We start from the raw sequence: 121,896 nt of genomic DNA on the forward strand, positions 1-121,896 counted from the left end.
GATTTAAAAGCTACTCCATTTCTGGAGAAGCGAAGCTGCCTGGTGATTACAGTGTGCACCCAGAGTTAGGAAGCACTTTCTACAGTCTTCGCTGCCTGGCAAACATTGGCCTCCTCAGGAGACGCCCACACTTTCCTCTTGGCTTCTCTCTCCTTCTGCGTGTGCTCAGCCTCCTATGGCTTTAAAAATCTTTCCTCCAGCTCCAGACACACATGCCCACCTACCTCGTGGTCTGTCTGGTGAGTGACAAGGGGGTTGTTCCACCCCCGCCTTCGTCTTCTTCCACCCTGAGGCTTCACCTCTGCGACTGGGGCTGCCGCCTTCAACCACAGCCCGCGCCCCCAGCCTGCCAGCCCGCCAGGCCAGCCCCCTCCCTGGGCAGCAGGTGTCGCCTCCACCTCACCTTCTCCACCCCCTCTGCTACCCAGGTGCCGTTGGGCCACTGCTGTTCACCATGTCCTAACTGGTCTTCCATCCTCCACACCACCCCAGCGCAGACCTGGACATGCTGCTCCTCTGATAAAACTCCTTCCTGGTTCCCCAGAGTTTTCAGAGTACATTCCAGGGGCCCAGGAAGTCCTGCACAGCACATCACGGCCCGAATCTGCAGCATCTTCCTTTGGCATCCTCTCACCCTTGCCATAAACCCCAGCCCAGCTAAGCGTTCAGGAATCTGAGTGCTCACCTGTATCATTGTCTTTGTCCCACCCGTTGAAATGTGCCTCTGTCCCAGCTGCTATTACAAAATACCATAAACAGGATGGCTTATAAGCCACAGGAATGCTTTTCCTGGGGTTTTGGAAGCTGGCAAGTCCAAGATCACTATACTAGCAGATTCAACATCTGGTTCATGGACCGTGGTTTCTTCACTGTGTCCCCACATGGAAGAAGGAACAAGGAATCTCTCTGGGGTCTTTTTTTATAAGGGCATTAATACCATTTATGAGGACCCCCACCTTCATGACCTCAATACTTTCCAAAGGCCTCCAACTCCTAGTAATATCACACTGAAGCTCAGGATTTCAACATATATATTTTGGAAGGACACAAACATTCAATCTGTAGTATGCATAGTAGATATTCAATGAATTTTTTATGTTTTTCTCCATCCTTTCACCTTTAGTCTGTGGATGTCTTTTTCTATGAGATGAGTCTCTTGAAGGCAGCATATTGTTGGGTCTTTCTTTTTAATCCAATCTGCCAGTCTACATCTTTTGATTAATGCGTTTAGGCCATTAGCATTCAGGGTTATTGTTGTGATATGATTTGTATTTCTGGTCATTTTGGCTTATTTTTGGTTTTTAACTTGACTTGGTTTCTCCTTTGACTGACTTTTCCTTTAGGTTAGTTCCTCCCTTTGTTGACTTGTATTGTTGTTTTTCACTTCCTTCTCATGAAATATTTTGCTGAGAATGTTCTATAGTGCAGGATTTCTATTTGCAAATTCTTTCAACTTTTGCTTATTGTGGAAAGATTTTATTTCATCTTTAAATCTTAATTGTGTGTGATCATAAGTTTTCAAATTTATGGTAATGGTCATCTTCTGTAAAATAGCTTGATATCTTTGCAACTCTATTTCTTTTGCCATTTAAAGTTTTTGTAACTCAATTCGAGCAAATTGCAGGGAATATATATATATATATATATATATATATATGTATATATATAAAACTTTACCTCATTACAATTGTAAGACAAGAAAGATGAAGATAATTGCACAAACTGTGCTGTTTCTTCATTGCACAGGCTCTTTGATCCTGTTTCATAATGGCCACATCCATCATGTTTCAGCGCATGTTTTGTATGCTGCAAAGAGTAGTGAGAAGATTACATTTAGAATTCTGCGAACTTTAGACAATAAAAAAGTTGTGGTATTTAAATAAATAAATTTTTTAAGAATCTGGATTGAATTGGGGTACAGAGATCCTTAAGAGACTGCTCAATGTGGTTCTGCTCCTGAACAATGTTGGGCAAAACGTGGAACTCTAGACTGTCCCGATGGATAATTTACCATTCCTGTAACTTTGTTATGTACAAGCATAAGACAGAAAAACCAACTAGGACGGAAAAAGGTAAGGGACCTTTTACAAGTTTTGCGACATTTCTCAATTTCAGTTTACTCAGATATAAAATGGGAATAGCAACCATATCTCCAGCGTAAGTCTACAGTGGGGACTTTAATGAGGTCATTTACATGGTGTAGCACATCACATATAGACAACAATAGTAAAGGGTAGGGAAGACTCTTTTTGATTTGCTGCTGCTTCCAAGAAAATGATGTCAAAGCATCCATCCTGCCGAATGACAGTTGGGCACCAGGAATGGAGGACTAGGCAGAAGGCCCCTCCAGCAGAGGGACCTCTGTGGACTCACCCCTTCTATAATCCTACCCCTCTGTGGCCTCTCTGGAATCAGCAAAGGGCGGGAAATGCCTTGTACCTCAGAGAAGGCCACAGTGGCTGGTGTATTTGCAAGAATTACCATAATAATAAAGCACCACAGACTAGATGACTTAGACAACCAAAATTTATTATCTCACAGTTCCATAGGCTAGAGGACACGTTCAAGGTGTCGGCCTGGGTGGTTTCTTCTGAGGCCTCTCTCCTTTGCTTAAATATGGCTCCCTGGGTCTTTTCATAGGTTCCTCCCTCTATGTATATTTGTACCTAATCCCACTTATAAGGACACATGTCATACTGGATTTGAGCCCAACCCAGTGACCTCATTTTAACTTCTTTTTTTTAAAGACACATCTTAAAGTACAATCACCCTCTGAGGCACACAGGGTTAAGGGCTTCAGCATGTGAATTTTGGGATGATGCAAGCCAGCCTTTAACTGCTGGTAACCAAAATTCTTCCTAAAAGCCATGGGCTTTGAACTCTACCACTCCATTTACATTGACACCTTCAGTAGGGGGATATGGCTGGCAAGATGCTGTACCCAAGAACTTCTAGGAGCTCATGCTCAGAATGACCTCTTTTGTCTACACCCCAAGTCCACCCCTCATTGATTCTTCCTTTGTCCACTGCAAAGACCTGCCCCAGATTTCTCCCTAACTTTATTTGAAGATGGATCTTGTTAGATTATAGTTGTTCTATTCTAAATTATTATTTGCTTTATTTTTAAGAGAGTCTTCTCACTTTAATATTAATATGAGAAGAGGGCTTTATATCCAGGGTAACCAGAGTAACACATCCCCACGCCCTGATCCTGCCTCTCTCTTAACTCTCCTCTCTCACTTTTGACTTTAATTCCTTGGGCCTCTGCTGATACTCAAATGCACTAGCCAGTTCCCCTGCGTGGGCTAAGAACTTCTAATTCTCTGTATATGCAACGCTCTCCCTCCTCTGAATGAGAGTTCACTCCTCATTGCATTCAGCCCAAATATCACCTTTCCAGAAAGGTCTCCTGACCACCCTATTTGCTTAGTACTTCCTGAATGAACTTCTATTCTGGCCCAGGCTGAAGCCAAGAAAGGGCTGATCCACAGACCGTAAGGCATGACCCCAACCCTGTCCAGTGGATGTTACAGGCAAATGCAGACATAGTATTAGAATCCCACAATGATGTAGATGTACATTGGTAATTATTGATAATACAATAATTATTGTAATATTATAATAATTCCAGTAAATCCTAATAACAGCAGACATTTGTTGAACGCTTCATGTCAGGCTAGCTTAGCTGCACAGTTGTGAGGGCCAGTATACACGTTAGAGTAGAAAGAGAAAGACAGCAAAAATGTGCAAGTAATAACCAACTCCCAGACTCCCCGAAGGTACCATCTGACAATCATCCATCATGTCCTCCACTGCCAACATAGTAAAGGAAGGAACAACAAGATGATGACAAGCCTGACAGAACTTCTTCCAGGATCTCTCATGTCTGAAGTGTAGGTCAGGAGCAGAGATGTGCTAGGAGCAAGCATTTAGCACAGTTAATGGTCGTCATGACTCTAGGGTCCCAGGACCTCACAATTGCATCTTGTTGCATGGCCCTCTGACAAAACCTGGTAAAGCAAGTGTTAACATTGATTTTTTGTATCATCTTGACAGGGCCACAAGGTGATGAGAATTTGGTCAACGTATTCCAGGTGTGTCTACGAGGGTGTTTTTGGATAAGCTGGTAGACTGACCACACTATGTCTTCCCCAGTGTGGAGGCCTAAGCCTCAGCTGAGGACTGGAGTAGAATAAAAGGCTGAGCAAGAGGACAGTCCTTCTGTATGTTGAGCTGGGACACTGATCTCCTCCTGTCCTTGGACTGGAACTTACACGGTTGACTCTTCTGAGTCTCCAGCTTGCTGACTTGTGTTGCAGATCATGGGGTCTCCCAGTCTCCATGTCATGAGAGCCAATTCTTTAAAATAATAAGGAATAAATAAGTGATAAATCTGGTTGGTTCTGTTGTCTGGGGAACCAGTCATGGAATTTCGTCTGACTTCTGTGTCCTATTCCCCTGGAGGACTAGGAGTGATGGTCACAGTGACTGCATGAGGTGGTGCGGGGAGCCGTAAGGACTGCCAGTGGAGACCACAGCCTCCCAAGGGCAGTGAGAACACAGCCAGCCTCCTCTCGAGATGGCTCTATGACTTGCTAGGTGCCATACACTGTTCCAGTGTTGACAACCCTGAGACAAAAGCCTCCCACCCTGCTTTACTGTGGAGAAAATGTTGGGTACTCATTCAAGGTCTCACAGGTATACACCAGGACAAACTAACTGAATGTCACAAGTCAAAGTTCCTGGCAACTTTCCTTAGTCGATCAAGGACCCGCTCCACTGGGGAAAATCAACCTCACCAACATTTTTAGTAAAGTGATTCAAAAGGAAATGACGTGGCAATGTTTTAAAATTGTGAAATTTCACAGGCAATTTGTATTTCCAGCTTCTTGTGGAAAATAAGAAAATCTGGTGTCTCTACTGCTACGGTTCCATATGGCCACAGTCGGCAGGATGTGAGTAAGAGCTGCCATTTTGGGCACATTTTTGGGTTTCGGTTTGCTGCAGGTCCTGATGGCCCACTTCTCCAGGTTGTCTCCCACTGGCCCTGCAGGCTTCTGAATCGGCTTCTCTAGGGCTAGGCTACTGATTGTAGCTCAAATTCCTTAAGTCAGCATTGACTCTGTTGCTACCTCTCCCTCTTCATTTCAGTAATTCTGAAAAACTTGCAATTCCCCCATGATCTCTATGCTTCTAAGTTTCCTCTTCCTGTTCACTTTGCCTGGAGGATGAAGAATAAATTAACTCTTGCTGAGGTAGACTCAAATTACTTTTTCAAGGGTGGAAAGATTTGACTAGACAAAACCATTAGCATAAATGACACATCATCCTCCAGATAGTTTTAGCCTATTTAGGCAAAAGGGAAAAAAAGCTTAGTCTTATTGATAAGGGGCACAACTGTGCTGTGTACCTGTTGTTTCCTTCTAAATGAAGGGACCTACATCACAGAAGCACAGCTGGCCTCTCACCACCCTCGCTCATTCTTCCCAAGGGAACAGTACAATTGGGGAGTTTGGAAGCAGGAACTAGAAATTCACAGCCCAGCCTTTTATTCTCCCCTTTTCTACCGTCTGTCTGCCAGTTCACCTACAGAAAGCATGCTTGTCTCTACCTCTGTCTGTCATGTGCTGAAAGGAACCTGCCCTAGTAAAAATCTGTTGCAGGTTCCCAGCCCCAACTACAGCTAGGTGGGTATGCCTGTGTGGTAGATTATTTGCATAACATAGCCACAATTATTCCTCATCCTTATCCATTTCTGTAAGTAATCCATATAGCTGCTGGGGGCAGAGAGCTCAGAGCAATGGGGAGACTAGGTTTGAGGGGCAGTGTGGATGGATTATAAGATATCTGGACATAAACTTTCAGTGCCAATCTCCCGGATCACTCTCTTGCTCTGCATTCCAACTAGCTTATTCTGTAGAGGATAATCATCGATATTTGTCTATCTTGCATTTGACTTCTCTGGAGAGGAGGCAGAATCCACCCCCAGTTCTGGTTTCTGAAATGCCAGAGCTTTGCTTTTCTACCTTCCCCTGCAGCAAGCGGGCCCTCCCCACTCCAGAACCTGAAACAGAAGTTTTCCCTGACCACAAAGATTTTCCAGCAGGTCCATGGACTTTCCAAATGCCTTCTTTGTCCTCACAGTATTACGATCAACATTGCTTGTGCATAAGAACCTCATTTTATAGTAAAGGAAAGAACTAAGATATGCAAGGAATCTTTTCATATACCTGTTGCTCAGGTATATGTGACCTTCTGGAGCCTCTGGAGGATTTTTACAAAAGTTCAGTTATGATGCCAGTTGCTCTCTCTTGCAAGGCCAAGTTATAGATAGTCATATAAAATGTAGTAGATTCTCTGAACCAGATAATAACAAGGCATAGAATGTTTCATCTATACCCAGAGTACATTGCAGTCTATTTCCACAACTTTGGACTTCAATGGTTTAGAAAATTTAGTGTCCCAGGCAAGAACATTTCTCCTAGGATACATGGCACTATTTTTTTTTGAAGAGAAGCTAGGCCACTATCTGCCTATTCAGGCTCCTCTGTTAGAGGAATGAGGGGAAAGAGTTTTAAGGGATTGTTTGGGTGATTCATTCTGACACACCAAGAAGCCTGGATTGCTTACCCCACAGTAGGAACGGGGAGGCTGTTTCTAAAGCCCAGCAGATCTGCTGTGGTGCATCTTAGCTGTTGTCCCATCTGGCGGTAAAACGTTAGTGGAAGATGACAGCAACCCACGTAGGCAGAACAGGGAGGACTTCTCAGGGATGAAAAGTTGGCTCAGACCGATGTGATCCTGCAATATGTACAATCAGAAAAATGAGAGATTACACTCCATTTATATATGATCTACCAAAATGTATAAATGCATTCTATGGTCATGTACAACAAATCAGAACAAATAAAATTTTTTAAATTAAAAAAAAAAAGAAACGGGAAAAATAAAATGACCTATAATCTAATTGCTCGAAGCTGCTGAGGTCAAAGGCAACATAAAAGGAGTGGTACAGAACTCCTCAGTTCCCACTCTGGTCTTACAAGCAGTTACAGAAACTAGGACTCAGCACCTACTGGTACTCTTTCCTCATTTTCTTGTATGTACACAAACATATTGGCTAATTTTTATTTTTGTTCTCTGTCCTCCCCTGTGTTTCATAAGACATATTTTAATTATTTCCATAGAATACAAGATTATTGGGATGGGATTGTGACAACTACAATCAGTATGGAAAACCCTCATACACTTCAATCCTGGAGCTGATTCAGTAATGAAATAACTTTGTGTTGGCTTCTTCATGGATGGAGATGAGAATATTTTTTCAATTTTATAAGGAATGCATATATTAGAGGTTTATGTCCATTGGTTAATCTTGTGTGTAACAGTGAAAATGCAAGGAAAACAAAATTAACCTGTTGCTGTTGAGAGACCACATGGTGGGCATTTGTCATGATTTCTGGTTGTCCAAGATCTAAACCCTCCTAAGTGTAGAGAATTGCCATAGAGTGAAGGTGGAGTGTCTCCCAGAGATCCATATGTTTGAGACTCAGTCCCCAGAGAGCCCTGGGAGCTGGTGAAACCTGTAGGAGATGGGGCCTGGTGAGAGGTCTGTAGGTCACGGGCATGTCCTGGGCGGGGATTGTGGGACCCAGACCTGTCCCTCTCTTTGCTCTGATGAGGTGAGCGTTTTCTCTGCCACATGCTTCCCACCATTGCTGTCCAACATCCCCACCAGGTGCCCAAAGCATGTCCAACCAGTCTTGGACTGGAATCTCCAAAACTGAGCTAAATAAGCATTTTAACTTTCTAAACTAGTTATCTCAAACTTGTCCACCAGACAGACCCGTACCAAACTTTGAATTGGAAGCCTGTGGTGAAAAAGAAAAAGAACAGGGACCTCTCTGAATGCCTCCTTGGGATGGATGGTAGCGGACGTGGCAGAAGACAACCTGAGCTGCCAGAGCCATTGCAGCAGTGTCCAGAGCCAGTGAGCAGAGCACAGGACAAAACTGTTACCAGGGTGCAGGCAGCAGCCACGGCACCAGGCCAGTTTCATGTGACTTGGCAAAAGACATCGAGCTGAAACCTCAGACATTCCTGACTATTCTGTGAGTTACTCAGTTATCTTTTACTGAATTCCTTTTTGGCTAACACAAAAACCAACCCCTAACAAGGAAAAACCCTTCTCAGTCAGACTTGGTTTCTATTGATTGATATTTAGTACCCAAGTTGGTACATAGCATTCATTCAACAAACACTGACCACGTGTCAGGTGCTGAACTCAGTACTATTGGATGCCACGCGTACCATAGTTAGCAAATGCAGATATGGTTACTTACAGTCAGAAAAGGAGAGATCAATTAAATACTGATGAAAATACATTTGTTGTCTTTTCCACATTTAGGATTCTCTGAAGTCCAGGACATTATAAAACTTGAGTATTTATACTGGAAGGAAAAAGGAAAAAAAATCTTACTTATGATAGGAGTGAGGTGAATTAGACATAACTCTTTTCTTCTGTATACTTTCCTTCATTTTCCAGATTCTCTATAATTGGCACACGTGTCTTTTAAAAACATGATTTTTCCATTAGACAGATTGTACTTTATTTTCCAGCTGGAATCATTGGAACCTTCAAAGATTCTTAGTTAATGTAACCAAAAGCTGCTTTCCACAAGCCCACATCATTATAACAGCAGTTGGAAACTGTACATGATTTATGTGAGACTATACTAAATTTATTAACATAATATATCAATATGATTTAGAAAATATGCTTTATTTCTTGTTAGCGCAGTTATGAAACAAGTTAAACAGTTTACAGGTTTAAGAACAATTTTATTTAACATTAGAATAAATAACCATGGGGGAAAACATTCTTAAAAGACTTGCAATGAAACCATTTTAAAACTGACTTCTCAAATGTCTAAACTCTGGCCCTTGCCTAGTTATGTAAAATCCTATGGCTTAACCTCCATGGTGCATGAACAGTCATATCAACAGAAACCGATGACATTTTCTCTCTTCTCTTTTCCCACAGCTCATTTTTCCTGCTGGGTTTGTTTATCTGAGTCATCTAATGGCCCCTTATGTTCATGCCTCTGCATTCCACCAAACTTGCCTTTGATGGTGCCATTTAAAAGTGCACAAACTTCACTGAGGTTTTCCACAATTAGTTCAAGACTCGATTTAATAGCAAAATGAGGAATTTTCATTTGCCATTTTTCATGAATCTTTGGGTTTCCCAAACCAACTAATGGCTTCTTTAGGAGACTGGATTTCTTCTGGTTTGCTGCCTAACCTCTATATCTTCAGCCTTCTTTCCTCCTTATCTTGTTTTGCCTTCATTTATTTGTAAACTACTCAGTTAAAAATGCTCTTTCTATTGTTACTAGTGATCATTTAATCACCAAGCTCAAGAACCTATCTCTTTCCCAATTGGAGGCTTCTGTAAATTATTTAGATTTTCACAATTTTTCAAAAAAGACTGTTCATTTCTATTGCTATAGCTAACTTTTGACTTTCTCACTCTCTCCAGTTCAAATTCTGGATGGAGAATGGACCTGTCTAAGGAATGGGTCTAATCTCCCTCTCTGCATGGAGGTGCTAAATTGCTTACAGGTAGTCTTTTACTCAGCAGATGCCCATCTCAAAGAGACCCAGTGTTACCCAGTGTGTTTGTTTTTTTGAAATATGTAATTTTTAACACATCCCTCCTTTATATGACAAAAGTCTTTATGTAATGATTATAATCGAATATAATATCGATTCATTTTTACTTTTAAAGCAATCAAGTAATCTTTAACTAAAATATTATTCAAAATCAGTAAAATAGTTCCTTTATAAACAAAAATTTGTGCATCCCAGTTCACAAATGACTGCTTTAAATTTTAAACACAAATAAAAGCTCCAAGTTGACACAAGACATGGAAGTACTTCAAGTTCTGTTTCTTAGTCATCGTTTATTTCAATTCTACTTTTTAAATTCAGGCATATATTATACCATAGGGTTTGATGAGAGAAGTTGAATCAGAATCAAGCTTGAACAATTCAGAACCACTTCAAACCCACTGTCAGATGAACATGTGTCTGTGTCCAGGCCCAATGTTATAAATAGGAGTTCTCCAAAGTGACTTCCATATAGAATATTATGTATTAAAGGATAAGTAATAAAAATGTGCTAATTACATATCAATGTTTAGAACTCAACACCAACCACAGAAACTGATTAGGACTAAACCAATTAGACTATTTCAGAGAGTATTTTATTACTGATATTGCTTACAATAGCCAGCACATGGCGATAATAAAAAGCAGACAAATTTTTAATTGGTTTTATTATTGGTGTTAAGTTCTCTACAAAGCATGCATCCCTTAATAACCTGCATCTGTGATGGACCATGCATTTTCCCCCGCCCCCTGTCTTTGGTAAATCAATGGAGTGACCTCTCTGACCCTCTAATAAACAGATCCCTATACTTAAATTTCTCTTTATCACAGAATTCTATTACTTTATTTTAAAGAACTTAATACAATTTAGATTTTTTTTTTCATGTACTTATCTTCTATGTTACCACATTGCAATCACTGATTTAGCAATGGCTCTATCCCAGCACCTACAGGAGTGCCTGGTTTATAGAAAGCACTCAACACATTTTTTGAATGAATGAATGAATGAGAATCTTGTTCAGTTAGCAGTGGTCAAAGAGATGAGGTTGTGTGATACTAGCTGACAATTTTTGCAAAAACGAAGCTGTGAGTGTGCTATACCTTGGTATGCCCTGGCCACTTTACTCACCCTAATTAAATCGTAGGAAGCCATAGTATGTGAATCAGATGTTCATGTGCTGAGAACTACACCCACAGGGAAGGCCAGGGTTGGCACTGGTCATGGTAGTGTACTCTTTCTTGTATTAATATAGATGAGGAACCAAATCAACACTGATCAGTGAATCCAGAATGGGCAAATTGTCTAGCAGATGGAAGATTTATTTGGAAAGAGTCTCTGATGGGGGAGAAGAGGGAACAGGCCTTGTAGGACAGGTGCCATCTTGCTATATGCAAGAAAACCCCTCTTTGTCTGGTGGTTAGGCATACTAAGAGGACACATCACGACTCTCCTCCACTTGCTGTGCTCCTAGTCCTCTTTTTATGGACTGGAAGAGAACTTTAACTTTTGGGCCAGAGACCAAGGTTTTGGAAGGAAAGGGAAAGACAGCAAGACAGCCACAGCCATGACTGGAGAATGAAGAGGGAGAACGGGTGCCCGGTCCATTCTCTGAGTGGTCCCTTCTTTTCTGAAGCCTTACCATGAAGAGGGAAGATCCAACAACACACCGTCCATCAGTCAGTGAGAGAAATACAGGGACAAAGTGACAAGAGCACATGTGCACTTACAGCACCAAAATTTCCTGCCTTCCCCACAAAGTCCAAGAAGCGATCCATTCCCTGGGAGGGGAGGTAGTGTATTTCCTCAGCTTAACTGGAGTGCCCCAAAAGATGTGCACTGGAGGGAAGACAGGTCTCTGAAGCACAAAACCCTCAGCAACATTCATACTTTTCAAGAGTTCTGATTTTATCATCCGCAGCTTCACTCAACCATTCATTCTTTGTGCCGATTGGTATGGAATATTAGCTTGTTCTTAAAAAATGGTGTGACTTAATTCCTGGAAATGAGTTCCAGAGTCTTGTTAAGGAAAACAAGCTTAGGGGAATTTCTCAAAGGGATTACACACAACAGTATGATCAGGTTTCCAAACAAAAGGAAGAAATTTGCAGATGTATACAAGACTTTTCCAAGAAACCACCCACAGTATAAACTTCTAGATGAAGACTCTGTATCTGATACCTGGAGAAGCAGTAGTGGGAGGCGTTACTAATTGATTTTGATCCATTTGGTGAAGTGACAGATTCATGACTGACTTCTTGGGAAGAACTAATACCTGGAAAAAAATTAAAAGGTGATTGTAACACAGGAGGTGCTCTGGAGGAGAACTCTGCAGCCCTCTGTTGCACAGCAACATTGCAGTACATCTCAGCTCTGATCAGGGTTATCAGTTGCCCAAGGACTTTGCAGACCTCTCTGCTATCGGAAGATTCTCACAAACTAATACACTTTCTTAAACTGAAAACAATCAGTCAGAGGACGATTAATTAGAGGGCTAGAGTTCAAGAGTCAAGGAAGAGGGCTGGGGATATAGCTCAGTTGGTAGAGTGCTTGCCTTACAAGCACAAGGCCCTGGGTTCAATCCCCAGCACCACAAAAAAAAGAGTCAAGGAAGATACCATCACTGCTCCAGGAGGCTGTGCTCAGGCCACAGCTTCCTGTCTGTCCTTCACTGGATGGAGCGGAAGTGGGCAGTGTAGAAATCAGCAACTTTTTATACCCAGTAAATTCAGCTAAGAAGAAATGAATAACTCCACTACTTGTAAAAATAATAAATAGATCTTAAGCACTGGAGACTCTTAGCAGACTGTCTTATTAGGGTTTTAACACTATTTTGCATCTGCTTAAGTTCATAGCATTATGATTCTGTTTGTTTGCCTTGTCTTATTTTTTGCTTAATTAAATTTCCTATCACTGAAAGTAAAATCACTCCTCCTGACATCAGTTAGAAGTATTTCCAGACTGAACTCTAGATGATGAGTGACAGTTTTTGCTGCATGATTCAGTCATGCCAACTTCCCTGGCTTTGAAAATGATTTATTATAGTCATTATTATCTATTCTGATAGTCTGAGTAAATTTATGAGGAGATTCAGAAATTTAGAGGAGATTCACATTTTAGAATTGAGTAAATTTAGTGTTTTGACTTTAAGCTTCACTTTTGTGTTTTTCTCTTCTTGCATTAGATGCCTTCAGAATGAGACAGATTTGCTCTCTTTGATATGTCCAGAACCCTGATAACACTTTAGTGTATATTTCTGAATGTAGCAGGGCAGTTTGGTCATGCATTTGCCAAAAACATTTGGAATTCCTTTCTATTGGTTATGCCTAATTCTTGTGATTTTAAAACAAATATTGTGGTCGAAAAATCTAGGACACAAATACAGATCATTCAACGTGCTATCTATAATATTGAGCCTGATTCTCTAACAAAAACTGTGTCACACATCAACAGAATTCTTCATGTTGATCCCAACCATCTGTTTGTGAGGTTTATCTGTCCATATTTCTATAGAGGCTTACCATCCTCCCTGTCTCCCACTTTGATGGATATAAGTAGGATTTGGTTGCAACTGGGTTTCTGCTTTAAAGGCATAAAGTGCTCTGTCTTTATTTCGAAGACTCCCTGCCCCTCATTAAAGATTCAAGGTAAATATGATGAGTAATAACAATATCTAATCATCAGCCTATTACTTTATTCGTGGTTAACTTATTAGACAGCCTTCCCCCACCCTTTGCTAATTATATTAAAGACAGAGATGGCACAAGTTGACAAATTTGAAAATAATGATGAGATTTTGCTTATTTGGGAATAAGCTCTGGTCACGGGATACAACATTTTAAAATTTATTTTTCTGAGGGAGGTGAACATCAGTATCAGCAGAACTTATTTGAAAACAATAGTCAACAGTCACAATTTCCTATTTCTTTTTTCCAAGCGAAAGAAAAACAATTACATCGTGGTTATAATTCAGCTTCCAGCCTATACAAGAAGAATCAATACAAAATTCATTGACACTCTTCAGGAATTAGAAACAGAGGGAAAACATGCTTCCCTCTCTCGAGGATTTGACAATTCTTTCTGTAAGACAAGTTGGAAGAAAAACAATAATTGCCTCTTCATCTGCATAGTCTGAATGTGCATCTCCTGTTGGGCCTGTAATTTGCTCTTCCGTTGACTCTGCAGATTGTTGTTGAAGTGTTTGGATTTTGGGACAGGCAGACCTGAGTTCAAATTCCAAAGCCATTATTTACTTGTGTGGCTTCTGAAGACTTATTTCATCTTCCCAAGCTTCATTCAGTGTCCCTGTACTAACTCAACAAGGATCCCCATATGTTCACAGCACTTGTTAGGATTATGTCAGAAAATGGCCTTAAGATATTAAGCATGGTGCTTGGCACTTACCAATTATACCTTCCTTAATTATTTCTATACACTTATAATCAGCTGGTTATAGTTATAGTCATAACTAGTAATTTTGACTAGAGGGTACATAGCTGACCCTTCCAAACTCAGTGCTTAAAATAACCACCGTTTGTCTAGCTCAAGCCCCTTAGTGTTGGCAATTTGGTCTGGTCTCAGCTGGGGAGTTCCCAGGCTGGCCTTGCTGGCTCTCTTGAAACTCTGCTTGTGGATTGGTCAGTAGTACCTGGCTGGTTTATGGCCACCTCTTAGGGGATGGTTGAGATGACTCCGACTGGGAGAGCTTTACATTTCCTAAGTCTCAACTTACATAATGTTTGTCCTTGTTCCATTGACCAAAGTTCCAAAGTCAACCCGGATTCAGGGACAGAGAATGACCTCTTCTGGGACCTAAGTTTTTCCAAGCTTCAGCTTTTTTCCTCAGAAAAAAAATCAACCACATGCTAGGCACAGTGGCACACACCTATAATCCCAGCGACTTGGGAAGCGAGGCCAGCCTCAGTGTCAGCAATTTAGTGAAACCCTCAGCAATTTAGGAAGACCATGTCTCAAAAAAAAAGAGAGAAGGGAGTCTGCACACTACTTAAGAAAGAAAAATTGAAGCCATTTTTCTAAAAGACCACAAAGAATTTTTCTACTCACTTATTTTACCTATCTATGCTTCTAAGTACCTAATGGGTTCCATGACAGGGGCAATAAATAAGATTTGACTCCAGTTGCTATAAAAATCTTATTAAGCATCTCACTGCCTAGATTGCCATTATATTAAAAAGAGAGTTTTCTCTCCTCTTTTAGCAGCTCCAGTATACCCTGAGTCAAATGCTAAACCCAACAGTTAACATTGTAGTAAAAAACAATAAAAGATGGTGGTTTCCTCTAATTATTTAAAATGATAGTTTTCTAAGGAAGGGTTTCCAGCTGTTTTGTCTGGATTTAATTAAGACCTCTTAACCTGCCTGGCGCGGTGGTGCACGCCTGTAATCTCAGTGGCTCGGGAGGATGAGACAGGAGGATTTCAAGTTCAAAGCTAGCCTCAGCAATGATGAGGTGCTAAGCAACTCAGTGAGACCCTGTCTCTAAATAAAATACAAAATAGGGCTGGCACCACAAAAAAGAAAAAAAAAGGATTGGGGATGTGGCTCAGTGGTAAAGTGGTAATGTGCCCCTGAGTTCGATCCTGGTACCTAAAAAAAAAAAAAAGAAAAAGACCTCTTAACCTTTTTGCTCCCTAGCCATTTGCAATTCTACTTCTAAAGCGCAGATGACTGAGACCTTTTGCTAGGACAAGATCCTGAGTGTGAGCCTTGCACAGTGATCTAGTTGGCACAGAAAAGGTTGGGCAATGGTTAGACGCTCATCCTTTCTGTTTATTCTCATGAGTGTTTTCAGCTACTTTTGCTGGGACATGAGTGAGCACACTACTCTGGAATTCAGGGTGCTATGGTCTCCAAATGTAGGGGTGTAACCAGCAACAGAAGTGGCCTTTTGTAGTACAGGAGACTCTGAATTAGACCCTCACCATGATCAAATCTTTCTTAGGTCAACAGAGCACCAACTTGGCTGTACTATAGAGACAGAAATGTCTGGGAAGCTTTTCAACTAGGCCCAGGCCCCGGTCATGCTGCAGACCAACCACTGTATGAGAATCTTAGGAGTGGGATTCAGATATTTGTTGTTGTTGTTGTTTCATGGTACTGGGGTTGGAATCCAGGGCCCCTTGCATTCTAAGCAACCCCTGTACCACAGAACCATACCCCGTCCTGGCAACAGTAATTTTTAAAGTTCTGCTGGTGATTGCAAATTTCAGCTGTGGTGGTTGAGAATCACTTCCTTGAGGAAACTCACAGAACATCACAACACAAGGCAGAATTTTTTCATTTTGAACTTGAGAAAAATTAAGTTCAGGAAGATCAAAGCTTGGCAAAAGACCAGGAGGGGAAAAGGCACGATTCAACCCTAGGTTTTTTAAGCCTGTGCTTTCAGTGCCTCATAACCACTGGAAAGCCCTGAGTTACCATTAAGTAATGGGAGAAATAACACGGAATGAAAATTTTTAAAAGAGGCATATTATTGTTATAAATATTTGGTGAGAAGTAAATTCTATAATAACATCAAATTACATCATTATGACCTTTTGGGAATATGTTCTTGGGAGAAGTAAATAGCCTTATTCTTATAAACTGTATTTCCTATAAATATAAACTGTAAATTTGCTAGCAATTACCTTGGAAGCACTAAAATGCATGTCAATTAAAAAATCATCTCAGTGCAGGGTTTAGAATTTGGAGCAAATACTGGTCTAAACTGGGAGCAGGGCTATTTTGGGCAATTTGGGCTAAAAGCTAGTGCTCTAATAGGATATTGACAATGACCTTTCTAATATTATTTTGACCTTTTAATTATTTTCTGAGGAGGAATAAGATACCAGGGGACAAAGAACTTCTATTTTTAATGGTCTGTAGTCTGAAAATGTACCAGTAAACATAAAAACGAAAGTGTTCTACAATTTAAGTGCTAGTGAAGGTTTTTTCTTGATGTGAAGCTGACATTAGTTTTTGAAGAATATAAATACAATAAAAAGACATTGTTATTAATGATTAATGTATAGGTCATTATGTAACTAATGTTCCTGGCCTGACCAGCCTGGAGATGTAAATGAGGGCATGTTAATATCCAAATTCTGTTGCTTTGTCCGTGTGCACTTGCAGAGTGTCGGAACCCTCCTGAGAATCTGTCCCAGTCACGTCTGGGAGTCTCTGCCATGAACCACGACAGGCCTTTCAGCCACACTTACAAGGCCCTTCTTTTGTTAATTCTTTTCTGTTTTATTTCCATGTTCTCATTCTCCCTCCTCCCACCTTCTTTATCATTGTAAGAATTCATATTGGTTTGTGTATTTTTCACTTATCCAAGCAGTATTATGCCCCTTAATTATGTCACTCCACTCTGTATTTTTAGGATCAAGCTGTGTTGCTGATATGCATCCATAGTAGCCCGAATTCACCACATTTTACAAGCCATCAACAGCTGAGTTCCTCCAAGTTCCCCCTGCCATGCACAGTGTTGCAGGGAACCTCCTTACCCATAAGGCTAAGGGATACTTGTGAGAATCTTCCCAGGGTATACACCTAGGGGCAGTTAGTGTAGAAATAGGGGATGGCGCAAATAGAGGAAATGGAGGCCAAGAAAGTCATCTGTCTCTGGAAGTTGGAGACTGCCCCTGGAAGAAAAAATGTCAAGGATCTCCGGAGCCCATTGATTACCAAATTTACCTAAAGGACTGCAGGCAAGGAGTTGTTAATTAATGCCCCCTGGGCCCTTGACTAGCTGAATCACTTTGGCCCTCGCCCTGCCCATTCGCTTCTCACTTTATTCATCTCACCTGCAAAACCAGGCCTAGTCACATAGGCAGGAAGGAGCCATAAGAGGGGAGAGAACTGGAGAACAAAAGAGACCTTAACCTATAAAAGATGTAAGTGCTCACTTCTTGGGATTCAAGATCATCAGCCATGGCCCCCTTCTCCCCTCAGGAGAAGTCTGTATTATCACTACTTTTAAATAAAACCCGCTTAATATGCTTGCCTTGGCGTGCTTCTCTAGTGTTCAGACTTCAACATTAGAGGGAGCAGAACTCGTCACCGGTAAACAGTGGTATCAGGAGGATGATTGCTGGGTCTGAGGTCATTCTTCATTCAGGAAATACTCACCAGGACTTTGGAAGGATGAACAGCAGATTCCTCCAATAAGGGGTGTAAGAAAGGCCATTCCCGCTGGGAAAATGGCAAGGGTGCAAGGAGCAAAGAGTGCCCCAGCATGACGGGTCTTGTAGTGGAAGTCACCAGGGCCAGTGGAAAGGGGAGCATGGGTTTGGCAAGGGAGGACTGGAGAGGTCTCAAGGCCAGATCTAGAAAGGCTCTATGTGCCTATGCTCAGTGGGGGATTTGGTGAGAGGCATCTCTAGATCTGTATGTTAGAAACGGAGTTGCCTGCCCTGCACCCTGAAAAAGGTGACCTTGAACACGGAAGTGGCTCAAACACCAAGGCAGCACAGCCCCTCTTGAAGAGGGATCTAGCAGCCATCTCAGTGTTCGCAACACCCCCGTGCCCAATGCGAGGCAGTGAGGGACTGATGGAGATGCCCAGATCCCCATTTCTACTAGTTCAAACGAGGCTTCACAAGAGCAGCACTGGAACAGAGGGGGTGGGTGGGAGGTGTTTGCAAGAGGGGACAAAGGAAGTAGTCCAGGAGAGGCTGCTCTCTACTCTGAGATCAAGTACCAAAAGTGGTGGTGTCAGATTCTTTATTCTCAGCATGGGGGGGTTGGAGAGTGCCCAGGGGGCAGTGGGATCCAGAGGGTTTGATAGGGACAGGGGTTCTATATGGTAACAGTGCTACCCCAATCCTGTGCGTACTAACTAGGAAAGCGATGTGTATAATCCTAACATTATGACACTACTATTTCTGACTTTCAGCTGTCCTTCCTCAGAATCTTTGGTTGCTGATTTTATTTCTGGCAACAATACAAAACCAAAAGACCAAGGGGATAAGAAAAAAGAAAAAAACAATCAACATTATGGGTCAAACGACCTCAGGGTTTGGGGATGTGCATCTTTTTTGAGTGATTCAAGTAGAAATGTCTAACCTTGGGAACTGTACCCTCCTTTGGTTTCCAGGAAACGGTGCCCTCTGGATCTCCTCTTCCCGGTGCCTTTGCTGGCTCGACATCCTCTCTCAGAGAACTCTCACTGATACCCAGCTTCAGCTTCGGTCCCTGAACAAACATTCCCAAGTTTTCCACCCTGAGATCCTGCAGCTCATCTTCAGCCTGGTGTGCCCAGCTGCCTTCAGATCTATTCACTCAGATTACACCCTTGAAAGACACCTCAAGCTCAATATATCAGGGAAACTCACATCCTTTCCTCGCATCCTTCCCCAAACAGCATTCCTTCCCAACCTGTCTACTGCTTTCCCAGCACACGGCTTCCTTGTTCCAACCTTGGAGTTACATAACCAACAGATGCCTCTCTATTGCTTCCAAGCCAGCAGCCAACAAATCCCAGGGATTCTGTTTCTGCAATAAGATTCAGCTCTTTCCTTTCCCAGAGCCACCACCAAAAAAGCCTAATGCTCTCTTCTGCATCCATATGGAAACCTCCTAATAGTCTGCGTACGTTCACAGTCTCTTTATCATGCATCTAGAGCCCTATTTCTGATAGTTTAATGCTATTTTCCTCCTAAAGAACAGAATGGTTTGTTAAAGGATGAATTGCAAACTTGACAAATGTAAAGCTGTTTATTAACTTACTTCTATTTACCTGTTTTGCTTTCATATTCTTGAATAAACACAGTTATCCCTTGGTAGTTACAGAGGACTGGTCCCAAGAGCCCCCTTGGAAACCAAAATCCTGGGATGTTCAAGTTCCTAAAGTGATATCATAGTTGCATATAAACTACACCCTCTCTCATGCTTGAAACCACCTCTAGATAACTTACAGTACCTAATACAATGTAAATGCTCTGGAAATTAGTATTTATGTGTTGTTTAGGGAATAATGACAAGAAAGTCTGTACATTTTTAGTACAGACGAAAGTTTATTTTTTAAAATTATTTTCAGTCTGAGGTTGGTTGAGTCCAACTAAGGATATAAAACTGGCAGATACAGAAGGGTTGTCTATATGTATTTTATTTTCATGGTTATGAATTAAAACACTCTAGCCCCACACTGTCTGCCAAAAAAGTATATACATTTATTTCTATATGAATTCACATTTATAAATGAGAACAGGTTTTGCCATTTTCTAAAACACATATGCAATCCAGTGGAAGAATACAAGCACTTATGGTAGTTTAAAGTCATAAGTGAAAAGTCCTGGGGAGAGAGCTATGAGCAGGAACGATTTTATAGGTGATGAAAGTATGTAGCAGTTCACTGAAGCCTAAGAGCTTGTCCTCTACAGTTAGCAAGGGACAGTCTTTTTTTTTTTTTTTGTCTGTTGTACATACTCTCCTCTCATCAGCTTCTATGACTCACTCTCTAAAGTGCCCTCCATCTTATTTCCAGTCTCTGAAAGGGCTCCCCAGGTCTTTGCGAATTCAAATTCTGCTTTCTTCCAAGTTCACCTGAAGCCTAATATTCTCTCTCTCTCTCTCTCTCTCTCTCTCTCTCCTAGGACTCTACTTTTTAATAGGTTCCCCATGGCTTCCGGGTAAAGATCCTCAACCCCTCTGAGAAACACTGTCAGATCTCTGCGGTTTGCTTCTGTTTCCCCATACAGGCTGTTCACAGCCCAGGGTGCTGCGCAGAGTGCATGCGTTCTGCCAGACGCCGTGTCCACTGTGCTCAGCTCGGGGACTCTCACGGCTATCAACTATTAATGATGTCCAGCATCAAGAACAGGGACTCAGCCAGGTGTACAGAACCGCCCTCTCCGGAGGAGACGAACTCCTAAGGCACATGATCACTCTGAAAGTCACCAGAAGAGCAAGAGGAAGTGACATTTTCTGTCCTCTGAAAAAAATGCGTAGCCATCGCCCCAAATGACCTTAGGACGTCTCAAACACATCGTGCTTTCAGAGGCCGCAGAGCGCTCTGCACGCTGAAGAGCTTACAGGACAAAGCGCCTGCGGTACTGGGCGCCCCAGAGCCGGCATCAGCCTGCCACTCAGGATCCTAATGCCAGGTAACCACCAGCCTCTGGAGCTAAGAGGAGCCGGAGTGGCCGGGAGACGCGGGGCTGCCGCCCGCCCACCAGGTGCCGGCTGCCAGTCTGGGCTGACCCGCCCGGCGGGGGCGGGGCGGGGCCGGAACGCGGGACGCGCTGACGTCACGGGCGTGGGTACGCCCAGCGCGTCGTCCGGCGCGGAGCGGGGCTGCCGCCGGCCGCTGTCGGTGGCCGCGTCGCGTGAGCCACGGTGTCCGCGTCCGCTGCCTCCGCTCTTCGCTCTTCGCTGGTCCCGGCCGCGGCGGACGCCGGCCGTCATGGTGCCGTCGGCGGGCCCTGCACGGCCCCGCTGAGCCTCGGTGCGGCGGCGAGCGCGGCTCGGGGTCGCCATGCCTACCCGTGAGTGGCCGCCAGGCCGGGCGGGCGGGCGGGGGGCGTTGGGCGGCCCCGGGGACGCTCGCGGGGCGGGCCGGCCGTGCGGGACGGTGCAGGAAGTGCGGCGGGCGGGCGGCCGACTTGCTTTCCTTTCGACTCGGCTTCCCGGGCTGTCGTGTGCCCGTTGCACGGATGGAGAAACTGAGGCCCGAGCGTTAAGGGACCTGCCGGGACGCGCGGCCAGTGGGTGACGGAGCTGGTGGTCACCGAGACCTGTGTGGGAGCCCGGAGTTGGTGCTCTTTCCCCAGCCCGCCGCACAGCTTGGCGGGACTTGAGGGAAACTGACCCTAACTGCGGCCATGGTCATGGCCTGAGGCCAGGCGCCCGGGGCAGGGGCTTCCGCAGAGCCCTTCGCCGCGGCCCGCAGGTCCTCGCGGTCGGTTCCGCGTCGGGCGTGGTGGAAGGAGCGCCCTGCCCAGTCCTTAGCACTGGCGCCTCGAAGTGCGGCCCACGCCTCGGACTTACCTGGCAGCCGATTTAAAATGCTGGCCTTGGGCACCCCCAGCCACTTTCAGCTAGCTCTTAGCATGGACCGGAGTCTGCTGTGTAGAAGGCGTCCCACTGGGGGTTACTGAGGGGCTCCAAGGTTCAAAATCGCTGGCTAGTGGAGGCTTTTTGGACAGCTGCTGTACTACTTAATAGGATGACCCAGAAAACAGCAATGTGACTTTAAACCCAGTGGCCCACATGAGTATGTGTGAACTGGGGTAGCTACTGACCTGGGAGTGAGAGTAAGCACGATCTCGATTGATCTGAGATTCAAGTGGGGCTCGTTTGAGTGTTTCATATATATTGTCGAATCTTTAAACACTTGTGACTGTATTTCTTAGAATTCAGAACTAACTCCTTTTAATTGTCCCTAATTTTTATGGCTATATGGGACACTGAATTTCCAGGTTAGCCTCAAATACATAGTTTGTCTAGTGGTGGGTAAAGAGAAATTATTTCCTGATATTAGAGAAGTTTACCTGATAACTGGCAAAGTTTACCTAGTAACTTCAGCATCATTAATCTTGATGTGAAGATTACTTTTGACTTTCCAAGTATTGAGTGAATTTTGTTTTCTTTACAAAATGTGGGTCCTTAACTCATGTTTTGAACTTTGTATCCAGTAAATATGTCAGCAGTTTGTATTGGTGTTTTTTTTTTTTAATCTAGTATGGAGAGATGACATTTACCGTCATCTTCATTATCATTATTTCAGTTTATGTCCAAATGTATGTTTACATTATTCACTGAATATCTGAAATTAGCATAGTGCTGATTACTTGCTTTTGAAAGCAAGAGTAATAACTGTTTCAGAAGTTGAGACTTCAGATGGAATTCATGTGAAGTACCAGTCAACATCCTACAAAATTAACACATTTTTATTTGTGTTCTAGAGATATCTGACTTCATAAGTAGGATACAGAAAACTTGTTCCTTTAAAATGGTTAGGTCACTGCAGAACTAATGTAAGATGAACTGTAATGGTAGTTAGCATAGTTAAGATTTCAGATTTCACTCCCTGACTAGAAGGCAAGTGAAATATTTATCTGTCATTGTTAATATTTGTCCTAGCACATTTTCTGTGATTGAATAGAACTGTGCTCATATGAAGAGAGTAGGATTTGTCTTCCTTTGCTGATCAGAACCACCAAAATTGCTGGGTAGTGCAGTGGACAGTACTGTTCTTAGAAATTCTGTGCATAGAATAAACTTCCAACATATTAAGTATATAAGCAGAGAACTAAAAATTGCCACTTTCTTTAGGAAGAAAATTTGGTTCAAATAACCTAAGTATTTTTTAAAATGTTCATTAAATGAAGGGGTAATTTATTTATGAACTTAATTAATCTTTAGGCATTTTAGTTAAATAAATGTTTTCTGTGACACTGAAGGGTTGATGCTTCTCTCTTGGATGTTGCAGTTCTAAAAGCAACTCTTGCTCTAAATCGTAGAATTAGTCTATTGCTATTTTGTTGTTTATTTTTTGAATACTAATACTCAGTCCCTGAAACTCCTGTTGATGAGTAGACTCCACTTGAGCATGGTATAGCCATACTAGCTAAGCTGTTGCACAAGGTGTGGCTCCTTCACTGGAGTTATTTTGGAGAGCCGCAGGCTCTGTGAGAAAGCAGCTACCTGAAGATGTGTGACAGGAAGCTGCTGAGCACAGGAACAGTTCTGTGGTCATGCCATCTACTTTCAGTCTGTAGTTTGAATCAGTCATCAAGCACAAATTTCAAGACTGTCACTGAATGATCTTGTCAAACCTACAAGCCTATAATTTGACACATCTTTTCTCTAGAAGCTTTTATTTGATCTTCCATGAAAAGGAAATTAAAAAGATTTTGATTTCAGGTTTTTCAAACTTTGGATTAGTACTTGACTTGGAAGGAAAGTTAGTTTCTTAGTCTGATCTTTTTTTCACCCCCTCAAATCAGGAGACCGAGAATCAGTGTGTTTTGGTGATTTCCCCTGAGCTTACACAGAGTAGAATCTGGACTTGAACACAGATCTGATAATGAGCATGGGTACAATGAGCATGGACGCAACAAAATTAACTTTTCCCCTTTTTGAGTTACACTAAGACAAACATAGGTTTGGCCAAATTTTAAATCAAAATTTCTGTGAGTTTACAAAAAAGTTTAACATTTGCTTTGGCTTCTATCTTGTCACAGGAACCTATGGGAAGAAGGCTGTGGGTTCCACTGGTGTTTTAAGTAGATGCTTGATTTTATGGCATAGACTTAAATCTTAGTAAACTCCATATATAGAAGGGGCTCTTTCACATGTCTGAAAATAGGTCCAGTAAAATGTTCTTTTTTTAAATATGAAAAGTTGTTGTATATTGGCTTGAGGATTCTGAACACTCAAACATTGTTAACTATGCTTTCAGTAATTCTGTAGTTAATGCTTTCTTTTTTCATTTGGGTATTGGCATTGACATCTGTGCAGATTTGCTAAGACTATGGGAATGTGTTAACTCCATGTTTGTTTGTTTTTCCCTTGGATGAAACTGATTATTTTTAACTAATTTTTCAGTTCATTCATGAAAGAAATACAGAATAACTTGTGAAAGTGGGAGATGGGTGCTAGTTCAGGTGTTTCTTTTACAAACACATAGTATGTAAACTTGACCTACACATTCATTACTGGCTTTGGAGCCTTTTGGGTTCCTTCACATTCCTTCATAGTCTTGTTCTTTCTCAGTCCTTCCCCTCCTTCCCTCTTTCCCCTCTCTCCCCCTACACCTTCCGTCTTTTGCCATGCAGCACCTTTGATTATTGCCAGAGTTAGAGCTGAAGATATTTCTTTCCCACAGTGACCTTCAACTTGACACTGCTTTGGCTGCTGGGATCTTAACTTTTTATCGGTCCCACTCATGGGAACATAAGGTTGCATTAAAGATTATGTAGATAGTGAGATGAGGCTGAAGGAGACGGAAGCCAGTATCTGAAGGGCTTTGTATGTTATGCAAAAAAGTGATTAATTTCACTGAAAATGTGTTCAAACTGTCAGAATCAGTTACAGTCACTATTTTATAGGCATACTAGCAGTTTCTAATTTATTGGTTACTATGGTTTGCTATTAATATTAAGAATTATTGAATACTAACTGTAGCTAGGTTGTATACTTTGCACTTTACATGAATTATCTTATTTAACTCTTCACTTTGAGAAAGATCCTGTTCAACCTGTTGTACAGATGAATTGATTGAGGCTCAGGAACGATAAGTAACATGCCTAATGATAGTAAATGGTAGAGCTGGGATTGGAACTAGCTGTCTGGCTTCAAAATCACAGTTATTTTTTCACACTACACTGAGCCAAGGCAAGAGCTGAATCAGATCTTGTCAGTTTATTTTAACTGTCACTTTGGCTTAGTACTGGCCTGGTTATATAGTGGGTACTTGCTAAATGTTCAGTGAATAAATTCTTGAATCGTGAGTCAGAAAAGCTATTCTTTGGATAACCTGAAATCATTATTTTTTTGTCGAATAGTATTATAAAAGTTTTATAATTTATGATTAGGTTCTTATCAGAACTGCCTGTTACACGTTTGAGGTCTGAGATGAAAATACCAATGGAGGCCTGCAAATAAATGGGGGGTTTTCAGTCTTTTCACTAATGGTATCTTGGACCAGATAATTTTTTGTTGGAGTTGAGAGTTGGCAGTTGGCAGCAAGGGGTTGTCCTTTGCATTATATTTAGCAGCAGCCTGGGCTTCCACCCACTAGAAGTCAGTAGTAACCCTCCACAGTTGCCCCCAAAGGTGTGAGAACTGAAAACATTTACAGACATTGGCGTATGTCCCCTGGAGGACACAATTGTACCTGGTCAGGAACTCCTGATACAGGTTAAGCTGTGCCATAGCCTGGCCTGCTTTCCCATCCAGGTTCCTCAGCCTGTTCTCCAGAGATTGCCTTCTTAACTCAGGGCAAACTCCTATAGGGCTGACCTGCTCAGCAGTCATCTGTTGGAGCAGGCAGAGTCTTGACCCTATCAGGTTTCTTAGGGAGCTAACATGGACAGTTTGGCTCATTTTTCCATCTCATGATTTCTAGAATGTTCTGTGTACCTCCCCAAACTATACCCTGTGAGTAGTAGGATAGGTGGCAGAAGGAAGTTTTCTGGGAAACTCAGTCTACCTAGACTTTTAACTTTAATTTGGAATGGGCAACTTTAAACAAAAGCAGCTGCAGCCATCTTTTTTCTGGTTTTCTTGGACAATGATTTTAGTATCATTGCTCTGACCTGGTTCTACCTACACACCCCTATAAAAAGAAAGAAAATCCTTTGTATTTTGGGAGGTAGAGGCTTTTTTTGAGGGTCATGATACTAGTTCTTAGAGTAGAGCTATATTGTACCTTGTACATGGTCCAACTCTTGTGTGGAATGATCCAGTTGTCATTTACAGTGTTCCTGTAGTAGTGAGATAGCCTGTTTCACTTAGCATGATAGTCTCCAGATCCATCCACTTTTGGATTGGAATAGACAGATCCTGTGATTCTATGTAGGTCATTATATATATGTGTGTGTATATACATTTTTTTTTTTTTTTTTGCTATTTATTTACTGCTCTTTACCTTTAGATGTTAGATGTCATGATTCTGCTTTTTAGTAAACAAGGAATCATTACTCAGGTATTGTCATCATACCTCCGAATTCTGTCTAAATACCTTTTCCATTACAGACTCTATTTTTATATGGCAGGAACTCTCTTCTGGAGGAAACCTGTGTAGTAAGCAAGCATTCCTTTGTCTTCTAGTGGTAGAAAGGTTTTTATTGATATTGAAGAAAAGGGTCTTGGACATTCTCAGAAATAGAAGGGCACAGAAAATGCCCATATGGTCCGCAACTGCACCAGGGAGCAAAGAGTGGATCAGACGATAGGACAAGAGCTGTTTGTCTGGGATAAGGGTCGTAAGCACTTTTGCTAAATGACCCTGTTGAGAATCTGTTGAAAGCTATGATTATTATTTTCCAGAAAATAAAGCAGATTCTCTCACAAAGTTTGCATATAATTTGAAGCCATTTATAGACACATTGAGATGGATCCCCTAGAAAAACAAAGCAGATTACCAGAGTGTCAGTTAAGAATATCATTATTTACCAAATATATCATGCCATTTTAAATACTTTTACTTTTCTTGTATTTTTCTACATGCTTTTCCCCTTATTTTTTCTTAACCTTTTTTATTAGCCTATTGACATCTTTTTATTATGTAGATAAATATGTGGTAGACTTTTCTAAAATTGATACTGTGAAGAGAAGTAATTTTAAGAATTGCAGCATCAAGGTTTTCATTCACCAACTCAGTAATTTCATTTTTGGGAATCGATTCTTAAGAAACTTAAATACATAGTGCACCAAGATTTCTGCATCAAGATACCTGTCATAGTAATATTTATAAAATAGTGAAAACACAGAAACACATAAATTGTGGCGTACATTGATTGTAAAACATCCTTACAACAAAATATCATGAAGTTAATAAAAATGATATTTATGGGAGGTGCTGTGATTATAATTATTTTTAAATTTCTAATTCATTTTCTAGATTTTCTGTAGTTAGTGTTGTATAATCAGAAAAAAAAAACTTGTGATATTTTTGCACTATTTTAACACATTTTCAGAAACCTGAAGTGAAACATTAAAATATTGCATTGAACTCATTCTTCCTTTAGTATGTAGAAGAGAACTTTGAATACCTGTCACATGCTGTGTTTATACTGGCTTGGAAAACAGTGTGTTGCTGTTTAATTGTTGTCATATGCTTAGGAAATGGAAAATTTTGAGAATGATGTGAGCAGTGATTGGTGGATTGTGTCTCAATTTGGAAGCAGAATATGGGCTTTTTTCTTATCATTTGTATAAGTTTTTGAAAGGAAGAAGAAATAATTGCCTAATTAAGTGGTGGTTTCAATCATGAAAATCTTAAAGGTTGAGATGAATCATGTGGGGGTACAATTTATTAGGAGCCTGTAGGGTTTGTGTTCCTTTTTTGGAATGATTATGCATTTGATAGAGTGAATACAATTCTTGGGAAGTATGATCACAAAGTGACTGTTGGCAGTTCCTCCTATGATTAATATGTCAATCTTGTCAAAACTCTCTCACTGTGTGTGGCAGGTTCATTCAATTCTTGAAATAAGTCAGCTCTCAAGTGTGTTCCAAATCAAATAGGAGCTAATACTGTATTTCCTCTTCATGTAGGGCATCATATTCTTCCTTTTGCATAATAAATTATTGCTGTCTAACTTTAGGTATTGTTAGATAACAGTAATTCCAGTTTTTATTGAAAAAGGAATCACTACTCATCTTTTTTTCATTTTTGCCTTTCTAAAAGTAGGTATAAACCTTTTGCTCTTCAGTCTTCAAGAGAGGTTCTGTCTCGCCACCATTATTGTTGCTTTTATTCTTGGTTTATGAGTTATTCAGCTGTTCGTTTTTCTTTGTATTCTTGAACTCCAGGATTTATTTGCTGCAGTAGTTTTCTGGATCATGCTAAGTAGTCTTCACACCCTTGCTCTTTAATTGACTTTTTTGAACAACTGTCTTGGAAATTTGCTACCAAGTTCTTGGTATTGTGGTTATAGTTAAATTTAAATGGATCTCACGCATGCAGAGCAGAAAATTGAAATGTAAGATGTCCAGGGTTGTCATTTTCAATTCTCATAAACTTTGCAATGGGCACTGTGCCAGCTTAAAGAACTTGTCTGGAAGTTGAGAGGAGTGGCCCATTTATGACATCTGACTTAAGTGGATTTATTTTAGGAAGTTATTTAAAGTATTTTTTCTATTTGTTTGACTCACTAAATGGAAAAACACAGTGTCTTCTAGGAATATTTAGATGCAATAGAATTTATTTAATTATGCTTTAGAGGTAGAAATGCTATATGGACATGTTAGAATCATATATTGGCAGAGAAAAATAGTTGCTTCTGGTTTCATCTCATCATCTGCTTCAGCTGGTTCTAGAAAGGCATTTGAGAGGGGAGGATACTCTAAGCAAACACATAGCTAAGAATCTGGATCCAGATACCTATGGCTTCTCCTGTTCTCCTGGCTAGGCCAGACTATGTGAACTTCACAGGTTCAGTTTCTTCATTTCACTGCCAGGTTAGAAATAGACTTAAGTGACTAGTTCCCTCTATTCCTTGATTCCATCCTGGTCTTTGCATTGTTTTCCTTGCAGAAGTGTTGTTAGGAAGCTGTCCCAGGTTTGTCTTACTGCAGCTGACTTCATGAGATGAACTGGTTGAAGTCCAAGACAGTGATGACAGAAAGATGGGTTTCTGAACCAATTCATCAGTTCTGTTCATTGCATCTTTACAATAGCTTCTTTCTAGGTGCAGGATCCTCATTGCTGGTTCCTAAAGATTCCATGTTGTTCTTTACCCACATTGGAGGGTTGTTCCAGGAAAGCTTGAGCTGCTTTTAGAGTTGAGGTTTTCAAAATGTCTCGCATGGAAAGGTAATAAAGACGTGTAGAAAGGGGGCTGAAGAATCTGAGCAGATTGCCCTGGTCACCCAACCCAGCTTCAGCTGGAATAGCTCTGTTTTTATCTTGTTTATTTGTGGGATTTTGCATTTGATTTTAGCAGGGAAATCATGTTAACTACTGTTTTAAAGTAGACAGGAGCTATAAGATGTTTTGGAATCAAAAGTTCAGGAACCTAGAGACAAAAACCAGTCATTTAACTAATGGTGTCTAACCTATTTTGCTCTAATGATCTCCAGGACTGAACATTTTGTAGTCATTTCAGTCCTGGACAACGTCAGTGTGTGCTTTTAGAGTCACACATGTTCTCTTCCAGCTTTCCTTGTTTTCTTGTTGGCTTTCTCTTTCGAACTCATTCATTTAGTAAATATTATTATGCCCACATTTGAAAGACACTGCTAAGTGGAGAATACAGAGTTTAAGAAAGCAGTCTGGAGCTTCCAAAAATTTGTTGCATTTCTTGAAGGGTGTATAGGCAGGTATAACCCAGGGAAGGAAATGTCAGGCACCGTGAGAACAGGGCTCCGGGGGTTTAGGGGAAGAGAAGGTAAGGGGAAGATGAGTGGAAGATAACCCATTGACTCACAAGTTTTCAGTTCTATTTCAGCGAAATTGACACAAGAACATTAAAATGAGTTGGAAATAACAATGTAGAATTCATATTTATTATGTTAACATTATAGTTATAATTGTATGTTATGTACTGTTAAGTTTTAATGTAGGTGTCCCACATCTGGGATTGTGTATTAAAAAACTTGAGTATCTTTAAAGCTATTAATAGTGAGCATAGGGGAAGTGCTGGTTTAGAATATTTGAGGTGAGTCATATAGGTGGATATAACCCACAGGCAGTGGCAGTGACGTTAGTGCTGGGGAGGGTGAAGGTTTGAAAAGCTGTGTGTAGATATGTTTTTATATGTTTGGAGAGAAACTGGGTTATTTTGTCCTTTGTTCAACACATTTTTATTGAACACCTACTATGTGTTATTTATTATGCTAGACACTGAGGATACAGTGGTATTTGCATCCTGGGCATATGGACATTGTCCTTGCCCATGGAACCTTAGTCTGGTGGGTATGAGGGCCTGCACCTGTTTCCTTCACTGCTGTATGCGTAGATTTTGCTATAGGCGGTCCCCGACCCATGCTACCACAGTCAGTGTGTATTTAAAGAATGAATCAAATAAATATAATGGACATTAATAAAAGAAACAGGTTGCTGTGGAAACATGGAAGTGAGGTTGGAGGGAGAGCCACTAGAGGCATAAAATTACAATAGTCTGAGGAATGGGCTTTGAACTTGGATGGTGGTAATAGGATGGGATTGCTGTGGACAAATGTGAATGCTATTGAAGAAGTAATTGATAAGATTAATTGGATAAAGGGTAGAGATAGGAGGAGGACTCAGGATTCACAGGTTTCTGGCTTTCTCCTGTGAATGAATTGCTCCGATTTTCTGTAAGGATTTTTTTGGAGGAGGAGTAATTTGGGGAATTGACATGGAAGATGAGTCCATTTTAGGATATGATGAGTGTGTGGTGCCTATGGACATTCTGGGTACATTTGTAGGAATAACTGGATAACATTAGTGAAGGCTAGGTTGTGAAGAGACTGAAGGCAGATCCTCCAGGAGCATCTTCGTTTAAGGATGGAATGAGACAGAAGACCCAAAGAGAGCAGGTAGGGCATTTTTGAAACAAAATCATTGCAGAAAATGTTGGCATGACAAGGGCTGTGTGCAAGACTCAAATGATAGTTCTTTCATTTTCTAGAATGTGAATATTCCAACATAGCAAGAAAAACAAAAGTGGTAGTCTGGTACAATTTGTTCTGATGCTGTTATAAAAGGGGAAAGTTGTGAAATGTCAGGAAAAATTATTTAAATCTTTTGGACTTAACAGATAATTCTTGTGTTTTAGTTGTAGCTCACGCTTTCCTGTGTGTGTTTCCTTATTACTGCTTCCTGACTAGGGGGAAGAGATTGTCAACTTGTAATTGAGTGAGAGGATGTAAACTCTTAATTGTGTAAGTTTGCAAGTAGAAATTAGGGCAGCTCCACATATGTAATCTAAGATAAATCATGTAAAACTAAGCTGTTAATAATTTATCCTCTCTGTGCTGCCTTGTTTGAGTCTCATTATCATGTGTATCTGTGAAAGAACTGACTGACTTGCTGGTGGCAGACATAATGCTTTTGTAAAGTTATGGGGGACTATGTTTCAGTTGGGGACCTGCTTATTTCAAAGAATTGAGGGGCATTTAGAAACTTGAACTGTCATCTGAGAGCATGAGTGAACTCTGAGTTTTCAATAACATTTTCTCCCCTTCCACAGTGAATGCTGCTCTCCTTTCTGTTCCTGTCTGTTCATTCCTGTTTATTTGCTTGGCATGACGGAACAGACTCTATTTTCTTTTTTGAGCAACACAGAAATATTATTATTCTTTCCATTGAGTTTCCCTTGATGCGGTGCAGCAACATTTTGATGAAAGGTTGAAAAATTGTAATAGCCCTTTGTATGGTGGTTCGGAGAACATTAGGGAAGGCTGAGTATAATTGCGGCTTAGTTGTTGAGCTCTTGCCAAAATGGCAATTGATTCAACTGTTCTTAATATTTTTATTTAAAATTACTTTGTAATTCAGCACATGAGTATTTAGCATAGAGGTGAGAAAATTTACTATGAATCCTTTTCATTTTTAAGAGTAAAATAAGGTTATTTTTACAGTTGCCATAATAAATGAAATAGCAAAAATATATACAACTTTCCAAAGATCCTTTCTTTATATACAGTGCTACTAAAAATGTGTTTATTTGTATTACATGCCATCACTAGTAATTACCCTTATCTTTAAACTTGAGGTAATTTAGTAATTTAGCAATTCGTTGAATTCCTAAAGTAGCTCAGATTTTGAGTTGTGATCCATTTAAAAATATTGATTAGCAAAGGTTTGATTGCCTTCTTAGAGTTTTTATTAACATCAATCCTTGGTGTATATTGTGACCACAGTGTGTGGTTGGGAGAAATTTTTTAAAAATATATAAAAATTTAAAGACATAGTAGGCTTTGACTTCGTATTACCTAAAATCTCATAAGTGGAATAAATATTTAGAGTTTCTGTGTTTCATTTGGAAGTTTGGGGAGAATATATTAGGTGCTGAAACTGGAGTATTTAAATTAATAATAAAATTTTTATTGAACTTTTCACTTAGTTAAGTCTGCCCAGCACATCCTGTATTAAGTCTTGTTGTCTTCAAAATGTGGATGAATTACTCAAAATGTATTCTTTTAAGATAACATAATTGGAGTGTTACCTTTTCGTTTTAGTTACTGTTTAACCAGAGAATTTAATCCTCTCAATTGAAGTGAAAAATCTTTTAACATATGGCATAGATGATGTGGGTGTTGTAGAATCTATAAGAAGAATCAGTGCTGTTGGTATATTAAATGTATTTCTTCTAAAAATGATTTTGGAAGTTAAAAACACTCCCACAGATTTAACACTTTTGTTATTCTATGACTAATGAGGAAATAAAAATTTATTAAAATTTAAATAGTTGAGGAATTGTCAAGCTGCTTTGAATTTTGCCTGAAATAGCTCATATTCTACTTGTGAAATGTCAGAGGACTTATAATTTTAAATAATCCAAACCAGTCTAGTTAGCCGAGAGAGATCCTGGTCATTATCAGTGATAGATTTGCTATACTTAAAATAGTGGCAGTTATTATTATCTTTTGACTTAGGGGTTCATTTTCTTAAGCTATGGTGTGTTTGTTACTTAAGCAGACATAGTGCTTTTCAGTGCTGATTTTAGAACTCAGCTAAACTGCAGAAAACTCCACTTATATCTTTTATTATTATTATTCAGGTTTTCTTTGTGGATAATAGAATAGCAATAGTGTTTTAAACTGTGGCCTTCGTATTACAAAAGCGTATTGAAGTCACAGTATGTGTAAAGAAAGAGTAGATTTTTTAAAATGGCTTCATTGATGCAGTTTTAAAGGTTATTTAATCATAACAGCCTATATTTAAAGTATGGAAAGAATTCATTTTTATATTCAACAAAAACTTTAGGAGTTAATTGAGCAGTTATTGGAAATATAAATTCCCAGATTTTGCACCTTTCTTTCCCCCTAGATTTGGATTCAGTAGTCAGAATTAAAGATTCTTAAATTCCAGTTCTTTTAAGCCTTCTTGTTAGAGAATTTAATCTCTGAATTTTTACATGTATGTAATGCATTTTTAAGTTTAAAAACCTGAAAGCATCCTGTATCAGATTCCTGTAATTAAGTTAAATGTGTTTTTCATGTGGCGGGGGAGAATTAAATGGAGTTTTCCTGCATGCTCAAGAGGATTCCCACCTTCTCTTTGCAAAATGAAAATGAGCCTTTGGCTTCAAAACTGAAGCTTGCATAAGGGTACAGAATTTTATGAAAAATTCGATAAGTACATCCAGTATTTTCCTTGTTAGTTGGGACACTCTTACCTGAGTGTTGTCATGCGAGCTGGAACTCACAGTGCACTCTCTGCATGGGAAAACTTTTAAGACATCCTAGACTCTGGGTGGTGATGGCCATTTGACCATGGCCTTATAAAGTGGTGAAGCGCTTCACCTTTCCCAAGTGGGCATGCGGTAAGGAAGGTGCAGTGCTTCTTGCAGCTGCTACTGTGGCTGATGTTGGGAGTTTACCAGGAACTTCCTGGAGAGGCACTCTTAACAGCAAACTAAGGCTTCTTTTCTTTGATACATGTTCTTTTATTTTTAGGAAGATTTTAAGAGTTCAGAGTGACCTATACAGGAAAAGAAGATAATTTCTAGAGGTGGTAAGTTTTGTAATGTGAAGGTTTCTCAGGTAGTTCTCTAGAATCATACTTGATTTTTTTTTTTTTTTTTTTTTTTTTTTTTTTACCTCAGGAGAGTGAATGGTGATAATCTGTATCATTTTTTGGCAGCTGCAAAATATTTTGACTATCTTGATTTAGTCTCCAAATTAGTTCAGATTTTTTAAAAAGTACCATCTCAGGAAGGCAGTGTAATATACAAAGTGTTAAGAGCACAAGTTTTTAAATTGATCTACCACTTCTAGCTGGGCAATTGGCACCAATTACTTTTACCTTTCTGATTCCCTAAGTAGTACCTACCTCATAGGGTGATTCTGGAGATTAAGCAAGATAAAATCCAGCACGTAGTCAACACTAAAACATTTCTTGAATGCATTTGGAAAGAATGAGATTGGCAGATGAGTGGTATTGGGTCCTATAGCTATTAGTGATCTCTGGGTCTTCAGGTTTTCCATTTTGAACTTTGAAACCAGAATTCGTGCAGAACACTTGCATTTATTGATTGATGCATTAGCTTGTCTGGGCTGCCTGTGGCAGAGGACCACAAGCTAAGCGCTAAACAGTAGACATTGATTGTCTCATGGTTCTGGGGGCTGGAAGTCTGAAATCAAGGTGTTGGCAGAATTGTTTCCTTTGAGGATTGTGAGGCAAGGTCTGTTCTTGGCCTCTGCTTGACTGGAGAAGTCCATCTGTCTACATCCTGTGTATGTGTCTGCCTCCAAATACCAGTTTTATTGGATTAGGGCCTGCCCTAATCATCTTACCCTAACTCGATTACCTTTGCAGAGACCTTGGCTCCAAATTTGGTCATATTCCATCGCATTAGTAGTTAGAAGTTCAGCATATAATTTTTGTGTGTGTGTGTGTGGTGGAGTATATAATTCAACCCGTAACAAGTGTACTTGAGATATGAAAGTGAAAAGGATTTTTTTACTTATAACAATATTTTAATTTTTAAATCATGCTCATTTGTTGAACTTTGATGTGAACTGATGGTATAAGTTTACTGAGACCAAACATCTATTAATCTAAGTGAGGCACTTGAAACAAATTGGTAGATTGAGGAAGAATTCCTCATTTCCTTGTTTCAGTTACTTTGTATTCTATTGAGATGGGAAAGGAAAGCTTAAGGTTGATTGACTGCAATAGCAAGGAATGAATCAAGTTCTCAGGGGACTGACCTAAATACAAGTCTTTTTGACATTTGAATCAGTTTCAGTATGGTACACATCTATTAAATAGAGAATTACTGGTCTGCATCTTAGGTGAAATCTTAACTTCCATTGGTTTTCTAGAGCTGCTGTCATGGGAACCACACACTTAAGTGACTTAAGAAAACAATATTTTCTTTTCACGGTTCTGCTGCCCAGAAATCCTAAATCAAGGTTTGAGCAGGGCCATTGAATTTCACCTGAAGTTCAGAGGAAGAATTCTTCCTTGCCTCACCTAGCTTCAGGTGTTTGCTGGCAGTCTTTGGAGTTCCTTGATTGGCAGTTGTCCTCCCTTCTTCAGAATACCCTCTTCTTAATAAAAATGGGTATAGATGACACACACAGGGCATTCTTCCTGTGTGTCTCCATATTTTTCTTTCTTTGTATAGGAATAACAGCTTTTGAATTTAAGGCCTGCCCTAATCCACTGTGACCTCCATTTTAACTTGATTACATTTATAAATCCCTTATTTGCAAGTAAGAGGAACTGGGGCTAGCATGTCAGCTTTTTTTTTTTTTTCCTTTTTGATTAGGGAACACACTCAGCCCCCACAGTTGTCTCTTGCTTTTAAAAATCAGCTTTACTTTTAACTTCTCTTTTTAATCCTCCAGTGACCACAAATTGATATACTTGAGCCTGACAACTCAGAACTCTCCCACTTGTTCTGATTTTTTGCCCTGGTTTTCCAGGAATATGATTATACTCCCCCCGCCCCCCGACACTTTGTCTCTCTGTTTCAATAGTTTGTTTCTTCACTTTTTATACCAGTTTCATACGACTTGTTTGAAATTGCTGAACTTTCTGTCTCATAACTTAAATTTCATTTTCACAAGGAATTCATATTATCTCACTGTCTCATTCCTGGTATGCATATTATCTATTCACTTTTTATTAAAACAAGGGTCTTCTCTCTGTATAGTTGCTTTGTCTTTTACTAAGACCAAACGTCCATGTACCTAAGTGTAAGTACTTGAAATGTGAGTATTGTGTTAGAATGAAAAAGTAAGTATTTGGGACTTTCCAGATATATTCTGAATGAAGCATCTTACAAATTGTTTAATTGAGGACACTATATTAATAATATTTTCTATTCCCAGTGTGTGATACAAAAATGTTTTATACTCATATTCCTTCTAATGTGTTCATTTTTCCTTATGTAAACTTCACAGTCTTTTCAACAGCATATAGGGGAATGTCAGCGTTTTTCTTTATTTTTACTTCTAGAAAGTTGGATGTACTACATTCAGATGCCTCCTCTGGAAGAATAAAGACCTATTATTGTGTGTTTAGATTTGAACAATAAACATTCATTCTTCTGGTTTTAGTGTAGTGTTATCTTCACCAGGAACTTAAATAGATTTTCTTGCCACCTGCATAACAAATTAATTTCTGAAGGGAAGTACCAAAGCATAAACATTAGGGAAACTGGGCACTAGTATTAGCTAACTGAGTCAGAGCCACTTATTTTAACTTTCACTGCTGGTGTACAGCGTGAGGAGTTGCTTTTCACCAAACTGTCTCTTGAACTTTTGTTAAGAAGCAGTCTCTTTGACTTACCAAGAAGTAGTGACAGTAGGAAGTAAAAGATGTATGAAGTAGATTTGGAAATAGGCATTGGTAACTTAGTTTCTTCTTTCTTTGAGTAATTAAAAATTCACACCCTGTAGCACAGTGATGAGCATTTTTTACTTAAAACTTGCATTCTAAGTCTCTGGTACTTTATTGTAATTGGTGTATCTTGCTAAAAAATGTTGCTGTTCAGACAGCTCTTCTTGTCTCCTAAAAAATACTTTTATTAGATTGTTTCTCATGAATGCTGGAGACCAGTGTAGAGATTTGTTATCAAAATAGAAATATTAGCTTTTTATACCACAGGATTAATTTCTGTGTACCCTCTTCAGTAATTTTATGTACTTAGAAATGACCTAAATAAGCATCTAATTAAATTGATGAAAATTATTTTAATAGAAGTCTGCAAATATGATTATATTTTTAAAAAATTTACTCTTTAGCTGACTTAAGTATATTTTATACTTTTTGGTACAGTTGACTTAAACCAGGTTTAATCAAGAGATCTCTGTACCTTTGTCCTTGGTTCTGCATTTTCCTTCATAGTTGTTATATGATTATTTTAGATTTATTTTTACCAAGTACTCTTTTTGGTCCTTTGACACAGATTTCATAATTGCACTGTTGTCATCATGCTGCTACTCTATTCAGACATTCACATTGATTGCAAAGTCCAGACTTAACCCATTTATTTGTACAAAATCTTCAAAAATTTTGAGTCTGTTCAGGAGGCTGAGGCAGGAGGATTGCAAGTTGAAAGCCAACCTCAGCAACTTAGGAAGACTGTAGGCAATTTACTGTATTGGCAAATTGTAGAAATTGAGAGGAGGCAATTGTTTTGTCAGTTCTTATATATAAATGTAAAGAACACTATTGCGTTGTTTTAGGCCATTAATTTGATCATTTTGTGTTAGGGGTGTAGACTAGGCAAGAAGATTTTTAAACAAGTACCTAGAATTGGTCTCCATATGGAAATCTTAAGATCTGATGTGTTGCCCGATGCAGTGGCACATACCTGTAATTCCAGCAGCTTGAAGGCTGAGGTAGGAGGATTACAAGTTCAAAGCCAGCTTTAACCATTTAGGAAGGCCTGAACAACTTAATAAGACCCTGTCTCAAAATAAAAAGAAGAAAGGGCTGGGGATGTGGCTCAGTGGTCAAGTGCCCCTGGGTTCAGTCCATTACCATAAAAAGTAAATAAATAAATAAATGAATGAATGATCTGATTTAAGGTACACTAAGTGAAAGCTACTGATTTGCGAAAGCAACACAGATACATATTGTGGTGTGACCCACTTCCTCTTGCATGTTATTCTGCAGTTGGCAAGTAACTGGTGTGCTAGGAGACAGGATTACTGTTCCCTTCTTCTAAATGAAAGAGGAGAGTTACCTGTTGGGCTATAGAAAGGAAAGCAAGTGAAAGTGAAATACTTTGAAAGAGATAAGGGTGCACAGGGTGTGGTGGCACAAGTGTGTAATCCCAGTGGCTCATGAGGCTGACAGGAGGATCTCAAGTTCAAAGCCAGCTTTAGCAACTTGGCGAGACCCTGTCTCTAAATAAAATATAAAAAAGGGCTGGGGATGTGGCTCAGTGGTTAAGTGCCCTTGGGTTCAATGCCAGGCACAAAAATGAGAGAGGAGGCGGGGGAGGAGGGGAGGGGTAGGGTGAGTTTTTCCTTTCTTTCTTCCTTTCTTCCTTTCTTTCCTTTCTTTCTCTTTTTCTGGTATGGGGATTGAACCCAGGAGTGCTCTACTACTATCCCTGTCCCCAGCCCTTTTTAAGTGAAAGGGCTAAATTCAGAGCTTTGTGGCAGTGACTAGAAATTGTATATGAGTTACTCTTTCCCAAACTTGAGAACTCTGACCCTGGTGTCTTCTTATTCCCTATCTGAAAAATACTGCATGAGAAGTTAAATACTGTTCTGTTAGTTAATTAATTGATTTCAGTATGGTTTCAGTCATAGAAGTGAACAGGCCTCAACATTAAGATGGATTATACATATATACCCACATATCCACATATAAAATGAAAAATGTATTAGTAAGACATTGACATAGTGGCCAGAATGGATTTAACTAATAATCCATAAACCATTGCTCAGTTTGTTCCATAATTTTGTTAAAGGTTGTGTTGATGTTGATTTGCAACCTTATATTTAGATGTAAGAATAGTCCTAGCATCATGAAAAGACATAGGAACAAATTAAAGAACAGATGTAAACAAAACTACTTTAACCTGTGAATTCTCAACCTTTTAGAACTTGTTCATCATAGTTTCCCAAATATTACTGACAATAATTTTGTAACTCTAATCTTAAAATTGTCTGTTGGCAAGGATATAAAATATAGAATATTTAAAATTTCATCTATGTAGTCTGGGAACTTCCTGAAGATGCACAATCTAGTATTTCTGGCACCTTGCATGTAGGGGGTACATCATAAACCTGCTTTGATTGGTTGACTAGTGGTCAGAATGTAGTTTGATTGTCTTGGAAGAACTCTTCAAAGGTGGAACTTCTGCTACTATTTCTATTATTAGAATAAGACCCAGTCTTGATCCTTTGGGAAGAATCACTCCTCTCTTCATATGTTCAACATCAAATGCCACATGGTGGGGTTTCTATAGACAGTTTTTTTTTCCTTCAGTTATTTATTTTAGTAGAGTTTTCCTGTTGTTTCATTCTAATCAATTATTTTCTCCTTCAAAAATTTTAAAATATAATTGAAATTCTGTATTGTAGGTTGAAAACTTATCTTTCTAAAGCTGATTAAAATAGTGATAAAATACCTTAGCAGATTCATGTAAGGGACATTTCGTACTTATTCTTTTCAAGAAGCTATAATCTTAAACTCTGCAGTCCCCCACATCATATGTAGATTCTGTAGAATGGTGATTTTCAGTTTAACTATTCAGAAATTGCTGTTGTTTTATTTTTGGTCAAAATGTTTGGTCCATCTAGATATTTTAAATTAGATCACTATAAAATCATATTTTCATGTTTACTTGCATTTAAAAATATTCTTAATTTATTTTTCTGCTGTTTTCTTATTTCTGGAGCATTTTTGAAAGCCCCTATATCTCCTATCCATGTGATTGATTGATAGTTGTGTAGAAAAAGGACAGAATTTGAAAAACTTTTTTTTTCCAAACACTCTATAATTGTCTTTTTGTTTCTTCAGATGTTTTCTCTTTCATTTTCTCCTCTGAGGTTGATTGTTCCTTAAATGTGTGCCTCCCCGGATTCTCTCTTCTGTGCTTGTTCCATAGCAACCTGCTTTTTGTCATAGTTGTTACTACCCAGTTACAATTCTCTCTGTATGTGATTATCTTCTCCCACCAACTCTTGAGTTACTACTGGCTGGAGGATTGTGGCCTGTATTTACCCTCTTACTCAAGAACAGGCACACACACGTTTAGCATAGTGCCTGGGTGATGATAGGCCTCACTAAGTGCAGGTTAAAAGAATAACTGAGATTGAGTATAAGTATTTTTCCCAATCAGATATATTTCTGAGGCACATATATTGTTGATTTTTAGATGGTAGCAGTCCCTTTCAGAGTTTGGAATCAACTAGTAAAGCTGGATTGGAGAATGCATCTTGACTTTTGTCCATCATTAAGCTTTGTAGTACTTTCCTCTCAAATCTAGACCTTTCACTAGTACATCGAAGGGGACATTCCAGGTCAGCAGAACAAACACCCAGAGTTTTGCAACGTGTGCACACTGTCTTGGGCTTCAGTAACTTTGTAGTGGTCACGTAGAGACAGGCTTCCAGCTGCAAATGTGCTTATCACATAGAACAGGAAGAGTGGGACAGAATGAAACTCTGAGAGAGAAACCTTTGAGCATTCCTTTATTTGTTCATTCCTTCAGTACCGAGATACTGAGTTTTCACTGTGTGCTGTGCCCTGTGTAGGTGGTACAGATTTGGAATTTGTCTTAGGGCATGCTCAGTTCCTGTTAGACTCACCAAAAAATAATTCACTTTTCCTCTTATGTACTGTAGCAGAGGTCTTCTCTAGGAAAGATAAGGACAGGGGACTAGACCAGTTCCTCCAAACAGTGTGACTCTTCTCCAGCCATGGCATGAAAAAATAAAGCCCAAGAACTGTGATAATCTTAAAGCTATTGGGCTATTAATTTATGTCCACCCATCCATATAACAAAAACAGTATTAAAAAGGCATGTAACAACATTCTGTGATGTTACATGATAATTTGTTTAGTTTGTTTAATAAAAGTCTTTCACAGAAATACACAGCTTATAAGCAAAACTAATGAGAAAGTAGTAAATTGGTTTTTGTTTTTCTTTTTGTTTTCTATCAAATTACATTGTCACCAGATGTTGAATATATACTTTATTTTTAAAACTAAAGATTGCCGTATTTTTGACTCGCTTTACTGTTTTGTGTACTTTACCAAGTTAACTCTGAGAAGTTGAAAGTTAAATTCTTACAGAAAGTGCTAGAGGTATTAATTGGTTGAGATATACTCCAGAGATGGCTGGAGTTTGCCAACTTTCCCTAAGTGGATATTACATATCCTTTTGAAGATTAAGGGATTTAAAAAATATTTTTAAAGTTTTTGTCAGTATTTTTGTTAAATTGTCTTTTGGTAGTGAAGCCAAAATTATTGCTAATTAATGTCTCCTGGGCCTAGTCAGGTAGGCAGGAAGAAGAGAGAGAAGCCGGGAGTGAGGAGAAGAACAAGGGAAACTTTAAATCTGTAAAAAGGGCCGTGTGCTCTCACGTCTTGGGATACCAGAATACCAGCCAAGGCCCACTTCTATGTTACTCCCTTTAAATAAAACTTGCTCTGTATGCTTGCCGTGGCATGCTTCTCTGGTGTTATACTTCAGCATTTGAGAAAGCAGAACTCATCACCAATAACCAATGGTATCAGTAGGACTCTTAAAACGTGCTGGTGTTTAGTCTTTTACTTTCTAAGTTCCGTCATAAATCGTGTAGTCTGATTTGCTTGTCTCTTGCCTTCCTGTTCTTCTCCCTTTAAATCATGATTCCTAAGCTCTTTCCTAAGCTGTGCCCTAGATCATTACATAGTCACCTCTCTCCCTCAGAAAAGTAATAGCACTAGAGTGGTTTGGATTAAGAATAAAGTCAGTGCTTATATACTGTCTTCAAAAACAACCACACATAAAGAAAACGCTAACTTTTCTTGTAATTCTGGCATCATTCTATTACTAGTATTACTGTAAAGGACATTAGTCAATATTATATATGTTAAAAAAAGGGAATCACACATTTCAGTTTTCAGTTCTGCATGATCCGATTACTTACCTTCGGAGATCAGGACAGAGGGGTGGTGTATTCTCCTTGCCAAGACTCTGCCGCCTGAGCTCATTTAAAGATGGTCTGTGACATGCAGTGTCAAGGGATTTGGTCTCAGAAATAGGATGAACTGCATTCAGTGTCCTGTGGTGGTGGCGCAGAGGTCTGAATCCTTTCTTACATGGTTACAGATCTGGTTTCTGTGTCATTCACTGGATTGCTTCTTATTTGTGTGTGGACTAAGGGCAGCATCAGCTGAAGTAAATAGGGAATTATATTTTCCAATTTCAGTGTTTGTATTAAGCTTTTTCCAAATAATGATTGCAGAAAGTTTTTCAAATGAAATCTTTCTGAATGATGTTTCTAAAAGCCAGGATTATCCTGTATTTTATTGCTCTTGTCTTTGAGTAACTCTGCTGAAAAATATTTTAATTTTTTTCAGATAAGCATGATGGTGTACAGTAAAGTTAAATCTAGGTATAAATCTATAAGTTGACTACCTTGAAGTAGGAGGTATCTAGCATCTAATACTTTTTTATTACAAATTGTAATCCTGGGGGAAAAAACCCCCCCTTTTTTTTTTTTGTTTAATATAGTATCTCAGAGTAGTTTGGGAAGATGTACGGAGTATTGTTTGTTATATCTAGTGTACAGCATGGGAAAGGCCATCTTCTAAACAGAATTAGAGCTTTAATTCCATTTATTGCTTTGTTGTCCTCTTTTCCATAAGGTTTATGTGTCTGGGAATTAAAAAAAAAAAAAGGTAGTGAAATTGAGAATGAAAGGAGAGATGGTATATATTACATGTGGAAGGAATCATGTAATAAAATACTCTCCTAATGGATTAAAATCCTTTTCAAAGGAGCACTTTCCTGAAGATAAGACTATTTTGTTCCCGTTCCTTTGACCCCATATCTAATTAGTCACCAGACTCTTCTCATGCTTCCTCTGGGAACTTCCCATGTTTCTGTGGAAGATCTGGGTCCCTCGGTGCGCGTCTTGCTTCTTCCGTGGGCCTTGGTGATGCTCGCGGTGTTCCAGTTCCCTGTGCTCCTGCTTTGCCCTCCCAGCTGTGTCCTCCTCCAGCCTGCTGGTTCTTCAGGGCAGCCCTCAGCGCTCCACTGTGTCCCCTGTTCCTAGCAAAGCCGCTCTTCACTTAGTTCTCTGTTATGAACTTCTGTGGCCATGTGGTCATTTGACATTGGCTCTCGTCCCTGAATGTCCAAATTGTGTTTTATAACTTAATTTTTAAGCCTGTGTCAAGTAGATCGTTTCCATTTTGATTCCTATAGTTATTGGCACAGTGTCATTATACATGTTGGGGTATAGAAAGAGCACCCATGTCATAGGCTGTGCATGTGTGCAAAATGTTATATTGCTAATGTTTTTGTCTGTCTGAAGTGAATGTCTTGTTCTGACACTACGTGAATGAGTGACTTGACTTTTAATTTTAACCTTGAAGGGAATATGAGCGAAATACACTTTGAAGGGTTTTGGACACCTGAGAGCTAGAATTCTTGAAGTTATGAATTTTAAAAGTCTTCCTGTACAAAGGTCTTTCTCTCTTCATCTTGACTACTGGAGGCCTCTACTAGGTCAAAAAATAAAACATGAATTATTAAAAATGACTCAGTTGATATTGTCATCTATTTGTTCACAAAGTCATATTGCTCTGGCATTTACTTAATGCTTCATGATCACTGATGTACTTTATCATTATTTGATTTTTGTAGCACATAGGTCCAAATGTTAAATTCATTTTATGTACTTGTGACCTTTGTGTCCTTATTTAAGGAAAGAAATAGAGTTTTGTAACCTCTGCTAGAAACCAGACATGGTTTCTAAGGTATGTGGGCTTTACATCTGAGGGACTTAACTCTGGTGATACAGACAGACAAGCATATGAATAAATTCAATAAATTGTTATAGGTGCTATGAAATATATGATGAGGACATAAAGGACACAATCCAGTAATCATAGCCATTCCCATTTAGAAGTATAAAGTTCGGTGACCTCTATGTCAGTGAATTTCCAGTATATTACATGTAAAAATTAAACAAGATAATATAATTGCTACATAGAAGGTGTGGATGCTGTTTATTTTCTTCTTTTAGAGATGAAACAAACCTAATCAAAGTTATATAGTCACAGCGCTGCCAACAGCATTTTTGTTTGGGAGCATAACTTTATCCCAAGTACCCAGTGGCATGGTGGCATTTGGGAGACATTAATATTTGCACTTAGATTTAAATTTTCATTGGATATCATAACTGAAAGTGAAATTTGTGTATTTAAAAAGAGGTCTTTTAAAATTATCCTAGTTCCCAAACTTACACAGTTGCATACAAAAGCTAATGTTATCGCAGACCAGAAGTCCTCATGGTGGTTCTCATTATGCAGAATTTTTCTGGCATTTTTCTGTGCTCATGTACCCAATCCATACTCTCAGTTCAGCTGCCAGGTTCTCTGTGCAGGTGCTCAGGTCCTGGGAATGCCTCTGAGCCAGAAGGGTTGGAACTGAATTCTAATCCCTCCCCATCAAAGACTGGGTAGCTTCCTGTTTTAGTGGTTGATGCATGCCACTCCTCGGTGGACTTGGATACATCACTGAATCTACATGAGAATGATGTTAAGGTTGCTAAAGAGAAGATATTTTGGGGGGATGACTTGTTGAAGAAATGGTTCTTTTGGGGTTATGTAAAATTTACTTAAAAAATTAAAGTGTTTCTAGTTGACTTCTACATTCAAAGCACCTTTTAATATTATGTTTAGTATTCCTTACCATAAGCAATAGGCAGTAGGATTTTCCTCTTCACTTTTTAAGTCAGATTGCTCCTGAACCTGTTATACTACTAGAATATGCAGCCTGCCACTTTTCTTGGTCATAATTTCCCTCTCCATCTGTGCTTGAGTTCTATTTTCCCCCGTAGTCATCCTGCTTGAGGCTTCCTACCTCTTCTCCTGGTGTGTCTGTCAGGGTTCCAGATTCCACATGGTTTGGGCAGAGAAAAATGGCTTTCTCCTTTTATGTGCTAAAATTAAATTTAAGGGAAAATTCACTGCTTAGACTTGCTAACTACTTGAGGCTCTTTTATTCTCTTTTTTTCTGTGGCAGAGAAAAAATTGAGAAGAGATTGAAAATAGGACAGCATTAGAGTGCAAAATGAGTTTGTTGGAAGGGGTCTTAGGATAGGAGGAATAAAAACTGCTCTAAGGGAAAGAAGTAGGCCTACCTTCAAATTATATGAAAACCTACTTTCATTAATAGCAATACTAGTACTTTAATAGTGTCTTTCTTAAGCTAATTGGCCTTGCTACCAGAATTTGATATGTATATTATCAAGTTCATGATAGCTTCATATTTGATGTCAACAAGTTAGATAAGTGACAGTACTTTAGTGCTCTCTGCTAATTAATTAGAAGTAAAGTGAACTAGACACTTCCTAAACAGTAGGTAAAAGGATCTAGAAGCAGGAGATCAACTAGAAAATAGTCTCAAACAGCATGAAGGACTATGTTCAGGTACCTGCTGCCGAACTCGAAAAACCATATGAATTCACTTCACCAGGGGAGTCAACGACATTTTTATACCTGAGTAGGTCCAGTGATTTGATTTTCCATGTTCTTGTAATGCTTATAAGTACAATATTCTCTTGTTTAGTCTATAGAGTAATTCTTTTTGTGATTATTACTGCTCTAGTCATTTTAATCTTACATTATCTTTGATATAATTTGATGAAAATCAGTAAATTCAGTACTTTAACCTAATGTCACATGTCCTCTTTTTGGTGGATAGCTTTTTATTTATAGTTAGTGGGCAAGGGTTGTTTTGTTTGGGGCCTTCCTGGAAGCTCTGTGATCTTTCATTTCCCTGTATGGCAAGTGTAGTTCTCATCTTTTAGGTGCACACATTCATGCAATCAGATTCATTGGTCATGATTTGTTTAAAAAAAAAAAAAAAGTTTTTCTGGTACTCGGTAATTTAGTGTGGGAATTGCCCTCTGAAGTCATCAGATCTGGGATGAAATTGCAGGTCCTTGGATCATTAATGTCTGTGAGGTATTGAGCAAATCAGCCTGTTTCCTCATTCATTAAATGGCATTGAAACAAACCCCCTTAGAGGGGTGTCCTAGGAGTAAGTGAACAATGTTGTAAAGTCCTTAGTGCTGCGCAAGTGGTGATGAGAATACAGCAGTTACCCTCCTGGTAGTGATGCTCGAGGATTGTGATGAACCACATACGAAATTTATTTCAAGTTTTAAGTTACTACTTTTCAGCAAAGGTTTTCGCACTGTTGGGAGTACTATCTAAAGGTCCCCCTCCATCTCCTTGTCTTTGCTGTAGTTGTAATACTGTATTTACTTCACTACTGGTAATACCTGCCATTTTATTGAATGCTTACTTAATGAGAACCTTAAGTACATTTTGATTTAGTTTTTGCAATTATTCTTGAGAAGGCATTTTTACATTGGCGAGGAAACTTAAGAGTAGTGAGAGGATGGGAGCTGCCTGCTGAGCTGGAAGTGAGAGGCCTTGGTCTCGCCTCAGATCTGACTCCAAGGTCAGTGTTCTTTAGCGCTGGGCTGCCTATTGGACATTGTGCTTTTTGTTCATATGTCTTCCTCAATAGACCTAAGCTTCCTGGATGTTGTTTGCATTTCAAGTTCACTTTTAATTTTTAAACTCCTTTAAATTAAATGCAGTGTATAATATAAGAAAATGTCAGTGTAAGTGAATCTAAGTAGCTTATTAAGAATCTTCTCACTGAAAATAACAGTTTGCCATTCTGATGGGAACTTTGAAGTTTTAGGACTTGCTTTTAAGCCCCATTGGCAGATTTTTTTTTTGTCATGAGAATAATTTGAATTTACTATATTTGACCTTGCATTAATGTTAGCATAGTATTTACTTGAATCTTATCAGATTATAAGCCTTTTTCATTATTGTGATACCTCAGAGCTTGTGAAAGCTGTTGAATACATAATGGATTTTAATTAATTTTAGGGCCAATGTTAATATTTATCTGATGTACTTTTTATTAGGTGTAGTAGACACAGAAATGTGTCCAGTTTTGCACAAGTTACTTGATTAGTTTTGTTGTAATGCTTCTGTAAAGTAGTAATGATAATAAACCCTTGATTGCTGGAAATGTTAATGCGTATACACTATTTTATGATCATGAAAAATACTGCTTAAATCTTAATTCTGACTTTTATCACTGTTTTAGTGGTTCCAGTCTATTGCAAATCTGGACTCTTTTTTTAATTTGTTTTGACCTATGCTGGGCACTTAGTTGACAATTGGTGTATGACTGTATGAATGGATGATACATACTTGATAAGGAAAGTGAAGTCTGGAGAGATTATATTAAGTTGGTAATAGTGTTCTGCTTCCAAGTTCTTTTCTAGTTCAAATGTTTTCTCATTTCATGTTTTGGTTTATAAATGCACACTTACACATACTAGTTTCATAAATCATGGGAACCCAGGGACACTTAACCACTGAGCCACATCCCCTGCCCTTTTTATTTTTTATTTTGAGATGCTTTGCTAAGTTGCTTAGGGCCTTGCTTAGTTACTGAGGCTGGTCTTGAACTTGTAATCCTCCTGCCTCAGTCTCCTAAGTCACTGGGATTATAGGTCCACTTATCATTCTTGATATGCTTTGCCCGAGTCATATAACCATTAAGAGAAAGAATTGGACTGAACCCAGGTCTTCTAGATCATGTTTTTTCCTGTATATTTGTTGGTCATATTTCTATAAAGGGTTTATAAATTAGACATATGTCCTTTGCCATATTTGTTTCAAATTCTTGTTTTTTTTTCATTTTAGTCATAAGAATACATATTTAATTCTTTTCTCACGTTTTTACAGAATAAAATGTTTATTTAAAAATCAAGCTATTTTGGAAATGTTAATTTTATAAAGTATAAAGAGTGATTAGTAACAGATTGTAAGTTTTGTTATGTTAGGACATTATACATACATATACATATTTAGTCAGTGTCATTGAGCTGTTGGCAGCATCACTGTGATCATTACTAGAGTTGGGCTGTAAATACCAACTCTACAGGAGAAGGTCGGGGAACATGATAGGAAGTTACATAAGAAAATATAGGTAAGTGCAGTAGAGCTACATTGTAAAATTAGAGAAAAGAGCAGTAAGGAAGGCATTGTTGAAGTAGGCACAGTGCAAATTCATTCTTGCTTGCATGCGTTCATACACTCACTCCACAAATATTTAGGTGCCTACTATGTGCCTCCCTCGTGTTATTCCACTTGTTTTAGATTCACATGTGAGCAAAACAGTTATCCCTGCCTTTACCCTAGCTTGTTTCCTGGCGAGGGAAAGCAGGTCCTAAGCAATAAGCACAATAGGAAAATTATTTAATAGGTTGGGTGTTAAGTGCTATGGGAAAACTAGAGCAAGGTAAGGGTGGTGAGAGATTTAAATGAATAATTAAGAAAAGTGACAGTCTGATAAGATCTTTGGGCATGTTCCAGGCAGAAGAAACAGATCGAAGATCCAAGGATGGTACCTAGCTTGTTAGGGTCAGAAAGGGGAGATCATTATGACTGGAGCAGAGTGGATTGGTACACACAGGTAGGTCTGCTCAGAGAGTAGTAGGAGAGGAGCTCAGAATGTATACTTGGGAGGGTGGTGGAGACCATGTATTTGCCTAATAGGATGAATTTGGTTGGGGGTAGGGTCTTAGTGCAAATTCTTGGCAGCTGCATGTCTTTGGGGAAGGGAAAAGGAATTTAATTTTCTTACTTAGTAACTTAATTGTATTTGCATGCCTTTTCTGTATGTGGCAGTTTGAACATTTTCTCTGTATTTGAAATAGACCACTAATATTTCAGAAACGAATGTCTGAGCCAGTTTACAATATTAATCTATAAGTTTTTTTTTTTTTTTTTTTTTTTTTACTTTTTAACAGGAGTGTGTTGCTGCTGTTCTGCTTTGCGTCCTCGATACAAACGCCTGGTGGATAACATCTTCCCTGAAGATCCAAAAGTAATTTGATCTACATCTACTGCTCCTTCTTTTTGCGACCCATTCCGCCCCCTGCTGACCTCCTTAAGGTTTCCCTACTTTGATCTCTACTTTTATCCCTACGTCTTGTCACGTACACTACTCTCTTTTGTACTTTTTTTTAAATTTTAAGTTTACTCATGCTTGCTTATCTATTTCTCAATCCTTTTTATAGATTAGGCACAAATCTGGGATGAAAGGTGCATGATGTTTGATAATCTATATACTGTTTAAGCAGCACATCAAAAGTTTATGAAGCAGTGTCAGATGGTTTTTAGTATGTGCTTAGGACACAACTGTGCACACAAGATTTTCGGCTTACAATGAGCTCATGCATGTGGGACAATAACTAGTTTCAAAGCAGCTGGGTTTGGGTGATTTTGTTTGACACTGCCTTACGCTTTCTAACATTCCTTTAGTCTCATGTTTAAAAAAATATGGACACAAAATGTTAAAACATTTCATTTTGATTTCCTGAATTTGCTTTATTTTAAAGTGTAGCCAAGTATATGGAAACCTTTTGGGAATGTTAACTTTAGTGTCCATATGTATTATTTTTAATCAAAACTGTTTGAATTTTCAACTATGGAGAGGAGGTTAGTCATAAATACTATTAGATGTCAGAAATCTTGAATAATTTGTGGCATACAAAAATCCAAAAGACAGGCCTTTATGGAGCTTTTCATACATTGGCTGACAAAACAAAAACATATAAGATATTAAATCACAGTGCATAAATCAGTAAGTAAAATGCTAATTAAATCAAGGGATAACATTATGGCCTCTAAGTCAAGGGGATAACACTGTGGGTTGCTATCTCTAGGCGGTGTTCTCAGAAGAAATAAGATTTTCTGTAGCACATGTAGAGAGGTAGAGGAGAATAACCTCTTCATTGCATTTGAGGGAAAAGAGAAATGGCATTAGAAAGCGGGAGATATATATGAGGTCAAGAGCAAGTTGATCCTTCAGGCTTAAAATGAAGGTTCCTGTAGCTTAATTATAGAAATAGTGTTGACTGTGATTTCTGATTTGAAATTTCATATATATTAGTTAATAAATTGAATATTTCAATCATTACTTCGCTGAAGAGTCCAGGACATAGTTACTAAAGGCACGGTAGAGGACAGAGTGTGGAGGAATGTGAAGGGCAGACGAGGCGTCTGCTTTACCCACTTTAACTTGTAGATAATGTGGGCGTTTTGGACACTTGGAGTGATGACAGGTAAACTGAAGAATGGTTATGGAAAGACTACTTTACCAAGTATTCAAATAGCATTTAATCTGTAAAACAGATTAAAGAAGAGGCAAGATTTTTATGCAGTTTACACATATATGGCAGTGAGGGGAACAATAAACAATTTCCCATAATTACTAGCTGTTAGTTTCTATTGGGTAATGAAAGTAATAAATAGTATCTATCTCATAAAGTTCTCCTAAGGACTAAGTGAATGAATGCAGTTCTTTGCTGACTGTGGCTTCTCTAGTGTCCATCTCAGTGCCTGGCACACAGTTTGCACTAAATTAGTATTTGTTCAATGAATGAAAGGAAGTGTGATTAAACTACTCTGTGTTCTTTTAGCACTATGAGCCCCATGAAAGTTCTTTGGAGGAAGCTGAGACCTGAAGGTTGTACTATCTCAGTGAACTAGAGAGGGGTCCCTAGGCTGAGGTGGCTGAGTGAAGGGAGCCATACACAAGAGGTGCAGACTCTGATTCCATTGCAGAGTAGAGTAGGTGGACACGAGGAGGGAGTGATGCCACTAGGAAAAAGAAGGATTCCCAGAGAATGAGGGGCCAATTGAAGTTGAAAACACGTTTATAACATTTGTATTTGTAGATTCATCATCTAACGTAATTTTCTTGTCTCCTTTTCCTCCTCCACTTCTTCTAAGTAGCATGTAGTTAGTTGAACAATATCTGTCTGGCCAAGGAATTTGGGTGTGATGATTTACTTCAGGTTGTATGAGGGTGGGGAGAATCATTAGACCTATTGCATGCATGTCATCTTCAGAGGATGGAGAGAAGTGACATTTTATAATCTTGTGTAAGGAATCTGTTGCTATTACTTTTTTTAATACATCAGCTAAACATAGATTAATAAAGTACTGAATACTTTCTCCTTTTAATTACAACAAAACTTCATAATGATATCAGCAGATTCTGAATCATTAAAGGAAAGCATATAGTCACTGTTGGATGTGTGAAGGAGTATAGGCTTAATGATTTAACATTAAATTGAAGCAAATTTTGTTTGAAATCTTTCACTAAATATATTTTATTTCCTGCATACTGAGTTGATTGTTCTATAAAGGACAGTGTTAAGAGTCTGATTCATTGTTTTGGAAGGGCCATTTAAATTCTTTGCCTAAGTGGGGTGTTTCTTTAACTTTTTGAAAGTTGTATATACCCAGAGTGGTGAATATTATTAGAACTGAGAACATTATACCTGGAAAGGCTCAGCTTAAATGTGAATTAATTTCCAGTCCAGAAAGGGAAAATGTGAAACAGGCAACATTTAAAATACAAAAAAGAAAACCAGAAACCAAAAAAACAAAGAAAAAATAAGCACGAAAATATAAATAATCGGTGTACTTATCATTGTTTTTAGGATGGCCTTGTTAAAGCTGATATGGAAAAATTGACATTTTATGCAGTATCTGCTCCAGAGAAGCTGGATCGAATAGGTGCTTACCTGGCAGAAAGGCTGAGCAGGGATGTTGTTAGACATCGTTCTGGGTAAGGAAACTAATTGTTGTTAATGTAGTGTCTTTGCAAAATTCTTCCTTGGCTAAATTATCCTATACATTATTGTGCCATCTGATTAGGCAAAGACAATGTATGCAGGATAAAACATTATGGTATTGTAAAGGAAATGTATAAAACCTATGTAGATATCTAGCTTATATTTTCTGGTGGTCAGCTCTTAGGAATTGTACTCATGTTATTTAATAGATTTGTCATTATCTTCAGCATCCATTAATTTTTAGAATTTCTCTGATACCAAATAGTAGAAATCTAAGTAGTTGATCTGTAGTGTGTGTCTAAAAATCAGTGTCTAATTTGAAAACAAATCCTATTAACAACTGGTTTTGATACATCTTCAGTTTTACCTCTCAGAGGGAAGAATCATGTTAGGCTTAGATCCCAAGATTAAGAAAATGTAAGCATGCTGATTTGGAACTGATATAGGTATACTGCTGCCTATAAATCAAGTTCTAGCATTTCAATCCATTCTCTGTGCTTGAACAGTAATAACTTTGCAATCTTAAAATATAAATGCTTTTCTATATTGTCATTTTTCATCCTAGTTTCTTAGTATTTTGTCCTCCAGCTGGTCTGTCGACTTTCTGACTTGCACATTGCTATCACTTAGAACATTTTAGTGGGTTATGGCATGGGTAGTTTCATACTTTGATTTTTGGAGGAAAGTTGTCTAAAAACTGAATTCAGGTAACCTACAAGATTTAAAATCTGTTGAGTTGGAAAATAAAATTTATGAGACATTTCCTTATACTATTCTGTTGTTTCCAGGGTTGTTTTGTGTACTCATTATAAATATAGGTAGGTTATACCAGAAATTTAAGCTTTTCTATTTTATGGGTCATATACAGATAAATACAGTTCAAAGCCTGAAAAGTGTCCATATTTACAAAGAAAAATTACAAAAAGGGGAGGTCTGAAAAAGTTGTTTTAAGGAGGAGAATATGGGAGTAGTACTGTATAGTTTTTGTATACTTCAACACGAGGACGGTTTTATAATCTCTTAAGATTATTAGTCCTGTGTGAGAATTAACATTTCAGTTAGAAGCTGCTGAATTTGCCTTTCTGTGTTATATTCTTGCAAATAAGTTTATTTGAATCATTACGGTGAGAAGAGCCCTTAGGAGAATTGAGAGAGCTAGGACTCTTTGACACCGTTTTTCTCTACATTTAGGTATGTTCTAATTGCTATGGAGGCGCTGGACCAACTTCTTATGGCCTGCCATTCTCAAAGCATCAAGCCCTTTGTAGAAAGCTTTCTTCATATGGTTGCAAAGCTGCTGGAATCAGGGGAACCAAAGCTTCAGGTTCTTGGAACAAATTCTGTGAGTAAAACTATTCTCTTGATGATGTTTTTAAGTTCAGTTAGCATATCTAAATTAATCTCCCTTTAGAGTGTTTTCACCTGGGAAAGGCCAGTTCCTTGGACAGGGCATTGGGACAGCTAGTGTAGATGAAGATATGATTAGAACACTTTGTCTCTAGTGTTTTCTATCACTCTTGGTAAAATCTGTGACATCCACCATTCATAATGGAATACTTTGCTGTAAATGGATTGATACCTGTCATCTTATTTGCCTTGGGTTATCTGTTATAGCACTAACTTTGTACCTTGTTCTTCTCTTGAGTTTCATGTTTTTTCAAAATAACAGCTTTATAGAATTCACCCTTACAAAGTATGCATTTGAATGACTTTTTGTTTTTATAGAGTTGCACATCCACCACCTCTCCATGCCCTCCTTTCCCAACCCCTGGAAACCACTAATCTACTTTACTCGCTCTATGGATTTTCATACTTGCAATATTTAAAATAAATGGAATTATGCATCATGAAACCTTTTGTCTTTTATCTTTCACTTAGCATAATGTTTTGAAGGGTCACCCAGGTTTGGCATACATCAGCACTCTATTCCTTTTTTATGACATCACAGTCCATTTGACAGATACACTACACTGTGACTTATCCATTCATTAGTTTAGGATTGTTTGGACTTTTTTGGCAGCTCTAACCATTTGTTTACAAGTTTATGTGTAGACATAGCTTTTTCATTTTGTTAGGTTTATATTTAGCAGTATAATTGCCAGGTTTTAAAGTTAGCTGGTTGTTTTTCACAGAGCTGCATCATTTTATATTCCCACCAGCAATGTATGAGTGTTCCAAATTCTTTGCATCCTCACCAATACCTGTTATTATGTGTCCTTTTGATTATAACCATCCTAGAGGGTCTGAAGTGGTATTTCATTGTGGTTTTGATTTTCATTTCTTTAATGACTAATGATGTAAAATCTTCTTTTCATGTACTCATTGGCTTTGTATGTCTTTGGAGAAATGTCTGTTTAAATCCTTTGTTTATTTTTTAATTGGAGTGTCCTTTTGTTGTTCACTTTTGAAAGTTCTTTAAATATTCTTAATACAAGTCCTTTATCAGATATATGATTTAGTAATATTTTCTCAAATTCTCTGGTTCATCTTTCCACTTTCTTATTAGTGTACTTTTAGTCACTAAAGTTTTTAATTAACTGAAGTCTAATTGGTGTAATTTTTCTTTTGTCACTTCTTTTCCTTTGTGTCTTTTAGTCTCACATCCAAGAAACCATTGCCTAATCCAAGGTCACAAAGTTTTTCTTCTATGGTTTCATGTAAGAGTTTTATAGTTTAGGTCTGTCATCTATTTTGAGTTACTTTTTGTGTGTGTTATATAGGTTAGGAGTTCAGCTTCATCCACATTTTGCATATGGATATTCAGCTGTCCCATTGCTATTCTTTCTGTTCTTTCACCATCAATTGACCACAAAAGTCAGGGTTTGTATCTTCATTCCTTCTTTGACTACTTTTGAACTATTTTTCTTTGCTATGCTCACTTTTTTCTGTTCTGAACTGTCGCCGCCCGTGGCAACAATTGCGTGGATATTTATTGGAGGGGCCTGGAAATAAACTACTTTTTCTATATTCACTGATTTATAGAGGAAGAGAGACTTTGAGAGAGAGATAGGCTTTGCTTACAGGAAGAGAGACTTTGCTTAAAGGAAGAGAGACTTTGCTTTTAGAGAAAGTTTTAGAGAAAGAGAGGCTTGCTACACTTATCAGAGATTTATTTCTTCTTAAACTCTGCTGCTTCTTCTTAGAGGTGCGTCCTGCATCCTGTGAACTAAAGGGTGCAACCTAGAGGTGTGTTTCCAGTTCTCCGCTCTACGATCTGCCTTCTGCCACTGTCTACTGCTTCTTACTGCTAGCTGCTTCTCTTCTCTGCTAGCTGCTGCTTTTCCTAGCTGCTGCTTCTTACTGCTGCTTCTGCTTGCTGCTGCTGCTTACTGCTGCTTTTTCTCTGTTAGCTGCTGCTCCTGCCTTCCGCCTACTGCCCACTTATATTCCCTCCAGGAGGTGGAGGGCGGGGCCTCGCTAGTTGAGATCAGGCAAGGAGCCAGCTGCCCCATCACGGTAAAGGTTAAAATGAGCAGGCCCGAGCAGGAGCACTCAGGAACACCTGTGCACACGTTGTGTGCATGGACTTAATTGAATACAGCCAATGATAAATCACCTGGGTGTGCTTATGTTAATCAACCTCCTCACCGCCGATGTGATCAAAGCAGCCTCTGCCTGGCTGCCAGGTGCCATCCCAGTGCTGTCCGCATGGCATAGCCCGCAACACTGAACCACATGTAGTTTGTTGGAAAGGGAAAGGAAAATAAAATATAGTGATAACGTTTTCTCTGTTGTCTTTACCTTACATTCCTGAGGCACCTTACAAACTTGCCTTCAGTCTCGCTGTATAACCTTCAGTCCTACTGACTGTATGTTGTATAATATGTATGTATTATACAATATGTTCCTAGGCATGTTTTTATCAACAGCTAGTGGAATGATATATCACATGCTGTTGTTTATGCATAATTATTTTCCGACACAGGGAGAGGAAGTATAAGTGGTGACTGCCAGCATGAATTCCAGCCTTGGTTTGAATTATGGCTGTACAACTCTCTAGCCATGTGTCTTGGGCAAGTTATTTAACCTGTGCTTGCCTCAGAGTTTCATCTGTAAAGTAAGGATAATATAGGTCCAATTTTATAAAATGATTGTGTGACCTGAGTTAATACATATGAAACTTTTTGAACAGTGACTAGTATTGTTAGTTACTATTACTGGTAAGATTGTTTAAAAAGCAAGAGTATGCAAATAAAGTCCTTATTTGGAAACCCTTAGTATGATATGGCATATTTCCAGATGCATTTAGTTATGTAATTGACTTAGTTTTAGGCAATGAGCTACTGAAGTCTCCATCTATTTCCGTCATGATTAGATGGGGAAATTTTAGGGGAAATGGTGATATAACTGGGGAAAAGATTTAGCATGGATTTCTAGGAGTTTCTTAACTTGCAGCCCCAAGTGCCATTGGAATTATTTTAATGAGTTATTTGGGCAAATGACAAAAATCCCAGGTTACCTACTTTTAAGTGAATTGTATTAAATCAAACACTATATTTTTTTAACCAACATTATTTATCTAATACTCCCTGGGAATCTAATTTTAACTTTTTAGTGGTGCTGAGTGCCTTATGTTGTCAATCATGATGGGTATTGATTTAATATTTTAATTTCATATTTGATATTTTTATATTAATTATCTTTGTACATTTTATTGTTGACATTTGCCTTTTTGAGCTGGTGCCAACTCAGTAAAACAGTAATAGATATCATTTATTTAGGATCTCCTTTGTTAGGTATTTTTAAATTTTTACTCATTTTTTATTATAAACTGTTGCAAATATAGGAAAGTATACAGTATACCTGTATGCACACTGATTAAGGAAATAAAAATACTAAGTAATGTTAGTATCACTATATGATAATACAAGTTGAACATTCCTAATCTGAAATGGCAAATGCTCCAAAATTCAAACTTTTTGAGCACTGTAACTGAATTTTCAGATTAATGATGCTCAACTGGAAAAGTCTATACAGATATTCCGAAATTAAAATATCTTTGAAATCTGAAGCAAGTCTGGTTTCTAACATTTCGAATAAACAGTTTTACTTTTAAATAATAGTACACAGTGATTATAAATGTTGACAATATGCAACTTTGGTTTAAGCTTTTTAGAAAAATAAAATAGCATGTGCTCTAGGTACTTAAATATATTGTGCCATTTAATTTTTTTAACATTTTTATTATTTTAATTAAAAATCATAAATTTACATAGGGCAATGTTGTTTGATTCATTCTGTTATTTTTTTCCATTCCCCCCCTTCCCCTCCCACCTCTCTTTTCCCTCTATACAGTCCTTCCTTCCTCCATTCTTACCACCCTCCTTATCCCTAACCCTAAACACCCTAACCTAATGTTGATCCCTGCTATCCCCCATTATATGTCCTCATCTGCTTATCAGCGAGATCATTCGTCCTTTAGTTTTTTTGAGATTGGCTTATCTCACTTAGCATGATATCCTTCAATTTCATCCATTCACCTGCAAATGCCATAATTTTATCATTCTTCATGGCAGACTAATATTCCATTGTATATATATGCCTCAGTTTCTTTATCCATTCATCAACTGAAGGGCATCTAGGTTGGTTCCACAGTCTGGCTATGGTGAATTGAGCAGTTATGAACATTGATGTGGCTGTATCTCTGTAGTATGCTGATTTTAAGTCCTTTGGGTATAGGCCAAGGAGTGGGATAGCTGGGTCAAATGGTGGTTCCATTCCAAGCTTTCTGAGGAATCTCCATACTGCTTTCCAGAGTGGCTGCACTAATTTGCAACCCCACCAGCAATGTATGAGTGTACCTTTTTCCCCACATCCTCACCAGCACCTGTTGTTGCTTGTGTTCTTAATAATCGCCATTCTAATTAGGGTGAGATGGAATCTTAGTGTAGTTCTGATTTGCATTTCTCTTATTACTAGAGATGTTGAACATTTTTTCATATATCTGTTGATTGCTTGTACATCTTCTGTGAAGTTTCTGTTCATTTCTTAGCCCATTTGTTGATTGGATTATTTGTATTCTTGGTGTAGAAGTTTTGAAGTATGAGTGGCAAAGATATTCTCCCACTCTGTAGGCTCTCTCTTCACATTACTGATAGTTTCCTTTGCTGAGAGAAAGCTTTTTAGTTTAAATCTATCCCAGTTGTTGATTCTGGCTTTTATTTCTTGTGCTATGGGAGTCCTGTTAAGGAAGTCTGATCCTAAGCCAACAATTTGAAGGTTTGGATGTACTTTCTCTTCTATAAGATGCAGGGTCTCTGGTCTGATTCCGAGGTCCTTGATCCATTTTGAGTTGATTTTTGTGCAGGGTGAGAGATAGGGGTTTAATTTCTTTCTGTTGCATATGGATTTCCAGTTTTCCCAGCACCATTTGTTGAAGAGGCTATCTTTTCTCCATTACATAATTTTGGCCCCTTTGTCTAGTATGAGAAAATTGTATTTATTTGGGTTTGTGTCCATGTCCTGTATTCCGTACCATTGATCTTCCTGTCTATTTTGGTACCAATAACATGCCGTTTTTGTTACTATTGCTTTGTAATAGAGTTGAAGTTCTGGTATTGCGATACCCCCCACTTCGCTCTTTCTACTGAGGATTGCTTTAGCTATTCTGGGTTTTTTATTCTTCCAGATGAATTTCATAATTGCTTGCTCTATTTCTGTAAGGTACATCATTGGGATTTTAATTGGAATTGCATTGAATCTGTATAGCACTTTTGGTAGTATGGCCATTTTGACAATATTAATTCTGCCTATCCAAGAACATGGGAGATCTTTCCATCGTCTAAGGTTTTCTTTAATTTCTTTCCTTAGTGTTCTGTAGTTCTCATTGTAGAGGTCTTTCACCTCTTTTGTGAGATTGATTCCCAAGTATTTTATTTTTTTCGATGCTATTGTGAATGGGGTAGTTTTCCTCATTTCTCTTTCTGAAGATTCCTCACTTATGTATAAAAATGCGTTGGATTTATGAGCATTGATCTTATAACCTGCTACTTTACTGAATTCACTTATGAGTTCTAAGAGTTTTCTGGTGGAATTTCCAGGTTCCTCTAAATATATAATCATGTCATCAGCGAACAGGGATAGTTTGAGTTCTTCTTTTCCAATTCGTATCCCTTTAATTTCTTTGGTTTGTCTAATTGCTCTGGCTAGAGTCTCAGGAATGATGTTGAATAGAAGTAGTGAAAGAGGGCATCCCTGCCTTGTTCCAATTTTTAGGGGGAATGCTTTCAGTTTTTCACCATTTAGAATGATATTGGCCATGGGCTTAGCATAGATGGCCTTTACAATGTTAAGGAGTATTCCCACTACCCTGATTTTTTCTAGTGTTTTGAGCATGAAGGGGTGCTGTATTTTATCAAATGCTTTTTCTGCATCTATTGAAATAATCATGTGATTCTTAACTTTTTTTGTTGATATAGTGAATGACATTTATTGATTACCGGATGTTGAACCAACCTTGCATCCCTGGGATAAAACCCACTTGATCGTGGAGCACTATCTTTTTAATATATTTTTGTATGCGATTTGCTAAAATTTTCTTGAGAATTTTTGCGTCAATGTTCATTAAGGATATTGGTCTGAAATTTTCTTTCCTCGATGTGTCTGTCTGGTTTAGGTATCAAGGTGATATTGGCTTCATAGAATGAGTTTGGGAGGGTTCCCTCCTCTTCTATTTTATGGAATACTTTGAGAAGTATTGGAATGAGCTCTTCTTTAAAGGTTTTGTAGAACTCAGCTGAGAACCCATCTGGTCCTGGACTTTTCTTTGTTGGTAGGCTTTTGATGACCTCTTCTATTTCATTGCTTGAAATTGATTTATTTAAGTTGTGTATGTCCTCCTCGTTCAGTTTAGGTAATTCATATGTCTCTAGAAACTTGTTAATGTCTTCGAGTTCTGTTTTGTTGGAGTATAGATTTTCAAAATAGCTTCTAATTATGTTTTGTATTTCACTCGTGTCTGTTGTGATATTTCCTTGTTCATTCCGAATTTTAGTAATTTGAGTTTTCTCCCTCTTTCTCTTTGTTAGTGTGGCTAAGGGTTTATCAATTTTGTTTATTTTTTCAAAGAACCAACTATTTATTTTGTTAATTTTTCCGATTGTTTCTTGTGTTTCAATTTCGTTAATTTCGGCTCTGATTTTAACTATTTCCTGTCTTCTACTACTTTTGGTGTTGGTCTGCTCTTCTTTTTCTAGGGCTTTGAGCTGTAGTGTTAAGTCGTTTATTTGTTGATTTCTACTTCTTTTGTTGAATGCGCCCCATGAAATAAATCTTCCTCTAAGTACTGCTTTCATAGTGTCCTAGAGGTTTTGATATGATGCGTCTTTGTTCTTGTTTACTTCTAAGAATTTTTTAATTTCCCTCCTGATGTCTTCTGTTATCCATTCATCATATAATAGTGTATTATTTAATCTCCAAGTATTGGAGAAGTTTGTTTTTTATTCTGTCATTTATTTCTAATTTCAATCCGTTATGATCTGATAGAGTACAAGGTAGTATCTCTATCTTCTTGTATTTGCTAACAGTAGCTTTGTGGCATAAAACATGGTCTATTTTAGAGAAGGATCCATGTGCTGCTGAGAAGAAAGTATATTCATTCTTTGTTGGATGGTATATTCTAAATAAGTCGGTTAAGTCTAAATTGTTGATTGTGTTATTGAGATCTATGGTTTCTTTTTTCAATTTTTGTTTGGAAGATCTGTCCAGTGGTGAGAAAGGTGTGTTAAAATCGCCTAGTATTATTGTGTTGTGGTCTATTTGATTTCTGGAACTGAGAAGAATGTGTTTGATGTACATGGATGAGCCAATGTTTGGGGCATAGATGTTTATGATTGTTATGTCTTGCTGATTTATGCTTCCCTTAAGCAGTATGAAATGTCCTTCTTTATCCCTTCTGACTAGTTTTGGCTTGAAGTCCACATTAACTGAAATGAGGATGGATACTCCAGCATTTTTGCTGTGTCCGTGTGCATGGTATGTTTTTTCCCATCCTTTCACCTTTAGTCTATGGGTATCTCTTTCTATGAGATGAGTCTCTCGCAGGCAGCATATTGTTGGATTTTTCTTTTTAATCCAATCTGGCAGTCTATGTCTTTTGATTGATGAGTTCAGGCCATTAACATTCAGGGTTATTATTGTGATATCATTTGTATTCCCAGTCATTTGACTCATTTTTGCTTTTTTGACATGATTTGGTTTCCCCTTTATTTGGCTATTCCTTTAGGCTAGTTCCTCCCATTGCTGATTTGCATCATTGTTTTTCATCTCTTCCTCATGGAATATTTTGCTGAGAATGTTCTGCAATGCTGGCTTTCTTTTTGTAAATTCGTTTAGCTTTGTTTATCATGGAAGGATCTTATTTCATCGTCAAATCTGAAAGTAAGTTTTGCTGGGTATAAGATTCTTGGTTGGCATCCATTTTCTTTCAGGGCTTGCAAAATGTTGTTCCAGGCCCTTCTAGCTTTTAGGGTCTGGATTGAAAAATCTGCTGATATTCTTATTGGTTTCCCACTGAATGTAATTTGATTCTTTTCTCTTCTCGGCCTTTAAAATTCTGTCTTTATGTTGTATTTAGGTATTTTCATAATAATGTGCCTTGGTGTGGGTCTGTTGCAATTTTGTATATTTGGAGTCCTATAAGCCTCTTGTACTTGGTTTTCCATTTCATTCTTCAGCTTTGGGAAATTTTCTGATATTATTTCATTGAATATATTGTTCATTCCTTTGGTTTATTTCTCTGAGCCTTCCTCAATCCCAATAATTCTTAAATTTGGCCTTTTCATGATATCCCATAATTCTTATAGATTCTGTTCATGATTTCTTACCATCTTCTCTGTTTGGTCATCTTTGTTTTCAAGATTAAATATTTTGTCTTCAATATCTGAAGTTTTGTCTTCCAGGTGTTCTGTCCTATTGGTTATGCTTTCTATGGAGTTTTTAACTTGGTTTATTGTTTCCTTCATTTCAAGGATTTCTGTTTGATTTTTTTTCAGTATCTCTAACTCTTTTTGAAATGATCTCTTGCTTCCCGTATTTGCTCTTTTAACTGTTGATTGGTGCGATCATTTAATGCCTGCATTTGCTCTTTCATCTCCTCCTTCAATGCCTGCATTTGCTCTTTCATCTCCTCGTTTGCTTCCCTGATTGTTTTAATTATGTACATTTTGAACTCCCTTTCTGACATTTCTTCTGCTTTGCTGTCATTGAGTTTTATTGATATAGTATCTAGGTTTGTTTGCAACATTTTCTTCCCTTGTTTTCTCATATTGGTCAGATGTCAGTGGGTCTCTGTGATATTGCAGATTTCCTCTCTTTGCTTATAGTATCCCTGTAGATTTCCAGTGTATCACCTCAGCCTTCAGTAGTCTGAAGTCTTAGAGTAACTTGATAATGCAGTACTTCCAAAGAAAGCTGTCCCTAGCCCGCTACTGGTTCCAGGGCTTGGAGCTGGCTCTGTGTGGAAAGGCTCTCACTGGGGTGGCCTCCTCTGAGAAGCTGGCCGTGTGGGACGAGCCCACCGCTGGAGTGCCCAGGTCTGCCTGGAGAAGACTCTAGCTGCCCTGCCCTACTCTGATAAGCTGCCCGAATCCGGACCTGCCACCCAGGCTGAGCTTCACCGGGTGGGGGTCAGGGAGACTCACCCTGTGGCTCTATTTTAGTCCGAGTCTCTCAATGCCTCCCCTTCTTGAATCCTGGCTTCTGGAGCGACTGGAGATGCAGTCACCCTCTAGTCCACCATCTTGCATTGCCCCATGGAAAAAGCCTGTGGCCAGAGGGGGCAGGACTGCCTGGAGAGGTCTCTGGCTGCCCTGCCCTGGTCCCAGAGGCTGCTTGTGGGTCGGAGGTCTCCGCTGGGTGGGGACTTTTGGCTGGCTCTGTGTAGAAAGGCTGTCACTGGGCGGTCTGCTCCGAGAAGCTAGCCTGGAGCCTGGTAAGGCACTTCCTGTCGGAGGGAGCTGGGCTACTTGGGGAAGTCCCTGGCTGCCCTGTCCTGGTCTCTGAAGCAACCTGTGGGCAGGCTGGAGCTCACCACACGCTTGCTCAGGGACTTAGAGCTGGTTGTGTGCAGAAAGGCTCTCGTGTCATTTAATTTTTATGAAACTCTTGAAGATTAAAAGTATTAACATTTTATATATAAGAAGTTGCAGCTAAATAACTTCCAAAGACCTAGTGAAGTAGTGTCATATTTAATATGGCAGTTCAGTCCTAGGTGTTCCTCCAGAGCTTATGTTCTTTACAGTATAAGTACTCAGTCATTTTTGTGGATTAAGACTTAAGGAAATCGGGCTGGGGAGATAGCTCAGTTGGTAGAGTGCTTGCCTGGTAAGCACAAGGCCCTGGGTTCAATCTCCAGCACCAAAAAAAAAAAAAAAAAGACTTAAGGAAATCACAGATTGCTTTCCTTTTTTCCCTCTTCTTGTATTTGGTTGACCCATCTCAGTTTTTTCAAGCCTTACTGCTAATCTTAACCATTTTCTATGAGCATTGACAGTTGTTCCCAGAGAACCAGTCATTGAAACCATTCACTACACTGAAGCAGTGGTTGCAGTGCTTCCCAACCAGGGACAGCTCTCTTCCCTCTCTCCCCTCCCTGGATTATTTGGCAAGTACTGAAAATGTTTTTAATTTATACAGTATAGGTTGGAGTACAGGGGTATTGAGGAGTTGAGAGATGCTGCTGAATATCCTGTGGTGCACAGGATAGTCCCTGCAGCAAAGGTTTTATCAGTCCCCAAATTTTACTAGTATTTAGGGTGAGAAACTGCATTGCTCCTGCCTTTCTTGTGTCTTTTTTGAAATATATTTAATACCCCACCTAAATTTTTAAGTGGAAAAAATAGGACATATGTTTTATTGCATATATGTTATGCACAAGGCATGGTGCTGCCTGTTCTTTCTCACCAACCCTTTACGTTAGGCATTCTATTTCACACGTCACACGTGTAGTTAGTAAACATGGTGCCTGAATCCAGATCCATCTAACACAGCCGGTTCATACTCTCTGCATGATGGTACTACACCTCATTTTCTCCATTCTTGCATGTAATAAGTCTGTAATGACAATATTTTTTTTAAACCCATAACGTTTATTCTAAAACCTGACAAGTTTAAAATCTGCTAGAGTTTCCAGAATTAGGGGAATTAGTTGACCTTCTCCACTTCATACAATTCTCCTGGAGGGCGAGCTGCCCTTTTATCCTGCTCTTTTTTGCTCAAGGGCAATTGGGGCTGCTTCTGTAAATGATTTCTCAGCTTATACATTTATTTGTGACTTTCAGTAAATGAAAACAGAATGAATTTTTTTCTCCTAAGAATTCCCCAGAACATTGAACATTTTAATGGAGACTTTTGTTGTATTTATTTTTCTGATTTTAAAAACAATGTGTTTATTGCATTAAATTTGGAAAATGCTAAAAAATGAGTAAATTGAAGTCATAGTCACCTGTAATTCCAAAATTCAGAAGTTGTCTTTTAATACTTTAATTTCTTTTAATAGATTAGAAAATGGGAAACATAGACCTTTTTGTTTTTCTGTTTAATTTTTTGAGTATTTTCCCATGTTACTCATGGTTTATTTTAATAAAGAATATAAATATTTGGTACAATATTTTCCAAAACTTTTCATATGGTAATATGTAAAATAGGAATATTGAGAATTGTAGCTAAATCCCTGGACTATAATGGCAGTTTCAACATTCAGTAATTGTGTCACTTTGGACAAATGTCTTAATCTCTGGTCATTAGTATTCTTTCTGTAAAGTGGGGATAATGGCACCCTTTCAGAGTTCTTGGAATGACTGAGTAAGAACTCATGCTGAGTGTGGTGATGCATGCCTGTAACCTCAGCAGCTCGGAAGGCTGAGGCAGGAGGATTCGAGAATTCAAAGCCAGTCTCAGTAAAAGCAAGGAGCTAAGCAACTCAAGGAGACTCTGTCTAAATAAAATAGGGCTGGGGATGTGACTCAGTGGTTGAGTGTCCCTGAGTTCAATCCCCGGTACCCCACCCCCCCAAAAAAAGACTCATGAGAAAACACTTAGCATGCATTGATGTGCTGCAGAATAGTTGATGCTTATGAGTTTAATCTGAACCAGGTATAGTATTTGTGGCCCTTTTCAGAATGGTAAATCAAGGCTCAAGCCAAACTATTTTAAAACCTTTTTAATATCATACCTCATTTATTTAAATTTATTTCATTTATTTCAGTTTTGTTTACAACAGAGGTTAGGAATTTGATGATTGTGATACTTTGGTTGAATGATACTTTTTTGTCTTTTGAAGTCATCAGTCTATATCCTGGCAGGTATTTATTTATATATATTTAAATATGTAAATAAGCTAACAGTTTATTGTGTATAGGCTGTCTGGTATACAGAAGTAATAAATGAATGAGAAAACTAAGAAAAAAAGTGCATATTAAGGAATTGTAGGAGTTGGGTCTGTGACACATGTGGGATATTCAGTTTTCTAAACATCTGGGGAGATACATACACACAGAAAGGAAGTAGAATAAATTTTACCATCTCCATGTTTTTCTTTTCTACTGAGTCTGTCAAGTTTCCTTCAGTTATTTTTCCTTTTCTTGTCCCATTTTTGTGTGAAGTTTGTTCACTCATGTGTCTTCCTGTCAAGGAAGATTTTCTCCCCACAATTAAGAAATACTGTTATGTAGAGATTGTGGCCTTATTAAGCTCTTCACTGAAAGAGACATCATCAGAGTGGAGGAAATATAGAGAGGAGTTAGAGCAACATTGCTCCTTCCAGAGAGTGGGCTCAGTCACTCAAAGGTAGCTGGATATTACAAGATGACATTTAATGTCTAGAATGCTGTATCCTTGGTTTTCTGAAAGTTCATTATTAAAAAATTCCTTTTGTGTGTATGCAGTATTTATAAGTCTTACATTTCATTTGCTTCTTATTTGGATATTGCTTGTTAGTATAACAGATGCTGAAAGTAAATGGATTTGTTCTGCACATTCAGAAAGATGAAGTATATTGTAAGCATTGTTGTTTTTGTTTTTTAGTTTGTCAAATTTGCAAATATTGAAGAAGATACACCATCTTATCACAGACGTTATGACTTTTTTGTGTCTCGATTCAGTGCCATGTGTCATTCCTGTCATAGTGATCCAGAAATACGAACAGAGTATGTATTACTTTATTTTATGACTTATAGTAAGTAATTTATAGAGAAATATCATGTTTATATATTACATAATGATTATTAAAGAAAATAAGAATGTGAAACAGCTTTTCATTGCTGGTAGAAGATAAAACTGACTGAAATTGCAAAATCAGAGTGGTTTCCTAATTCAGTCAGTAAAATTCAGTTTTTACTGTAGCCAGAATGTTCCTTCATGCTCTCCCTGCCTATCTCTGATCCTGTCATTCTATCATTCCCTCCTGCTTTCATCTCTCAAATGGATCTGCTTGATGTCTCTTGAATACTTTAGGCACACTTCTCTTCAGGACCTCTGGACACATTGGTTTTTTGCCACAACTGATTACCCACGTGGCTTGTGATCTCTATTTGTGCAGATTTTCTCTCTGATACCACCGTATCCCAACAGTTCCCTCCTGGCCACCTTTTATTAAGCCCTCCCACCCCACCCCGGTTACTCCTTTTTCTTCTTAATGTGTCTTCTTGTCTGTTTCTTGCGCCTCTGTGGAATACATATTTCAGGAGCACAAGGCCTTTGTTTTTGAGGACTGTTGTATCACATGGTAGGCTCTAAATAAATCCTTTTGAATCAATAAAGAGATATATTGAATGAAGTGATTGCATAATATTGCATCATTGTCAGTCTGAGATCGTCACGACTACTGACGTGTATTTAAACACTTTTAGCATTTCTAGAGGTACGTAGTAAAAATCTGGAATTGAACACTTAATAACAAACCCAGTCTATACATTGATATCTATATCAAGTGTAAATTTTTTTTTTTTTTTTTTTTTGGTGGCAGTAGGGATTGAATCCAGGTTTTAATCATGTGCTAAACACTGTACCACTGAGCTACATCCCTAGACCAGTTGATATCTACACAAAAATGAGGTATTTTAAAGTTAAGAATTAAAGTCAAAATGACCTTGGTAAATATAGAAAGCAGTTTGAGCTAATTCATCACTGTAATATACAGAATGAAAAGTAATTGGCCTGAATTCTGGGAGTTATTATAAGCAGTTAGTAATCAAGATATAGCATGTTTTATAATTTTTACTTATTTTACAATAACTAAGGGAACTTGTAGCACTATAACTAGCTTTTAGTTGGAGTCTGCAAGCTACAATATTGGTTTCCATGAACGAAAATAAATGTGAAAGTTATTTTAATTTGGAGAAAAAAGGCGAGAGGTAATTTAATGGTCACTTTTCAGATGTGATTTATTAGTCTGTTAGTATACTGTTTCCTCAGTTTGGTGGGTCATGAAGAGTCCTGTTTTTAATGCTTTATTATGAAGTGTGAAACTTTGGAGGTACAAATACAGTAATTGCCTTATAATAATTAATTTTCTGTTTATCCCAGTTAATATCTTCTTTTTTCTATTAAAGGACATGTAAAAATATTTTTTAAAAAAACATTTCACATACGAAGAGAGCAGGCAAAATTCTTTCTGATATCTATGATCTGAAAGGATGCAGTTAAAGAAATTTAAAAAATTGGTAGTAAGGCAGATTCTTTACTTTTTGGTATTTATTGCCCCCTAGTGAAATGTCTTGTCTTTTAAAAAATTTTTCATGTAATGTTTTTCATCAGTGTTTACAAAAAACAAACAAACAAACTTGAAAGCTGGAAACATTTTCTTTTCTTTTTTTGGTGGTGCTGGGGTTTAACCTAGGACTTTTCACATGCTACCCAAGCGCTCCACCACTGAGCTAAACCCCTAGTTCCAACAAAAGGAAGCTTGAAAATTTCTGTACACATATCAAAGACTTATAGTACTTTTTGCTAATTCTAGGAATTATGTAATAATTTGAAGTTCCCAAATACCAGTATTTCATTTGAATCATGTAAAACAAATAAGTAAAATAAAATGGTTTAAGATACCTAGGGGAATTGAAGTTTTTCTTGCTTCATCTTAAATAAAACCTGTTTAGTTCTTACTTAGGTTTATTTCCATGTTCCATTTCAGGATATAACTTTTTATTTTTTTCTGGTACCAGGGATTGAATCCAGGGATACTTAACCACTGAACCACATCCCCAGCCCTTTTTGTATTTTATTTTTAGACAGGTTCTCACTGAGTTGCGTAGGGCCTCACTAAATTGCTGAGACAGGCTTTGAACTCTTGATCCTCCTGCCTCCGCCTCCTGAGCTGTTGGGATTACAGGAGTGTGCCAATGCACTGGGCTGACTTAGACACTTTTTATCAGTGCTTTTTCTTTTCCTATACTAGGGATGGAACCAAGGGCCTTGCTTGTGCTGTGCAGGCACCCTACCACTAAACTATACTCCTTAGCTCCTATCCCTTTATTTTTAGCAAAACCCTGCCATATAGGATCCAGAGAGACATAGACAGTAGGAGGTGGGCTGTTAATTATTAATATTTTCTTAAAATATTTGCCATATAGAAATGATGCTCATTTGTGAACTCATGCATCACAGCTCCAGTTGATTTCCTAAAGCACTTCAGCTGTAGCAGAAGTCATCATCATCATCATCATCATCTTCATGGCGAATAACAATAGCAGGAGCAACTAACACTTGTTGATTGCTACTGAGGATCAATTATTGTTTAAGCACTTCCTGTTAATTAACTCATTTAAATCTTTACAGTGGTCCTATGCTGTAGCACAATAAATATTCCGTTTTACTGATGTAATTGTTAAATGCCTTTGAAGCTCATGGCTAGTAAATGCTAGTTAGGCCAGCTTTTAGATCTGGACTGAATGCTAGCTGTGGCACCATATTAGCTATTGGTAGTCACCACTGTCACACATGTGCTTAGCCCCCAGTAAGGGGACCACCATCTGCTGCTAACCCATTTAAGGTACTGTTCCACAAGGAATGACAGGTGGCATCTTGTCTGTTCATATGTTCTGTTCCACTTTGAGCTTGACCTTAATTGTCACCAAAGGAGCAGCAGCAGGTATGTAAGCAAACACTTTTAGTAGTAATGGTAGGCTTGCTCACTTACAATAGGTGTCTAAGAGTCTCTGAAGACTTCTTCATACTTCAGAAAACAGCATATGTAGGCACATCTTTGAAATAGGCAGAATTCGTCTTGTCTCCGAATTCACTTTTTTTAAATTATTTTTTAAAATATTTTTTATTTTTACAGACTACATTTTGATTCATTATACACAAATGGGGTATAACTTTTCATATCTATGGTTGTATATAATGTAGATTCATGCCATTTATGTAATCATACATATACATAGGGTAATACTGTCTGTTTCATTCTATTATCTTTCCATCCTCCACCCCCTCCCACCCCATTTTCCTCTACACCATCCAAAGTTCCTTCCTTCATTATTCTCTTCTCCCTACCACTCCACCTCGTTATATATCATCATCCACTTATCCAAGAAAACATTTGGCCTTTGGTTTTTTGGACTTGGCCTATTTCATTTAGCATGATATTTCCAAACCTCATCCATTTACCAGCAAATGCCATAATTTTATTCTTCTTTATGGCCAAGTAATATTCTATTGTGTCTATATGCCACAGTTTCTTTATCCATTTGTCAATTGAAGGGCATCTCGGTCACCAGTTCACTTATGAATATGTCTCCTAATTCACTTTCCTCACCTGTTCAGTGGTATATCATTGCCATCTCCCCTTCCCTTTTGCTGCTCTTTGCCTGAAGTCTTTTTCCATGGGTTTGTACAGCAGTATCATGCCCCTTCCCCATATCTTCCATTCTTTAAACTGATTTGCCGTTTCTGAAAGACAGTGTTAGGTAAGCTGAATAAACCTCTAGTTGGTAACTGTTACAGATAGTAGGAAAAAAGGAAGTAAATAATTACAATTCAAAAAAAAGGAAGCATTTGGCTAGAAGGAATATGTGTTTAAGATAGATGGTTATCAGGTGTCTGGCTTGAGACTATTCCTCTGAAGCTTTTGTAAGCTATTTTTTAGTTACTTTTCTCATTCTTGAACTTAAAAGATTCCCCCCCCCCCCGCCCCGCCCAAGAACAGCAAGGAAGAGCTTGAGAAAATTAGGGACTATGGATTGGGATGGCAGGGTAGGGGAGCATTCTTTCACTATATTGATAACTTTTAAATAACATACGTATTTGATAATACATATATGTCTGTAGACGTGTGTGAGCACGTGTGAAGTGGTGAGGAGCTCTTAGGAACAATGAGAGGCATCTGAAGAGGCAGGGCAGGTGTTCATGAACTGTGAAATCCTTTTTCTACTTAACTTTGAGACTTCTAGGCCAAAAAAAAGAATCTACTTCATATTAGTTTGAGTTATAACTATCACAATTATCATCTTAGGAAAATTTGTACCCTTGCTTGTTTTTTAAGTAAAAAAATAATACATGGAGTAGATATTTCAATATTTTAAAATCCTTTTAAACTTTAAATACTAATTTTAAAAAGATGATATTCAATATAAGCCTCTTTTTCTAGCTTAGATTTTTGAAGATTTTAACCACTTAGACTTACTGTGTGTTATTTTAAGGTATTTTATTGTGAAGGTAGCCATATTTACTTGAAATCCGTTCTTTTGGCTAGGCAAAAAGAGTTGCTTTAAATACCTTTTTTTCATGGTTTATTTTTTACTTCTTTATAGAATTCGAATTGCTGGAATAAGAGGTATTCAGGGTGTGGTTCGCAAAACAGTTAATGATGAACTTCGTGCTACAATTTGGGAACCTCAGCACATGGATAAGATTGTACCATCCCTTCTTTTTAACATGCAGAAGATAGAAGAAGTTGACAGGTATGGAATAAACGTGTTGGGGTTGAGGCTATGTTGCTTTTGTGTATGTGCATGTGTGTGCGCGCTCCCTGGGATAAGGATGCTTTCTTTAGTATTACTAAGTACTAGTCTCATGAGGTTGAGTTTAGAAATACCGTACCTTTCTGGGAAAATAATTATTCTAGTGATCACATTATGCTTATTTTTGGATATATGCTGATTTTCTGTCCACGTCCCCCCACCCCACAGACATTGAGTTGCATGAATGATGTACTTCATTCCACTTTTTCAAATGCCCGCTCAGGCATTTTAATCACCCTCACACTTTTGTGGTGTATGACTGAGCTTCAACAGCACAGTTCTCCAGTTTGGCTTATTTTCCTGACCTGCTTGCTTCTTATAGTTTGAAGAGGAAAAACTGAAATAAATTTAAAAGAGATTTAATTCTGTAGTCCTGAAATTTTTATTGGTAATTTTCAAATGATCTAGAAATTGATAACGGTGATAACACTTCTGTGCTTACTTAGTTTATGCTAATTACTGAAAGAATTTATTCTTAATTTTTCAGGTGTGTCTATCTCCACGTTTGGAATCCTTTTCTAATGTGGGAAACTTGCTGTGCTTTAACTCCTTTGACATTTTTTCCTATTCTTGGCACTATAACTGAGGCCAAAATTTTTCTGTCAAAATATTTATAATTTAAAAAGCCGTGAACTAGTTGGAAATCTATTTCCCATAATTATGGCTCTTATTGTTCAGTGCTAACATAAGTAACACGTAGGAAGCAGAGACCACTATTTGCTAAATCTTAAGAAATTGTATTTTCCCCTGTTGTAATTACAGTGCCATAGATATATTTTGTTTTATTAGTGGTGCATATAATTAGCCTAATAATGTTTCAAGATGTGAACCAGACAAATGCTATCCACCAAGACTTCTACATATGTAATTGTTCCAATTAGCTTTTTTAATTTTTTCTAATCAGAGGTTGATCGTGGTTTTCTAGTGCATTGTATTTCTGCTCACGTGGAGTTAATCTGGGATACCTGATGGAACCCCGGACACTGTGTTCTTATTGAGATTTCACGTGAACGTGAAGGTGTATGAACACGAACAAGTGGTCAACTGCTCAGTGCTTTACATTGGGTAAAGGACGGTGTGTTGGAAACAGGTTCCCAGCTAAGTTTAGTTCTCCTTATTTGAAACATTATATAATTAGTTTTTTGGTATTAGATTCATAACATTAGAATTAAGCTTTAAAGTTATTTGGGGATAAAAAAGAAAATGCCATATTAGCATTTCTGAGAACTAAGCATAAGAACTAATATTAGAATTCTTGTATATTAATTTTTCTTGATTTCCTTCTTTTTTCAGTCGCATAGGCCCTCCTTCTTCTCCTTCTGCAGCTGATAAAGAGGAGAATCCCGCCGTGCTGGCTGAGAACTGTTTCAGAGAGCTGTTGGGTCGAGCCACTTTTGGGAATATGAATAATGCTGTTAGACCAGTTTTTGCGTAAGTAGTTGTTTTTCTGGTTGTTTGTGACTCTGCCGTGTTAATTCTCTATAATTTTCTTGCAGAGGACAGACTTTTTGGTATGCGCGAGTTACTTTTGGAACAGTGTAGCATTGTGGAGTCGCATAGGATCCAGTCACATCTCGAGCATTTGCATCATGCTGGTTCAGTCACTTAACTTGTTTTTTTCCCTTTAAATATAAAGTGTAATAATGTGTTTAATGTCATATACATCATTTAACTGAATATCTACTTACATACCTTGAGGTGTATATGTACAGTGAATTATTAAAGGAGTGTCCAAGTGTTATATATCTTGTTTTATTAACTTAACGTGGTCAGTTCCTCCTATTTCCTGGTTTCTGTTTCTTGGCTTTTGTGTTTACTGTCATCATTGTCATTTCTCTGAGTAACTTTCTTTTTACTCATATGCTGTCTTCCATACAGAATACAATTATGAGCTTTAAATTTCTCCGCATAAACGTTATCTCTCAAGCCTTGTCAATACTTGTGTTTCCCACTTAATTATCAGATGGTAGATCTGCTCTGTATTATTTAGTTTTATTTCTGGACATTTTTTGCCACTCTAATTTGTTAAAATTCACCTTATCTTTCCCCCCTTCTGACTGTAATAATTTAGCGTATATCAAGTATTCTGAATATAATATCCTGAATTCTTTATTTAGGGGAGATGTTTCTATCCTTGAGTTCAAAGTTAAACTTTAGTTACAAGAATTTGTAAACCACAAAATTATATTTAGAAATCTGAGAGGTATTAGATTTTCAAAGGGATCTGTGATCCTTCCTCCTATCCTGCCTGCTTATTCAGCATTGAGAGGTACTCTTTAAAGACTTTGTAGACTTTACTAAAAAATAATCAGAATTGTGATAAGTATACTAAAGTCAGGTTTACTTTTTAATGTTCAATATCTGACTTAATATCAGAATTCCATTTTTATCTTAGTATTCTTACTGAGAGATAATTTATGAGGTCTTAGGGAGCTAGCCTAGAAAAAAGGCTACCAATTAACTATACTTGAATTGAGTAACTTGTAGTAGTCTATAGTCTATGAGGAATTTGAACTTAAATTCTGATTATGTATTAGTTTAAATTAAATATTAATATAATTACATTTTAGCTACTTAAATACTCGATGTACTCTGCAAATAAGGTACCAGGTATTTGGGGAATATATAATGAATTACAAACTTGATGGATGATTGACATACACAATAATTATAATATAGTATGGATTATAAGAAAAGGCCAAGAAATGATCTGGCAGTTCAAAGAATTAATGTCTATTTGAAAATTTAGAGGTGGTGACTGTTTAGGTAGTGGAAATAGATATCAAAAACTGATCTGGAATAAAGAATTCTTTATTTTAACATTGTAGTTGGTTTTATTTCAATTGTTACTTGATCTAGTGAAGAAAATAAATGATTTTATAGAAATTCTGAATATCAAATTTTTAAGCAACAGTAAGCACAAGATACTGGTACCATTGGCTGGAGTTTTGAGTACACTTTTCAGGGGTTAGTGTAGGATAAAGAGAAGAAGGTGGTTAAGGCTTTGCTGAAGAGATCTTGACATTTGTATTTAAGTCTCTAGGTAATGAGTGGAGATCTTGGCTCAAAGTTGTGAATAGACCAGAATTGCCCTCTGAAAATATTAATGAGATAGAGCTATGTAGGATGAGTTTGAACCAGGGTGTGTTAGTAGGTTATCATAATAAAATTCTTAACAAGAAGACTCAAGGACTGAAGCAATAGCATAGAAATTAAGATTTTTTTGGTCCAAAAATTAAAATTTTTTTGTGTGGTCAGTTCTCACTTTAGAATTGCTTAAGTTGAAGTTTTTGTTTGTTTTGTTTCATTTGTATTCTCACACCTCTCAGCCAGCTTGGTTTGGCTGTAGCTCTGCCTTTCCTTCCCTGTTGTACATGAGTGTTCTATCAGTGAACTCTCTACCTGGTTCAGAAAGATTTCATAAATAATAGATTGTTCATATGAATCCAGGTCAGTGGTTCTCAGAATGTAGTGTGCTTGTGAATCCCTGAAATGCTTATTATATAAGATTTTAGGCCCTCAAACCCGTGGATCTTGGTGACTGAACTGCAGTAGCCTGGAAATCTGTTGTTTTTTGCTTTGTTGGTTTCAACCCAATCCTAAGGTGATTTTGAAACACACTGAGGAACATGATTTGAGAATCACTGGCCTAAGGAGATGACTCTTTTATTTAGAGAAACAAATTTATTTGGAAATTCTTTTCCTCTCCCTTTCCTTGTACTTCCTTCTTACTAAATGTCTAGAAAAATAGTGTGTTGTTAATTGCCTGACTCCTAGACTCCCACGTTTCTTCTGGCTGAGGGCATATGTGTGAGGCGGAAACCGGGAAGGGCTTTTGTTTTTCGTGGTCCCCTCAGAGCCAAGGCCTCAGTCAAGCTTCCCAACAGGCTCCTACTACCAGAGGTTCTTCCCTAAGAGGTTCTTAGGGTCCTGAATTGCTGTAGGGACCTCTGATCTGGGAGCATGCCTTTCTTGGGTGGATCCTGAGCTTTGTCTCTAGACTTCTGTGTCCAGAATCTTTGGAACCGCCAGTTCTGGGCAGTGGAGTTCAGAAGGTATGCTTAGGACCCTGCTGGAGTCTGTGTACATTCACCTGTACAGGTGTTTGCCTCTTGTGGCATGTGGACTGAGGGACTTTTCTTTCTTGCCCCATCTAGGTATTTATAGTCTTATACTCAGCCAGGTTTTTTGTTGTTGTTTTGTAACAAGGGTTGGCAGTTGAGGAAAATATGTATCGTATTTCTGGAAGTGAAAACCTTAATTTTCTTTTAGATAACTTTCTATTAAGCTTTTCATATTGTTGAATGTTCTAAAGGAAGGAAGTATGATAAAAATAGGGAATTCTTAAAGTAATTTTTAATTGTTATTCACAGGCATTTAGATCATCACAAACTGTGGGATCCTAATGAATTTGCAGTTCACTGCTTTAAAATTATAATGTATTCTATTCAGGTAAGCTTGGTTAACTATTGTATTTTTTTATAAGTAATTTTGGTTCTGTATAGGTAAATACATGATCGGTAGGATAGAAAATATTCTTCATTTAATATTTCATCTATTTTCAATTACCACTTAATTTCTTACTTGCTTTGATGAAAAAACATCTAATAAAAAGAATTATATGATTTTATGGTGGTGCTCTTCATTGTGCATTTATTTTTGTAACACTATTTACTCTTTCTTTCTCTCTTTCTTTTTTTTTTTTCTCTCTGATAACAGGATTGAACCCAGGGGCAACCCTGAGCCACATCACTGGCCTTTTTTATTTTTTATCTTGAGACAGTCCCACTAAGTTGCTTATAGTCTTGCTAAATTGCTGAGACTGGCTTGGAACTTGTGATCCTCCTGAGCCACTGGGATTATAATCCATATATGTATGCCACCACACCCAGCCTACTATTTACATTTTTAATGTCCTAAAAAGTCATTTCTTTAAAGCAGATAAAGTCATTAGAAGCAGCACAGATTTTAATATAGGTCATAGTAGAATTTGAGTCCTGGATGGACTAGCTGTGTGGGCTTGGGAAATTAATTTAACTTCTTTGAGCTCCATTTTTTCATCTCTGAAAAAATTTTAATGAGTACAGTAAATGGTTTATTTATAAATTCTAATAGAAGCTACCATTTATCAAGTGCTGTCTGTGCTAATTACGTTACATGCTTTATCTCATTTAATCCTTCCTATCCTTCGAATATTATCAATACCATTTTACAGGCCAGGAAATTGACCTTTAGAGAGTTCAAATAACTCATTGAGAGACACATAAAAATTGAAGTCAGATTTCAAATTCTGATCACTTTATTTCAGAACTTGTGGTCTAAATTAACTGCTGAAATTGATATTATATCTCTAGCATAAAACAGATTTTTATTAAATGATAGTTATTACAAAGGTAGTTTGGATAGGGATGGATAGTACTCTTTTAAAATTTAATTTTAATTTAGTAGGTGAGAAGCAGATCTTAAAATCAGTGGATGTAATCTAAGGCTGTTCTCCTGGTCTTTTCCAGCCTTATATTTCTCATTCATTCACCTTCCTTTGTTCAGATTTAGTTGCTAAATACAGTTCTTCTTTGCAAGAAGTAAGGTAAATTAATAAACTCAATTACAAAGTTTAAAAAACTGAAAATCAATAATTATTTGTTGACTAAATGTTCAGAAACAAATTCTGGTCCTTAGCATTGCTTTAGAGATAACTTTAATTACAACATATATGAAGTCTATTAATCAAGAATTGCATGGTAGTATACACCAAAAGAGAAATTTCCATTTATCATTAAATTAGGAATCATTAGGAATTTCCTGGTATCATTAAAACTTCTGAGAGATTGTTTATATTGTCCTTTACATATAGATGCCAATTTCCTGTATCACCAAACAATGGTAGGTATTTGTTATTATTAGATAATTAATATTTTAGCCTCTTTCAAAACAATATTCAGCCTAAAGCAGGATTTATCCTAAAAGGATTTCATAAGCATCATTTCAGATACATATGAAGGGCATATGTGATACAGGGAAAATATTTGGTTTAACACTTTTATGCTAAATTGATTAGCCGAAGATAGTAAGGTGATTAAGAGCAGGGCTCTGAGATCGGACTAGAATGTATTGTCCAACCCTTCCTTCAAGTTTGTGCATGACTTTCAGCAAGTTAACTACAATCTGCCTCATTTGTAATTAAATTGTTACAGAATAACAGTTGAACCTACCTCCTAGTGCTATTTGTGCATAGAAAACATATAAAAGTGCTTAGAAGAGTACCCAGAATCTGGTTACTTCAAAATGAAATGCCATTTGTCATCATCATTGCTATGCTTAATGTTATGGTATTATTTTTAACTCAGGTGACATCAATCGAAGAGTAGTAATGATGTGTAATCCTTATCAGATTGAAAATTTGGAGGCATGGTTCAGTGATAGAGCACTTGCTTGGCATATGAAGGTCCTGGGTTTGGTCCCTGGCACTGCCAAAAACAACAGATGGGATTAGGAATATGTATTGTGTATATTGCTTTTTCACTCTAGATCCAGTGTCCCTATTTATTCTTGAAAGGAATGGTTTTTAATGGCTCCATATTATTTCATAATGCACCAATCCCCTCACACTGGCCATTTAAATGTACGTAGATTTTCATTCTTACAAACCCCACTGGGATGTATGTGCCTATTTATTTCTTTGTACTCTGTGGTTTCCTGTTAGGCTCAATATTCTCACCATGTGATCCAGGAAATTTTAGGACACCTTGATGCTCGTAAGAAAGATTCTCCACGTGTTCGAGCAGGTATTATTCAGGTTCTGTTGGAGGCTGTTGCCATTGCTGCTAAAGGGTCCATAGGTAAGTGCTAGTAAGAGAATAAAATAAAGACATTTATTCCTCTGTTCCAAAATGTTCTTCAGTAGGCACAGCAGTATCTGTAATGCTCTTTAAGAATATCTCTAGACATTTTTATTTTATTTTATTTTATTTTAATTTTTTTATTGAAGCTGTTGAACGTCAATATAATTATTCATTTGTACTGCCTCATGTAGCAAATTTTCCAAATTTATACACTTTTTAAAAACTTCTAGTGCATGTCTATATAACCCAAAATATGGTGATACTTTTTGTTACCATGTCCTACCAATTACGCCCCTTGTGATTTTTTAGACCTTACATTGGCACCACTATTCAAAATAAAAATAGAGGATGATTTTGAATCTTTCTTTACTAATAGATTTATGTTATAAACAAACACAAAATCAAATCTTCTTTAATATTCTTATGGAAATGTAATGAACAAGGAAAAGTAATCTCCCAATAAATCAGGAGATTCCTCCAGTTAAATAAATAACTACTAGTTACCTAGTTTACCTTTTAGTATCAAAACCCATGATTCAAAATAGTATTACTTCAGAGCAACTTAGCATCTGTTTAAAAGTGAATGTACTAATTAACTATGAATAATCTGTATATTCTTCAAAAGATTTGTGTTGGGGCTATGCACTAATATTTAAGTTCTTCTAGGCATATGGTGAGGTTACATTTCCTTGCCACCTCTGAAGCTGGGTATAAGTATGTGACTTACTGCAGTCAATGAAATATGAGAGGAAGTGACAGTATTTAGCACTTTTTTTTTTTTTTTTCTTTTTTTCTTTTTTTGTGCGGTACTGGGGATCGAACCCAGGACCTGTGCTTTGCAAGGCAAGTACTTTACCAACTGAGCTATCTCCCCAGCCCTAGTATAAGTTTTTTTTTTTTTTTTATTGTAAACAAATGGGATACATGTTTCTGTTTGTACATGGAGTAACAGCATACCATTTGCATATTCATACATTTACATAGAGTAATGATGTTTGATTCATTCCGTTATTTTTTTCCTTCCCCCCCACCCTTCCCACCTCTCTTTTTGCTCTATACAGTCCCTCCTTCCTCCATTCTTGCCCCCCTCGCACCCCCCATTACATGTCATCATCCGCATATCAGTGAGATCATTCATCTTTTGGATTTTTGAGATTGGCTTATCTCACTTAACATGATATTCTCCAATTTCATCCATTTGCCTGCAAATGCCATAATTTTATCATTCTTTATAGCTGAGTAATATTCCATTGTATATATAAGCCACAGTTTCTTTATCCATTCATCAATTGAAGGACATCTAGGTTGGTTCCATAGTCTGGCTATTGTGAATTGAGCAGCTATGAACATTGATGTGGCTGTATCTCTGTAGTATGCTGATTTTAAGTCCTTTGGGTATAGGCCGAGAAGTGGGATAGCTGGATCAAATAGTAGGTCTATTCCAAGTTTTCTAAGGAATCTCCACACTGCTTTCCAGAGTGGCTGCACTAATTTGCAGTTCCACCAGCGATGTATGAGTGTACCTTTTTCCCCACATCCTCACCAACACCTATTGTTGCGTGTATTCTTGATAATCGCCATTCTAGTTGGGGTGATATGGAATCTTAGTGTAGTTTTGATTTTCATTTCTCTTATTACTAAAGATGGTGAACATTTTTTCATATGTTTGTTGATTGCTTGTAGATCTTCTTCTGTGAAATGTCTGTTTATATCCTTAGCCCATTTGTTGATTAGGTTATTTGTATTCTTGGTGTAGAGTTTTTTGAGTTCTTTATATATTCTGGAAATTAGTGCTCTATCTGAAGTATGAGTGGTAAAGATATTCTCCCACTCTGTAGGTTCTCTCTTCACATTACTGATAGTTTCCTTTGCTGAGAGAAAGCTATTTAGTTTGAATCTATCCCAGTAATTGATTCTTGCTTTTATTTCTTGTGCTCTGGGAGTCCTGTTAAGGAAGTCTGATCCTAAGCCAACAAGGTGAAGATTTGGACCTGCTTTTTCTTCTATAAGATGCAGGGTCTCTGGTGTGATTTCAAGGTCCGTGATCCATTGTGAGTTGAGTTTTGTGCAGGGTGAGAGATAGGGGTTTAGTTTCATTCTGTTGCATATGGATTTCCAGTTTTCCCAGCACCATTTGTTGAAGAGGTTATCTTTTCTCCATTGCATATTTTTTGCCCCTTTGTCTAGTATGAGAAAATTGTATTTATTTGGGTTTGTGTCCATGTCCTCTATTCTGTACCATTGATCTACCTGTCTATTTTGGTGCCAATACCATGCCATTTTTGTTACTATTGCTTTGTAGTATAGTTGAAGTTCTGGTATTGCGATACCCCCTGTTTCATTCTTCCTGCTAAGGATTGCTTTAGCTATTCTGGGTTTCTTATTCTTCCAGATGAATTTCATGATTGCTTGCTCTATTTCTGTGAGGTACATCATTGGGATTTTAATTGGAATTGCATTGAATCTGTAAAGCACTTTTGGTAGTATGGCCATTTTGACAATATTAATTCTGCCTATCCAAGAACATGGGAGATCTTTCCATCTTCTAAGGTCTTCCTTAATTTCTTTCTTCAGTGTTTTGTAGTTTTCATTGTAGAGGTCTTTTTCCTCTTTGGTTAGATTGATGCCCAAGTTTTTTTTTTTTTTTTTTTTTGAGGCTATGGCAAATGGAGTTGTTTTCCTCATTTCCCTTTCAGCTTTTTCATCGCTTGCATATAAAAATGCTTTAGGTTTATGCGTGTTGATTTTATAGCCTGCTATTTTGCTGAATTCATTGATGAGGTCTAGAAGTTTTCTGGAGGAGGTTTTTGGATCCTCTAAATATAGAATCATGTCATCTGCAAATAGTGACAGCTTAAGTTCCTCTTTTCCTATTTGTATCCCTTTAATTTCTTTATTCTGCCTAATTGCTCTGGCTAGAGTTTCGAGGACAATGTTGAATAGAAGTGGTGAAAGAGGACATCCCTGTCTTGTTCCCGTTTGTAAAGGGAATGGTTTCAGTTTTTCTCCATTAAGAAGGATGTTGGTCATGGGCTTAGCACAAATATCCTTTACAATGTTCAGGAATGTTCCTACTATCCGTATTTTTTCTAGTGTTTTGAGCATGAAGGGATATTGTATTTTGTCAAACACTTTTTCTGCGTCAATTGAAATAACCATATGATTCTTATCCTTAAGTCTACTGACGTGATGGATTACGTTTATTGCTTTATGAATGTTGAACCATCCTTGCATTCCTGGAATGAACCCCACTTGATCGTGGTGCACAATTTTCTTAATATGTTTTTGGATATGGTTTGCCAGTATTTTGTTAAGGATCTTTGCATCTATATTCATCAAGGATATTGGTTTAAAATTTTCTTTCCTTGATGTGTCTTTTCCTGGTTTGGGTATGAGGGTGATATTAGCTTCATAGAATGAGTTCGGTAGGGTACCCTCCTTTTCTATTTCCTGGAATACTTTGAGAAGTATTGGAATGAGATCTTCTTTGAAGGTCTTGTAGAACTCGGCTGAGATTCCATCTGGTCCTGGGCTTTTCTTGGATGGTAGATTTTTAATGGCTTCTTCTATTTCATTGCTTGATATTGATCTGTTTAAATCGTGTATGTCCTCCTGGTTCAGTTTGGGAGGAGCACATGTCTCTAGAAATTTGTCAATGTCTTTGGTAGTTTCTATTTTGTTGGGATACAGATTTTCAAAGTAGCTTCTTATTAGGTTCTGTATCTCGTGGTATCTGTTGTGATATTTCCTTTTTCATCACGAATTTTAGTAATTTGAGTCTTCTCTCTCCTTCCTTTTGTTAGTGTGGCTAAGGGTTTGTCTATTTTGTTTACTTTCTCAAAGAACCAACTTTTTGTTTTGTCAATTTTTTGAATAGTTTCTTTTGTTGCAATTTCATTGATTTCAGCTCTGCTTTTAATTATTTCCTGTCTTCTACTACTTTTGCTGTTATTCTGTTCTTCTTTTTCTAGGGCTTTGAGCTATAATGTTAGGTCATTTAGTTGTTGAATTTTCATTCTTTTCTGGAATACACTCCATACAATGAATTTTCCTCTTAGTACCGCTTTCATAGTGTCCCAGAGATTTTGATATGTTGTATCATTGTTCTCATTGACCTCTGTAAGAATTTTTTAATCTCCTCCCTGATGTTTTTTGTTATCCATGTTTCATTCAATAGCATATTTAGTCTCCAAGTGTTGAAGTAATTTCCCTTTTTTATTTTGTCATTGATTTCTACTCTCAGTCCATTATGATCTTATGGAACACAAGGCAGTATCTCTGTTTTTTTGCATTTCCTAAGGGCTGCTTTGTGGCATAATACATGGTCTATTTTCGAGAAGGTTCCATATGCTGCTGAGAAGAAAGTGTATCCACTCGTTGATGGATGGAATATTCTGTATATGTCTATTAAGTCTAGGTTATTGATTGTGTTATTGAGTTCTGTGGTTTCTTTGGTTAGATTTTGGTTGGAAGATCTATCTAATGGTGACAGTGGTGCGTTAAAGTCGCCCAGAATTATTGTGTTGTGGTCTATGTGATTCTTGAAATTGAGAAGGATTTGTTTGATGTACAGGGATGCACCATTGTTTGGGGCATAAATATTTACTATCGTTATGTCTTCCTGATTTATGGTTCCCTTAAGCAGTATGAAATGTCCTTCTTTATCCTTTCTGACTATGGCTTGAAGTCCACTTTATCTGATATAAGGATGGAAATCCCCGCTTTTTTACTGGGTCCATGTGCGTGGTAGGTTTTTTCCCATCCTTTCACCTTTAGTTTGTGGATGTCTTTTTCTGTGAGATGAATCTCTTGCAGGCAGTATATTGTTGGGTCTTTCTTTTTAATCCATTCTGCCAGTCTATGTCTTTTGATTGATGAGTTTAGGCCATTAAAATTCAGGGTTATTATTGAGATATGATTTGTATTCACAGTCATTTGACTTATTTTTGGTTTTTAAGTTGGCTTGGTTTCTCCTTTGAGTGGTTTTTCTCTAAGGCAGTTCCTCCCTTTGATGACCTCCATTGTTGTTTTTCATTTCCTCCTCATGGAATATTTTGTTGAGAACATTCTGTAGTACAGGATTTCTATTTGTAAATTCTTTTAACTTTTTTTTATCATGGAAGGATTTTATTTCATCTTCAAATCTGAAGGTTAGTTTTGCTGGGTGTAGGATTCTTGGTTGGCCACCATGATCTTTCAGAGCTTGAAATATGTTGGTCCAGGCCCTTCTAGCTTTTAGAGTCTGGGTTGAGAAGTTGGCTGCTATCCGTATTGGTCTCCTCCTATATGTAATCTGATGCGTTTCTCTCGTGGCCTTCAAAATCCTATCATTATTTTGAATGTTAGGCATTTTCATTATAATGTTCCTTAGTGTGGATCTGTTGTGATTCTGTGCATTTGGTGTTCTGTAAGCCTCTTGTATTTGTTTTTCCATTTCATTCTTCAGGTTTGGGAACTTTTCTGATATTATTTCATTGAATAGGTTGTTCATTCCTTTGCCTGTGCCTTCCTCAATCCCAATAATTCTTAAATTTGGTCTTTTCATGATGTCCCATAGTTCTTGGAGATTCTGTTCATGATTTCTTACCATCTTCTCTGGGCGACTTTATTTTCAAGATTAAATATTTTGTCTTCATTGTCTGAGGTTCTGTCTTCCAAGTGGTCTAGTCTGTTGGTGATGCTTTCCATTGAGTTTTTTATTTGGTTTATCATCTCCTTCATTTCAAGGATTTCCGTGTTTTTTTTTTTTTTTTTTTTTTTGAGAATTTCTATCTCTTTGTTGAAATGATCTTTTGCTTCCTGTAGGTGCTCTTTCGGCTTATTGGTATTATCATTCATTGCTGCATTTGCTCTCTTATCTCATCCTTTGTTTCACGAATCATCTTAATCATGTATAATCTGAAGTCCTTTTCTGACATTTCTTCTAACATACTGTTATTGAATTCTATTACTATGGAATCTAGGTTTGTTTGGATCATTTTCTTCCCTTGTTTTTTCATGTTGTTCATGTTCCTTCCCCTTCAGCAGTGCAGATCTGGGGTATTGCAGATTTCCCCCTATAGGCTTATAGTTTCCCTATAGGTTTCCACAACCCTTTCTTTAAGGGGAGATCAATATTAGTAGTACACAAATCAGACACTATGCAATCCTAGACCAAATAGCCCCTATGGGGACAATAACAAAATTGTCATAATAAACAAAATGAGTTCAAATATTATCTTCGGTAAAACAAACAGGTTTGCAGTAAGGTCTGCAGTTTCTAATGGAGGACAAGGAGGATGCAGAGGGATGTAGAATGTGGCTGTTAATGGGATAAGAAAAGAATATACAGAAGTTCTAGAAAATAGAAAGGGTGAGAGTGTAATCAAAAGAAATTGGATGTTAGCATGTAAAAAAGGGAGAAAGAGACTCTGAGGGAACAGGTAAACAAAAGGAAAAGAAAGCAAGAAAAGTAAAGAAATAATAACTTAAATTTTTTTAAAAAGGAGATAAAAGAAAATCTAATGTATAATGTAGCCTGATGCATGAGAGGTACCTGACAATGAAGCCTCCAGCAGGCATAGCAGGATGGTATTTACCCCACCCAAAGATTGGAGCTAAGGCTTCCTGATTATCCAAGATGGCCACTCTGGCTTCGAAATGTGTTTGAAAATGGGGAGCTGCAGCTCAGGTGTGACTGTGATCAGCTGGAGGTCCCAGAAAGGGGATGCAGTTGGTCCGGCAGGGGTCCTGGAGGTCCGGTGTGTTTGGTGTGGTTGTGGGATCCTGGAGGTCGGGTGCAATCAGTTGGTCTGGGGTCCTGGTGATAGGGCGCAGTCAGTTGGTCTGGGGTCCCTGGTGGCAGGGAGCAGTCAGTCAGTGTGAGGGCCCCAGAGGCAGGGAGTGATCGGTGGGGCTGAGGGATCCTGGAGACGGGGCTCAGTCAGTCCGTCCAGGGATGCTATGGGGCCTGGCTGTTGTGTCAAAATGGCGGCAGCCACGTGTAATCAAACGTGCAGGTACTGTAACAGTGAATTTCCAGGCAGCAGCAGGCAGCTGGTGCTCCACTGGCGGTTGGCAATCAGTTTGCTGACTGTTGTCGGACGATCGGGAGGTGAACCTCTAGAGTTGCGTGATGGATAGGAGTAAGGTAGGCGATGAACAGGTGAGAGGCAGGCAAATGGCGGATGTTAGATGCCTGACAGTGAGCAGTCTGCTCTCAAAAAAGGCATGATATGCTGGCAGACTGCAGGTCATCACAGCAGACAAATGGGTAAACACCAGGGGATCGATAAGCAGCAAAAACTGCCTCACTGAGAAACAGAAATCCTCTGCTTGAAACTGGCGTTATGGAGCGACAAGGAACGCAGCCTCCCTCTAGTCCGCCATCTTGGATCCCTCTCTATACGTTTTTAAATATACCACAATTTCTCTTGAAATTTTGAGTTCTTATAATAATTCTTTAAATAGTACACACTAAAGTATTTACCTCCAAATAGTCTTCTGATAAAGTTTTTTTTAAGTATCATCTGTGTATTGAACATCGGGAGAATACAGATTAAGAAAAAGTGATTCAGGTCGGACAACCTCATACAAAAGTTAGAAAATCTGAAATGCTCCAAAATTCAAAACTTTTTCAGTGCCAATGTAAGGGCACACATGGAAAATCCCACAATTAACAACATTTGATAGGTCACAGTCAAAATGTAGGGGCACTAAAAATACCATAAGAAGTTATCTTCAGGGTTGGGGTTGTGGCTCAATGGTAGAGTGCTTGCTAGCATGTGTGAACCACTGGGTTCAAGTCTCAGCTCCACATATAAGTAAAGGTCCATTGACAAATTAAGAAATACTAAAAAAGAAATAAAAAACATTTAAAAAATAAATTATCTTCAGGCTATATGTATAAGGTATAGGTGAAACACAGATTAATTTTCTGTTTAGACTTGGGTCTCATCCCTGAGATAATATATATGTGAATATCCACAATCAAAAAACTGCTGCAAACATTTCTAGTCCCAAGCATTTTGGGTAAGAGATACTCAACCTGTAGTTTACTTGCAGGCAGACAACTCCACCTAATTGTCTAATACAAACAGACTTCAGTTAAACATCATGAGATGCTAGAGTTCACAGAGACAGGAGGGAAACTGGATTGGCATGAATAAAGCAGTATTAAAATAATTTTGCTAGAATGCGTGATGTCAATTGAAAAGAAGTTAAAGAAATAGCATTAAAGTTAAATTGTAGGCAGATCATGGATGAAGTTCTACAATTGATAAACTACTTTAAAGATTTTCTTTAATCTTTATTAGAGATGTTATATAGGATAATTCATCTAGTGGCAAAATACAGAAATAAGTTTCCAACATTGTTGAAGGCAATAGGGGAAGAATCCCTCTTGGATTGCAACAGAGGGATGAGAATGTAGAACTTGATAACCATCTGACGGTGGGTAAGGAGAGGTAGCAGATCAAAGATCAGTGATTAGAAAAATGGAAGGATCTATTATGTAGAAATAGAGACATTAGGAGAATCTGGTTGTAGTTACTTTGATTCAAAATCAAAGTAGAAATATATTAGCTATTGAAATATTCTAATATTCTTTCAGTGCTGAATAAAGGTGGGTGTTTTGGATATAGATATTTCATGAATCATCTTAAAAAGATGAAAGCAAGTTACTGAATTGGCAAGTTTTGTAATATGAAATAAAACAATATATTGAATCATCACACTTATCAATGTCTACTTTGTGGAGGGTAGTGTGTGCTGGGCTTTGTGTATTTGAAAAAGCATTTAACCATGGCTACCTTTCTAGAGATACTTATAGTTAATAGGAAGCAGAAAATAAACCCTGTAACTAAAGTGTAATGTAATAGATGCAGAATTATGGAGATTGTTAATGGGACAAAGAAGCAGAGGAAAAAAATCAATTTACTTGCATCTGAAAAATAATTTCTGACTCATAATTAAGTGAAGTTCTTCCTCCTTTACTCTCAAAAGATGGAAAAGAAATCTTTCATGTTATAATTAGGTATATTATCAGAGTTTTATGGAATCTGACCCATCAGTCAAGTTAAATATTGTCATACTACATATTACTTTGAGAAAAATACTCTCTCAGTAAACAATAGATAGAGGGTAAGTTTTTGGCTAAATATTTTGTGCAGATTGTACAATAAATTGAGTTGCACATTGATGCCCAGTAAATGTTTGTTGGTATAACTAAGAGACTTTATTATTTGGATACTTTTTAAAAAAATGAACTGGTTAGTTCATAAATCATCATGTATTTTAATCTGTGTAAAAAAAATAAACTTAAGAAAGGGGGACTTATGAATACAGAAGGGAGACCAACAGAGTAGGAGAAAGGGGTCCAGAGGGAGGGAAGAGGGAAGAACTTGGGAAACGCTGGGGAACAACATCTACCCAAGTATGCTGTGTCCATGTAGGACTGTACCACAATGAATACCACTTGCGTTTATAATTTTAATGCACTAATTGAGATAATAAAGGGAGATTAGCAAGTGGATCGGGGGGAGGAAGGAGAGGAGAGATGGGGAAAGTACTAGGGAATGAAAATGATGAAATCGTGTTGTATGCATGTTTGAATATGGCGTAGTGAACCCCACTAGTATGTGTGGTTATAATGCACCAGTTAAAAAGTTAAAAATGAAAGTAACCAAAAAATCTACTAAGAAATTTAAGAATTGCTTTTGAATATAAACAGTACTGGGGAAAGTGGATCCACTCACATAGATATTCCTTCGCAGGGCCCACGGTACTGGAAGTCTTCAATACCCTATTGAAACATCTGCGTCTCAGTGTTGAATTTGAAGCAAATGATTTGCAAGGGGGATCAGTAGGCAGTGTCAGCTTAAACACAAGTTCCAAGGACAATGATGAGAAGATTGTGCAGAATGCTATCATCCAAACGATAGGTGAGTACATTTCACTTTTCAAAACTATCTTGTGCAACAGTGGTTTAAAAAGCTCTCACATGAAGAACATACTTGTCCATGATGAATGATAGTTTATATTTCTAAAACCTTTTTTTTTTTTTTTTTTTTTTTTTTTTTTTGCGGTGCTGGGGATCAAACCCAGGCCCTTGTGCACGCAAGGCAAGCACTCTACCAACTGAGCTATCTCCCCAGCCCTAAAACCTTTTTATTTGGAAAAAGCAAGCATAAGAATGGAACAAAGAACACTGTGTATCTTTTACACAGATTCATCTGTTGTTAACATTTTATGCCATTTTCTTTTTTATTTGCTCTCCACCCATCCCTATTCTTCTCTCTCTCTCTCTCTCTCTCTCTCTCTCTCTCTCTCTCTGTATGTGTGTAAAATAAGTACATATACACCTACATGTTTTTTTCCCTAAACCACTGGACATAGTAAGTTGTACATACCATGGCCCTTTACCCCTGAATTCTTCAGTGTAATTTTTCAAAGAATAAAGACATTTTTATATAACCAGGGTAAAATTATCAACATCAATAAATACAATATTGATATTATGCTTTAATCAGCGAGTGCATTCCTAGCTAGACTACAGCCCGAAGTGATGTGTTCTTCTTAGAGTAGCTCACCAAAGGTACACAGTGCACATTTGCTCTTCATGGGTGATGTTAATCTTGATCAATCAAGGTGTCATCTTATTTCTTACTATACAGCCTCAGTTTTTCCAAATAATGAGTTTTGCAGAAGTAAGCAATCTAGGAAGATACTTTTAGACTGTGCAGATACTCTCTTCTTCACCAACCTTCTCTGCACATTTTTTATCCATTTGTGATTATTGCTTTATCATGATGGCTGCAAAATTTTGGGTTGAAACTTTAGCACTCCCTCTTGTACTACCAGTTGGCACTTAATGTTTTAGTTTAAGCAGGAGCCCCCTGTCTACCTTTGTAAGTATGCAGGAATGCATACATATACTATTTGTTTGGATGTGTGCTTTTATATTTTTATGTTTATTATTTATTATGGTGCTTAATTATTTTGTTGCTCAACTGTTGTCCAGATTAGCCAGTGGGTGTCCCTTTAAACTTGTTCTTTGTTTTTATAGCATCTTTCCAATTTTTGAACACTGTGTTATTTGGTAAGCTATTTCCAGCTAATTTTGTATTTCCTGCCCCAGACCAAGAGTATGGTATTTCTCCAAGGAGTAGGAGCGGTGATTCCTTTCAAGTGGGGAATGACGTTACAGACCATGAACTAGATGCTGAGTCCTGGGCTTAGTAGGTGTTACATCTTAGTAGGTGTTACATCTTATATTCTAGGATGATATATCAAATCAGCTAATGTTATTTTTACAGAATTAAATTGCTTTAGTAACTTCTAATTAATTCGGTGTTAACTGTTGTTTTCTAAAATAATGTATTGTTTCTCAAGTATTTTATTATAAAATATATATAGCAGACTCTATGTCTGATATAACACATTCAGAATAGCATGAGAGAAAAGAAATGGCATTGTGGCCCAGTGAGTAAATTAAAAAAAAAAAAAAAAAAAAAAATCACACCTCTGAGTTCCTTCATATTTTCCTGTAGAATTTGTCAGTATTCTGGTAGTTACTGGATCTTAGGAGTGTCTGTCCCATATGAGCTGTGGTCTGGACCCTGTGACTTTTGCACTTTAACTTGTGAAACTCTTTACCTTCTTTCTATTAAAATAATCAAAAACAAATCTTCTTGCTATGTTCCTTTTTTTCTGGGCCCATTAGCATTTCTGATCAATAGTCCAACACAAATAGGATGAGAAGCTTTTGAAGATTCTGTCTTTACTTTTGATCATGTTGGAGGCTCCTGCCCAATTTTAAGTTACAAAAGAAAAGAAAAAAAAAACATGTAAAGCATGAAATAGCTGTTTTTTTTTTTTTTAACTATGATTTTTGTCAGTTCTTTAAGTATTATTGTATCTAAGTAATAGATATACTAGACCCTGTTGACCATGTACTTGGGAGAGAAAAACAAGCTTTTCCCCTTAAGGCACTGGTTTTTAAACTTTGATATACGTTGAAATTACCTCAGATTCTTTAAGAAGTACTGATACCTGGACTCCCACACCCATATATTCTGACTTAGATTGGTGTATAACCATCAGCATTTTAAGAACTCCCCAGATAATTTTAATATGCAGCAAAATTTGGGAACCACTAATTAGAGAAAACTATTATATACTTTTGAAAAACTGAGGCTCAACCATAAAGTAATGATGAGCGTGTTGTTGGATGCAGGGGCGGGGGTGCAGTGGTGCTTGTTAGCTCTGTGTAAGCACTCAGTAGCACTGCAGTCAGCGTGGTGACAGATGCTGTGGGAAATGGAAGTGCAGGCTGCTTTGTCTGGTGGTGATGACTGGCATGTTGGGAATGGAAAATCCAGTTTCCCTCAGTGATTAGGAGTCTATTATATTAGATGCCTGGAAAGTGAAAAAAGTAGCTAACGTGGATCAAGTGCAGTGATGACCTTTCACAATGATGACTAGAAAGCTTTGATTTTTTATAAATAAATATTAATTTCAATAATAGAAGCTAAGGAGTTAAATTGAAAAATTATTTATTATTAAGTTTCTGTAATGATTATGTTGAATTTTAAAAGAACAAAACCAATTATGATATCTGTTCTGATCTTAAGAGAAATGAGAAAGTTTAAATTGTAATTGATCAACCTTGTATATCTTTTATGTCTGAGAAACCATCAAAACCTACTGCAGATAAATGTAAAATATCCTCAAAACCCGAGAGTGCATGAAAAAAATTACAAGTAAATGGGCTAAATATTTATTTTTTCAAACCAGTTGAATATTGTGCATTGAATCAACTCACAAAGTTAAATGGTAAAACCTGACCCATTATAATGACCTTTGAGAACATTTGCTTAGTCCTAGGAAACTAGAGTAGCAACTGAATTGTCTCTTCTTTACCAAAATGTGGCCTATTTGTAGATTCCCTACTGGAACAAGATTTGGGGCTCACAGTATATGAGCAAGTTTCATCAGACATACTAAACATTTTTTGTCCTTTTTCTAATACTCCAATCAGTTCAACTCACTGATTATTTGCCACTATAAATTATACATAAAAGACTTCAGATATTTCTTATTTTATCTAAATATTAATCCATCATACACATCTTGTATTGTACATGATTTTGGACAGATGAAATTATAATGACTTTAGCATTATGTAGCCTTAAGACTACAATTGTTTTATCACATATGTAAAGCTTTGGTTAAAAATATAATTCCATATTATATAGAAAAATTAGCTTTTTAATTTGTGAAATTTATCTTAATATTGTTATAGGATTTTTTGGAAGTAACCTACCAGATTATCAGAGGTCAGAAATCATGATGTTCATTATGGGGAAAGTACCTGTGTTTGGAACATCCACTCATACTTTGGATATCAGTCAACTAGGGTATGTTCTTAGACTGTAAATTTTAAATTAATTTTGGTTCAATTTCATCTTTAATCTAGAAAATATTTTTTAATCTTAGAAAAGTCCTATAGAAAGCAATATTCTTATGGTACTAGATGGCTTAGCAGTTGGATATTAAATCAACATTTATATTGTTTTAGAATCATTTTTCAGCTTATCATAGATTCTTTAGTGTTCTGTGTCTTTATTAACCAAGTAAAAGGTTTGATTAGCTTGGGCAGTGTGTATATACATACATATATGGGTTAAAGCTTCAAATTTTCTGTAAAAAAATTTTAAAAATTGTCAGTGTGTAAGGAATGTTGACTTCTTCCTGTAACTATTTAACTAAAATTGATTTTAAAGATCTGTTCTGTTCCCCTCTTATGTGGCATGTGATTTGATAGCATGTTTAAGCTTTAGTTTATGACTATTTTTGTTTTGCAAATTTATTAAGAAAATGATTTTAATGTACCTCATAGATATGTATATCATTAAGTGCTAATCAAGAATTTTTAAAATTGTTTAAGGAGACGGAAATGCTCACTACCCTGATTTGATCATTATACCCTATATTGATGTATCAAATTATCACCTAGACCCCATGAATAGGTATAATTAAAATAATTTTAAAAGACTATAAATCAGAGAAAATATTTACTGTAAATATGGTGGATGAACATGGTATCTCCTTAACATAAATAATAAACAGGTAAGAGCAGATAATTAAAGAGACTTAGAAAATAGGAAAGGGTTATTAATTTATGGTCAAAGAATTATAAATCAAATAAGGAAATGTAATTTTCTTTAAAAATTATTTGTATATATTCATCAGGTAATGTGATTATTTGATAGATTTATACACTGTGTAATGACCAAATGAAGGTAGTTAGCATTTCTATCTCTTTAAACATTAAAAATTCTTTTTTTCATTAACATTTAATAGTTATACGTATTTGTGGGGCGTAATTTTGGGGGGATTTTTCAGTACCCATTCAGTCATTTAATTGTATATTTATGACAGTTTTCATGCCATCACAGGCATAAACTTGTTTCCTTTGAGAGCCACTTAACCTGAGTTTTTCATTTTTTTAAACATAATCTTTTAAATTCCTATTTTAGCATATAAAATGAACTTTGACTTAAGCTATTATAAAAATAAAATTTACTTAGCTTATAAGAATGAAGTTTAGAATCAGTAAAAGATACTGTAAGTAAATGAAGTAATGTGGATGTTAATTAGCATTCATGATACCAGCATTTTGTGTATTTTAGGGATTTGGGAACCAGGCGAATTCAGATAATGTTGCTGAGATCTTTGCTTATGGTAAGGTGTTTAATGCAAATGAAGGACACCCTTAACCTCAAAGCATGGGAAAGATTAAAGGAATAGTCTCACTTTGTTTGATTTCTTATTGAATAAGAAAGTATGACTTGTTATTTTTGTGGTTTGTGTACCTAATATTAAGCTCTTCATTTTTTAAGCTCTTCTTCTGTGCATGCTTTGCACAGATATTTCTTGTATTATTTTGTTTGATCTTCATTCTGATGAAACAAAGAGGGCAGAACTCTGGCTGTTTCACAGAGTTTCCTCAGCTAAGAGACTTGAGTGGAAGGAGCTGAGGTTCACTGAGGTCAGTGAGCTAAAAGGTAGAACCTGGACTTGGAAACCCAAAGTCCTTTTATAATATCTTCTACATACTGCCCAAACAATTGCTTCTTATTGGGAAAGAAAGTCATATAAATGGCAATTTGTCATTTTAAATTTGAAGTGGTAGTAGATAGCTAAAAAGTAAAAGTGTACACCAAAAGGGAGGCCTTGTGGTTAATTACCACAACTGCACTCATGTTGATTCACCTTCACCTAGCATAATGCCAAGGCATAGTAGGCACTGGTTGTTTGAAATGTGTGTCCTTTCCAAATACTATCCTTCAACTTTATTCTAGAAATATGGTCCCCATTTTTTAAGGAAAATATCTCACATCTGGGATAGTACAAAGTACCATCCTGTGGTTTCATTTTTAATTATTTATGTTGCTTGGCTTGCAGAAGTTTTTAATTTTAATATAGCCAGAGCGTCAGTCCTTTTCTATGGATTTTATCCCTTCTATTCGTGTCTTAAGAACTCCTTGCCTATTCTGATGATATAAACACATTTGTTGAAGCCTTTTTACAAAAATATTTAAAATTTGTCTTCCTACACTTAGGCAAGTGGTATGAGGCATGGAATATTTTTAGTTTTCCTTGATAGGAAGAAATGTCCTATTGATTTCCGTGCTAACTAATAAACTTTATTAGTTAGCTTATTATTCATCTCATAATAAGTGCCCAAATTCAAATGTTAAATGTTCCACGTATGTTTATAATCCCAAAATTTCATTTATTTCTAAGTCCTCATTTATATTGAACAAATTCCACAGGTAATCATATCTCTCCTTTAAAAGATATCTGTGCTCTCATAAATGTCAAATCAAGTAACTAATGAAGTACAGCTTTCCAAACTGAAAATATATCCCTAATAACCAACTCCTTAATTTAAAATAGAAAAATAATTCACAAACTTAAAATTTTCAGTTCTTAGTCTTTACTGTTTCTATTTCTTTCCTTTAGGCTTATATCCATACTTTCTATTTTCCTAAATGTGTGATCTTAGAAAATAATGTGAGAAGTTTACCAAAGAAAGATTCTTGACAAATATTTTTCATTTGTTTATTTTCATCTCTGTGATAGGTAACCTCTGGTTACAAAGCCAAGACAATTGTTACTGCACTGCCAGGGTCTTTTCTGGATCCTTTGTTATCACCATCTCTCATGGAAGATTATGAACTGAGGCAGTTAGTCTTGGAAGTAATGCACAATCTCATGGATCGCCATGACAATAGGGCAAAACTTCGAGGAATAAGGTGATGCATGTCATGTTGGAATGGGCTTCATGATAATATTTTTACTTTTCTGAATTAGTATGTTACTTAAAGTGTTGTGAATTTTTTAAATGGAAAATTTTAGTTTTTAAATTGGTGTCAATTATTAACATATTCTAAAATAACAAGTGTGTGGATTTTAATATACTTTTCAGAGTTCTCATCTACTAGCAACGACTAGTTATTTGAATTTTATTTTTACTTTGTATTTTGCTTTAAACTTAGTAATGACAAGGGGTCAAGATTATGCAGTTCTTCGTTAAACTTGATAATTCAGTAGAATCATTTCATATAGGCATATTTAAAATGCTTATTGAAATGAGTATTAGTTCATACTGACTACTTATTTTGTATATTCTTAACCTGAGCTTTAATTTCCTTTTATAAGATGGGGATATATTAGAGCCTGCCTGACAGGAATGTGGTGAAAACAAAGTTAATACGTATATAGTACTTACAATCCTGCCTAGCATGTGGTATTAGTTCATATTCCTGAGCTTAAATATAATTTTTCATATAAGACATGATATTGTAACCAAATGAACTGTTCATTAAAAATAATATATTGTCTCTAGAATAATACCAGATGTCGCTGATCTAAAGATAAAAAGAGAAAAAATTTGTAGACAAGACACAAGTTTCATGAAAAAGGTAAGATCACCATCTAAAAGTAAAATGCATGATGTAAGTTTATAGTCCTTTGAATTGTTAGGTGTTTTGTTAACCTTTGACCTTAAAATGAACCAGCAGAACTTGGAGGCTGCGGAAACGCCAGCCTCCTTCCATGTCCATGGGAGTGCCTCCTCCAGCCTGTGTGTGAGCTCCAGGTTGTCAGGCTCCTGCACTACTTCAGCATTCTTTTAATCAAAATGTCTCCATATAATTATTGCCCTGCTCTCCTCCCCCACCAAAACACACACATGGATCCCACTTTTAGTGGCTCTTTTATAAAAAACTTCAAATTTTTAAAAATAGCTGTCTTCACTGAGTAACTATAATGAATCTATTTGTTAGATTGTATTCTCCACACCATTTGAGATATAAAGGTGAGTTAGGTAGGGTCTCTGCCCTTAATAAGTCTTACCTAGCTAGATTTCCATAATGGAAAAATAAATTCTGTATTTCTATTAGAAATGGCTGAATTTAGAAGATGGTGCCAAGGCCATTTAGTGTTTTGAGTAAGCTGTCTGCATAGTTACTGTTTTATCCAAAGCTTGTGCTCCTAATATTTGACTGACAATGAGCTTGGTGTCCAGAGATGCAATAGTCATGACACAAGGATGCTCCTGGTCTTGTTGAGTAAGGGGCCCTGTGTTTAGAGGTGCAACTGTGGAAGACACATGCAACAAACGATCTAATCCATGTGCTCATTTGCCTCCTCAGTAGACTTCTTTCTCCCTGACATCATCTTTAATGTTGCTGTCCCTACCAGTACTTTTGATTGCTATGGGTCAAGTTAATACCTTCGCAGTTTAAAAACTTAATTGGAAAAGTAATTTATAAAATATCACTTCTTAAACTAATCCCATTCCTTGAATAAAAGTAATTCTTTAAGTTTGGTAATACTGTAGATTCAAAAACTAGAACTAGGGCAGAGACTTCAACTCTTTTCAACTTCTTAAAAACATATGTCTTTATATGACTCAGTTGATAAAAGAAGTTGTTGAACAGCTGAAGAAACTTGTAATCCTGACTAATATAATGAATTTTGAAAGCTCAGTTTATGCCTTTATATGATGACCTTAAAGAATCCTGAAAATTAAGTCTGGATTTTATCTGTTAGGACAGCAATTGAAGTAATACCATTCTGTACTTAATTGTGCTACTCCACTAACTTGAAAGACTATGATTTATCTGCAAGATTAGACTATGTTTCTGTGTTAAATTTTGAATGCTTAACCTATTCTCAGATTCAGTTATCCCTCTGTTTTATAACACACATAACTTACTGGCTAAGTGTTTGTTATCATTAGTATAAACCATTCCTAATAGGATCTTTTTTTTTGAGAAGTAATCTCTTCATATTCCTTCCTCATCCAATTTTTATTTTCATAGTTTGACACCCTTTTTCATTTACCTTCTTATTTGTTTTATTAGTAAAAATGTTTGATTTTCAAATGGAATTTTACTTGGTAACTTACAGAAATATCTCCAAATTCCTGTAAAAATTTGGGTTCTAAAAAAAAAATGGGGCTCTAAAGCCACAGGACAAACAGGAGGGTACCCCTTCTGTAAGCATATTTTTCATTTTACTGCAGGTGGTACATTACAGTGCAACAAGGTGTGTCCTGGTAACCATGTTGTATGTCCCTACCCAGCCTAAAACTGGTCCATCTGTATGTTTTAGAGACATCTAGACATTGAATTGGTTGGAAGATGGTCCCAGGGCAGGAAACCCTTATAGTTTATATCACAAAATGTTGCCGTCTCATCTCCTTGTGTAGCTTCTAGAGAAAACAGCTGCTCCCGCTAAGACTACCACTGCAAGCTCATCATCAAGCTCACCTTGTGAAAGGGCTCTTTTTGTTAATGTAAAAAAAAGGAACTTTTTATTATGAATTATAAAATATATAGTCATTATTTTAATTATTTTGAAGTTAACAAGTTTAACCAAAAGTATTCCACATTCCCTGTGCTCATGTGTCTATCCTGCTTCCACGAGTAATCCCTGCTCTGATTTTTAAACAATATTATTGAGTTTTGTATGTCTTTTTATTTTGTGTGAAAGGAGCAGCACATAGCATATTCTTTTATGTTTAGTTTTTTTTTCTTCATTCTGCTCTATCCATGTGAATAGTCTCAGTAGTATTTTTGATATAAATAAACCAGAAGTTTTCTATTCTTTTGTCATTTGGACTGTTTTCAGTTGGAATGTTATAAATTGTCCAGTTGTAAACATACCAGTGTGTATAGTTTGCTGTATATAATTCCCATTTCTCTAAGGCCTGTATGAGAAGAATTTCTAAGTATTAGATTATGCATTCTTCAGATGCACTAGATAATTCCAAACCACTTTATAAAGTCATTACACTTATTTATACTACATTTTTATAGTACATATTGCCAAATCTTATTTTTCTCTAATATGGTGAGCATGTAGTAGGTGATTTTTAAAAATAAATTTGCATTACTTTGGAGACCTGAGACCTGAACTGCCATGAATGTAAACACTGCTTTAATGTCTGTGAATGATGTTTAGGAACTATAGGTTTCAAGAGTCATCTTAGAAATTGAGAGAGCCTAACATGCTACCCTTCTTTTCCATCCAAGTATTGAACCATTTGGGAGAAAGATGACAAACTAAGGACTGAGAAAGGTGAAAACCTAAATATCAACTTCAGAAATAAAAGATTCTGATAAGAGCGCACAGCTGCATTTTTGGAACCCCAAAAAGATACATTAAACGCTGTACAAAATTAGACTTGAGCAATCAGTGACTGTCAAAACTGGAGAACAACAGGTCTTGCTACCAGAATGGGACCTCAGTTCATGTTAAAGAACAGAGCAGAACATTTGCTTGTGGCAGGCAGGCTGACTCAGGAAGAGTGTGCTATTCTTGGTTAGCATCTCCTTCTAAAGTGATCGCTCTGATGAACCTGCTGAGAATAAGGCTGGAGCTGTAGTGATTGTACGTGGAAGAGTAACCTCTCATGTTCTTAGCACTGTCAACATATTACAGTCGCCTGGGGAACCACATGCTTTAGAAATACCGATTGACCCCTGGCCAATTACATCACACCAGGGGAAGCAGGAACATGGTGGCCATTCCATTTTCCCTGTGCTCTGGCCTGCAGTTGGGTCTGAGGGCTAGCTCCCCAAGTGAACCTGATTACAACATAGTGACTGGAAATGGGAAACACCGTTATATTTCTTAGTCCTCACTTGGAAGTTACACATATACCTCACTTGGAAGTTACACATATACCAGGAATGGTTTAGATGAAGAAAGACTTTTATAACTTTTAGTACCATATTTAGATTAATTAACATACGTAGGTCTGGTTTAGGGGACCATATCTGTGCAATCACATAAATAGGCTTTAGGCTTTAGACTCAACTTCTGCCATTCAGTTCACTTTTTTCTCAAATCAATCCATGATTTGCTTTTTTCCCCAAACTTATTACTAAAAGATTTTTCATTATTTACAGTGAAACTATTTCTTAATGTTTTTATGTAAGATTTGGTCCTCAACTTTAACATTAGTTCGTAGTTGTTGAATATATATTTGTAATATTAATCATTGCAATACAATTTCACTTTGGTTTGACGAAAATTTCACATTAAGGTATGAAATAAGAGAATTACTTTGTGGAAGGTTATTTGCATGTGAAATCTGCTCCTAAGCAAAATTATCTTTTTCTTGTTTTTCAGAATGGGCAGCAGCTATACAGGCACATATATTTAGGCTGTAAAGAGGAAGACAATGTCCAGAAAAACTATGAGCTACTTTATACTTCTCTTGCTCTTATAACTATCGAATTGGCCAATGAAGAAGTGGTTATTGATCTCATTCGATTGGCCATTGCTTTACAGGTATGCTTTCATAACTTTGCACTGGAGAAACCTTTTTAAGTGAAGCACACATCTCTAAATAGTGTGGCCTTTTTTATTCAAGAACATGAATTTTGATAGAGAGGGGTGTTGTTGTAGATCATAAGTTCTCAAGATTATGGTCACATTTATTTTTTTTTTAGCAAATTAATATTGACTGTGCTAACTGTCATTTGAGGCCTTTAATACTGTGATGAAAAAGGTAAACACAGCTCCTGTACCCATACTTTCAATATAGTGGAGAAGATAGTCATTAAATAATAATCATATATAGAAGAAGATAGTCATTAAATAATAATCATATATAACATCATTTAATTGGAGCTGTGTGCTGTGTAATAAAAGGACAGTATGCAGTGGTGTGTTCTTCGGCACTCGTGCGTGTGTGCGCATGTGTGTGTGTTTACATATATGTATAAATAGGAAAGGCTTTCCTAAGGAAAAAACATTTAGTAAATTGAAAGGTTTAACTATGCTATAGATAGGCATTTATTCTCCTTTCTCAATTCTTTTTAAAAATAACTTCTAAAAAGTTGACATTTTTGTCAGCATTCCAGACTGCTTGCACTTTTCCAGTATAATCACAGAGAAAATGCTGATGGAGCATAAAACTTTGATCTGTCAGATGTATTTTTTTTTTTTTTTTTTTATTAAAGGATAGTGCGATTATCAATGAAGATAATTTGCCCATGTTCCATCGTTGTGGGATCATGGCACTGGTGGCAGCATATCTCAACTTTGTGAGTCAGATGATAGCTGTTCCTGCATTTTGCCAGCATGTTAGCAAGGTAATGTATTTATGGAGACCATAAACTTGAGTTTTAAACACAAATGATTCATTTTCTTATAAGTGATGATTATTTTTAACTTTGATGATTATGTATCAAAATATTAAAATATTAAGATAATTCTGTGAATTGAAACTACAGCTAAAACTGTAGCTGTCATTTTATTAGAGTTTTGTAATGTGGTTGAATAGAATACATTCTTTTCTTCTATGATATGTTATTTCTTCTGTACTTTTTTCCTTTGAGTCATTATGAATTTTATTTATCTAAATGTTCTTAAGTTATACTATTTTTGTTTTTATCACTGTTATTATTTTATACCAGTCTACTCAAATTCCAAGAGTTGAATGATTAATGTACATACATTCTTTGACTATTGTTGTCTTTCGAGTGTGCTTAGCTTTTTTCAGCAATTATTTTTCTCATCAAAAACTCCTGAGTTACTTGCATGAATTAATATACATTCCTGTGACTTACCTGATAAAGACGACTTTTAAAAGACATTTGTCAGAGATAACCTCATTTTTATGAAATTGGAAGTACATCTTTCAGTTCTTACTATAGCACAGGTTTTTAATGCATTCTAAGAAAACTCATTCATATGTTAAACAAGCATTTGAGTGACCATTGAATGCCCACCACTGGGGACGCAAATACTATGAAAGCAGAATACTCTCTGTTCACATATCAGTTGAGGAGCCAGACCTCACAAGTTTTTTGAGACTTTGTGCACAGGCTGCAAAAGGTGTGCAGAAGGTAGAGTGGTTGTTCATGAAGAATTTCCTAAATGAGTGATTTTGTAGTAGGTTTAAGGAAGTATAATCATCATTATTTTGTACTTCACTTACTATTTTATTGTCTTATTTATTTACTGAATTTTTAAAATAATAAATGTGAAAACAAAATGAATTATATATCTGGACTCTAAACTTGGCGGCTTGAATTCCAAAATAAAATTGTACTCCACATAAATGTTTAAAGGTGTTCTTTGGGGGTTTTTTGGTTGTTTCTCAGATTTTCCTAGCAAGGTCTTAAGAAGTGAAAGTTTTGATTTTTGTTTTGTTTTGTTTTTGGATATTTTTCAGGTTATTGAAATTCGAACTATGGAAGCCCCTTATTTTCTACCAGAGCATATTTTCAGAGATAAGTGCCTGTACGTTCATTCAGTACATTTTAAGGAAAGGATTATTAGAAAAACCAGTCAGTGATTATAAAGGAGTGAATTATTGTTATAAAAACTTTCTAGTGTTTCACAGTCATCATTTTTGTTTCCATCATTTGATCCTTTTTGCTTCTTCCCTTGCTGTAAAAGTTCTTGCACTTTGTAAATGCTTGACTCATGCACACATGGAGGCAAGCTTGAAAAAAATGAAGAAAAAAGGATTTATCTTCCTTTTTTAAATGTGGTGATATCTCTCTTAACTACAGCATTTTTGGATGCTTTCATATGTAAATGAGGACTACTTTAAGAGATTATGATATCTTTTCGAAGACTTTCAATAATAGCTAAGTATACTCATAAAATTGTGGGACAGAGGCTATTAAGGAAATGTTATACCATTTATTCTTCCTTGCTCTCCAGAGAAAATATATATGAATAATAATACTCCCATACCTGATTCAAACTCTGGGGCTCTGAGGGCAGTTTGATATTGAAAGCATCAGCCTGCTATTACTACTGGCACTGTGAAAGCAAAGCCAGTTCTCACATGGTTGGCCATGGGCTTTTTGTCTCTTAGCTGGCTGGGGGTTTTATTAGTGATCAGTGAGATGCATTTTTAGTTTTTCCTCTCAGCAGATTTTTAATTAGCACAAAAATCAAAACTGAATTTAATGTTCTTTATTACTTAGAATTCTGATATCAGCACAGTTAAATAAGGTTGAATTCACTATTGGAGCATTACTAGGAGAAGAATCCTAGCAGTATGGCTAGGATGGGCCCAGGTGGTCTTGGAGAATGCAGATCAGTCGCCTAAAGCATACTAATATTCTGTTATTAATTGCAGCTTAATTTGTGTTTATACTTAGAATAATGAGGCTTTTGCTCTGCAGTATTTCACTTATTTACTTACTTTTGCTCAGAATTAAGTTACACTGAATTATTATTGTTTTGATCAACCTGACAGACTTCCAAAATCTTTAGAGAAGCATGACAAAAGCCTGTACTTTCTGACCAACAAGATTGCAGAGTCATTGGGTGGAAGTGGATATGGTGTTGAGAGGCTGTCGGTGCCGTATGTACCCCAGGTAACAGGTAAGAGGAAGACTGTGGCTCTTTTGGTGATTGTCTGTTTTTCCATTATACAGTGAGGAATGAAAAGTGATTATTGGTATATATACTCACTGTAGCACAGACTTTTCAACTGTTTTCTATTTTAAGTTTTATTTTTGAAAACCTTTGGTCAGTCTCTACAGATGTAGATATGATTTTACCATAAGTAGATCAAATGCTTAATGGTTTATTTTTGTTATTATTACATTCATGGATTATTGTGCCTAATGTTATCTTTTAAACAGAAAAGCAAAGTGAAATCTCCCTTCATTAAGCATGATTATACCTAACTTACAGAAATAACTTGTGATTTATAGAAATTATTTAATAAATGATTTGTGATTATTGCACTTAATGAATTAGGAAATGTTTGTCCTGTAGGAAAAAATAGTCTGTTGTGTAAAGAAACACACAAACTTTTTACATTGGGAATATTTTTTCTTCTGTGAACTGTATACTTCCTTCTGTTCTTTCCTTTGCCTGAAATACAGTTGTGTTTGAAGGCAAAATTTAATGGTGTCTTGCTTTAAATTTTTACTTAAAAAAATTAAATCGAAGAGTTTCTTATACTCATTTTAATGATTATGAGTTAAATTTTATGGAAGAACTAATTTATCCTTCGGGGGATACGTTTGTTCTGTAAGAGAACTATTTGATTTCATTTGGATAATTTTCTAGATTGATCACTAAAAGTAGTATGTACAGTCTTTATAAATGCCTATCTTTTCCATAACATGGATCCAAAATATATGCATTTCTTACCACAATAGTTATAATAGTTGGAGGTGTTAATGAATGCTTTTGCATTTTCTTTTAAATTTTGTACTATAAAAGATCTGTTTCTCATGAACTCCTTGGGGAAATAAAAATTGTAAGAAGAAGACATGGTAGAGCTTTGTAATTTAAAGTAATTTTTTAAAAAGGATATTTTAAATATTACATTCTTATAATTTTGTATTTAGCTCTCTTTCCTTCAAGCAAAAAACCTCATAAACCCAGGCACAAGCACAAAGGTAAATGCAGCTGACAAGTGTAGCCTGCCTTTCCCTGCCTGTCCTAGGAGCATAGCCTAGTCACATAGGCCTTTGGGAGGTGGAGCCAGTGGCCTATGTGTTTCATATAGTTATAGATTTAGTTGTGACTTTGCTCTTCCATCTCACAGCCATAGCTTTCCATTCTTCTACTATTTCCTTTTTCCTATTCCTTCAACTGTTGTCTGGGAATTCTGAATAGTTCAGTACTGACACAAGTGATTAGCTCTTTTCATTTCTTCCCATCCCTAAAAAGATATGCTCTCTTTCCTAAAGCCTTTGTGTCATTGTCTGGGAATTCTGAATGGTTCAGTGTATGGAACTATATCCCTAGGTACAACAGATATTTCTGATTATAAAGTCTTTGATGGTTTAGAACCAGTCTGTGGCACGTGTGTACTGCTTTGATGCAGAAGGAGTGAGAAGAAACAGGAATATTTTATGGGCTGTTCAGTAGTTGCCAAATTGACTTTTGCTGTAAAACTATCAGATAAGTCATTTCAAAAATTAAAGGGATTTAAGAATAACATGACAAAAGTAAAAACAAAAGATATTTATTTGTGTGTATCACATAGCCCCTGTCATTATCACAAAAGTGACTGCCATTTGTCTTGCACTATATGCCAGGCACACACATAAACACTTTGTATTCATTTTCTTATGAAATTCTTGTAATGGTTTGGTGAGAAAAGGAGCATTGCCTTTCTTTACACATGAATAGGACCAATATTAAATAATTTGATTAGATAACACGAGATTCAACAACCTCTCTTTTCAGTTAAGTGTTTATAAATGATTTGATTTTGCTATTTTTCATGAGTCCAGAGATTGTTCAGGCATCTAGAATGACACAGATTGATTTTTCACTTATTTCATAAACCTTAACTGAATGCCCACCATATATACATACACACACATACACATGTATCAAGCACTGTTGTGATTGTGGTAGGAGGAGGGTAATAGTGAAGAAGTAAGATGAAAAGATATAAGTGCAGTACCTATCCTCAGTGACTAAAATCTAGTGGAGAAGATACATGAACAATTGAAGCACAATGATAACTGGTTCTAGAGAAAGAATAATGGTCTGCCTAAAGTTTATCAAACTTTTGGTGCCTGATACATAATAAACAATTAATAAAATATTAGCTTACTATTTCATCATTTTTCTTTTATCTCCAGTCAGTCTAGAATTTAGAAGAACAGTGTATGTCTAGGTATGCACAAACACTGCTCTGGGAAGGGTACAGTAATGCCTGTCAGCTGATCACTTAGAAGTACCAGTAACTAGAAGTAAACTTGCACAGTTTTCTAAGTATTTAATGAGGACCTTTCGTGTGCTCACTGCTGTACAAACAGAAACAGTAATTAGATAAATGAGGTCCTCACTTTCACAAAGCTGTATTAAAACTGTCTTTCTCAACTGGGGTTTCGTCTGAACCACAAAACATAGAAGTTGATTTGAATGACTCTTTTCTCAGTTTTCCCAAGATAACGTTTTACTATTATTATTCTAGATGCCTAGGAAAGTTCATTTCATTATATAATTTGTCTACAAGAAGACCAAGGAGCAGTTGTAATATTCTTTAAAGGGTGTAATCAGGGACCCTTAATGTCCTCAGACAGCACTAGGAGAGTCTTTGATCCAGGTTTGGTGAGCCAGGGATATCTTCTAGCTGTTAGGGAAACAAAATGAAGATTTCTCAAAAACTAAAATTAGAATTACTATATTCCCACTTCTGAGTATATACCCAAAGGAATTTAAGTAAGTGTGTTGAAGAGAGAGGTCTGCATGCCTGTGTTCATTGCAACATTACTCACACACCCAAGATGTAGAATAGTCTAAGTGTCCTAAAACCAGTGAGCTGATAGCTTTCGCTGTTTTGTGGAAAAGTTAGATATATATAAGGTTAATATTGTGAATTTTTAGTTAGGCTGTATATATTCTATTTAGACTATATACTTCCTTTGTTCTTATGTTTACCTTTGTTTCTGGTTTTAATTACACCATTAGGTAATAGTCGCTGATGCCCCTTTTTCAAAAATAAAAAGCAAGGGCTGGGGAGATAGCTCAGTTGGTAGAGTGCTTGCCTCTCAAGCACAAGGCACTGGTTCAATCCCCAGCACCGCAGGAAAAAAAAGTGATTAGCCTTATTTCACTCCATCAGCTTGTTCTTTTATTTCTCTTTTGGTACCAGGGATTGAACACAGAGGTGCTTAACCATTAAACCACATCCCCAGCCCTTTTATTTTTTTTTTATTTTTTTTTTTTTGAGATAGTCTTACTAAGTTGCTTAAGGACTTGCTAAGTTGCTGAGGCTGGCTTTGAACTTGGGATCCTCCTGCTTCAGCCTCCTGAGCCGCTGGGATTATAGGGAAGTGCCACCATACCCAGCCATCAATTTTATTTTTTAATCTGCTTTGCAAAATTTATAAGTGTGAGAGCATTGCAAATGTTACTTTGGGTAAGGAGTTTATGTCCAAAAACCCAAACAACTCAAGTATAAGAAAACAGTCCTGTTTAAAAATGGGTATAGGACTAGACATTTCTCAAAAGAATGTATGCAAATGGCCAACAGATGTGAAAAAATGTTCAAATCTCTAATCATCAAAGAAAATAAAAATCACAGTAAACCTTTATCTCCTACCTTAGATTGGCTGTTACCAAAAAGATGAAAGACAGCAGATGTTGATGACGTGCAGAAAAAAGCCTTATACCCTGTTGCTTATCACTGGTGATTTGTAAAACGTGTGTGTGTGTGTGTGTGTGTGTGTGTGTGTGTGTGTGTGTGTGTGTGTGTGTAACATTCAGCCTTAAAAAAAAAGGCCAGAAAAACAAAATTTCAGGTAGGAGGAAGAATTCTAATGTTGTAATGTACTGCATGGTAACCATAGTTATTAGCAAGGTATATTTCAAAGTCCCTAAGAGAGGTGTTTTTTTTGCTCTTTCCAAATTTTTTATTGTGAATTATAGTTGTACATGATGATGGGATTCATGATATATTCATATTTGCACACAATGTGACAATATAATTTGGCAACTATCACTCCCCAGCACTTTCCCCTTTTCTCTCCATCTCCCAACCCCTGGTCCCTTTCCTCCACTGATCTCCCTTTGATTTTCTTGAGATTCCCACCCCTTTCCCCACATACACAGATTCCTTTCTTTTCCTTTTTCTTCTTTACCGTCCACATATGAGAGAAAACATATGGTCCATGACCCTTGGCTATTTTACTTAACATAATGGTCTCAGGTTCCATCCGTTTTCTGAAAATAACATAATTTCATTTTTATTTATGGCTGAATAAAATTCCATTGTGTATATATACCACATTTTCTTCATCCATTCATCTGTAGATGGGCACCTAGGCTGGTTCCATAGTTTGGCTGTTGTGAATTGTGCTGATAGAAAGTCTGATGACTTTAATTCTTGATGATAAATACCAAGGAGTGGTATAACTAGGTCATATGGTAGTTCCATTCTTAGTTTTTTGAGGAACCTCCATATTGATTTTTATAGTGGTTGTACTAATTTACAATCCTACCAACAGTGATGTTCCTTTTTCTCCACATTCTTTCCAGCATTTGTTATAGTTTGTATTCTTGATGATTGCCATTCTGACTGATGGGAGATGAAGTCTCAGGGTAGTTTTGATTTGCATTTCCCTAATTGCTAATGATGTTGAATATTTTTTCATATATTTTGTTGGCCATTTGTATTTCTTTTGAGAAGTGTCTGTTTAATTCACTTGCCCATTTATTAATTATTTGTTTTTTTTGATGTTTTTTGAGTTCTTTATATATTGTAGCTATTAATCCTCTGTCTCAAGAATAGCTAGCAAAAACTTTCTCCCATTCTGTAGACTCTCTTCATATTCCTAATTGTTTTCTTTGCTGAGCAGAAGCTTTTAAATTTGATGCCATCTCATTTATTAATTCTTGGCATATTTCCTGAGCTTTAGGGATCCTAATGAGAAAGTTGTTGCCTATGCCTATATGCTGGAGTCTTGACCCTATGTTTTCTTCTACTAGTTACATAGTTTCTGGTCTAATTCCTAGGTCTTTGATCCACTTTGACTTGATTGTTGTGCAGGGTGAGGTTTGAGAATTAAGGGTCTAGTTTCATTCTTCTGCATTTGGATAATCAGTTTTCCTAGCACCATTTGTTAAAAAGAATGTCTTTTCTCCAGTGTTTTTTGGCACACTTATTAAGCATTAGAAGACTGTAGATGTGTGGATTTGTCTGTCTTCTGTTCTCTACCATTGGTCTGTGTGTCTGTTTTTTATGCCACAAGCATGCAGTTTTTGTCATTTTTAATTTGACAGAGATTACACTGAATCTGTGTATTGCTTTTGGATTTCAGGCTATTTTAATAATATTAATTCTGCCTCTCCATGAACATGGGAGTACTTTCCATCTTCTGAGGTCCTCTTCAATTTCTTTAGTGTTGTATAGATTTCATTGTAGAAGTGTTTCAACTTCTTGGTTAGATTTATTCCTAGATTATTTATTTATGCTATGGTGAATGGAATTGTTTTCCTTTTTTTCTAAGAGGATTTTATGTGTTCTTATCACAAGGAAATGATAAATTCTTGAGGTGATGAATATGCCGATTACCCTGATTTGATCATTTCACAAATGTATACACACATCAAAACATCACATCATATCCCATAAGTATGTTCAGTTATCTGTTAATTAAAAATAAAACTCCCCTTAAAAAAAGTCTGAGAACACACTGCTCTGCATATTTAGAAAGAACAAAAAACCTTGTTAATTTTCTGAATTTTAAAAATATGAAATAAGTAGAGTTTATAAATAAAAATCAGTGTAACATTTCTAAGCAATAAATAATGAGGGAAAACATCTTTTATTTTAGATGAAGATCGTCTTTCTAGAAGAAAAAGTATTGTGGATACTGTGTCTATTCAGGTGGATATTTTACCCAACACAATTCCTTCTGATGATGTGGTAAGTGATTGCTTAGTTCATGGAATAGTGTCTTAAGACAGACATCAGTTAAAAGAAGTTTTTGCCTTCCACACTTATAAACAGGAGAAACTACAACTTTATCCCCAGATCAGCTGAATCATAATAGAAATTAATCTGATTTAGCCTGTTTGTTTATAATTGATATTACCGAACCCATTGTTGCTGTCTAAAAGATATATAAACCTAACATCATATGTTGTATCATTAGATTTTACATTGTAATTCAATGTAATAAAAGGGATTATAAAGCACAACTAAAATTTTTTTGGTAAGAAATTTGCTATATAAGGCCTGTTGTTAAATTAGTAGTATTTCTAAGTTCTTGTTTATTTTTTAAAAATTCATGAAATATTAATTACAGAAACAAATAGAATTGTACACTTTTATGTGAAACCACATGCTCACTACCTTTAGAAAGTGTCAAAACTTCACCTGTGAGAGAAAATTGTTGTATCATTTTGAATAGCAAATATAATGCATGTAGCTTAAATTGAGTCAATAAACTGTACTCTTCGAGGACTATAACTGCTCTCCTATTTCAGTAGAGCATAAAAGCAATTTCATTAAAGTACTAGATTGAGTTATAGATAGGAGGCGCAGCCAGCGTTCTCTAGACTTAACATTACACAAATCATCAGAGAATGCTTCGATAGCCCAGGAGAAGGGCTGAAATGCCAGCCTGCCAGTCAGTCTTGGTGTATCTGTTGTTTTCCTTCCTAGGTATTTATTATTTCTCATTAGCACAATAAAAATAGTTAAAGATATGTCCATGAGATAAGGAAAAGAAGTTGTCTGAATTCATGCTTTCTCATTCTCCTTTCTCCCCTACCCCCTTTCAATTAATTTGTTTTCAGAAATTAAAATTTAGTGGATAGGGAGCAGTAAACTAATTTACATGTTTAGTGTTCTGCTTCATTACACAGAATTCATCTGTTTTTTTAAGAAATTATTAATAGAGTGTCTAAAGTAGTTGAAGAGGCAATTCATGTACATTTTGAAACTTTGGGCATTAAGCCTGGTTTAAAGTTGCTTACCAGTTTAAACTTAAGAAAAATCTTCTCTAAATTTGCCTCTTTTCTTCAGAGCCATTTTAATTTATACATGCCTAGGAAGGAGAGTATCGTGCTAATTCTTTTAATTATAAATTTGCTATTACCTTTGTAGGGAAGAAATTTATTCAAAGTCTTCATTTATAGATTTAATTTTATAAGGGGTCCAGCATATATTATTGACAGGTATTATTCCATTCTCCTTTTAAAATTTTTTAAAAATTTTATCGGTTATTTTTAATTATACATGACAGTAGAATCCATTTTGATCTAATTATACAAGTGTGGAATATATTCTGTTTCTAATTAGGACCCCAGTCTTGTGAATGTTCATGATGGTGAGCTCACTGTGGTGTATTCATATGTGTACATAGGAAAGCTTTCCATTCTCCTTTTGTTAACTAATTTTTAAAATTTCTTACAAAAACATGTATATACCATTTGAAACTTGATAAGAACCAGTTTATTTTAATAAAATAAACTGAAAACACTTTTGCAGGAATATAATGTAAGGGGAGGATTTTTTATGTGAATTTTACATTAAGTACCCATGAGTACATTTATTAAATATTCAAAAATTCACTGTTTGCTAAGTCTTAAATGTGAGACATATTTGTCTCACATTGGATGTCTAGAAAGTACAATTTAGTATCATATTTATTTGAGGACATTTGAGTTTAAAACTCATTAACAATTGTAGAATCTGCTTTTGTGTATTAGAAGTGGTTGTTCAAATACCAAAAGAGAGAATAAAATTACCTTCTATGCTAAAATTAATTAATTTCATAGAAGACCAGAGAAATTCAAAAGTTATTTACCAGTTACTAGTGAATACTTACTCAAACTTTAATAAGTAAAAATCAGTGTGACAAAGAATGCTGGCATTCAACATCTACTGTACTGTAGTTGTTTCTTAAAAGTCTCCTGTTCTTGGCTCTTAGCCACGTCAAAAACAACAGAGTTGTTTTTTCATTAAAGTACTAAATTGCTTTAGGTACAAGTAATTAATCAGCCAGAGCCTAATCTTGTATGTCTGCTCCAAATATCTAGAACAAAGCAACTGAAGATTCCCAAGTTTAATCTGACTTCAACTAGACATGTGAACCCTCAGTAGAAAAGCCGAGGTAGTGGATCTCTTGCTGCTTGGTTTCCAGCTAACGCCTCTGTATTACAGAGAAGCTAAGGTGCAGAGCGGGAAGTCTTTTGCTTTCGTTAGTCTGGCTGCCTTAGAATTAGCAAAAGAAGCTCATGAGCTAAAATTAGGGATGACCAAAGTCCAGGCAAGTACTCACGTATTGTTTCTTCATTGTTATTCAGAGGTAACTGTAGTAACTGGATACGTTATCATCCCTTCTGAAAACGTGATGGTGCCACACAAAGTGTCATGAACTTTAAAAAAATCATGGACTGCTGGAATTCATGTCTTTTATATAATTCAAAGTAAAAGATATTTGAGAGCCCCAATCGACGGATATTTACAAAAAATAAAAATCTGGTGGTCGACCTCACGAGATCCAGAATATGTTTTAAGATGTTGATTAATTGTGTTCATTAAACACTTCCCAAAATAGTGATTCTTACTTTTAAACTGTTTGAAATCTTAGGTTACTTCATTTTTGAGTTGTAAATTACATATAATACCACAATTTTAGAGACTGTAGAATACCTAGTTCTTATTTCACATAGCTAAAATTTATTTAAGCCAGGCATGTTGGCACTCGCCTGTAATCCCAGTGGCTCAGGAGATGGAGGTAGGAGGATCACCAGTTCAAAGCCAGTTTCAGCAGTTGAGCAACTGAGCAAAGCCCTGACTCTAAATAAAATATAAAAAAGGGCTGGGGATGTGACTGAGTGGTTAAGCACCCCTGATTTCAATCCCTGGTACCTAAAAAATAAAAATGTCTGTATATATAATCTCAGCCTGACTGTTTCAAAGCATTGACCACATATGACTCACAGTTGGATCAAAGGACGTCACCTACTGGAGACTGTTCTGTAACACAGGGTGGCTGCGTTGCTGCTGCAGCACTACTTCTTCCAGTCTGGTGCTAATCGGTAGGTTTGTTTTGGGAACCCCTGCAGTCGGCCACTGTGCCAGTGAAAAAGTGAACACTACTTGGTATCTAGAGTGTAAGTCACAAACCAAGCCAACACAGAGAAGAAGAAGTAGATGACTCGTAACTAGGTGAAGGTCTTGTTTATATTGACTTTTCATAACTCTGTTTTACTTAAATTACTTTTCTCTAGGTTAGTAACACTGAAGAAATTACCTTTGAAGCCTTGAAGAAAGCAATTGGTAAGATACCCTACACTTGTTAGCTCTCCTGATATCTAACTCATCTTTATGTTGGTGCTCTTTAGATGACAGAATAACTAGAAGCAGTATGATGCACCCCCCCCCAAAAAAAAAAAACTTATTTTTTTAAAGAAATACATTATAAATATAAATTCATTCTTTAAGCTTTTAAAATTGCCTCACCATATCTGTGTTCTTGAGCAAGCAAACACAGTTATATCAGTAGTATCAAAAAGATAGTCATTTGTTTTTATACTGTTTCACAAACTTCAGTGGGACTGTACATATATGCACTTAAGGTAAAAACCCCTTTCCAAGTTGTGGCAGTCTCGGTGTGATTCTGCACAACCCCATCTGTATTCTGTTACTCCACTCATTGTCAAGAATCAGTGTAGCAAATATTTAGTACTTAATGTGTGCAAGGACATAGTTATAAGTACAGGAATCATTCTTCAGGAAAGCTCTTAATGTTGTTTGACCTGTAGAAAATTGCTATTCTCCTCTCTCTCTCTCTGTATCTGGTAAGAGAGACAGAGAGGTACTCTGTGAAGGAGGGTCTTCTGCTGTGTAGCTTTTACTCTTTAGATGTTCAGAGTTTTAATATGTGTGTATTACTTTGTCTTTAATGAGCTATTTTAAGAATGTTATGCCTTTTGCTTTTTTCCTTATGGAATAGTTCTTTAAATTACCTTTATTTTTGGTTGATTAATCATTAGCTTTTGTGGTCATTGGCAGGATTTTATGAAACTATCCCTTTTCACGGGTCCTTATGTATACTTATAGATACCAATGGAATGGAAGAACAGGAAAAGGAAAAGAGACGTCTTGTGATAGAGAAATTCCAGAAAGCACCTTTTGAAGAAATCGCAGCACAGTGTGAATCCAAAGTAAGTGAACAGGTGGTGAAAGTGGTTTTGTGGAAACTTTCTTGGTAACTGGTTGGTAAGTTCTATACTTTAGGTGAATCAGAGAACACAGGGAAGGGTACCAGACAGGGCCAGACACTCTGAGGGATTAGCTATGAAGCCTGAATTATTTCTTAATGTGATGTAAACTGATGGAAATGGCAGATTCCACACTGGATGTCAGTGACTGTTGTTGCTTTGGTGTTTCCTCTGTAGTGGTTTTCAGTGACATTGCTGCGATTGTTTTTGTGTTTGTCAGTTTGTTTTGGGCAGTGAGATTAAGAAAGGAAAGAAAGAGAAACTTTATGTTAAATTCCAACAAATGAGACAAAACATTAAAACATTCTGTACTCCTGGTCACGGTGGCACATGCCTGTAATTCCAGCAGCTCAAGAGGCTGAGACAGGAGGATCACAAGTTCAAAGACAGACTCAGCAACTTGCTGAGGTCCTAAGCAACTTAACCCTTTCTCTAAATAAAATTACAAAACAAAAACAAAGGGTAGGGGGTGTGGACCAGTGGTTAAGTGCCCCTGGTTCAATCCCTGGAACCAAAACAAACAAACCCTACATTCTGTATTATCTAATAGCTACAGCTGTGCTTTGTTCATTAAATTACATTTGTATTATTAAGTATTTGGAAATTATTAGGTATTTTTCTTAACTTTTTTTTTCTTCTTTGCAGGCAAATTTTCTTCATGATAGACTTGCTCAAATATTGGAACTCACCATACGGTAAGGATTCTGTTGCTGTAATAGCAATAACACAACAAAATAGAAACTACTTGTTTGTAATTGCCCTTTTCATTGAGAGGACACAAGATCATCAAGGTGACCTTTGAGCATTCAGTCTGGTTATCAGAGAGAGTCTGATACCACTTTTGTAGTTGTCTTCTAGCATTTCTAGCTGCTTATTTTAGATCATTAATCCTTCATTATGGTCCTATAAGGATATCTGAATAGTTTGGAAGACCCACATTCTAATGTTGTGTTTAACCAGGAAATTGCTGATATTTAACCATTTCAACCTACAAACATAGTATTTTCCAGGGCAATAATGTTTTTTTTCCTGTGCATGTGACTCATTTGAATTATTGAATTTCCTTGAGCTTTCCTATATGGTGTTCATGGAGTCCTGGTAATGAGTTGTAATATTCCAAAACATGGTGTCTGTGATAACTGTGGTCATTCTTTGTCTAATCATTATTAAGTAATACAGCACATGAAGAGGGGGAGGCAAGCTCTCAATTCCCTACAAAAAAATAGAACTTTACGTGGTCTTATGTTGCCTTCAGTGTGGAAATTGGCTCAGTAGAGGAGCTATCCGTAGCTGTGCTTATGGAAGTTTTTACTTCATCAGCTGTATTTTTTATATTTTTTAACCCCTGTATCTTCTAAGTGCAAGATACTAATAAATGCTTTAGTCTGTTTGATTTTTTTTCATTTCAGCATGTTTTCTGCTTTTATAAGCAAGTTTACATTAGTATCACATCTTATTCTAAGCACTTCTCCACCATTTCTACTGCTTCTACTAAAGAATCACTCACAAAATTTCAGAACAGATAATTTTGATTGAAGCATGCAATGTGTTGTGAATCTAGTATTCAGAGAAAATTGCTAAGGGCATTTGTTTCTTTGCTTTCCATTAACTGAAATACCAGATATCCACTGTGTACTTTATCTTATGCTGTAGGATTCTTATTGTTACTTTTGCTAATCCTTACCACAGCCCTGCAAGGTAGGTAGAGGATTTTTTTTTTTTTTTTTTTTCCATTTTCAGGTGAGACTAAGGCTTAGGGAAGGAAAAGAACTTACTGAATGTCATGCAGCTATTGAGAGGCAGAGTCAAAATTTAAATATATAACCTATGTTCTTAAGAACAATTTTGCTAGGTATCACTGTCTTACATTTAGTCACACCAACATAATTATATGGATTTAATAGCTTAGAGTAAGTGTTATGACTTCATTTTGTTGGTACAACAACTGCTACTTCTTAGCACTTATTAAACACTTACTGCTAATTGTTAATATTTATCAAGCACGGTGCTCTAGACACTATACTAAGTGCATTGGTTCAAGTAGTGTTTACAGTGTGCCTAAAAAATAAGTCATGACTATTCTCATTTTACAAGTGTACAGACCGGCACATGGAAGTTTGATAACTTATTCAAGATCATAGTCAGCAAGTAGCAGTTCTGGGATGACTTGCATGACACCCAACTAAAGTCATGAAGTCTGTCTTCATAGTCTTCAGACCTGCCAGTATCTTTTCTCATGTTCATTTCCCTTGCCCTGAGCAGCCAGAAGAGAGTTTGTCTCCAGAAAAGAGACCAAACAAACAAGATTATATTCTTCAGTCCCTCCTCTTCTTTCATTCACTGTGACCTGGACATAGGAAAGAATGACATGACAAAAAATTTTAGTTTCCTGAATTGATAAGAGGAAAAGATACCTGAGTAGGAATACAGGCAATGAATGTAAATGGGTGGTTTACATATTCAAAAAATTATAAGAAGTTCAGAGAAGCAGTAAAATAACAGTGAGAGTAAGCAGCATCAGATGATGACCCACTTACTGGAATTAATAGACAAGGTCTTTAAAACTGCACAGGCACACATGCATCAGAGTTTAAAAGAAAAGCTACCTTGATTTCAGTAGATAAATATGAGTGGCACTGCTTATTCTCACAGTAGTTACCTGCTTCTTTGCATTATTTTAATTGCAGATTTTAACATTCCTCTCATAAGAGTATTAAAACAAACAATACAAAATTCAGAAATGATGTAGGAGATCTGAATATTCTTTATCATTGAAAGTGTCCTTTTAAAGAGCACACAAAAAAGTTGACTTCTCTCTGCGCACATGCCATACACACATACCCTCCCCAGTAGCTATGTTCTGATCACTGAAAATTAGTATCACTGAAGATTATTATCACTTGAACATTTTTGCATGTTGAAAGTGTTCAGTGTCTTCATCGTGCTGTGGTTTACATGTGTTAGTTCTCGTTCTTGTTAAGCAGTTCACATAAGATTATTCATTTCACTCTGTGAATATTATTCCTTCATACGACATTAAGGGAATATTATAAATATTGGAACAATTGCAGAATTATTAGTTGATAAAAATTAATATACCAGGAAAATACAAGAGAATCAACTAATTTAATTCAGTACAGTTTGTATTAAAAATAATTACATGAAAATATTTGTACACATTAATTAAAACATTCATAACCATAAGATACTAACAGTTACAGAGAATTATATATGACTTATATGAGAGAACGGTAAATCTCTGAATTAGGTTCAAGGATATTTTTTATAAGTGAAAACTCATAGGAAATTAATATCATGAAGACATCAGTTGTAGATATTAACCATTAGTCGAAATGCTTAAAAATTGTTTTTTTAATCTTGTATCCGAACAGATGTTGTTACGGGCAGTATGAGAGACTCTGCTCACAGGAGCATTCAGGAGGATGCTTGGGAGGAAGCAGGGTACATTTGCCCTGCCTGTTAGGAAAACAGTAGATCTTTGGTACTTGTAACAGGTTAAACTTCTGTCCGTCATTAATAAAATAAAGGAAAATTCAGAAATAAATTATCTTTGTAATAGTGGAAAGATTTTAGTTTTTAAAGAAATGACCAAATGTTCAGGTTACTTTGTTTGGACAAGGGAGGGTCTCTCCTCATCTCTTTTCCCGAATTACAGTTCTTTGTTTAGAAAGACATAGAGACCTTAGAATTTATATCAGAGTATTATTTTTTTTTAATAATCTTGGTTGGAGGTGTTAGCATAACTCAAAAACTAAAAATTAAAAGGAAATTGAATTTTTTGTGTAAGATTCTCAAGCATTTAGCCAAAAAAAAATCAATGATTAAATGATGAATTGGAGAAAAGCATTTGTATCATATGACAAAAGATTAGTTTCCTAAGAGAAAGATATCTGAGTAGGAATACAGGCAATAGATACAAAAGGTTTACATATGTAAGGAAACACAAAATGAATACTATGAAGATTTTTATCAGTAGTAGTAACTTAAATATTGAAAATAAAAATAGGAATGAATTCCCAAAGATTAAAAAAAAAAAATGTATCCAGTGTTTTTAACAGTTTAATAGAGGTCCATTGTGTTAGTCAGCTGTATCAGTTACTGTGATGAAACACTTAAGAAAGAATCTTCACAGAAGTAAGGATTTATTTTGGCTCATTTTTTTCTGAGGTTTAAGTACATACTTGCCTGTCTCCACTGTTTCTGGGCCTGTGCTGAAGAGAACATCATGGTGGAAGAGTGTGGTAGAGCCAGCTGCTCACTTCATGGAAAGTTGTAAACAGAGCGAGAGCGTGGGTGGAGTGAGAGAGCGAGCGAGTGAGAGAAGTATGCCTCCAGAACACAGCCCCAGTGACCTGCTGCCTCTGAGTAGGCCCCTTCTCCTCAAGTTTCCTCCGCCTGTTTCCCAATGACGTCATCAGCTATAAAACCCTGAGCCCAGAGCCCTCAGGATCCAGCTGCTTCCCAGGGCACCACCTCTTAGCTGCAGGGGAAGCTGAGCCTTCCACACAGGAGCGGTGGGAGGGCGTTCCAGACCAAGCCTAGCATACTTCAGGTGCTGAAAGTGTGAACTGCCAGTATCTTAGAAATGCGTACCAGGTCAGAACTGTGAATCCCTTCTGACCCAGAAGTTTTACTTACAAGCTTGTTAGTCAAGGAGTCAGGCAGGATAAATTTGTATTCTTAAGAATAAACTTATGAACATTCATAATAATGAAAATGAGCCTGTGTTTGTCCAGTAGATTTAAAAAAATGATTATTCACATGGTAAAATATACTGTAATCAAAAGACCAACATTTACAAGGGAAAGATTGATTCTGAAGCAGACTATCTCATAAGAAAGCAGAGTGTAATCCCACTGTAAAAATTATATCTATATTTTTTAGATATGTCTTATATATAATTATGTGTGTGTGTGTGTGTGTGTGTGTGTGTGTGTGTGTGTGTATAAATGTACATACATGTTTTTTCCAAAGGAAAATGTCTACTTCAGACTTAAAACTCAGCACCTTGGTGATATAAAACCCATATAGCTTTATAACTGGCCAGCACCTACATCTCGTTGTTCTCTCCAGTCAAGGGTCTTACTTTGCTGTTTGCAGATAGTAGATTGAGTACTCTGTGACATGAACAGCTTTTAAATATGCCTGTTGACAGTGCCGTGTTTCTCTTTTACAGGCCTCCTCCCAGCCCATCAGGAACACTGACCATTACTTCTGGACATGCCCAATACCAATCTGTCCCAGTTTATGAGATGAAGTTTCCAGATTTGTGTGTGTACTGAGTGGCTCATGAAGATCTCAGCATAGGATTTTAAAGCCTAAAAATCAAAGCCAACCTGCGTTTTCAGAGTTTACTTAATGCCGATTAACATACTTCTGAAAATGATGAGGGAACCTATCTTTAACCAAATGCTTGGCGTACCGTATTAGAAGTTTGGGAACTATATATGATGTATAGTACTTTTTAAAGATAGATTTATGCCATGTTATTTTGTTTTGAGGTTTCTGTTGGCTTTTAAAGTTGAACATGTATTAGTCTCACATTATTCCATTGTTAAACAGTATATTTTAAATCTTTCAAAACATGTAACTTTTTTAAAAAAAGGTTGAAGATGTATGAAGTGTTTACTGTATTTCTTAAATGTCTACACAACTTCTCAGAAATAGAATTGCTTTTATTTTTGATTATCTGCAAAAGTAAAAATATTCCTAGTCCTGGGGTTGCAAAACTGTCATGTGGCTTTCTGTCCCCATGCTTTAGATAAGTTGTGATAAGCCTCCCTCCAGTCCTCTACTGTAATAATGTATGCTAGACATTCTTTAGTGTGTTCACAATGACAAAACATCTGTTAATAGCATTCCTGGATTATGAGCCTGAGTCGCCATACTTGACAATGTCAGTTCTTGCAATACTGTGTTTTCTACTGAGAGTGTGACCCCTTGAAAGGCTTAGAGCTTACTCTTGCAGTACTGAACTGTGCAATATTTTTTACATCATTAAGATGTATTAGTTTACAGGCTGTGCTTTGAAACCATAGTAGTATTTTGCTGTGGCTACATTAATTAAATAAAATATATATTTAGTATAGAGAAGACAGACATTTAAAATAGCTACTAGTTCACCTGTGAGGAGTCTGTGCATTTCAGTTTCTATTAAGAGTACATTAATTTACATTTTTATATTGTGCATTGTTTTAAGTCTTAGAAGTCAAAAAATTCCTCAGATGGACTTAATTTGTAAGATTTGAACCAAAACTACTATGTATCTCTGTTTAGGATTAGTTACGTTACATTCAAAAGATGTGTCTGTGTTCTAATAATCAAGTGTACTAAGGTTTGTCAGTGAAAGCTGCTTTTGATTTCAGCTGCCCAGTCATAGGGACAGTGCATTCATGGATTTTAGTGGATACCATCACCTGATAAAAATGAACAACTTTCTTTACAATTCTTAGAAAATTCTTTTAGGACATTTCTATAAAATCACCTGTTTTATAGTTTTGTCTTTTCAGATTCAGTTTCTTTTTACATAAAACAGTATACATATCAAAAACAATTCAGGTTTGACTTAGGTTTTGTTTGATAAGTTGCAGTGAAGATTGGGTGTCTTCACTTGCACTTATGGATGTTAGGGCACCTATCATACAAGAGAAAAAGCCAAGGACTTGACAACAGGACTTGCATACTCAGTAAACCAGAGCGCAGCCTCTTGAGGAAGATTCCAGCCTTTACCCTCGGGACACTAAGACATCCTGGGCTGCTGGGTAGTGTGGATATACTAGATCTTTTTTTCAGAGTGGCAGTATGTCACCCTGGAGGACCCCACGGCCCTGTCGCAGCTGTCACTGTAGCTTTCCCTCTTACAAGGTAAATGTGTCACTAGTTAGTAAGCCGAGTTTTGTGTTTTTTATTTCCTTTTATTATTCTCTCTTTTTAAAGAAATACTTTAATTTTTGACTGCATATAAAATCTAAGCAGGGGGACATGCAAAAACAATCATCCACTTGGATGTCATTTTATAAATCAACACTGTGTGCTTTTTGTATGGAAAATATATACAGTTTACTAGATTAAAAAAAGATATATTAATTCGCACTCATGCAAAACACAAACTTTGCTCTACAAAATTCATTATTAGTGTTTTAAAAATGCATGTATTGCATGTAAAGGAAAACCATTGCAATTAACGTTTATCATACCTTTGTTTTTGTAAGCTGTTGATTTGGGTTCTGTAAGGGGATTTTTGTTATTATTTTAAGTCACAGTAGACTTCTGTATATCTTAGTTCCAGTAGACTGAAACTGATCTTGTTGACAGGGATTCCCAAGAAATGGATCTTTTCTCTGACTGACCCTTCCACGTCTGCAGGGGTTTCTGCATATTCTTTTGGAGCCCATTCACGTACAGAAACGTGAGAATTTGTTGAAGGTCATTGAATTACTATATTTTGCTAGATGTGTAAAACTCAATAAATTGTTAATTATTCTCTTTTTGCTGTATACAGTTGCTAATATCATTCTTTTGTGTGGCATTGACAGTTCACATTTAAGTGTCCCTCATTTGTGTTGTCTGTGGCCGCTTACATAGAGTTTGCTTGGAATTTACCTGAAAACACACACACACACACACACTTCTGAACTCATTGTCTTTTAGAGTAATATCACACTTTACCAGCAATTAGTCTCTTACCCCTCAAAATGTTTCCTTGTGTCTTAAAATAGAACTCATTTGTCTTTTTCATGCCGATGTGTTAAATGTAATGAAGTTTCTTTTTAGCGTAGAGATTTACTGTGCAATCATATGTGAGCAATAAAACCAAATTGAATTACTTGTGTCTAAGTACATTTTTATAGTAGTTACTACCTTAGCCAGATTAAATTTATTCAGCATTTGCTTCAGTTAAAAATGAAGGACTTCAGTAAAATCAAGGTGCCTCCTTCACTGGAGGCATTGGAACTGCCTGCTGGACCTGCTGTGGGAGATCTGAGAAGCTCTCAGCAGGTGTTTGCAGTTGCCCTCTTTGCACTGGCCCTAATGACTTCCTCTTCAGCCTAGCTCCTTGCTTTCTTTAAAACAGCAGCAGCAGCAGCTCCTCTCTGGTACCTGTGTCACCCTGTTTGGCCTATTCTGTCACTTGTGGCTTTGCATCATGGCATGCTACGGCCCAAGGACCTCCCGTTAGCATACTATAGCATACTGGTAAGGAGCTTGGGCTCTGGTTCAAATCCAACTCCAACACTTCCTGGCTGAGAGGCCTTACATGAGTAATTGAACTCTGATTTTAAAGTGAAGACTGTAAGTTGTGCCCTCAAATCAGCTTCGAGGAATAAGGACACTTATAGGAAGTTCCCTGTACTATTACACAGGATGAGCATGCAGTGCTTACTAACAATCCTCCGTGAGTTCACTCTGCTGGGACATAAGGATCCTGGGCTACTGTGTCAGTTCTAGTCTTGGGATAAGCATTCCACATTTCTGTTCTGTCCTGTGATACGTTTTTGATCTCAGGTGCCAGGTTTGAATTAGTGGTAAGCAGAGCCAAGTGGGGATTAAACTCTGCCCCTCTGTTTTGCTGTGTTTGGCCTTTAGCTTACACTTGAGGCAGAGCAGACTATTACAAAGGCAGGTCAGTATAGATTTCTCTAAGGGGAGTCAAACTTGCGGGTGTTACTTTCGAAAGTGACCCCAGGAAACCCCAGCAAGGGACTGGGTAGTGCAATGTAAGACAAAAAACTAAATGATCCATTATTTAATTGCTCATCACTGGGGGCCTGGAGGTCCCTCTTACTGGACATTCTAATGAAATCATCTGAAATTCGTCCAGGCAGGATGAAAGTGTGGGAAGCATTTATCCTTTGCCATTTGCTCATGATCAAGGGTGGCCCTCTGGGCATTAGTTTCCCCACATGTGGACTGAATGTTCTTGAGTGCTGAGCTGTTGCCCAGGCCACCCCACACTTTATTCTCAGAGAAGTCCTGTGTCAGTGTAACAAGAACAGGAACAGATTCTGCCTCCATGGGGCAGGTCCTAGCGACAGCAGAAATGGTGGGAGTTAGAGGAGGTGAAGTCAAGTGAAAATGTTCACGATAGCATAAAAATGTTCACGATAGCATGGTCTTGTCTGGTACTTAAGAACAAGACAATTTAGGGCACATGATTTATGGTTTCAGATTTCCCCCATCGTGCTGAATGGCTTTAGCTGTGATAACCTGGTGCTCAGTTCTTTTTTTGCTGCCCGGTTGCTTTTCTTATACTACTACAACTGCTAAAAGGTTCTACCTTTATGATAGAATTCCTGATTTAAGAAACCAGGGTTGAAGGAATCTGAAGAGGCTTGTTCAGGTCTTCTCTTTGACAGGTGAGAGCCTTGAAAGACAGCTACAGCTGGCCCAGAGCACTCATTACCGACTTCAGTCTCCGGACCCCTCAAGTCAGTCAACTTTGGATTGTGACCTGAACTTTAGCACATCTAAAGTCTAGGAATGCCATTCTATGCCCCTAGTGTACAACTGAGATGTAGAAAGTAATCGCAAATGTCATAAATGTATAAATGAGTAAGTTGATGTTTGGGGTGCACAACATTCAACTGGCGTAGCCTTTTAAAATTTTCAGCTTTGTTGAGATACCATTCACATGCCATGAACTTCACCCTCCTGAAGTGCTCAATTCAATGGCTTTTTAGTATATTCCAAAAGTTAAGCATTGATTATATCAAGTATCAGCCATCTGTGTAGATTTGCCTATTCTAAACATTTCCTGTAAATATGCTCTCTCAGTATGTGGCCCTTGTGGCTGGCTTCATTCACTTAGCATGTTTCGGAAACAAGTCTCATTCCTGTTGCAACATTTTATAACTTTAATTACTTTTTAGGACCAAGTAATATTTCATTGTGTGGGTATACTGCATCCTATCAATATGAGTTCTTTTGTTTGTTATAAATAATGCTGTGATAAATATTTGTGT

The 121,896-nt window shown here is 37.0% G+C and overlaps 1 protein-coding gene across 3 annotated transcripts; it reads left to right on the top strand.

The window, feature by feature from the left end:
* Positions 1 to 20,591: 20,591 nt before the first annotated feature.
* EFR3A (EFR3 homolog A) lies at positions 20,592 to 119,759 on the top strand. 3 transcript variants are annotated; one of them, XM_079118483.1, is made up of 23 exons: positions 20,592 to 20,774; positions 49,033 to 49,109; positions 51,736 to 51,863; positions 53,062 to 53,212; positions 65,893 to 66,014; positions 70,617 to 70,766; positions 72,120 to 72,257; positions 75,200 to 75,278; positions 77,530 to 77,665; positions 87,421 to 87,588; positions 90,951 to 91,065; positions 92,341 to 92,392; positions 93,797 to 93,969; positions 94,563 to 94,638; positions 98,360 to 98,521; positions 99,196 to 99,327; positions 100,413 to 100,480; positions 101,454 to 101,581; positions 107,512 to 107,603; positions 110,921 to 110,969; positions 111,753 to 111,856; positions 112,559 to 112,608; positions 117,111 to 119,759. In XM_079118483.1, exons 1-23 carry the CDS (start codon positions 20,768 to 20,770, stop codon positions 117,214 to 117,216), a joined length of 2,463 nt encoding a protein of 820 aa, XP_078974609.1. In that variant the 5' UTR covers positions 20,592 to 20,767; the 3' UTR covers positions 117,217 to 119,759. The 3 variants fall into 3 exon arrangements, with proteins under 3 accessions (XP_078974609.1, XP_078974608.1, XP_078974610.1); XM_079118482.1 differs by lacking the exon at positions 20,592 to 20,774 and adding an exon at positions 20,942 to 21,155; XM_079118484.1 differs by lacking the exon at positions 20,592 to 20,774 and having other exon boundaries at positions 49,042 to 49,177.
* Positions 119,760 to 121,896: the final 2,137 nt, after the last annotated feature.

Source organism: Sciurus vulgaris, assembly GCF_902686455.1.
Source record: "Sciurus vulgaris genome assembly, chromosome: 1".
NCBI lineage: Eukaryota > Metazoa > Chordata > Mammalia > Rodentia > Sciuridae > Sciurus > Sciurus vulgaris.

Coding starts and splice junctions, on each gene's coding strand:
- EFR3A (XM_079118482.1), top strand. Junction 72,258..75,199: donor GCTGTTAGACCAGTTTTTGC/GTAAGTAGTTGT, acceptor TGTTATTCACAG/GCATTTAGATCATCACAAAC. Junction 92,393..93,796: donor TGCTGAGATCTTTGCTTATG/GTAAGGTGTTTA, acceptor TCTCTGTGATAG/GTAACCTCTGGTTACAAAGC.